The sequence below is a fragment of the Phyllostomus discolor genome, chromosome 10 (genome assembly GCF_004126475.2).
Source record: "Phyllostomus discolor isolate MPI-MPIP mPhyDis1 chromosome 10, mPhyDis1.pri.v3, whole genome shotgun sequence".
In the NCBI taxonomy this organism is placed as follows: domain Eukaryota; kingdom Metazoa; phylum Chordata; class Mammalia; order Chiroptera; family Phyllostomidae; genus Phyllostomus; species Phyllostomus discolor.
Genome location: NC_040912.2, coordinates 72,011,110 through 72,155,288, shown reverse-complemented (window position 1 = coordinate 72,155,288; position 144,179 = coordinate 72,011,110). Strand labels below are relative to the sequence as shown.

General features: G+C 35.8%; 1 protein-coding gene and 1 pseudogene across 6 annotated transcripts; both read left to right on the top strand.

Annotated features, from left to right (window-relative positions):
* Nucleotides 1–3,088, top strand: part of LOC114507328 — a 9,226-nt pseudogene extending 6,138 nt beyond the window's left edge.
* A 58,070-nt stretch (nt 3,089–61,158) lies between these two features.
* Nucleotides 61,159–131,565, top strand: POT1 (protection of telomeres 1). Of its 6 annotated transcripts, none has more exons than XM_028526145.2 (20): nt 61,159–61,193; nt 61,984–62,163; nt 64,213–64,285; nt 65,058–65,149; nt 67,893–68,000; nt 68,689–68,736; nt 70,557–70,671; nt 88,330–88,460; nt 95,603–95,893; nt 103,993–104,148; nt 108,758–108,927; nt 110,079–110,161; nt 112,939–112,995; nt 115,075–115,231; nt 118,008–118,213; nt 121,476–121,611; nt 124,483–124,571; nt 126,898–126,989; nt 128,539–128,644; nt 130,209–131,565. In XM_028526145.2, exons 2-20 carry the CDS (start codon nt 62,041–62,043, stop codon nt 130,319–130,321), a joined length of 2,346 nt encoding a protein of 781 aa, XP_028381946.1. In that variant the 5' UTR covers nt 61,159–61,193; nt 61,984–62,040; the 3' UTR covers nt 130,322–131,565. The 6 variants fall into 6 exon arrangements, with proteins under 6 accessions (XP_028381946.1, XP_035866756.1, XP_035866757.1 ...); XM_036010863.1 differs by lacking the exon at nt 61,159–61,193 and adding an exon at nt 61,224–61,240; XM_036010864.1 differs by lacking the exon at nt 61,159–61,193 and adding an exon at nt 61,256–61,420.
* Nucleotides 131,566–144,179: the final 12,614 nt, after the last annotated feature.

Genomic DNA, 144,179 nt, shown 5'->3' with positions numbered 1-144,179 from the left:
TTTTATTATAGTCATTAATTTAATTTATTCTTCTTCCCTAAATGTTTGATCAATATAAATTATCATGAAAGGTGAATAGTCATGGACTTAGGCAGAAGAGCCCAAGGAAGGTCCCATCCGATCACTAGGGGTCTTTAGGGCCCCTCCCTGCAGACGGAGCCTGAGGACCTGCTTCAGGGCTAGGGCTGTACCTGGCCCCCAGTCCAGGGCTGGGGGTGGGCAATGGAAGGTTTCTGTGTCCACCCAGGCTCCTCTTGCAGCCCAGCCCTTCACGGCCCCTCTACTGTCAGCCACACCTGGTGTTCAGACAAAGCTGGCTTCCCACTCACTGGGGTGAGGCCACAGCCTCAGAAGCCACCCATCTCTGGAATCTCTTCCAACTACCCTCTTGAAAAGAGTTTGACCTCCCCTTACCTAACTCAAATGGCAGGGATTTTCAGTTCTCAGAATTTAGCAGCCGCCACCACCAAACCCCCAGATATCAAGTCTGTTCGAGCCATCTCTGAACTTCTTTGTTCCCCTGCGCTGCCCTGAGTCAAGTAAGAAGGCGACCCCTAGACAATCAATCCACTGAAACAGCCAAATAGCATCCGCATTCACTCCACAAAAACCCTTGGTTTGTGAGCAACTCGGAACTCCTTGCTCCCTGTAGCCTTGAGTTTTTCTGACTTGCAGATGGAAACCACTGTAATAAACTCATCTTTCTACTTTGTTTTAGTGTATAGTTTAGTTTTTGACAACACATACCTGTGTACACACAGGGGACCGCACAGAGGTTCACACTGAATGGCGCGACTCATAGCACATAAATGATAGAAAACCCTAAAAAGAAATTAACATTGGCTTAGGAGGAAAAAACCACTCTACGCTGTCCATCCTGGCAAAAGCCACGCGCAGAGCTCTCTTGGAAGTAAGAAGTAATGCGCTTGCGCAGTGCAGTAGCACCCAGTGGTGGTGACAGGTCAACAATGAGTGTGTGACTGGAGACAAGGTGGACGCTCCGCACCATCCCCCTCCCCCTTTGACACTCTACAGTGAGCAGCACCTTAACCAAGATCAGGGATAAACAAAGCAGAGATGACTCAGACTCAAAAGAACAAGGTCACAGCACATCACCTAGGGGTGCATAAGACTCACAGGTGATGCTGGAATTTTCACCTGAGTTTCATTGGGTTTGTAGATTTTCACCTGTGGGGAAGTCAACTCTACTAAGTAACTTGGCAGGGTTATATTCAGACGTGGCAGCCTATGATTTCGCTACTCTGACCACTGTGCCTGGTGTCATCAGATGTAACGGATACCGGCCAGCAGTATCCATCTCGGCTGCGGATGCTCATCGAAACATGCTAAAAACATACACAGAGACAACCAAGTCCTGTGGGGGAATAGGAACAGCAAGGCCACTCCTCACGTGGGGAGGGCCGCTTGCCCACCCTTTCTCCTGGAGGGTGCCATGGCCACTCCTCACATGGGGAGCACCCCATGTCCATACCCAAGCAGCGTTTTATTGAGAAAACAGACTTAGTTTGTGGATTCACAGTCTGGCAGAAAAGATCAAGAGATGTAAACAACTTACAAAGGTGGGGAGAGAACTCCTGCTGTGATTCCAGGCAAGCTTTGGGGTTTTTAACATATGAAAGAGGTACAGGTTCCAAAAGTTTCCTGTCTGTGTTTTTAAATTCCAAGATAATAACATCCTCCAGCAAACAGATCTCACAGGATCTTGCATATTTTATGTTTCAGGCCTGATTACCCTGGGACCACCGTTTCTGGTCTGGGCTGTTTTGCCCAGCAGGTCTCAAGACAAGGCAGCTAGGAGACTTGGATTTCTCACATCCAAGAGCAAAGACTCAAGCTTTGACAAAGCCAAAGTGGGTAGGGGTTGATGTTTGATCACTCTATTATTTCCACAGCCCTGTGAGTCCCTGTCATTCCTTTGTGAACGCGTCTGTCTTAGATTCATTCTCCATCCAAGAGAATTGTTACTCATCATTGACTGTCGTTCATGCCAGGGAAATAAGTTTTGTCTCCTTAGTGGCTCCTGGTCCAGAGGTTTTTCACTCAGCCTAAGTCACGGGGGGTTACAGCTTCCTGAGACCAGGCAGGGCAGCCCCCAACAATCAGATACAAAGGTGCCAAGATCCAGCTCTTGAATCTCCCAGGTATCGGTGAGGATGCTAAGGATGGGAAAGGTACAGATCATTAAGTCACTGCAGTGGCCTGAACCTATAACTTGATCCTGATTGTTCTGAATCCTGAAATCTTTAGGACATAAGGTCATTGAAAATGAGCTGGAAGGCTCTGGCACTGACTTGAACAGCCAACCCCCCCCCCCCCCAATATTGCTGTTAGAAGAAGGATAAGGAAGGCATTAAACTCATAGCCATTTGCTCTCAGACTGAGCTGGGTACTGACACTATGAAGATCAGGCCTAATACTCACTTCATAATGCTGATGTGTCTCTGCAGAGTGATGCCACATCAGATGATCTCACTGACGCAATGGAAGGAAACAGCGTATATCCCCAGTACCTAGGTATTACATAGGATTGATCAGATTTCCAATGAAGAACTGACTGTCATCTAATAGGCCTCTATTTACCCAGCTGGGCTCATCACCGAATTTTGACCACCAAATCCTCTACTAGGAGGATTTACACCAAACCTAAAGGCCTATTGGCCTTTATATATATGGACCTTATATATATAATCATGTATCCCCAATGGTGCTTCCTTACCTTAGGACCACTGCAGAGGATTTCTGCATGAAAAGTCACAAAAATCTCATCAAAGAATTTAAATATGATCTGCTCTGGGGTCTCTCTGTGAAACAAAGTCCTCAAAAAGAGGACAAAGATATCTTTCAGATTGTGGAAAAGTGGCTGCTTCCTGTATCCTCATCTGCCAGGCCAACCACACCAGCTCTCCCCATGACCAGTACCCTACCCTGGTCCTTTCTGGCTTTGGCAGCCACTGGATCAGAATTCAAGGAAGGGAGAAAGAGGTACTCAAACTGGAGTTTCACTTGCTTTATCTTGCTGTCACCTTGTATATTGGACTATATTAAGAACCTGATAGAGAAAAAATGACCACATTTCATAAGGATTTAGCAAATATCTATTCATAATGATGGTGGTCATAGGATCACAAACATTTTTGAAATCTTGTTCAGGGCATGTGTATGCAAATCTGTAAACAAGGACACCTTTAACTAAGGTGAGGCTAATAAATGTTTAATGAATTCTTGAATGACATAACCTTTCAGTGACAGTGCTTTCTCTGATTTTAATGCTTGCTCATAGCACACATCAGTAATTAATTATTTAAATGTTTATCTTTCATCATTTAATTATTGGGAAATAAAGACACACCTGACTATATTCTATTACTGAAGAAAACTACAAAATGCTATAACTACCAAAGACAAAAAAATTATGAAAGCTCATATAAAGCATACTTTGTTGATTTTAAAGTAACATACTATTTACAAAAATATATAAGAGATAAATATAAGCTTTGTAGTAATATAAGTACTTCATGTTTGATTTATGAATGTGATGGATAGGAACTGCTACAAAACACAAGAAAAAGAAAATCCTTAGACTGTTAAATTCTAGCCTGTGTTCATGACCTTTCGTGCCACATAGTGAATTATTCATTCATAGAACATTGATAACAATATGGCATACGATCTAGACACAGTGAATCAAATCATTGAGCTGTGATTCAATCATTGAGGTTGAAGATTGTAATTCTCCTTTGACTCTGTCATTACCTGTGTGACCCTGGCTGGTTCATTCATTCACTCAACAACAGGTTAGGAAACTTCTGCCATGAGTTATGGAACATAGCAGTTAGCAACTTGTTTCTGACTTTATAAAGTTTTCAGTTCAGTCATTTAACCTTCAAGTCATTTACTTTCTAGTCAAGACATATAGTTTATTTAATCTCATGTTCTTATTTATGAAATGAAAGAATTGGATATTTATAATATCCCTATCAAAGACTCCTGAGTCTTTATTAATATAACATGTGCTTTTCATGTTCTCCATAGTGACTGTCGGTTTTCCTGAGTTATTCATACCATGTTGCAAGATCCTTAGGTGGCCTTTAACACATGTTCCTTAAACCACTTGGTGTTTTTGCTATATGGTATGTCACATACTACCACAATACTTACTGAACAATGCAGGTTTCCATCCCATAAGCATGACTTATTTAAATTTCATTCCATAAGTCAGAGAATACCAACCAGTGTGAATGCGCTGTGGGGGTGTGAGGAGATAGCAATTTTCTCCAGCTTCAGAGTGGTGTGATAGGGTATGGTAGGACTATAGCACCTGGCTTATCTATTGCCTTTATGTACGGTATACACACATATATAATTTTCCTAGGTATTCCATGATGTAAAAGAAACTGGGAAGTAGTATCCTAAATAATCAGTTATAAAATCAAAACTGTAAATATTACAATATAGGTAAAGAAATAAAGACTAGAAGAAAATTAGGAAAAGGCCACAACCAAGTTCTAAAATGTCTTTAAGAGCACAATTTACAATAGCCAAGTGCTGGAAGCAACCTAGGTGCCCATCAGTAAATGAATGTATCAAAAAACTATGCTACATTTACACAGTGGAATTCTATGCAGCAGAAAGAAAGAAGGAGCTCCTACCCTTTGCAACAGCATAGATGGAGCTGGAAAGCATTATGCTAAGTGAAATAAGCCAGGCAGTGAAAGAGAGATACTATATGATCTCACCTTTAACAGGAACCTAAACAACAAAACAAACAAACAAGCAAAATATAACCAAAGACACTGAAATGGAGAACAGGCTGACACATGGACAAAAGCTAGGGGGGGTGGAAATGGGAGGGAGGTGGGGAGGAAGAGGTGGGTGGGCTGGGATGGGAGTAAAGGAGACAGAAAACTGTACTTGAACAATGATTAAAATAAAATTTGAAAAAAAAAGTCTTTTAGAGCACCAAAACTAATATTATTTGTATAAAATTGGAAGGAGTTTTCAGAAATTACATTAGACTGTTTCAGAAAGTATAAAACTGTACATGAACATGACATTAATCTAAACTGAATAAGTAAGCAGGCATATTTTGTCAAAAACCTCAATCAAAGGTATAGATTCATCATTTCAGTTCAAGAGGCATTATTTTTCTCTTTATTCCCATGAGTATTTAATCCAAGTTTGAGTATGCTTTATGAATATAGATAACCAGTTACATTTTTGAACTAAAGATTCTAGGGGCCCTTTCTTATTAATATTTCAATTATCAGTAGCTAGAATATTGTCTGTTTCATAGTCATTAGTTAAAATGAAAAAGGAATTTTGAATATAGACATTATAATTTCAAGTCCTTCACTACATGAAACTAATATGTTGTTAATTTTGTAAGCAGTTGAAAATATTTTTTCATGGTTAACATTATATTAGCTTACAAAGATCCTCAATTATAATTTGACTTCTAAAGCTTCAAAGAATATTATGACCCCATTCCCCTTTATTTAATATGTTTATAAATATCATTCACTAAAGAAGCTACAAACAGCTTCTGTATGTATAAACTTAAATAATATGTACCACTAAATCTAAATTCCACCTATTATGTCCATGGAACTTTGAGGGATAGTTATTTTTAATTTTTTTCTTCTCTCTTAGATGTACGTTAGATCAACGCTCTGTGTAAGTCCCATTGATCTGACAGGCACTGAGGTCACTCAAATTCGTTCACTTCTCCATTCACCCGGCCACTGCCTGAAGTAGAGCTCCCATGTCTGCCATTTAGTACACCTCCCTATTGTTTTCAAAGTACTTTCCTGTGCTGGGCAAGACATTTAACGTATCCTCTTTGTCTTTGTAAATGATTTCCACAGGAGGAAGAACGCATAATCTACTATGATATCAAATTGGTTCAAGAGGGATTTGTGTGTGTTTCTAGTGGATTTCCTTTCTAAGTAAATCATGCTGGTGAGCTAAATAAAGTCAAAGTTCCTTGACACAATATTCAAGGTCCTTTTGGACTCTGCCTTCTCTTTAGTCTTATCTCCTATCACCCCTACTTCAAGCAACTCTGAATTATTTACAGGACTCCCTACCCCAAATACTGGGACATCCTATACTGGTGCATTTGAATATTCCTTTCTTTTGCCTATAACATCCTCCATTCCACTTGTTACATTCTTCCACTCCACTTCTCTGATCTTCCCAGGTTAAGTTAATTACTCCATAACATTTTACATCTGCTGCTCTTACTAACAGATACTATAATAGGTAAAAGGATGCTTAATAAAGTATGATGTAATAGATAATTGGATAAATTCTATTTATCTTCTTGTGATTCTGTATATGTGATTTTTACCTCCAAAGGAGTCTGAGAAGACCATTATTTTTCACTGGACCTACTTTTTTAGTTGAGGAAATTTACAACATCTTAATAAGGAAAAAGAGGAGAGGGGATATTGGGTGGGGCACTAGCAATGATGTGACAGAAATATTGGGGTTATTGCAGATTCATGCTCCAGGCCTGGGGGGGCAGCGGCTTGGCTCAGCATCTTCTCTCATGGCTATGTCTGCTCTCTTATCACTTTTCAGCCAATAGCTTCTTAAAAAGCTGGTTTGGTCACTACTGCTGGCAGGCCAATTACAGCCTATTTTAGTATTGCCCTTGAGCTAAGAAAGGTTTTTTTTATTTTTAAAGAGTTGTTTAAAAATAAAAGAAAGAAAAATATGTGATAGAGACCCGCAAAGTCTATTAGATGTCTACATTGATAGATGTGAGTGGACATGCCATATTATCTGAAGTTCTGGAATATTCAGAGTTAAAGACACAAATCTGAGAGTCAACAGAATGCAGATGACATGTAGAGGCACAAAACTGGGTGGAAGTGTCTATGGAGACAGGGTAAAGAAAATGAGAAAAAGACTGAAGTTTGACACCTGAGGCACACAAATGTCCAGATGCCTTCCAAAGAGAAGAAACCAGAAAAGTAAAATGAGAAGGAGCAGCCACTAAGCATAATGTGCTGAAAATGTGGCATATTTCCTTCAATCTTCAATATTAAAATGGCTACACAAAAATCCATCCATTTTGATAAGTTTTTTGAAAATGCACACTGATATGACAGCTGTCACAATGCAATTAATAAAATTGTTTCATATGAACAATTGAACAAAAGTGTTTCAGCCAACCCAGTATTTCCATATATGAGCAATAAACAATTAAAACTTTTTAATAACATAATAGCATCAAAAGCATAATTTGGGTGTGTTGATAGAAATGTCCTAAATTAAGATTATGGCCCTGGCTGGTGTAGCTCAGTGGATTGAGTGTGGGCTGTGAACCAAACACACATTGATGTTTCTCTCTCCCTCTTTCTTCCCCCCTTTCCCTCTCTAGAAATAAATAAATAAAATCTTTTAAAAAAAGGTTATGGTGGTGATTATGTGATTATACACATTTATTAAAACTCATAGAATTGTACACTTAAACTTAGTGGATTTTATTGTTATGCACATTATACCTCAAAAAAGAGAGAGTGAGCCCCTAAAAAAGAAGTAGCAGCAGGGACGAGAATAAAGTGGCTCAAGAAACAAAAATGGTTAATTGTGTGTAATGCTGCTGAAAAATGGAGTATAATAAAAACAGAAGAGCCACCAAGAATGAACAATATGCAAGATCTATTTCACTGGTAAGACTGGGAAGACAATGCACGTGGAGTCTGCTGAAGTTGAATGACGTGAGACATACAGACAGCAAAAACAGCTTTCTTTAGTAAGACTTGCTCTCAAATGATGTGTGTGTGTGTGTGTGTGTGTGTGTGTGGTGTAATTAAAATAAGATGTAAGGTCAAGAAAAAGGATAGTTTTGCTTTTTCTTTTCTCAAAGTCCCAAGTGATAAAGCATTTTTTATACTAATATAAACTGATACTTTAAGGATGATTGGAAGTTGGCCAAATGTAAAGAGATTCTCTTCTCAAGGAAAAATGTGTTTTAAAAAAGCCTGAGATTGTTCTAACAAATTGTAGTACATTTACAGGATTGATAGCTAGCCAGTTTGCCTAAAGATTGGTGAGGGAAGCAGGAGACAGCAGCTAAACATAGGCAGGAGCAGTATCATGCTCTTGTGCTCCATTTCTGAATTGGCTCCCAGGGTGAAATGCACAAATTTACAGACAACTTACAATGAATAATAACATAAAATACAGAATTTTGTTGATTTTTGCTGGATTCTTATGTCTATAGCTAATAAATAGTTGCAATTAACAAACAATCATAACTTCAACATTGATATTGGTTGATATTTTTTATTTCTGTTAACAAGTAAGATAAAGGTGAAACAATGAAGGTATCTCTGAAACCAGTTTTGTTGGTCAATGACATGCAGGACTTCTTTGTTCAATCATGTAATATTTCAAACCTGAAAGAATACTTACTTAATTTGTTATGATACTTACAATGTAACAGCTACATATATGACACTTTTCAAGTTTAATCTGAATTATTACCATTTCTCTATCATTTTCTTAAATTTGCACAGTCAACAAAGCAGCAAATTAAGTTCTGATTAATCCTGACTTCTAGCATTTGCCATTTTCTGTAATGTAATACTACCACCCAGACCAATCAAGCTACCAACGCGACACCACTAAATGCCGAGCTAAGAGTTGCACAGTAGCACTTCAGCATATGGTATTTCTGTGATGTGGACACAATAGATGTAAGATAAGAGTAAACCTCAAGATACTAGTAAAATGTCGCTAAATAATTAGGAAGTGAAACGTTTTGGGTATTTATTACCGCTGTTTTGAAAAGCTAATGTATTTCATTTTAACTTTATATAACACTATCTATAAGTTTTACAATAATTTCTGAGTTTAACTACCAGCTCAAAAAACCCCTGCAAGTTTGGCTCTGAGAAGCTGGTATGAACCAAGTTGGTCATACCGTTGTGCTGGCCCTGTGGTGCCGGGCCCCACAGGCTGTGTTATGAATGCTTGATAGCAAACATAGTACAAAGGGAAGCTATAATGCGTTTTACGCATTTAAAAGTGGAAGTAGTATGAGCAATTAGACCATCAGAAGTATAACTATTTTATTCAGTAAAGTTTTGTTGGTTGCTTAGTACCTCAACCAAACAGGAGAATGTAAAACCATGGTTTGATGGCATTTGGGAAAAGTTACCTTGGAATATGCCACAACTGTTTGTAACTGAATGACTTTTAAAATACCTTCCAGCTAGTATTCTGTGATTCTTCATAACTACACCAACTGTTGGGAGTGTAAAAATACAGGGCTCACAGCTGACATTCCATACAATAGATCTTGCATATCTTATGCTTCGAGCCCAGTAGATTTCAGTAGAAAACCATCCTGAATCTCGGTCTGGTTAGCTGTTTTGCAGGGTCTAAATCTTCCAATACATCTAGTATAATTAAAAATTAGTATTGTTAAAATAAGATGGGTGTCCCGGGGTTTTCACCTACTAAACTAAAAATATATGAGTGGTCCATATGATAAAAGGTGAAAATAAGATTTGTTTTACATTCTATAAAGCTAATGAAAGAGTAGTTTAAGAAAGAAATTAGGTCATCATAATATTTGCTTGTATCTACCACTCCTAACAAGAAAATTTTAAAGAGAGTGGGAAAGATGAAGTCATTCCACAGTGTAAAGATAGCCTGAACAAACCTGAAACTTTTTTTAACATTTTTATTGTTGTTCAAGTACAGTTTTCTGCCTTTCCCCCCACCCTTCCCCACCACCCCAGCCCTCTCCACCTCCCTCCCCTGTTTCTACCTCCCCTTGTTGTTGTCCATGTGTCCTTCATAGTTGTTCCTGCAAATGCCTCACCCTTCTTGCCTATAATCCCCTACCCTCTCCCTTCTGGTCGCTGTCAGCTTATTCTCAATTTCAGTGTCTTTGGTTACATTTTGCTTGCTTGTTTGTTTTGTTGGTTAGGTTCCTGTTAAAGGTGAGATCATATGGTATTTGTCTTTCACTACCTGGCTTTATTAAATTCTTTGGAAAACTAAAACTAAACTGTGGAATTAAAAAATGTGATTTTTACACCTGTAACACTAGCAAGCTGGTTGTTTTCAGTGTAGCTCTAAAAAGTGGTTTGATGGGAGCCAAACTGTCTCTTGGCTTGTGAGCCTAAGTGACAAATTGCTCAGCCAACATGTTTTCCCTCTCCAAGCCAATAGAAGCTTTTGATTACTCTGTCAGGGAGAGTTGATTAATAAGACAATCAAACTAAAAACTACTCATTAAAAGTTTAGAGCTTTATTGAAAGTTTTCAAAATTACTTAAGAATATACTTTTTAATAAATCATATTATAAACTACAAAATGTAATTGTGGGTCCAGGATCTAAAAACTCTTTTTTAAAGACAAAAATGTGATGATGAAAGGTGAAATCTCAAAATAATTGACTGAAAATTTATTTAGCTATCTTTCAAAAATATTATTAAAAAGTAACAATTTTGTTGCCATTGTAAATAAATAATATTACCTGAAAATGTAGAGATAAATTATCTATTTTCATAATTTAGCTATATACTTAAGAATCTTATTTATTGCATCTGTTTCACATTATTGACCCATGTATAGAAAGGGAAACATACTTGTTATCCTTGTTACAATATTATTAGTAGTGTTTTTTAAAAAGCCATATTTCATATTATTATTCATTGACAAGCATAGATATCTAATGTAACATACTAATACAAAGGAATAAAAGACCTAACTAGAAGCATAAAATCTAAAAATAGAATGAATTGATTTGCATAAAACAATTTTATATTGAAACATCATATTTCCAAAACTCCTTTTCTGCCTAATCTTGTTTCATTAGTCAAAAAAGAATTATCAGTTAATGTGATGTTATATAGTCTTTAATATGTGATGCATGCCACCCACATGTAATATAATATGTGATATGACTACTTTTAGTTACAGAGATTTTTTTAACTATCCCCCAAATTCTCCTCTATAGTATCTTTTTATTTGGTAGTAGAATTAATTCTCATCAACTTTCTTTAAAAGTCAGTTTTGTTTTTCAGTGTCTGATTTAAAGAGAGAATGACTTTATGCACAGGTTCATAATGAAGACATGCCATGAATTACCCATCTTGCTTGGAGAAAACAGCCATGATGTAGATCAGAAGAAGACTGGTAGCAAGTAGTCTCTCACTTTTTAATTTGAAAAACGGTTTTTGTCATAAGTTCATGAGTGAGTTAGTAGGGTACTTTTCTAGTTTAGTTTGTGCCTCTCTACTTTAAAAAATAAAAGACCTTCAAAGCACAGGGAATATTAACAGTATTCGGTAAAGGCTTACAAAACCAGCTCACATAAAAGATAAAGATGCCTACAGCTTACATGATCAAGTGTATTTAAAAATACAGTAAATTTTTTTAAATCTTTAAAATTTTATGTTCTTCCAAATCAGTAAGTTGTGCATAATCATAGTAAACATCAAGGTTTTTGTTGTGCCAAATAAATTTTTAACTTCTTGTAATGTGAGCTGTGTAGAGTGCATAGCAACTGCTCAGGAATGGTGACTGTGATGAGGATGACAATGATGAAGTCACCCTAAATGTGTTGTCAGACATAAGTCTTTCAAAGTATCCTTCAGAGTAACTCTAATCCCCTTTGACCAGCAATGACCACTTTGAGAAGCTTCTAAAGAAATAATTAGATATGCATGCCAAGATTTATATGTAATGATTTTCAATAAAGTTAATTAGAATAAAGGTAGTTCTAGCAACTTATATATTAAACGAAAGGGGAATGGTTAAATTAATCATGCTTCTTTGATAAAATGAAACACATGCAGCCATTATAAATGATGCTATAGAATAATATGGGATAACAGTGGACAGTTTCATACTAATTGTTAAATGGTAAAATTTGTATATCTGGGATGATTCGGCTATGTTTTGAATATATACAAATAATATATCTCTGATATTATTCACATTTTAAAATTCTTATAAACACACATATACACACAATGAAAATATTAATACCTAAAATAAACAACTGTATCTGGATGGTGACTACTTTTGTGTTTTGTGCTTTTATTTCCATTTTTTCTTTTCTGCATATATCAAATTTTCTATGTGACTATGCTTTACTTCAATTGAATGATTTACTAAAAGAACTTTTCTAGACAATAGGTCAAACAAAGGTATTTGTTAATACAGTGATTTGATTTACATTTTGAGGTTTCAAATGATCCTAGAATCACAAATCAGAGTGATAACCAATGCTGGAATGAGTGCAGGAAGGAATGACTATGGAAATCTGTAAAGTCATCTTTAATTATTTTTATGAGCCATAATTTAAGAATAAGCCACATAACCTTTAAGCAGTTTAGGACACCAGTTCACTAAATCAAGCAAGCACTTCTTTGACAAGTTCATTTTGAGATGATCTCAATGGATGCTAATGCCTTAAAAACCTATAATTAGAAAATGTGGCTCACCTTCCAGCACCCTGAACAACTGAGGGGAAAAAGTTAATATAAAGAAGTGAGCTGGAGGCATCCAAGGTGGGCACCTCCTCCCTGGGCCACACTGGAATTATATCTAAATTATAGAACAATTATTCTTTATAGCCAACTGAAGACTAGCTGAAGAGAAGTCTTATAAGCCAAAGATTTACAGAAAAAGCCACATTGAGCTAGTAGGAAGTTTGGAGACACAATAAGGGCTGGCCCCAATTCCATGAACAGCAGATGAGATTCAGAAGGGATAGCTCAGCTGCAGGGGCCTCCAGTGAGAAGAGTGGAGTCTAATCCCCAACCTGGGATCCCCAGCCCATAACACCAAGCTGGGAGAAGACCCACATAACATCTGGCTGTGATAAGCTGTGGCATTTCTGTCCACTAGAAAGAGGTGGGTTCCACTAGAGAGACAGGCACCCTCTTAGAGAGCCAATACACAAAATTTTGTTTGCAGCCACTCACCTAGGACTCAAGTAGATGGCAGAAAGAGAGGACTGAAGTCACATAAGGAGCATCTGGAGTTAGTGCCTCTTAAGAGACAAATGAAGAACAACTGCAGGATCCTTGTGCAGAGTCATTCACCCATGGCGTAGATCACAGGTGGCAAATACGAGGCCCATGGGCCAAATTCAGCCCTCCACCTTGTTTTATCCAGCCTGGCACCTTGTTCAACCCAGCGGCAGCACCAAGCTCTCTCTCTTAATTGTTAAGGAGTAGTTACATTTATACAGTCCTAAAATTATATTTTGACCTTTGAAGGAAACCACAAGGCCGATGTGGCCCCTTGTGAAAATGAGTTTAACACCCCTGCCATAGACACAGTCTTTTTCAGTAGGGCACTACCCTCCAACATCAATCTGGGGAAAACCAATACCCTGACCCTCTGGATGCTCTGGACTCCTTTTTCCCACACTGCAGAGCTTATGCCCAGCTGAAGAGTACAGCCAAAGGCTCACAGGCAGCTAGCAGGGGGAATCAAGCAGAGGAAGGTAGAGGAGGATCTCACAGTGCCTTGGAATGTATGATAACCTGCCCCAAGGCCCAGTACTGGTAAAAACTGATGTGGGTTCCCAGCTTGGTCCTTTCTGTGTGCATCTAGACCCAGCAAAAGCTGCCACAAACTATGGATTGATTATAACCCTCAACAGGTTGCCAGTGTCACTCACAGGTGGCACCTTACATTGGCGTGCACTAGAGTCCCTACCAAGAGGCTCAGAACCACACACCCAGTGGCCAGCTTCAGACATCAGAGGATCCAACAAGCTTCACAAGCAGCATATCCAAAAAAGAAAGACATCTCAGTAGGTACCAAACCCTGCTGAGGCCAATTTCACTTTGAGCACCAACACTGTGGCTTGCACGCTGTGGTCAGGGTTGAGCTTCAGAGTCAGTCAGGCTGAGGGTTGCTCGCATGCATAAAAGGGCCAGGCAGAAATCAAGGCTCAGTTACAATAGGAGGGCCCACATAACCCACACAAAGGACATTCCTGGAGCACCCACCTCAGGTGATCAGGGAGTCTGCAACACTGGACTCCACAGGAAATGTGCTACATATGGCCATCCCCACAAAGACTGGGAGTCATAGAAGATCTATTTAACACATAGGAACAAACAAAAAGAGGAAGCCGCAATGGAGAGACAAAGGAACATGCCCCAAATCAAAGAACAGGAGAAATCTCCAGAAAAAGCTAAACAAAATGGAGGCAAGCAATTTATTAGATACTGAGTTCAAAAAATGGTTATAAAGATGCTCAAGGAACTAAGTGAGAACTCCAAGCACAGGAAAAATGGCCATAGAGACCATAATAAAGGACCATTCAGAAGTGAAGAATACAATATCTGAAATAAAGAATAACCTGAAAGGAATAAACAGTAGGCTGGATTAAGCAAAGGATCAAATCAGTAATTTGGAAGATGAGGTAGCAGAAACACCAAATCAGAGCAGGAAAAAAAAAATAGTGAGGTTGGTTTAAGAAGCATTTGGGAAAACATGGAATGACAATATCCACATCATAGGGGCACCAGAAGAAGAGAGTGCAAGACATTGAAAATCTATTTGAAGAAATAATGATTGAAAACTTCCTTAACCTTGTAAAGTAAAAAGACATACAAATCCAAAAAGTGCAGAGAGAGTCAAACGAGATGAACCCAAAGAAGCCCACACCAAGGACACATTGTAATTAAAATGGCAAAAATGAAAGACAAAGAGAACCTTAAAACCACAAGAGAAAGACAGTTAGATGCCGATGAGGGAGCCCCCATTACACTGTCCACTGTTTCTCAACAGAAACATTGTAGGCCAGAACAAATTGGCATGAAATATTCAAAGTGATGAAAAGTAGGGTAATGGAAGAAATACAACAAAAAATAAAAATAAATTAAAGTATAAAATAAATTTAAAAAGAAAGAAAAACAAGGACCTACTACCAAGACTACTTTATTCAGCAACACTATCATTTAAAATTGAATGAGAAATAAAGAGCTTCTGAGAAAAGAAAAAGCTAAAGGAGTTTGTTACTACCAAACAAGTATTACAAGAAATGTTAAATGGCATGTTGGAGAAAAAGAAGGAGGAGGAGAAGAAGTTGAAGAAGAAGAAGAAAAAGAAAGTTAGAAGAATAAATACCAATAAATATGTATCTATCAATAATCACTTTAAAAGTAAATGGTATAAATGTTCCAATTAAAAAGCATAGGGTAGCTGAACAGATAAGAAGACATATGTATATTCTGCCTACAAGAGATCCACCTTAGAATGAAAGATACACACAGACTAAAAGTAAAATTGGAAAAATATTTCAAATAGAAAGGAGTAAAGGCTGGGTTAGCTATACTTATTCTGAAAAAAAAAAAAGACTTTAAAATAGAGGCTGTAGTAAAAGACAAAGAAGGACACTACATAATGATAAAGGGAACAATCCAACAAGAGGATATATCCATACTAAACATTTCTGCACCCAACATAGGAGCACCTAAGTATGTAAAAAAAAGCTTGATGTACATAAAGAAAGAGATGGACAGAAATATAGTCACAGTAGGAGATATTAACACCCCATTGAGTTCAATGGATAGATCTTCCAGACAGAAAATCAACCAAGAAATGGTGGCAATAAATGATACACTAGATCAGATGGATTTAATTTATATTTTCAGCATTTCACCCCACAGCAAGAGAACATATGTTATTTCTGAGTGCACAAGGAATATTTTCTAGAGTAGGTTACATGTTAGAACAAAAAACAAGTATCAATAAATTTAAGAAGCCTGAAATCATATCAAGCATCTTCTCTAACCATAACAGTATGAAACTACAACTAAATCACATAAAAAAACCTGTCAAACACACAAAGACATGAAAGCTAAATAACATGTTACTAAACAATGAATTGATTAACAATGAGATCAAGGAAGAAATCAAAGATACCTTTAAACAATTGAAAATTAGAACACAAACATCCAAAATCTATGGGATACAGTGAAAGCAGTCCTAAGAGTGAAATTTATAGTATTATAGGTCTAATCAGGAATTAAAAAAAACTCAAATAAACAATCTAATTTGCACACTTAAAGAACTTGAAAAAAGGAAAACAACAACAAAAAAGTTCAAAGTGAGTAGAAGGGAGGAAGTAATAAGCATAAGAGCAGAAATAAATGAAATAGAGTCTAAAAAACTAATAACTCTACCAAAGATCAATGAAACCAAAAGCAGGTTCTTTGAAAAAATAAACACGATTGACAAATCTTTCACTAGACTCATCAAGGAAAAAACAGAGTGAACACAAATAAATAAAATCAGAACTGAAAGAGGAAAATTAATAACAGAGTCCAAAGAAATACCAAGGATTGTAAGAAAATATTTCAGACAACAATATGGCAACAAATTAGACAATCTGGAAGAAATGGATGAATTTCTAGAAACAGACAATCTTTTAAAAATAATAAAAAATAAGAGAATCTGAAGAAACAGATTACAACTAGTAAAACTGAAGCAGTAATAAAAAAAAAAACTCCCAACAGATGGAAGTCCTGGACCTGCTTACAGATGAATCATACCAAACATTTAAAGAAGAATTAACACATATCCTCAATCCATTCCAAAAAATTCAAGAGGGTGGAACACTCCCAAGCTCATTTTATGAGGCCAGCATTATCCTAATTCCAAAACCAGGTAAAGACACTACAAAGAAAGAAAATTATAAGCCAATATCCCTGATGAACATACGTACTAAAATCTTCAACAAATATTAGCTAACTGGATCCAGCAATGCATCATATGCATCATATACCATAAATGCATGGTATATGCATGGTATATGCATGGTATATGCATAAATGCATCATATACCATAATCAAGTGGGATTTATTCTAGAGATATGTTTGGTATGATATCTTCAAATCAATAATCATGATACTTCATATTTTTTTAAAAAGGATAAAAACTACATTATCACATCAATAGAGGTAAAGAAAGTATTTGATAAAATCCAGCACCCATTTATAATGAAAACTCTCAGCAAAGTGTCAGTAGAGGGAACATACCTTAACATAATAAGGCCATGTATGACAAAGCCACAGCCAACATCACATTCAATGGGCAAAAACTATAAATGTTTCCCTTGAGATTGAAAACAAGAGAAAGTGATGACAGAGTTCCTCACTCTTATTCAACCTAGTTCTGAAACTCCTAGCCACATCAATCAGTCTAGAAGAAGAAATAAAATGTATCCAGTTCTGGTCAATGCAACTTAGTTGATCGGAGAGTCATCCCCAAAACCAAAAACTCACGGGTTCAATTCCTGGTCAGGCAGATGCCTGGGTTGCAGTATGGTGGCAGTCAGAGCACATGCAGGAGGAAGCCAATCAATGCTTCTCTCTTGCAACAATGTTTCTCTCCTGCTCTCTCTCTCTCACTTCCCCCTCTCTAAAATCAGTGATCGTATCCTCAGCTGAGGGTATTTCTTTTTCAAAACAGGAATCCAAAATGAAAAGGAAGAAGTAAAACTGTCATTATTTGCAGATAACATGATACTATGTATAGAGAACCCTAAAGATACCACCAAAAAACCCCTACTAGAACTGATAAATACATTTAGTAAAGTAGCAGTATACAAAAAAAAATCAGTTCCATTTTTATACACCAATAATGGACAATCATGAAAGGAAACAATTCCACTCACAATTGCTTCAAAAAGAAAACAAGGAGAGACTTAGGAATCTAGGGCATCTTTAAATGTTCCAGCATCTGAATTATAGGGGTACCAGAAGGAAAAGGGAAAAGGCAACAGATTGAACATGTATTTGAACAAATAATAAAGGAGAACTTCCCCATTCTGGCAAAGGAAATAGACTTCCAGGAAGTCCAGGAAGCTCAGAGAGTCCCAAAGAAGTTGGACCCAAGAAGAAACACACCAAGGCACATCAAAATTACATTAGCCAAGGTAAAAATGAAGGAGAGAGTCCTAGAAGCAGCAAGAGATAAGGAGACCATAACCTACAAAGGAGTTCCCATCAGACTGTCAGCTGATTTCTCAAAAGAGAACTTACAGTCAAGAAGGGGCCGGAAAGAAGTATTCCAAGTCATGAAAGACAAGAACCTACATCCCAGATTTCTCTATCCAGCAAAGCTTTCATTTAGAATGGAAGGGCAGATAAAGTGCTTTTCAGATAAGGTCAAGTTAAAGGAGTTCATCATCACAAAGCCCTTATTATATGAAATGTTGAAGGGACTTATCTAAGAAAAAGAAGATAAAAAACATGTATAGTAAAATGACAGCAAACTCACAATTATTAACAACCACACCTAAAACAAAAGCAAAAAGAAACTTAGCAAACAACTAGAACAGGAATAGAACCATAGAAATGGAGATCACATGGAGTGTTAGCAGCAGGGGAGTGGGAGGAGGAGAGAGGGGGAAAAGGTACGGAAAATAAGTAGCATAGATTGTAGGTAGAAAATAGACAGGGGGAGGGTAAGAATAGTATGGGAAATGTAGAAGCTAAAGAACTTATTGGCACATGGACATGAACTAAAGGGGGGAAATGTGGGTGGGAGAGGGTGTGCAGGGTGGAGGGGAATGAAGAAGGAAATGGGACAACTGTAATAACATAATTAATAAAATGTATTAAAAAAGAAAATGAAACTAGACCACCTTCTTACACCATAGACAAGAATAAACTCAAAATAGTTACGAGTCTAACATTTAAGTCTCTAATCCACTTTGAGTTTATTCTCAAAAAAGACTGCTATGAGAAATCTCTGATTTTGCTGCTCATGTTTTTCTTAGGATTCTCATAGTTTCAAGTCTAACATTTAAGTCTCTAATCCATGAGAATCCTAAAAAAACATGAGCAGCAAAATCAGATTTCTCATAGCAGTCTTTTTCTGATATATATCTTGGGCTAGTGAAACAAAACAAAATGAACAAATGGTAGTACATTAAACTAAAAACTTTTTACACAGCAAAGGTAACCATCAACAAAATGAAAACACACTGAATAGGGGAACATATTTGCCAATGATACATCTGATAAGGGGTAAATATCCAAAATATATGAAAATCTTATAAAACTCAACACCAAAAAATAAAAAAAGAAGAAAAGAAAGAAACCAAACAATCCAATTAAAAAATGAGCAAAGGACCTGAACAGACTCTTCTCCAAAGAGGACACATAAATGGCCAATAGACATATGAAAAGATGACCAATGTCACTAATTATCAGAGAAATGCAAATTAAAACCACAATGAGATATCACCTCACATCTGTCAGAATGGTTATCATCAGTAAATCAACAAACAAGTGTTGGAGAGGATGTGGGGAAAAGGGAACCCTAGTGCACTGTTGGTGGAACTTGCAGACTGGTGCAGCCACTGTGGAAAACAGTATGGAGATACCTCAATAATGGAACTGCATTATGACCCAGCAATTCCACTGCTGGGGATTTATCTGAAGAAACTTGAAACACCAGTCTGAAAGAGTAGAGGGGAAGGTAGTGGTTATAAGGGAGATAACTGATAATGGAAAAAATATAATAAAACTTTTTTTGAAAAGAAGCCAAAGTAGGCCAACTCAGATTAATTAAAAAAGAAAGGAAGAATGTATGCAGCGCTCTGTTTATTAGCAGCACTATTTCCAATAGTCAAGATTTGGAAGCAGCCTAAGTGTCCATCAGTAGGACTGGGTAAAAAGAAGAACTGTGGTATATTTACATAATGGAATACTACTCAACTATTAACAAAAGAAGAAAATCTTACTATTTTGCAACAGCACGGATGAACCTGGATAGCATAATACTAAGTGAAATAAGCCAGTCAGAGAAAGACAAGTTCCAAAGGATTTCACTCATATGTGGAATCTAATTAACAAAATGAACTAACAAGCAAAATAGAGACAGACTCATAGATAGAGAGTAGGATGACAGCTGTAGGAAGGTGGGTGGGGGGCTGGGCTGGGGTTGGTGGAGGGATTGAGCAAAATAGAAATTTAAAAAACAAACCGTCACATGCACAAATAGTGTGGTGATTGCCAGGCAGGAAGGGGAATGGAGGAAGATGAAGGAAGGTATATGGGGAGATAAATAATAATAGACAGAAAGGCTTGCCTTGAGTTGGTGAACATACAGTACAGTGTACAGATGATGTGTTCTGGAATTATGCACCTGTAACCAGTATAATTTTGTTAACCAGTGTCACCCAAATAAATTCAATAAAAAGGGAAAAACTGGATAAAGGAGGGATATTAGAATTCAAGAAGCAGTTGGCTCTGGTGGTCTTCAGCTAGTGCTCGTTTACATATTTTGGCCATAAACTCCCTTGCCTTTTGCCCAGCATGCTAATATGGCTTTAATGCACATGTAAACCCAAAGCTATGTGAGATAGTGGAAGATACACTGAATATAGAGTCTTAGTCTGATTTTTGATCCTGGCCCTTATGCCTGTGCACAGTACATGCACAACCTGTACACACGTCCCTTACATTTTGTGGATCCCTGTTATCTCAACTAGACTTCCTGGTCATACAGAGATGAAAGAAAACTAATAGGAGACTCCTTGAGAGGACTTTTATCTCACCATAAACACTGATATTTTAAAGGCCCAAATTCTGGGAAGATACAGAATGGGGTAGCCATAGTGACCTTCATAATTCATCCTAAATTTACTTATATGCAAACTGAGCTGAAGAAGGGAGAAAGAGGAGATAGGAGTTACACTATACAGTGTTGAAGATCTTAGTAAAGTATAAAGTACTTAATTGTGTTCTGTGAAGTGAGTAATCTGCTAGCCTTTTTTGGAGAAAAGTAAATTTATTCTGCAATTTTAACTGATTATCATATTAATGGAATATATAATAGAACATCACTGAAATAAAACATGTGTAAAAAGAACATCACTGAAACAAAAAGATATATAATGAGATATAATGCTGAAAAATACCTTGCCAACACATATTATTGATGAACAGAAAATAATGGATATGTCATTTAGATGTGTTATTTCTTTTCATACTACCTAATTATAATGGTTCTTTCTTGCACATAATATTTTTCTTTTTCACTGGTATCTGCAACTTTTGTCACTATAATCTTTTAAGATAACAGAAATATTGCTTACTTAGACTTTAGAGTACCTGTGAAACACTTGAAATAGTAGATTAAATCAATATTAAAATTAAAGAGAAACTATTTGGACTAGTTTTAAAGATGTTTTGTAGAAAGTGACTAGTGCTTTTAATATACATTGCTATTATTTAATACATCCCACATATTGTCAATTCATAATCAGTATCATAATATAAACGTAATTGTAGAAAAATTCTCAGCAAAGTAATAAAATCATCGAGACAGTTGATGAGGTAGTAAAATGTTTTAATAGCACATTAAATACACAGAAGTTGTAAAAATTAAATGCAAAATTTCATTCAAAGTTCCTCCAGTTTTCGAACAAGCTGTGATCTAGTGTCTGATATGTATGCAGCACTGCTGTAAACATCAAGGTCTTTAAATAACATTAGGTGAGTGTTTGAGAAGAAATTTATTGTAATCTGTTTCTTTGTACTGTGCTTTTGTCTTCATGGTATGCTGATCTTTCTACTTATAATATCATTCTTTTATCCTGTGTGAACTTCCAGTTATTTGGAACTTCAGAAAAAAATATAAGTGTAGAGAAATTTTACATTCAAAGACCAACTTATATAAATAGTATTAGAGATGACAAAGAATCCCATCAACCTAATTTTTTTATTTGAGGATGCAGGAAAATGAGCAGGTTTCAAATATGAGACAGGTAAATAATTTTGAAAATGAATTATGTTATCTCCTAAAAGAAGAATATATTTCATGCTGGATTTTTGTAGATTTTAAGAGAGAAGATGGCAATGAATAGAATCTCAGGGGTGACAAACATTTTGTCAGATTTTTTTATTTGCTGATAGACATTCATTTCCATTTTTGAAAGAAAATAGTGATGAAATTCTTAAATCTGAACAAGTTATCAAGTTCTCAAGCAAAGATAATACAATACAATAAAAATACAGAAAAAAATGTTCAAAAATGTTGTGAATTATCTATTTGTTTTGTGGTAGTTTCAATTCCGAAGGAAATCAAGATCTTTCCTGTTCCTGAGCATTAAATATTTCCTGAAGATCTTAGTGTCTAAACTTTCTGAACCCTACTGTCCAGATAGCAGTTGAATTGGTTTTCAAGTTTTCTAACACTGTCAGTGAGAAAGATAGGCCAAATCTCTTAGAAATGGTATTATTTTTCAATGAAGATGTAAAAGTCAGTCATGTTACTTCATGTACATAAATTCAGTGTAATTATGCATAAGTGTAATGAGAAAGAAATACTTTGATTATTACAGAAAGAGTAATGTTTGCCACTAAATAGCTAGGATGAAATTAATGCAAAAATAATTTAATCAAAGCTTGCAAATATATTTTTAGTGGTCACCCATCATTCAGTTAAAAATACTAAATTGCCACTCTTGACCCTTTTACTTTTGTGACATTTTGTTTTCTTTATTTTTATCTTCCTAGTTTTAAAATTAATACTGAAAGGTAGCCAGTTTTGAAACATACTTCTTCCTGTAATGGAAAAATTTGCAACATTATTTTAAATGATCATAGTTAATAACAAAAAAATGTGTATGCATCATGTATTTGAAAAATAATTTTACATTGACCATTTTATTTTCAGTTATTCTTTTGTGGTTTTTACTGACATACAATAAGCTATTTTATTTCTTAAAAATAGGTTGATATTCATGTAAAACAAGTGAAATTGTATCTATGATAGTAAGAATTGAGCTGTGTTCAAGTTTCTTTTGAGTTTGCCATTTTATGCATATTCAAAGCTTGGAATCGACTGCTAAATAAGTCTTTAATCAATAAAATTCAGATTATATATATCCCCCGAAATTGGGTAAGGGCACATCATGAATATAAACATTATTGTAATCATTGTCAAGAATGGAAGAGACAGAAAATTAGAAAGACTAAGAGAGAGAACGAGAGAACAACTAGTAGAAGCAATTTCTTTAGAAATACCCTATACTTCATTTTTGTGCCCAAAGAATTATCACCACAATAAATTTAACTGAAAGTATAATATGGAATATTTCATTTTGATAGACCTAATATCTTAAAAACAAAGGCAAAATGTAACAACTATGTTAACAAGAGTGAATGAGAACTATTTAATTTGGAGCTGCACAATGAATCAAGATGCAAGGATTTAAAACTGCAGGAAAAAATATAGGGTATTTTCTAGATAAATATCTTCCAAAAGCTTTTAGAAATAATGCTTTCCTCTATAGATTATAATTTGTAAAACAGTATCACCTTCTTAATGATAGATGACAAATACCCCAAGGGAAGTTTAGGAGCTGGACAAGAGAATATAAAGAGAAGTGAAGTAAAATCCTCGAAAGTTATGTTACAAATCTACAGGCAACAAAGAAGAAATAGATGCCCAAGTTTTATCTCTTTGGTGCCCAGTCCATAAGACCATGTCACCTTTCAGGATATGTTGAGCTGAGCAATTCTTACTCTCAACACTAGAAATAGACAGGGAAACAATGATTCAAGCCTGAATGGGTATGAACCAACTGGTAGTTTGATGTTTCTTTACAAGAAAATGTTTGACAAGCTGTCAAAATTCTTTTGGAAAAAGAAATAGTGGATAAAGTTGCTCTAAGGAATACATGTCAATGCAGTTACCTTATTCCTACATCACATTTAGGTGCCAGAGAAATAATCTTTGTGGATCTCATGCTAAATTTTAGTTTAAAGTAAAGTGACTCAGATTGATTTTGAAGTATTTAGTTAATGTTAATAGAACAGAAATGAAAGTTGTGCCAAAATTCACTATAAGGTAGGCTTGTTTTTCCAATATTCCAATAAATATTAGTGATACAAACATAATACAAAAAAAATACAAATTCATGGCTTGATCAATTAATTCAGTACAAACACTGTAGTTCAGAGGCTCATGAATCAAATGTAAAAGAACCAGAAGAAAGCCCTGGCTGGTGTAGCTCAGTGGATTGAGCATGGGCTGCGAACCAAAGCATTGCAGGTTCAATTCCCAGTCAGGGCACATGCCTGGGTTGCAGGCCACAGCCCCCAGCAACCGCACATTGATGTTTCTCTCCCTCCCTCTCTCTCTCTCTCTCTCTCTCTTTCTCTTTCTCCCTCCCTTCCCTCTCTAAAAATAAATAAATAAAATCTTAAAAAACAAAGAACCAGAAGAAAAAGGCTATCAATAAATAGAAAAATAAGAGCAGTTCTCTGGAAGCAGACTGAAACTATCGTCCTAGTAATTAGATCAGGAAATTAAGAAAAAAATGTACAGTAGATATGTTGAGTAGAGCATAACAACAACAACAACAAAAAGTCCTGTATCAGCCCTGGCTTGTGTGGCTCAGTGGATTGAGTGCTGGCCTGTAAACCAAGGGGTCACTGGTTCAATTCCCAGTCAGGGTACACACCTCATTAACAGGCCAGGTTCCTAGTAGGGGGCATGTGTGAGGCAACCACACATTAATGTTTCTCTCCCTTTTTCTCGCTGCCTTCCCTCTCTCTAAAAATAAATAAATACATGAAATCTTTAAAAAAAGAAAAGAAAGAAGCTCTATCACCCACTAAACTTTGTTATGACTCGGCATTTTTTTAAGGCATGCCATCCAGCTACTTTAACATTAGCATTCCAGACCCTCTGTGATCTCAAGCTCATTTGCCTCTCCAGCCTTATTTCCCTGTTCCCTACATTCCAGCCTTACTAGACAACTTACCTGACGTTTACCATTGACTTCCTGCAGGCCTTTGCCGCTGCTCTCTTTGCCTGAATTCCTTGCTCTCTGCCTCTGCCTGCTTAAACCTTACCTAACTTTTAAGGCTCAGTTTAGTTACTCAAGTCCCATATCTTCCAAGAAGACACCTCTGATTTTCTAGGGAGAATTATGCTTGCTTGTTTGACTCTGAATTAACTCATCACGTTCTGCCATAAATTATAATTTGATGCATCTGTCTCTTCCCTATAAGATACGTACTCCTAGAGTACAGAAACTATACTAACCACTTTATATTTGAAAGGTTTGTAGAATTTCCATTTATATTTGAAAAGTTTGTGGAATTCAACTAAATGAATCTCAAAGTACAAAATCATGGAGAATGTCACATTAAATATCATTTATCAAAAAACCACTCAGAAGGTCTTTGTAGATTTCCCATTTTATATAAATAGGGAAAATAATAGTTTTGGGTTTTTGTTGCTTGTCTACTTTGCTATTTGATCACCTAAGTATTATTCTAGGGCAGTAGCATATCTCTGATAAATTCATCTTAGGTTCACCCTGTGTATTTATTTCCTGGTGCTTCACTATGACATCATGTAAAGTAGTCCCCCTTATCCTTAGGGGATACATTCTAAGACACCCCGTGGATGCCCGAAATTGTGGATAATATTTTACCGTATATATACTATGTTTTGCTTACACGTACATATCTATGGTAAAGACTAATTTATAAATTAGACACAGAGATTATCAACAACTAATACTAAAATAGAGTAAGTATAACAATATCTGCAATGAAAGTTATGTGAATATGGTCTCTTTCAAATATCTTATTGTATTGTACTCACTACTCTTCTTGTAATGATGTGAGGTGGTGAGATGCCTTATTAAGTCAAGGCCTTTCACTTTTTCACTTAAAAGAAGCACTTTATAACTTCAAGTTGGCATCACTATCTTGCACTTTGGGACATTATTAAGTAACATAAGGTTTACTTGAACACAAGCACTGCAATACCATGACAGTGGATCTGATAACCCAGATGCTACTAAGCTACTAACCCAGATGCTACCTGGCAGGTAGCATATATAGCATGGAGACACTGAACAGGGAGATGATTCACGTCCCAAGCAAGACAGAGCTGAATGGTGCAAAATTTTATCGCACTACTCAGAACACATGCAATTTAAAACTTATGAATTGTTTATTTCTGTAATTCTCCATTTAATATTCGTGGAGCGTGGGTAACTGAAGCTGCAGAAATAAAAACTGCAGATAAGGAAAGGTGGAGGGACTCCTTTGTTCGTGCCCAACAGCACTCCTCATTTTCTTCTCATTTGGGACCACAGTAATCTGGGCAAAACATCACACGGACTGAGCTCAGAATACTGAAAAGTGAAGCTGGAGACATAAGATACTGAAAAAAAATTGTTACACACTTTTACATTTTCATGCAGTTTCAGATGCTAGGCTAAAATGAGAATTTTTTTTACTGTGCAATAACTGCAGGGTGTTCCACAATAACGTTCTGACTTTTCCTATGTAGTGAAAAATAAGAGTATCTTTGTGTTTCCTGATTTAAAAGAAAAGTGTAATGCTGGAGTTAGTTCAACATGAACCCAGATCTCACCAGAGGCTCTCAGCAGTTAACATCTTCTAACTAAGCCTTGTAATGTTAATATTTTATGAACAGGCTGGTTTAAATGATCAATATAAAAACTACCTCTGCCAGGAAATTGTGTATGCACCCTGCTCCAAAAATCCCACAGTAGCCAGCTATTTGTTTTCAGATTCTGCTACCTACAGACATCCAAGCAAGAGTTACTCAGAACTGAAACTCATTTGTGTGAGACAGAAAGTAAAAGAATATGCCGTGGGTGTGGGGTAGCAGCCTCAGCTTCAGGATTTTTTTTTCCTTTCTCCATTACTCTGCCACTCACTGCATCACTGTTCTCAGGTTACACTGTCTTCACGCCTTCAATTAATGATTTCTGATTCATCATGTTTTAACCAGTCCATCTCCTCCTGCTGCTTCATTTTTTTTTCAGATCGCCCTGTTGTTGATTACTTGCATGAACCTAGATTCCTGCTCTGTTCTGTCTCTTTTATCTGCTTACCCAACATTAGATACTTGCCTGGACATATCATGTTCACCTGTGTTTGCTTCTTTCATTATAGTTCTTCCGGGCTTCTCTACCCACTCCCTAAAGAGGCAATCACAAATAATGGCTTCCCCCTTCTTGACTTTTCCCAAATACCAGTTATCACTCAGCTTATTAAAATCGCTGAATTTAAATTTTATTGTGAAAAATGGACAAGGGAGAAGAATGGTATATTAGTTTTCCAGGGCTGCATAACAAATAAAGTACCATAAACAGAGGGGCTTTAAAAAAGAAATTTATTCTTTCACAGTTCTGAAGGCTAGCAGTCCAAAACCAAGGAGTAAATAGCACTGTTCCTACTGGTGACAGGGAAGGAAATACTTGGTTCTGTGCTTCTCTCTAGGCTTCTGGTAGTTGCTGGTCATCCTTGGTGTTTCCGGTCTGTAGATGTAACCAGGCAGTCTGGGGTCTGGCCGCTTGTCACCAAGTACACACATAAGACAAAGATTTGTGGGGAAGGAAGTTTTCATTAACAGGGTACTCATTTTGAGGGGACTGGGAGCATTCCTGCTCTGAGCTGGCTTCATGTGCAGAGCACAGAAAACCAGCCACTCCCACGAACATAGAAGTCCAAATCCATGCCCAGAAGTTCTCCATTATTGCTTACCTGTAGCCCGAGGTTGTTACTCGAATGCGTCTCCATGTCTCCAGCTCCAGGCTCTCTCTCTCTGGTGCCAAATCGCCAGCACCTTGCAGGAGCTTTCTGGTCCTGGTCTGCTCCAGGCATCCCTTGGAGTCCACGTGTGCTGCACCTTCTTCAGCTTCTGTTCATCGATCCAGCCCTTGTTCCCCATCTCTTCTGCGGCGTCTCCCCAGTGCAACTGAGTTCAGCCAGACAGCTTCCAGGACTAGCCAGAGTGGCTGCTGATTGTTGTGGCAGATGTGGGGTGGCTCCGTCATGCAGGGCCCAGCACCAGCCACCCAGCCGCGTGGCTTCCAGGGCCGGCTGGGGTGCAAAGCACTAACCGTTCCTGTACATCCATGTGGTGGGTCCAAGGCCCTGCCTGGGCTGGAGCTGATGGAGTGGCAATGGGAACTGGAGAAGAGGTGCGGGTAGTGGGCAGGTGACAGCCGCCGAGGCTTCCTGTGCATGGGAAGAGTGCAGTGCTTGCCACTCAGCTGCATGGCACCCAGGGCCCACCAGCCCAGACCTTCTCCTCTTTTCTCTTCCTTGCACCGGCTGTGATCCAGGCTAGTGGAGTGCTGGGGGAGGGGCACTAGCACCTTCCCCAGACCACGCAGTCCCCTGATGGCCCAAGAACTTGAACCCCACCAATCGCTGACTGCACCAGCTAGTAAAATGGACTGTAAAGTGCGCATGAACTCTGCTTTTCAAAGACCGCCCCCCAGAATCCCCTGCAGACAGAAATAGTTGTGCGTGTGTTGCCCTGGTTGTCAGGGCAACATAGCCAGGGCCAGGACACTGGTGCCACAGAGATACATCACTCCAATCTCTGTTTCCATCATCACATGGTGTTCTTCTGGTGTGTCTCAGCCTCTATCTCCTCTCTTCTTACAATAAGGACAATTTTTTATGTTGGATTAAGAGCCCTCACTACTCCAGAATGACAACATATTAACTAATTATATCTGTAACAACCCCATAAACAAATAGTCACATTCTAAGGTACTGTAGATTAGAACATCAACATATTTTTGGAGAACACAATTAAATCCATAACAAATAGTTATAGGCTGACCAGTCAAGTTTGTTAGCAGAAATTTAGGGCTATTAAAATTATTAGAATTTTTGACTTCAGATATGCTGGCTTTCTCTGCCTCTGTTTTTCATCAAAAAGAAACCCTCGAAATCTTAATGCCTTATATATATTCATGGAATTTAGTTGTTTTATTTGTTTTCTATCTTGCAGATAGTTACATATTTATAGTCTCAACAGGCTTGCATTTTATTCCATGATTATTTTTTCATTATAAAATACCATTTTAGAAGCAACAGCGTTTTATAAAAATATATAAGGGCAACTTATTCCTGCAGGAAATTTGATGTAGACAAAGACTAAATTGTAAGGTGCTTACTGTCCCAAACTGCTTAGGGAAAAAAAAGATACAAATGAAACATTCAGGTTTCCAATAGAGGTGAAAATGACATCAGCTGAAACTATGAGGAAAAACTTTCCAGAAAATACAGTTTTAAGTTTAGATCTTAAAGGATAAGTAAGTAGAGCAATGAATACTGGATTAGGTAGAAGGTTGTATATCCTATCCCCAAAATGTTTAAATTCTGTGATTTCACCCTCTCACAAACATGAAAATAGGCAATAACCTTCCAAGCAGAAAAAAATCAAATTGTGGATAATTAAAAAAGAGCAAGGAGAGCACGTCCATAATTATGTGATTGGATTAAGAAAAAGGTAGTTAACTGGAGGCGGGATTGGAAAGGCGGCACCATGTAAGGCCAAGCAAGCACCCAACAGTCTCAGTCTTAAGTTTTACGTGACCTTTGTGACCTTTCCTGCAAGTTCTGCCTGGTCCCTATGCCCCTCTCATGTCATTTGTGCCTGAATCTATAGAAATCTAAAACAGCACCATAGAGAATAGGTAGTCCTAGGCATTGCTCCTGAAAATTTGAGTTGTAACACCACTTTACAGAACAATCTTACAACATCTATTAAAAATGAAAACATATAAATTGCCTACTCAGAAATTCCCCTCTGGAAAATCTATCCTAAGAGCTATAAAGAGCTAGTAGTTAAAAATCTCGGTAGAAGGATATTTATAACATTTTTAATGATGGCAATAAAAGGAAAAAACACTAGGTGAATAAATATCATCAACAGAGGGTACTTGAATGAAACACAATGTATCAATAATTTAATTTAGCTTGTATTGAGTGGTTATTTAATCCAATATTCTGTTTGCAAAGGATTACTCTATTACAATAAACACTAGTGTCCTTTCTCACTTGTCCTTTATTAAATACATGTAATGCACATATATTATCATTACTTTGAGTATTTTGACTGAAATCATGAAAATCATTCCTTTCTTTAAAAATTTATATATTATCGAGCCCTGGCTGGCATAGCTCAGTGGATTGAGCGTGGACTGGGAACCAAAGTGTCCCAGGTTCGATTCCCAGCCAGGGTACATTCCTGGGTTGCAGGCCATAACCCCCAGCAACCACACATTGATATTTCTCTCTCTCTCCCTCTCTCTCCCTCTCTCTCTCTCTCTCTCTCTCTCTCTCTCTCTCCCTCTCTTCCCTCCCTAAAAATAAAATAAATAAAATCTTCAAAAATTTTATATATTATAGAATAAATATGTATTGTAGAAAATCTAAAAAATTTTATAAGGAAAATATCACTCATTAGTAAATACTGTATAGCCTATATTTTCCCATTGTTTTTTCCTGAGAAAAATAATTTTTTACCAAAATGATATCATATTGAAAAAAAATAAGGTGTTGGATTGTGACTTTGTTTCCTATTTATGCTGTAACAGATTTTCACACAGTGCTTCACATGTGACAAATTTATAATTTCACAGTTCTAGAAGACTCAGAAGGATTTCAGTGGGCTGAAATCGAGTTTTTTTCAGGGCCATGCTCCCTCTACAGGCTCTAGGGAGGAATCTATTTCCTCCCCATTTCCAGCTCCCAGAGGCTGTCTGATTTCCCTGGCTCATTGCCCCGTCCTCTATCTTTAAAGCCAGCAGAATAGCATCTTCAAATCTCTCTCTGGCTTTTACCCTTATTTTTTGTTTTGATTTGTTTTGTTTAGTCTTATCTTTTCCTCTGACTCTGATATTTCTCTTTCTCTAATAAAAACTGTGGTGATGAAACTGGGCCCACCAAATCATCTTTTTAAGACCCTTAACTTAATCACACCTGCAAAGCCTCTTTTGCCACATAAGGCAGCATATTCACAGGACTCTGAGATTACAACATGGACATCTCAGGGGGCATTCTACTGAAAGTGGGTTCTCCAGAAGAAGAAGCTGAGATTGAGTTTAGGATGCAAGATGTTTTCAGGATGTAACCTGTGAAAGGGAAGGGGAAAACAGGCTGTGTAACAGAAGTCAAACTCTGTCAGATGTGACAAAGCCTCAACCAACCCCAAAAGAATCTCTAAAATGAGTATTACCTTTTATAGTGTTTTTGTGTCAGGCCCCTTATACCCTGACCTGCATCAGATACTGTATGTGGGCTGTGCCAGAAAAGGAGTGAAGTCAGGCAAAGCAGCTCTCTCAAGAAGGAAGTAACTGTGAGGCCTCTGTGCAAACCACACTCCCTGTCTCAGCAACAAATCTATCCTGGAAGGTGGAATCCGTGAAATACACTATGTAGGTGAAATCCCCATTTCACCTACATAATGCATTTAAGACATATCTATACATTACTCTTTTATAACTTGATTTTGTCACTTAATATATTATGAACATTTTCCAAAGGATTGCATATTTATTAGTCCCCAGCTAATACACATCTATAACAGTATAACTTGTATTGCAATAGTTAAATATTTGGGTTATTTCTATTTTTTCCCTATTGTGAACAATTAAGCCATAAACTCTGAATATTGGAAATATTTAATAATATTCACTGTAAACTTGCTTTTTCTATCTGCCCAAAGTACTAATCACACTTTTTTCCACCCCCTGTAACAATCAGATCATATTGGGCTAGGACATGGTAAGTCATTCAGAGTTAAAAGTGCAATTATCCTTCAAAAGTTATATTTTAGGACAAGATGTACTTTTTCTGGGATTATGCCTAGACCAGAATTAACATCTTAAAGCCAAGCAGACTAAAGGAGACTTCTACATTCCCCTTATATTAAGCCAATCCTGAATGCCTGTTTATATTAACCAAGGAGAGCCAAGAATTCTCCAAACACAGAGAATGAGTGGTTGGGAGATTAATAAACTTCATTCCTCTATGGACCAAAAATATTAGTTGTCTTAGATTTGTGTCTGTTTATCTTCTTGGCAAATGCGTTTATCCAGATGCATTGGAAGAATCAGGACACATTTGGGAACAAGTCCATACATACCAAATAGGGAAATCTTTTATAATGTTTTCAAATATGGATTTCTTTTTACATAGATACAGTAATATTTCTGCCAGCACTTGGAAGTAAAATTGCGTTCACAAAAATAACTCTGTGTATCCTTACAAACATCCCCCACATATTGCTCAGTACAGAATGCTTCCCTCATGCCTGTTCCTTTCACTTTTAAAAGAACACAAATTTTCAAAATTCAATCGGCTACCAAACTGTCATGTCACAGATTATATAGTCAGATGTTATTTTAAAATACCATGTAATGAAAAAATCAGGGTAAATATTTATATTGCTAAATGTTCAGTGAAAATGTATTAAAAACAATTTTAGTTTTGTATTGAAAAAAATCTCATGCACCTGTACTGTATTCCTTCATTTAGAAAGTCAAAATGAAATACCCTTGAAGACACACAAAAAGCTATGTAATAAAAACTTGTTTATAAGATAATTTGTTAGTGCCCTGGCTAGGAGTGACCCAGTGGATGGAGTGCCAGCCTGAGAACCAAAGGGTTGCCAGTTCAGTTCCCAGTCAGGGCACATGCGTGGGTTGCAGGTCAGGTCCCCAGTAGGGGGCACGTGAAAGGCAACCACACACTGATGTTTCTCTCACGCTGTTTTTACGTCCTTTCCCTTCTCTCTAAAAATAAATAAATAAAATCTTAGAAAAATAATTTGTTAGTGAAGAGAAAAGCAATTAGAATTTATCAACAAACTGGTGTTTACATGTCTGTGTATGTGTACAGTTTTTTTTTTAATCTTTCAAGGTAAGGAAATGCTACACCTGCCTATAAGAGCAGTCACTGATAACAAATTATTGATGAAAACAAGCAATAAGCTATTGTTCACTTTTATGGAAAGATGTGGGTGGAAATAAAATTAATTGAATTAAATGTGATCTGATAGTAAAATGATAGCACTGAAGTAAATGAAAGGAAGGGATAATGGGGTGCAAAACCAAGATACCTCATCTTGAACACGACTCTTCTGCTTCTTTTAAAGCATGAGGAAGAAATGACAATCTTGAAATCTTTCACCCACCCCATAAATTAAGCCTCTAACAGTGAAGAAGGTAAAAAGTAGTACAAACATCAATGGGATTGTGGATTATTAGCACTACTCTTTAATTAACCTTTTTTTTTTCACTTTAATGATGTGTTTTATAACAGTCAACATGGTAATATCTTGAAACATAATAATTTTGTAATTATTGTCAAAACCAACAAACTATTCTGTCAAAGCAACTGCTATAAATGAAAATTGCCCAGGCCGGGTCAGGTGAAAGATGGCCATTCTCCTGGGTCTTGGTTATAAAGCAGGCATTTATAACAGCAGGAATATCAGCCCTTATATTTTGCACACATACTACCTCTCCATCTTTATGCGGTGGATCATAAATGTGTTGGGTTCTCAGAGAGCTGCACTTAACATAACAAGGAATTGTGGGGAAAGCACAGATCTACACAGACAGAGCATTCTTGTGGTAAAGGTTGCCTGGGCTAATCATTTCTACAATCCATATAAAGCCAGAAACGAAATCCCAAGTTCATGGCAGTATTGTTGATGCCCAAGGGTTGATGGGTTTCTGAAAACTCTGGTTCTTTATCTGAGGCTGACTCACTTCCATATTTATATCCAATGAGGCAGAACCTTTGTTGTCTCATCCTATTTTGGGCAAAGTATATGGATCTTCTATTATTGCTCTGATCTTTTCTTTCATTTTCTCCATCTTGTTTTCCTTCTTTTTCCCATTCTTCTCTCCCTTCTCCTTCTCCTTCTTTTCTTCTCTCTCCTCCTCTCCTTCTGGCATCAGTCCATTTCTCTCCAGACCTGATTTTTATTGCACTTAAGTTTTCCTACTCCTATATATTTTACTGTGAAACTTATGGCAGATTTGGCTTTTTGGTCTGATACTCATCCCTTATTCCCCAACTCCCTTTATTTCTAGTCATACCAGGAAAAGAATAGAAATCAGAATCAAAGAAAAGTTGCTGGCAGGAAGATGGCATTAAATCACAAGTCTGGCAAGACAATAAATACACAGGAAAAAAGAACAGGAGGTTAAAATGGATAAAGATTAGAAACAAATTAGAATCTAGTAGATGTAATGTTAGGATTTACTCTTTAAGACAGTTACCAAAAAAATTCAAGGAGGTTACTGACCACTTACGTGAAGTTGCAACTATGTGTTGTAGAGGGGAGCCAGACAGCTTAAAGGAACCTGTTGCTTGGAATGACATGGTCTATCCCCAACCCACTTACCTGAACAACTCCTATTTATTCCTCACCTCTCAAATTGTCTTTCTCGCATCCCCTGCTTATTTCTTTGATAACATTTGCCACCATCTGTAATTAATATATTTCATTTATTTGTGAACATGTTTATTGTCTCTCTTTTCTAATAGAGTGTACATTGCATGATACTTAGAGTTTCCCCTTCCTTTTTATAATTTGTAGTCAGTACTAAGCACGGTACCTGGTACAAAATTGTTGCTTAATAAATTTGATAAATTCATTCATAAGTGGATGAATGAACAAAAATCTAATTCAAACATCAAATTCTTCTAGAAGTTTTTGCTATATCCCTTAGTAACTTATTCCTTCTTATAATGATAACACCTTCTATATACAACTATATCATATTAAACTTCAATTCATTAATTTATTTATGAGTTCAAATAGAATATGAATCCCTTAAACATTGGGTCATGTAATATTCCTCTTTGGAGTGTCAGACATGTAGTACGTAGTTTTGAGAATGGATGGAAATTTTTGTTAAATTATTAGGTTCTCAGAAGCATATTGACTACATGAGATAATTTAAATTTTACAAGTCATCAAATATGAAAAATATATTTTATAATTCATATAGCAAAGAAATTGATATTATGTGCTTATGGAGATATAGCCTATCGTAACCACATATTTTCTCTTTAAAGTCCATAATCTATTTTAATCATTTCCTTGGCCAAAAAATTAGCTGTTTAATATAAACAAATTTTATGTAACATTTTCAAATATTCTTTTTAAGAACTGGTGACTAGTTTCATAGCTCCTTCACCTTCTTCAACTTATCAAACTTCATAGTGCCTGAAAATGAGTGTGTATTTCACTAGAATAATTAATAAAAATTTCACAAATACCAGAGATTACTTGACAACAAATATTAGTTTAAGAGAAAAGTCATTTTCCAACATTTCACAGATTTTTAAAATTTTTTAAAGATTTTATTTATTTATTTTTAGAGAGGGACAGGAGGGAGAAAGAGAAACATCAATGTGCGGTTGCTGGGGGTTATGGCCTGCAACCTAGGCATGAGCCCTGACTAGGAATTGAACCTGTGATGCTTTGGTTTGCAGCCTGCGCTCAATCCACTGAGCTACGCCAGCTAGGGCTCATTTTACAGATTTTTTACTTAACAAGATGCCCTAAATTCAATCAAAATAGAAAGAAATATTCAGGCTGTAAAAAGTCTAGACATTTTCTTTTATTTTTAGCTGTAGAAATTTTTTAAAACACTGATTAGGGAAAATTACTAGTTTTACTCCATTGTGGATATTAACTTTTGATCTTTTGTCTAAAACTTTACCCAGATAAAATATTCAATAAAAATTGTAATGTGTATGTGCTTGAGATTTCTTAACAGTAGTGCAATATTATTGAGCAACCAACTATTCCTGTTTGCCTGGGACTGAAGGGTTTCCTGGGAAACAGAACTTTCAGTGCTAAAGTCAGGCAAATGAGAATGTTTGTTCAACCTAGACAGATACACCATTATTATTTTTTTATTTTTTAACTTAAATATATGTTTGAAAGAGTTTCTAGAATTTTACAAGAATGCATCTCTAAGGTATAGAGAGAGGAAGGTAACTCATTTTTGCTTGAAAGATTGACACTTTTATGTTTGATTTTCATCCCAAGATGATGATGATTATTTATTTATAATAGTTGTAAGGATACATGGTACTTACAAACACATAAAAGACAAAGCTCCGGCGAGGTTTTCTATCAAACTCAGTATAATACACTGCATAAGAGCAAGAGGAGAGGCAGAAAGGGTTGGAAAAAATCAATACTGAAGGCTTAGTGAAAGGAATGTGCCCTACACTTTTAAGGAGAGATGTCAACAAATAAAAAGAGGAAGTTTGCTGAAGTAGGACTTATCTAGTTTTAAACCTTTTGAGAATTATACATGCATAAATACTCAGAAAATGGATTTCTAAATTCTTTTCTTATATCTCCCTAGCAAATAATTTTTAATTTATCATTTTAAAATGACCATCTTTAACCTTATTGTTTTCTGACTTAAACTGAGTTCCCTTAGAGTTAGATAGCTATACCAGCTTGTTCTGATTCATATTTGTCAGATATGACATTTTTCTTCCCCTTTCAAATTTACCACATCATTATGTTTTAGATGTGCCTTTTATAATAACTTATAGCTGGAAAATTATAATACAGTCATAATTTCCTTTTTTAATGGTCAAGTTTATTACATTTCTCCTTATCATGCTTTTTAGCATTTCATTTGTGCTCCCTCACTTGGTGGGTTTGTGTTCATTTTTCTTGTTTATGATCTTCAGTTGGATTGAGAAAGTGCTGCACTCTGTTTTTCTTCTCTAAGTTATTAGAGGGTATATGTTTTTCTGTATTTTAGTGCTTCCCTTTAAATTTCTAATATATGTAGTTTAACCTGACAAAGTCTAATATTAATCAATATCTTTATACTCCTCATTGTTCATTGAATTGCCTTGATATCTATGATACTTAATTTTATGTGTCAAACTTGGTTGGGCCACAGCACCCAGGTATTTGGTAAAACATTATTATAGATTTTTTTGTGAAGGAGTCTTTGGATGAGATTAACCTTTAAATCCGAGAACTCCGAGTAAAGCAGATTACCTTCTATATTGACCTCATTGAATCAGTTAAAGGCTTAAACAGAGAGAAAAAACAATTTCCCCTCTAGAAAAAAAGAATTCAGCTAGCAGACTGCCATTGGAATCAGACAGCTACTGTTCTCTGGGACTCCAACTTGTAGGAGAAGTTCTACCTTGCAGATTTTGAACTTGCCAAGCTTCCACAATTGTGTGAATGGATTCTTTAAAATCTCTCTCTCCTTCACTCTCTCTCCCCTCCCCATATATTTGTGTGTATATGCGCGCGTGCACACACACACACACACACACACACACACTCATAAGCTGTGATTCTGTTTCTCTAGAGTACCCTAACCCAACACCATCACCAAAAATCACTGGCCTTAATTTTATGGGTTTATTCTTGAACCTTTAATTCTGTTCCTTTTATTCCATTTATCTATATGTCTATCTTTATAACACAAGTCCCAATAATAATACTTTTGTTTCTGTTCAGTATTCGTACAGACAATATTCACATATATAAACTAGTAGCCTAGGACCAGGCTTCAAACCCATGCATGGCACACACTTGATTTTGAACTCTCATGAAATATTTCTTTCTGCCCAGAGAACTTAACAGACACATGATAATTTGATCAAGATTAGTTCACCAGAAGCCTTTTGTAACCCCTTTTTCACCAAAGGTGAAAAACCAAAGGACTCCGGGTCTGTACATGTGCCTTAGTTCCAACTCATGTCTTATTTGCCCCAAATGTCTCACCTTTCATCTCTGCCTGAACATTAGAACTCAAGTCTTTGAGCATTGTACTCCAGCTCTGAATTTGATAACCACCTCTTAGATTTACAGCATCAACTTGTATTCTTAATTGATCTTTTCCTTTATTTTTAACTTTTTAAATATTCTTTTGTTCATTGTAAACATATATATAGATATGTTTACGCATATAGATTATTTTGAGCTACAGTGTATCCGTATTTTCTAAGTATTTATGAGGATAGACATATTTTGCTACAATCTTTGCTAGAAGCAGGATTCAAATATTTTTATTTGTTTTTGTTTAACAACTTTAAAGGTCTGAATTAAAAATACAGATACAGTTGGAAAGTATAAATATGAAATATGAAATATAGACTCCTACATAAACAAGAACATGAGTGTCCTAAACTCTATTAACATGAACACATTAAAATTTTCACATAATTGAATTGAATGCACAAAGTCATTATCAGGATTAAATGAGATAGTCCAAGCAAGGATATTAGTAATTAGAATAGTTAGTAGCCACTTAATAATTAAAATTATTATATTAATATTGTTATTCTTCAGTTATACATTGGATTATATATATGTATGATTTACCTTGGAAGTTACTTAATGCTCACTATAGTACTACTGTCTTCATAGAAACAAAATACACTTAGAGTTCCGAACAACTAATTTACAAATGGATTTTGAAATAAAAAGAAATCAGTGTCATTATTTTATATTATGTATAAAGCTCTATTTACTTGAAGCCAAAACCATTAATTCAGATATAAAGGTGGGATATGTTGTAGTGAAGCAAGCATGTTCTAAATGCTCTCTCTCCTCCACTGCAATGAACATTAATGGAAATGCATGATTTAATTAATTGATTTTTAAGGCCTCAGAAAAAAAGGTTTTAGAGAAAATTTTAACAATTTTACAGCCAAAATAACTAGCTATGGGGAACTCGTGAACTTTAATTATTAATGCATAAAGATGATGCGACAAGCCACAATCGTCTTGAGAACACTTACCCCTGATTCTTGAGATGGACCATCCGTCTTCTTTCTGATGAAGGAGAAATAACAAACAATTAATCCTAATATTTTTATTTTAAAGGTCTTTCAAAGTTGATTATATTCACAGTGATGATAATGTTACCTTAAAAGTTCTAGTATAAAATATATTTTTAAACTAAAATTTTAAACATTTTAAATATTTCTTGCAGAATGTCTTTGTTTCTGGAAAACATTTTTCCATATTATATGCTGTCAAATACATTTTGAGAATAAGAAATCAATATTTTTAACACCAAAACTAGTACTTTTTAAATAAATGTTTCAAGAAAATTTTTATTACAAATCAGAGGTTTTCTTACAAGAAATGAATGATTTCATATAGATCCAAAAATATCTTCTTACCACACAACTTTGATTACCTGCATTTCACCCGGAGAGGGAACTAACAAGTCGGGTATATATTGAATGTCTGAGGGATCATTCGGGAAAGAAGACATGCAGAAGCCAAGATATATAATGTGCTTTGTGTATGTGTGAATTTATAAATAAGGTTTACTCCACCAAGTGGAACAATTGCTAAGATATACACCTCATAACTATAGGTACCCTACTGTACAATACATTTTGACAGGAGCAGATTAATATGTCTACAGAATGTAAAACTTTATTTATTTATATTTCTTTTAACATGTGTTTTGTGTGAAAATTGGTCTAATTTAATTGTACTTCCAACTTATTAAAATAGATATTTGGTTTTGCATTATAGAGGAGGAAAAATGATTTTCATTCACCTTTCAAAGTTCTTCTGTCTGGATTAATAATCAAATTGATATGAGACAGATTAACTGGAGAAAATAACCACATTTTTTAATAGTTGTTCAGTTACAGTTGTCCTCCCTTTTTCCCCATTGCTCTCCCTTGCCCCACTGCCCCCACTCCCATAGGCAGTCCCCTCCTATTGTCCATGCCCAAGACTCCTCTATTCGAGTTCCTTTGCTTGCCCCTTCCCCTGCTTTCCCCCATTTTCCTCCTCCTCCCTCCCCTCTGGTCACTGTCAGTTTGTTATTTCCAAGTCTCTCATTCTATTTTGCTTGCTTGTTTGTTTTGTTGATTAATTCCACTTACAGGTGAGATCACATGGTATTTGTCTTTCATCGTGAACCACATTTAATAACATATGTACATAGAGGGGTTGCATAAGAATCTGAGAGCCACAGGACAGTTGAGGCTTATTTGCTATCTTGAGGTAAGGAGAAAGGAGGATTGTGGTTTGAGAATTCAGAGGGCTGGCCAGTAACTCACATGGAGGTCTAGAGCAAATGTTTGGTAAACAAATGTCTGCTGGGCCATCTTTAACAATGGGACACTGAGAGGACTTCAGTCAAATGGGCCTTGCTAGGTTTCTCACTGTCACATTATTTATATTAAGCTACAGTTATCTACAATGATAGCTCCCTTCCTGGAGCAGGTCCTGTATCTATAACACATTCTTTTAGTCAATAAGCAAAATGATCAATGTTTCTTCCCAAGTTTTTCATTTCTTAAAAGTAGCCAGCTTAAAATAATCAATATCCCAAGAGGCATATTTGGATGGCAAACTCTGCTGTCCCAATCATAATTCTATAGGTTCGATACTGTGAAATGAAGCTGTAAACAGATGCATTAGCCATATGAGTTTATTTCATATGGAATTGTTTTGCTCTGTTGCATGTCTAGATTGATGTCAACCTTATTTTCTCAAAATTAAATCTTTTTAAATCTTTAGAAGGGGTGTTTTTATTGTTGTGTTAATTAACTTCCAAAGAACAATTTTCCCCCTGTGGAAATAATCTACTCATTGTCACATTTAGGTGAAAGTGTAAAATTTTTATTCTTAGCATTTCCGTTTCTGTGGCTCATTTGCTTTTATATCATTTACTATTTGTTTCCTTTTGGTTGTTTGATGTCAAGTTAAAATGATGCCATAAAGTAAGTGTAAGAGCTTTCATTAAAGATATATAAGATACAACAATGTCTCAGTTATGATAAATAAAAAATGTCATTCTCCCCTGAATAACAGGAAAAACTTCACTATATTTATTCAGAACTTTTTTGTTAAGGTAAGGGAAAAGGTATGACTACCTATATTTCTCATATTTGAGAGCTAACAATTCAAAGTTAATTTTCTGGTCCATACCAATAGAGATTTTGAAAATGTTGACAATTTCCTAGACATCAAGATTATAAATTAGTCCTAAAATAACTCTTAAAAATGTTTTTAACAAATTAGTAGAAATTCAAGAATAATGTCAAGTACAAATACAATGTATGTTCTTGTCATTTGTTAAATTTCAATTTTCTATGGAGATTCTCACTGATACTACAGTACACCTAGCAGTTTTTCTGAAATATGTGTGTTCACAGAGTAGTTTTGAAGATCAGTATTAGATAATGGTTGAACGTAAGAATTGAGAATAAATAGGACATTTTTATTTAAAAACATTTCTATTTCTCAGCAGATTACTTTAAATTTCACATGACATTGTGAGGGAATACTTTTTTCACTGTCGACTTTGCTGTTTTCACATTTTAAGGTCCAAGTTACCGAATAACATAGAACAGCTGGCCTCCACAGAGACAGCCTTCCTGTTAAGTGTCAGCACACTGGCCTCTTGCACACTGTTCTGAAGCCAGGGAGCCTGGAACAGTTTAGCACTAAGAGAGGCGCGAATTTCCTCTATTTATCTTAATAAAGTGTTAACTTCAAAATAATTAAGTGCTTGCACTTTTATTCCAAAATAAAAATGCTCAGGTTCAGCTATGGAAACTTAATTACATTGCTTTTCGTTTCTCAGCCTTAGATTCTGCTATTTAACTAATATACTTGAAAAAGGGTTCTCCAGAACTAATAAAGATAATTAGTAAAATAACTTTCTGAGCATGAAATTAAAAAGAAATGTTTTACAATACTGGCAAAGATTGTGTCAGTAATAACAATAATCATTGAATTGGTCTATCATGTAATGAAACTACAATGTTACTACAGAGTTATACATTGGGGTGGAACAGGATTTGGCTTGGTTATGAATCTCTGAGTCTAGTGTGAAATTTTCTTGGTTGAAATTTTGGCTGTACTATTTACTATTAGAAGGTTTTAGGGGATAAATTATGTAACCATTTTGTACCTCAGTTTAGTCATCCATAAAGGGAATAATAACGGCCCACCTCACAGACATGTGATAAATGTTAACTGGGTTGACATTTCCATTTAATACAGTCCCTGGAACATATAAAGACTTGTTAAAAGCTAGACTGAGACAAATCAAACTTTTGAGTTTGTTTGAGCAAAAATCAATTTGAATTGGGCGGCATCCCATCTAGCAGATAGAAAAAAAGCTCTGAGGATCTGTATAGAGTAAAAGACTTTTATAGGCAAAAGGGAGTGGAAAGAAGGCAGCCATGCTAGGCAAACAACTGTGCTGGTTATAGCAGTTACTTTCCTTGCAGGGTGTCCAACCTGCAGCTCGGGAGCCACAAGAGGCTCCGGATGGTTATGATTGCTGGCCCAACACAAAATCGTAAATTTACTTAAAATATTATGAGATTTTTTGTGATTATGTGTCACAATGTATATAATGTGTGGCCCAAGACAACTCTTATTCTTCCAGAGTGGCCCAGAAATGCCATATTTAGTATACCCCTACTAGAAGATGGGAGAGGTCTGTCTGGCAGATTACCTAACTAGTGCTGATCAGCCAATTTCTGACTGACTGATTTAAGAAGCCATTGCTGGGAGAACAAAACTGTAATGAAGTCTTCGTTTGGTGACTTGGAGCTTAGCATAAGCAACTCCATTTTTGTCTCATTTCCTTGTCTCTAACATACACCATACATGAGCTCAAAAAATACTTGATCTAATAATGTATTCTTATATCATGTGTTGCATAAAAATTATTTTCACTTGCGTGATGTCAGCTATCTGGAAATTGGATTGTTTTAGAGAATAACTAATACAAGTTTCTCTCTCATCCAGAGAAAAAATAAAAGGACATACTTATCAAATTTGTTAAAAATGTAGAACTGGGACCATAGCTAACAGTTTAGCTAGCACATCTTCATAAAGAAGACCTGCTAGAAAAAATGAGCTGGTTCTACCTAGATAAAATTAAATCAGGAAAAATAAATTTCTATGCTTACATATTTTAAATTAAAATGTCAAGTCTAGTTAGAATGGAGGAATCTGGAAAATGGAGTTTACCAGGAGTTCTATGTTCTATGTTCTAGTATTAAAAAACAAACCTCAATTGAGTAAATTTGAATATCTAATTGGCTTTATTAAGTGATTCATGAATTGGGCAGCATCCCATGTAGCAACCAGAAAGACTCTCTGAGGGGTTGTACAAAATGTAAGGTTTTTAAAGAAGAAGGGAAGGTAAAGGGGCTATTAACCAAAAAAAAAAAAAAAAAGGAAAGAAAGAAAGAGAAGGAAGAGAAAGAGGGGGGAGGGAGAAGAAGGAAGGAAGAAGGAAGGAAGGAAGGAAGGAAGGAAGATGTATTTTTAGATCAGGAGATCTTTTGTGGGGAAGAAAGTGGAAAAGGTTTTTTAAAAATATATTTCAATGTTGTTTTAATTTTTACTATTTTTATTGTTGTTTAATTACAGTTGTCCTCCTTTCCCTCCCATCCCCACCCCCCTCTCCCCCACCCTACCTACCCCCACCTCTCACATTCAATTCTCCCCACACCCTGTAGTCCTTCTCCAGTGGGTCCTTTATACATGTTCCTTGACGCGACCCTTCCCTTCTTTTTTCCATTATCCCCTCCCCCCTCTCCTCTGGTTACTGTCAGATTGTTCTTTATTTCCATGCCTCTGGTTATATTTTGCTCACTTGTTTATTTTGTTAATTAGGTCCCACTTATAGGTGAGATCCAGGTGAAATAAGCCAGGCAGCAAAGGTTTTTAACGTGCCTATTGCGCCTTCTTACTGTAGGGGCAGGAGGAGATGTAGATGGTGCTGGTGACAGATTACTTTACTGGTGCTTGATCAGGAAATTCCAGACTTGTTAACAAAGATTTTGCTTCTGGAAGAGGGTGAAGCAGCAATTAGGTCAGCTTTTACATCTAGGTTGGTAGCATGGGCTTTAGCATAAGTGATACCATTTTGGGCTTGCAGTTTTGTTTTACTACTAGTACATGGCAGGCTCAAAATTTACCAGCCATGTTATAATTCCCCAAAATAACTATTAAACTTATTTTTATTTTATTATATTTTCCATTACCATTTATCCCCCTTATACCCCCCTACATCCAGTAATCACCACAGTTTTTCATGTCCACGAGTCCTTTTCTGGTTTTGCTAACCCCCACCCCAGAGCTGTCAGCCTGCTCTCTATGAGTCTGTTTCTATGTTGCTTCTTAGTTCCGTCTGTTCACTAGATTCCAATATGAGTGAAATCATATGGCATTTGTCTTTCTAACTGGCTTATTTTATTTAGCATAATACTCTCCAGGTCTATCCATACTGTCACAAAAAGTAAATATGGACTATTTTTATGGACTAATAGTATTCCATTGTGTAAACGTACCACAGTTGTTTTATCCACTCATCTACTGATGAACACCTGGGCTGCTTCCAGATCATAGTGATTGTACATGATGCTGTAATGAACATAGAGGTGCTTATGTTCTTTCAAATTAGTGTTTTGGATTTCTTCAAATAAATTCCCAGAAGTGAAATTGCTGGATCATAAGACAGTTCCATTTTTAATTTTTTGAAGTATCTCCATACTTCCACAGTGACTGCACCAATCTACATTTCCACCAACAGTGCAAAAGTATTCCCCTTTCGCCACATCCTCACCAGCACTTGTTGTATGTTGATTTATTGATGATTTATTTTGACAGGTGTGATATCACATTGTGGTTTTAATTTGAATTTCTTTTGATAATTAGTGATGTTGAGCATATTTTCTTATGTCTGTTGGCTATCTGTATGACTTCTTTGGAGAAGTATCTATTGAAGTCCTTTGCTCATTTTATTATTGAATTTTTAATTTTTTGTTGTAGAGTTTTATAAGATATTTGTAAATTTTTTATGTTAACCCTTTATCACATGCATCTGCAAATACGTTATTCCAATTCCATGGGCTGTCTTTTTATTTTGTTGATGTTTTCCTTTGCTGTGAAAAAATATTTTGGTTTGATGTAGTCCCATTTATTTATTTTTTCTTTTGTTTCCCTTGCCTGAGGAGATATACCAGAAAAAATATTGCTATAAGCAATGTCCAAGATTTTACTGCTTATGTTTTTTTTCTAGGACATTTAGGGTTTTGGGGCTAGCATTTAAGTCTTTAATCCATTTTGATTTATTCTTGTGTGTGGTGTAAGAAGGTGGTCTAGTTTCATTTTTTCTGCATATATCTGTCCGAGGTTCCCAACATCATTTATTGAATAAACTATCTTTAGCCCATTGTAAGTGCTTGCTTTATCTGTCAAATATTAATTGACTATACAGATGTGGGCTTATTTCTGGGCTCTCTACTCTGGTCATTGATCTATATGCCTGTTTTTCTGCCAGGACCATGCTGTTTTGATTACTATAGCCTTATAATATAGTTTGATATGAGGTAGTGTGATTCCTCCAACTTTGTTCTTCTTTCTCAAGATCCCTGTTGCTATTTGGGGCCTTTTGTGCTTCCCTATAAATTTTTGAAACTCTTGTTTTAGTCCTATGAAATACATCATTGGTATGTTGATAGAAATTGCTTTGAATCTATAGGTTGCTTTGGGTAGTATGGACATTTTAATGATGTTAATTCTTCCTATCCATGGATGCAGTATATGCTTCCACTTATTTGTATCTTCTTCAATTTCTTTCTTCCATGTCTTATAATTTTCTGAGTACAAGTCTTTTACATCCTTGATTAGATTTATTCTTTGGTATTTTATTCTTTTTGAAGCAATTGTGAATGGGATTGTTTTCTTAATTATCGTTCCTGATAGTTCATTATCGGCATATGAAAATGCAACTGATTTTGGATATTAATTTTATATCTGGCTACTTTGCTGAATTCATTTGTCAATTCTAGTAGTTTCTTGGTTAAATCTTAAGGTTCTCTATGTACAGGATCATGTCATCTACAAATAAAGACAGTTTTATTTCTTCCTTTCCAGTTTGAATGCCTCTTATTTCTTCTTCTTGTCTGATTGCTATACCTAGGACTTCTTGTACTATTGATACAGGTAGATCTGCCTAGACCACAGGGCAGAGGAGGGTTGACAGAAGGAGGGGTTGCAGGAAACACCAGAAGTGGTGGGATGGAAGCCACGTGTGACAGATTTCTTTATCTCCTGGCTGAGGCAGCGCATGAGAAGTTAATTTCCCCCAGTAAACAAACCGGTGCAGCACGGTCATTTTGCCCATGCAACAAAGTTAGTGCATTGCATGACAACAGATTCCCAACGTCTGGTAAAGATGTGGCAGGAGGAGACTTGGCATGGAGTCTGCGTAAGGATGGCAAAGGGGATTGATGGAGGCAAAACTCTCCGCTCTCTTCCAGAACATGACAGCAGGGGAAGGTGCAGACCTGCGGTGCAACAGTGGCAAAAGGATGGATTGTCTAGGTAAGGAGGACACTTCCAGAGCACGTGGAATTTGGGGACCAGATTTTTAATGAAAGGAGGGCAGTCTCCTTCTGCTTGGTTGCTGTGTTGGGGCCAGAGCATTCACGGACTGGCCCAGCCTGGAAACCACTGGTCTGGCAGTGGCTCCTGGCCCAGGAACAGGAAGCAGCAGCAGCAGCAGTGGTGTGGCTGCACAGGTCACACACATGCAGACTCCAAAAAGATGCCTGAAGCTGAACTGCCTACCAGGAACAAGTTAAGTCACCTGCATTTCTGAAAGGATGGTATTTTAAATGGGAGAAAGAGCTCCAGGTGCAGCCTTAAAGTAACATGGCAAAGGGTAGCGGGGTTATTTTTCTTTGGGTATTTTAGAGGGAATGGGCTTTAAGGCAAAAGTCTACCATTTTCCCAAAATTGTGGAGCTTTTGAGTAAATTACCTCTTTCCTTTTTTACCAAACCTCTACCTCGGGATTATTCTCTAGACAGAGGCAGCAAGCAGCAGAACCCACATTACTGTTTGGTAACTACATTGAATGAGTGGTGAGCCCTGTCTTATTCCCGATCTTAAGGGCAAACGTTTATAGTTTTTACCCATTGAGTATGATGCTGGCAATGAGTTTGTCATCCTATGGCGTTTATTTTCCTTGTATTCCCACTTTGCCGGGACTTTTTATCATAAGTGTGTGTAGGATTTTATCAAATGCTTTTTCTGCATCTATTGATATGATCATGTGGTCTTCATCCTTCATTTTATTTATATGGTGAACCATATTTATTTATTTGTGAATGTTGTAGCAGCCTGCATTTCCAGAAAAAAAAAATCCCACTTGGTCATTCTGTATGATCTTTTTGATGTATTGCTATATTTGGTTTGCTAATATTTTGTTGAGGATTTTAGCAACTATGTTCATCAGAGATATTGACTATAGTTTCCTATAGTCTTTCTCTGGTTTTGGAATTAGGATAATGCTGGACTCATAAAGTGAGCTTTGGAGTCTTCCCTTCTCTTAGACTAAAGCAATAACTATAGAGTGTCTCTCTCATAAAAAAATCACACTGTGATCTGGACAGTTCTAAGCATTCTTGTAATATCAAAAACACCAGAGAGTATATTTTGAAGTTGGCATGAACTAGCTGAAGTATGTTTGGAAGAAGTTAGGACAATTAGAGAATGGAACTTAAGGAGTGATGGAACAATTGAAATAAGTAAGGCAGTTTGGTATAAAAAGAATACAACAGTATGTCACAGCTGTCTTCAATATCTTAAGATCTATAACAATTTTAAGGAAAATTAGTCCTTGATCCTGTTAATTTTAAGACCAGAAGTAGTTTCAAAATGCTTAAACACTTACTTTTTAGACAAACTTTTTCTCTACTCAAATATTTTTCCTTGTGAAGGGGAACAGAATTGGCCACCCCAGAATGTCTCTTCAGTATAACTATTATCTTGAGTTGTTCATTTTTAAGAAACAGCAGACACAGAAGAAGCCTTGCAAACACAAGTAGACGTTATCTTTTAGTAAGAGAAGCTTAACTTTACAAGGATAATTTCCATTTAAGGCTGTCTCCCTCTCTCTACCAGGAAGCAGAGGATGAAAAAATCTTTAGAAGCTCCTATCAATGGAGAAGGCAGCAAGTTAAATGTGCGTAACAACCATACCCTCCTTTATGGTGCTTTTACTGACAATCTCCCATAGCTGCCTACCCCCTCCCTACCCCCAACACATGTATACACATCTTTTGTCTTTAGCTGGAGATGGTATTTAAGGTGATGGCTTCAGCCATTTTGAAGAATTGCTCAGTTTTTCTGGCCTCTCCCATGTGTTAAGGAGTACACGTGTTACTGTAACTGCACAGGAATGTGACTTTTTCCTAATTCAAGCTAACTCTGTCCAATCTAATAGTATCATGACTCACTTATCTGTTTTCAACTAGACTCTTCTACTTTTTTCACATGCAGCACATCCACCCCCTTCTCATTAAGCACATCTGGTTATGGTCAGAGTCAAACTGTCTTAAGAATAGAACCTCAGGTCTGTTGATTAAAGGAACACAATTCCAGTTCAGCTAAATATCACATCCTGACCTCAGTTCCATTTCAGCCCCCAGGCCTTCAAAGACAGAAGGACCCTACCTGCCCCAGCCTCACAAAACTAGACAGAATGACTCCATAGCTGACAACAGGACCTGAAACAAATGATCAACTGCTTTCTACCCAGGCCCCAGCCAATCCATAGAACCCACAACTCCCCTACATTAATCATCATGATCAATGATTTCTTCCATATATAATCCATCCCCTAGGAGCCATTGAAGAACCAGGTTTTAGAACATTTACTCACTTGTGTCTTCTGGCCTGGCACCATTTCCTTAAATAAACCTTTACTTTCTTTGCTGAACAGTCCTGCTTGCATTGTATTGGGTTCTGATGTACACAGGCAAACAATACTAACAGTTTCGTACAATAATTAATCTTCTGTTTGTTTTTCTCCTTTCTGATTTGTCTTTTATTAATAGGGTGTCTCAGCCAACACACTAGAAGGGTATAGGGACAATTATTTTTCCTGTCGTGTACTTGACATATCCAGTGGCAGGTTTCTTAAGTCTCCTCTTTCCATCCTCTTTACAGCATGGAAAACTCTTCTGTTTTAAAGCTCTCTCCTGCCTCTTCTCCAGTACCCAGGATCTTCATATTCTTGCTTCCTCCATGTCAAGCTTTTCTTCCTTCTGTTCTCCTAGGAGTTCAGAAAGTTCTGTTTTCTCTCTACGTACTCTGTCATCAATAACTATGCTCTTTGTGTCCGTAAACATGCCACTGAAACTGCGTTTTTACTCCCTCCCACTGATACTCAGGCAACATCTGTCAATTCTTTTAAAATGATACCCCCACTCATTTTCTGCAGTCCTGCCTCTACATGTAATAATCTACAGCCCTGGTGACCCAAGGTTTCCATCATCACCTAAGTCACCTAAGAATGTCATTTCAGGTAAAAGTAATGTTGAGGAAGTATAAAGTATGTCCAGAAAAAGTTCATCCATTGTTAATATAACAAGGATATTTTGCATGACATGGATGTAACTTGGCAGCCAAGGAGAATGGATTGGACTGTGTGTACATGAACAATGACCATTTCATTTTACTAGTGAGTGGGGCTGGTTCACGTTGTTGGGTGAGCATGTATACTGTGTGGCCATTGCTTTCAAAAGGACTGAGTGAACAGAGCAATGAATCTGCACCAAAGTTTGTGTTCAGCTTGAACATTCCCTCACAGAAACTGTTCAGATGATTCAGAAGGCTGCAGCTATAGGCAGCTGTGATTTGCAGCTTCATCACAACAATGCACCTGCTGTTGCACCACCTTGTGTGCAAAGTTTTTTGGTGAAACAGCAAGTCACCCAGGTGACTCAGCCCCGCTACAACTCGGATTTGGTGCCCTGTGACTTCTGACTTTTCCCAAAACTAAAATCACATTGAAAGGGAAGAGATTTCAGGCTGTCAATGAGATTCAGGAAAATATTGGCAGAGCAGCTAGCTCATGGCAACTGGGAGAACTGTGTGAGGTCCCAAGGTGCCTACTCTGAAGGGGACTGGGGTTCTATTGTCCTATGTACAATGTTTCTTGTATCTTGTATCTTCATCAATAGACATCTCTATTTTTCATATTACATGGTTAGATACTTTCTGGAAAGACCATGTAATTAATAAAAAAATTCTTCTTCTAACCTAGTAAACTACTCCATAGAAAAATAGGAGAAAGAAAACACCTTTTTTATTAAAAATGGGTCATCAGAATGTGACATGCACTGCAAGCAATCCACTAGAGACTGCAAAGACATAAAGCAATCTCATGATTTTTACAGACATGCAGATACAATCCATTACATACATGTTCTCAAGACAGACAGTAACACTCAAGAAAGAGAATGCACAGTACCAGTTGTTACACAGAGTTCTTTCTAAATTTTTCTGGTTATTGATATGACTATTTCAGTTAGCTAATTCACTATGTTTAAAGGAAAAACAAACCTCTCATATTTTGATGACTTCAAGTAGTTTTGCAAGTTACAGGAAGGCCTCCCCCAGGTAAAGCTTTCAACTCTCCCACAGACACAGGGAGATAGGGATGCTGTGTTCTGTGATGATTACATGTAAAAGAGATGGCTCCCAGGTACCTGAGAGAGAAACACCTGTTTCAGAAAGCTGGTAAAAGGATTATTTAGCTTGCAAAAAGATCTACATACATTTCGAAGAGGCAGAAAAAGAACAAGATTTTTAAAGTAAATTCTCTAAGCAAAGGGGTGAGGGGGAGTTTCTTCCTCTTTTATCAATGTGGAGAATTGTCTGTTATTTTTAATTAATATTTGCCCATGGAAGAGAAGAGAGAAATTGGAAATGCAAAGTGGGAAAGCAAAGAGAGTGCCTCATATACCATCAGATATAAGATGCAGATAATACAAGTGGCCGAAAAAGAGAAATCAAAGATATTTGTTTTTTTAACTGGAGACATACATTGTTTTATTGCACTTTGAGATATTGATATTTTTACAAACAGAAGTTAAGATCCTCTGGTAACAAAGAGATCGCCACTTCCTGATGGCTCAGATAATAGTTAGATTTTTTAGCAATAAAGTGTTTTTAACTAAGTTATGCACATTTTTAGACATAATGCTGTTAATGAACAGGGATGTGGTTTTGCTGACTACTGCCCATAGGCAAATTCCAGAAGCAGAGATTTGGTGAAAAAGGAAAGGATTCTTTCATTCAAAGGCTACACAGTTTTGGAAGAATGGCAGGCTTCTGCCTCAGAACCCATCCCCTGTAGAACACCAAGAGAAAAATTCTTCCACCCTCTACCAGACCAGTTCAAGGCTGCATCCTGAGTTCCTTCTCTCAGTTAAAAATACCATCTTTTGGGAAACCACAGGAGGCCTCCCCATGATCATCTAAGTGGATCCCCAAGGAAGAAAAAAGGCCAAATCTCTGCCCTCCCTCCACCTAAATCTCCCAGCCCCAAATTCCACGAGCTCCTGAAGCATCCTATTTCCCAGCCAATCTGTCCTCTTGCCCGGCTAGACTGACAGGTCTGCACCTCCCCCTGCTGCCATTTTCTGAAGAAGGTAGCAGGGATTTTTCCTCTGTCAATCCCCCTCTGTTGTCAAGAAAAACTTCGGGCATCATCTCCTTCCGTCACGTGTCTGGCCCAGGGGTAGGAAGATCTGTCAAGCAAGCACTAGCTTGTTTACTGTTGCCTCCGGCAACCTCCTCCCTTGCTTCTCCCTTCTCCTTCTGGCACCGTGCCAATATCAATGCCATTACACACTTAATAGACTACAGTGTAGCATAAACATAACTATTATGTGCACTCAAAACTAAAATTCTGTGTGACTCACTTTATTGTGATATTTTCTCCATTGTGCTGGTCTGAAACCGAACCCACAACATTTCCAAGGTATGCCTATATTTATAAATGAGTGATATTAAGGTAGGCAGTTTTAATTAAGAAAAAAGTAAATGTAATATAGTTTAAAATTTTAAGAAATATTTACTATTTACATCTAATAAAAGTTCAGTCCAATAAAATTATGCTTACAAACTATGAGTAAAAAAGAGGGAAAGAAAACTTTCTTCATTTGTGTCCAGGCTCTATTATTTATTGTTCCAGGAAGGAAACTGACAAGTTAAAAAGAATTGCACTGGGGAGACTTGTACAAAATTTGCACAAGCCCATTTCCTGGAATCTCTCGCAGAAAAGAACAATGTATGTTAGAATGATCTCGAGAAACTGAAATTTCATTTGCCTTTCAGTGTTGGAGGTTCACAAGGCACATTTCCATATTTCAGCCGCTGTGAAGTCCAGCTTTTAAGAAGTACTCTTAATTTTTGTGTAAATAGCATAGATTCTCTGAATGAGAACTAACAGCCTATTTTTTTCAGAGCTGGCTATAGCAAGGGAGTCAGCCACTGTTACTTAACCGTTGCCCCTACGTGAACAGAGATTTAGAGCTGTACAAAATATTTGAGTCACATTTTCTTTACTTAAGGGCTTCATAGAATTACCTTACTTCCTTCTCTTAGTGAAAATGTTGTAAAGAAGGTTAAAACAAATCTGACACATGCCTCTTAAGATGAGTAGAAGTTTTATTTTATTTAGTTTTGGTGGCTGGCTTACCACTGAACAATTTTTAATGTATTTATTGATTTGAGAGAGAGAGAGGAAGGGGAAGAGAGAGACACAGAGACAGAAACATTGATTTGTTGTTCCATCCATTTATACATTCACTGGTTGCTTCTTGTATGTGCCCTGACCCAGGCAATAAACCTGTAACTTGGCATATTACAACAATGCTCACCAACAGAAGTACCCGGCCAGGGCACCACTGAAATCTTCCTTTAGTTTTAAGTCCAGAATATATATACACAAATGTCACAGCATTAATAAGTCTGAGCCAACTTTAATTAGAATCTAAGTTCACCTTCAACGAATTGAGCCAAGTGTTTTTTATCTCAGGATATTTTTCTTGATTAATATCTTTAAGTGTACTTTCTGTTATAATTGTTTTATTTTGTTCTACATGCACCCTGAATCTATATATAGTGTATTGATTTTGACAAACTTCCACATCTATCTCTTCTAATTATTTAAATGCTTTTTTCTTTTTTATTACATGTAATTCAGTATGCTAAAAATTTGTCCTTCATTTAAGAAGATATGTTCTCAGTGGTATGAATGCTTCAGTCATGGTTTTATATTTGTTCCACTTCATTTTTTAATTTTTTAAAATATTTATTTATATATCTTTAGAGAGTTGGGAAGGGAGGAAGAGTAACATTGATGTGTGAGAGAAATATCAATGTATTAGAGAAATATTGATCAGCTGCCTCTTGAATGTGCCCCAAGCCAGGGACCAGGCTTGCAAATCAGTCATGAGACGTAATGGGAAATTGAACCAGCAACCTTTCCCTTTGCAGGATGATGCTCAATCAACTGAGCCATGCTGGTCAAGGCTCTACTTCTTTTTATTGCAGTATTAGTTCTTCTCTGGGTTCTTATATCTTTGTCTTGAAATATTCATGCATTTTTAACCAAGCTATCTCAGGAAAATATTTCACCAAAATTTTATCTATTCCATATTTAAATCCATTGTTTACCACCTTTGTTTTTACCTTTTAACATTCTTTTATGACTTTTCCCCTTTTATGTTCCTTTCCATTGCTGCACAATTTCGAATGAGAAGTTCTTCCTGGTCCCCGTTATTTCCATAATTTAATGTGGATGAAGATCAGAACAACAGTTTAGGCTAAAGTGAAGAGGAGTGTGTTAAATCACTTTGTTGGGAAAAAAATGGAGTATACTGTAGATTTTGTTTTCCTTCAACTCCAGCTCCCTTGCCACTCCATGAGGACAGAGGAGAATCAGGATGGCTTCTTCAACCCACACACTCAATCCTTATGTCTAACACAGAGATCATTTTTCCATTGGGTGGTACCAGCCACTTTGGCAGCCTACAACACTGACAGATTTGCTCACAATCTGAAGTAGCTGGCCATTACTCTCAATTTTCTCAAAGTGGTCCAATGTTCAATTTATTTAGTGTCCTTTATTAATATGTTTTCAAGTTTAGGATTTTTGGTGCTAATATCCAAGATTAAATTTCAATTTCTGCTTCTCATTTTCTTTGTTAGAAGCAGGCATAGATTTTGTTCTTCCTCTAGTTTGAGTGAATGCCTCCATTGTGCATTTTTTTCAGTAGATTTTTCATTGTCATTTCCATTTTATCTATAATTACTCTGATTCAAAGTTCCTCTCACTTTAGAGTCAATTTGTATTTCTCTAGAAAAGTATGCATTTCATTTAGCATTTAAATCTTATTGGTGTAAATTTTGCACCAATTATTTTATACTCATTTAACATCACATCTATATCTCATTTAACATTCTACATCTATAATATGTCATCTTCACTCACTCTGAAGTTTTAAAATTTTCTGTTTATTCTATAAAACAAGGTTAATTTCTTGCCAAATTGGCTTGGTGACTTATGTCAATAAAGCATAATTTCTTCAAAGTTTTTGTGATATTTTTGCTAGCTTCTCATATTTTTGTTTGATCATTTTTGTTTTCCTGGCTGTGGATGTATGTTCTGACACCAGAGCTGGCCTCAGAGATTGTAGGAGCACAATGCTGGTGGGCTATGCCAGAAATTTCTGTCTGATTATGTTTGGCTTCAAGGATGCAAGCACTAATCCTTGCAATTTTGCTTTGAGAGCAAATTCAGCTGGTAGCCAAGGAGGGAGAGAACGCTAGTTATTCCACGTGCACTTACCCAAATAACCCTTCCCTGGGGACCTCCCCAACTGTTTGAATGTGTTTTGCTGGACTAGCAAAGCCCTTTATGACAATTCACATGTTGCCCAATCCTCTTCTGTATGCCTTTTGGCCTGTGGTTTACATGAGCCTCTTTTCTGTTTTCTGTATTTAACAAATTCCTCAAATGATATGGCGCATTGATGAAATGATATTCTAGTTTCCATCATCACTTTAGATTTATTATTTTGTAAAATATATATGGCTATTAAAAGGTGGTTTGAGCCCTGGTTTGTGTGGCTCAGTGGATTGAGCATCAGCCTGTGAATCAAAGGGCAGCTGGTTCAATTCCTAGTCAGGGAACAATGCCTGGGTTGTGGGCCAGATCCCCAGTAGGGAGTGCAAGAGTCAACCACACATTGATGTTTTTCTCCCTCTCTCTATCTCCCACCCTTCCTCTCTGTCTAAAAATAAATAAAATATTTTTAAAAAAATAAATAAAGATGATTCGGGTTGGAGAGATTTCTTATGTTTTGTCTGCCATCTTCATGCAATGTCCTTGTTCAACGCTTCTTGATTATTGATTTGAAATATGTTTTTTCCCTCTGGCCTGGGTTAAATATTTCTAGGAAGATAATGCAGTATCTGTATGGATTCATCTCTTCTAGAAATTTGGCGTGTTATTTTAGTGGTATTTTTGTGATGGAATCTGTCACTTGTAGAATGTTTTTCTGTATGTATTTAAGGGAAGAGGCAGCTTATATGGGCCATAATGGTAGAAAAATGGCCAGATTATATCTTATGCATTAAAACAATAACTGGTAGTACAAAGATCTGAGGACTACCATTAGATGGTTTTTAGAACCAGAAGTTACAGGGACTGATCCTCCTGGCACTGGAACCCTGAGCTGGTTGGTCTAGTTTTGGGGTGGGATCCCTGGCTCCCAAGATATCCCTCCATTTTATATCCACCACATGTGGATTTGGGACAACCTGATTCATGTCTCCACATCTCCACCCCTCTGTCCCTCCTACCCATCTGGATGAATGTGGGTTCTCTAATTCCTTTAAAGTCTGAAAGTTGTCAGACTTCCATGTACTTCAATTTTCTGATGATTCCGAGTGATGGTTGTTTTATAGTTTAGTTGTAATTTTACTGTGGTTGTGTGAGGAGGGGAGCCACATTTACCTACATCTTCATCTTGACCAGAAGTCCCTTCAATCTGTTTTTTCTTAATATTAGGAAGAGCAGAGGCTGATTTGTCATCTCTACAGAGAGAAAATTATTTTTTCCAGAAGACCCAGGAAATATCTCTTCACCTCTCCTCAGTTTGCTTTGGGTCACTTGCTCATTCTTGCATCTGTAACTGTAGCAAAGAAGATAGGGTTTTCTGATGGAGAAATAAATGGTTTGATATAAAGAAGACCTGGGAGAAATGGAAAGAAAAGAGGCATTTCTGGCATAAGGAAAAATTAGGGAGGAGATTAAGCAAGGTTAATAGTTAGTATTTCTAAGTCTAATATGAGTAAAATTATATGATTTGGCATACATAAAAATCTATTGATGCTCAGATATAAATGTCATGAAAAATAAGAATAAATTTTCCTTTCACCACTTCCTTTCATTCTAATTACTACAGTGGCTATAATCCTATCATTCTAACAATACAAGATCTTAATGGGAAATTGTGGACAGAAAAGAAAAACTGTCATTTAAACATAGAAAATTTCACTGTTATAACACACAATTGAAAAATGTATAAAATCCTCCACTTTTCATCAAAAGAGCTCTGTGATGTTGACTTTTCTATTTCCTGAAAAAGATGTATGAACATAATGAATAAATGCAGATTCTATTTAAACTAATAGTAGAAACATCCAACAAAGTTACAAAATGTCTTTCTGTGTTTAAAAAAAAATGCATTTTGAACCTAAAGTAAATGGTCTTGAATATTCCAAATAATGACAAATTTAAAAAACATGCAACCTCCTAATTTCTTTTCCATTATTTAAAATTGTTCATTATGAAGGTTTTAAAGTGTGTCTATTTTTTATTTCTTACACAATAAGTAGAAAAAGAAAGAGAAGAATATCAGACTAACAAATCAGCTATATGCCCCTTTGCCCTCTGCCATTTAGAACTGGACCATTGTATTTTCAAAACAAAACAAACCATCAACACAATTTTTTAGTCTAAGATTACATAGAAATAAGGTTCCTTCTATGAGTGTTATTGTAGGTTTTTTCAGGACATATTCTCATGGTATAAAGTGTAGGTCAAGTAAAAAGGGGACTCTAAACTTAAGACATAAAGCCCCACTTCTACAGTAAAGGAGTTGAAAGATCCTCTTTGAGCCAGCAAATCTTTTCCTCTTTGTTTTCTCCATCTCTCTCTGTGTATGCTGCCTCAATTATCCTTGTATCAATCTGAACATAAACCAAGTTCTTTACTCGTTTACTGTGAGAGCAATAACTTTACATTGCTCAAGATTCTCTCTCTTTGGAATAGGTGAATGGAAGACAGCACAAACATCAGAGGCTGACATCTCTTCTGATAATCATGCATATGCTTTGGTTTTTGTGATTATTTCTCCTCAATCTTTATCTCTTCCGCACCTCCACAGAGAAACCTGAAGAACTGACTATTTTCTTAGGCAATATGTTTCTTTCCAGTGGGAGTCTTGGTGTTTTCCTATAAGCGTATCAGAGAAACTTTTTACGAATTAACACTCCTGTTTGTGAATGTAGGTTTTTTTCCATCTTAACTTTTATCTTTGGTGTAACTTAATCACAAGTTATCTCTCTTGAGACAACCTATCTCAAGCCTGTGCCTTTTACACATTATGAGCCACCTGGTATCACACAACATTGTTAGCATTGATATTTATCTAGAAAAGGGGAGCAAAAGAATTAAACATTGAACTTAGTAAAATGGGGAACGTAAGCCTGCTTGTTAGTCGAGAAGCTACAGTTCACGCCCCAGCAGATTACAGCATTGTGTTCTGCCAAGGGAATAAACACCCTTCCCTTCCCTGTTTGGTACTGGATTCTTAGGGGCCCCAGGGGAGGTGCTGGACCACAGAGGCTTGTCAGTCTAAATTTGGGGTGGGTCTATCAAAGCCCACACAAGTTTGAGAAGTTGATTGGTCACTTTGAGAAAGCACCTGGTCTGTCCTCAACCCAAGCTCCTGGTTATAACCCCAGGGGATCAAAGAGGCTTTCCCGCTTTCTTTCTCTGTCTCTTTCTCTCCCTCCCCCCCCCCACCTTGGTAACTGCACTCATCCCATTTCCTCCTGCATCTTCTCTCCAAAGCCATGTGGCCATGTGGCCTTAACAGCCACATGCTTAGTCCATGTCTTTCTTCACACATTTAAATTCCTTGTTATGCTGACTTGGCTTTTAGACTTTTATTTTCTCTTTCCATTCATCCACTTTCCCCCTAGTTGTGGTTTGTCCCCTGGCATTTCTTTCTGAAAGGGCTTTTCACTGCATTTGATTTGAAGAAAACTAGTTTACATTTCTGGTGCTCATTATTTATTAGTGAGAATCTCATTCAGCACTTCTTAAAATGGAACACTTTTACATGGTATATTTTATATCAAAACTTTATTCTTTGTACCTTTAAAATTACAACTTGTCATAGTTATTACATTAACTTTTGTTTTGAAATAGCTTTTATGCCACTTCAATAGACAGGAAAATAGTAATGGATTGTTTTGGAATATATGACTTCAATGCCTTATCTAGTTGATTCAATCTCTTTTTTTCCTCTCCTATTATCTTAAGTTGCATTGAATATTCATGTTCAAATTTTCTTAATTTGTAGGAGAAACTCATTGCTAATGTGAGGGAAAGCAGTATAGGCTCCCACGCCATATGCTTCCCTAGGAGATTGTGAAGAAGAAACAAGATTGGAGTTTACTTGGATGTGTAAGAAGCATTTTGGGCTTAGAGAAGTGAAAATAATCACAATAAAAGCAGTTACAGACAATATAGACACTTCTGTTAGAGTTTTCATTACTCTAGGAGACAAAGATTTATAGACTAGTGGAAAAGAATAAACTTGAAAACTCGAAGTTGATAGAGGATAAGAGGAAAACTAACATGAGTTAACAAAATGAAAACACTTTAAAAAGATGAGTGAGAAAGGCTAAAAAAGTATCTTCTTGGCTTCACCACAGAGAGGCCTTCAGTGATCTTCTCAGGCAGTTTCAACATAGTGAACTGCAGCTGTAATGGGATGTAAAGGTCTAGCCATAGATGAGGAAAGAGAAACATTTTTTCCTTAGCATTTTCTCATTCAATGAATAGTTAACCCCTGCAATGTACCAAACACAGTGGAAGCTCTATGTAAATAATGGTAAACAATTCCTCTCTGCCTTTACAGCTTAAACTGTGGAAAAAAATGTGTTTAAATGCTGATGGCAAAGAATAAGAAGGAACAGCTGAAAATATGTTGAGAGAAGATATAATTGATGATGGAGCAAAAGCATGAAGATCCAAGGTGGAAGAACAGTTATTTCTGAGCTGAGTGAGGCCAGACTAGGAAGAAGAGTTTCTAAGACTTACTTAGCATAGTTTTTCTAAAAAAAAAAAAAAAAATCTCAGGGCATATGATTACAGGGTTGGAGGGGAAGATAGGCTAATATTGCATGCTTCCTGCTGAAAAAACTTACTGTAAAAATAGTAGCTGTTTCCTCCTGCAAATGTTATCTCCAGCAGATATTTTAGTTCAAATTAGCCTTGAAAATATTTATGTAATTCTTTTAAAAGTATTTATTTATTTATTTTAGAGAGAAGGGCAAGGAGGGAGAGAGGGAAATATCAGCGTGAGCAACATCAATCAGTTGCCTCTCATAAGGACCCCCACAACCACCAGCACCGAACCTGCAACCTAGGCATGCACCCTGACCTGATTCAAACTGGCGACCTTTTTTGCTTTGAGAGATGACCAACCAACTGAGCCACACTGATCAGGGCTTTGTAATTCCTTACTATTGTTTTGCCCTAGGTGGTTTTGTCACCAGAAAGGAGACCTGGCCCTGTGCAGGTCTGCCTAGGGTTAGCCAGTACTGTGTGAGTTCTTGACTTCATGCAAAAAAGATTTCACATGAGTCCAGGTGATTTATTAAAGTCCAGGACTGTGAAAGAAAGAAGGACTTGGAGACAGAAGAAGCAACAGGAGAGCCTAAGCGGCGTTGCCTTGGCTCTCTGGTAATGTTATAAGAAAGGAATGAGCCTTGGTGGTGCTGCTTTAGCTCACTGGAAAGTCAGAGAAAAAGCGGGCCTTGGGGACAGGTTTAGGGGTCAGCCCTGAATGAGCTGCCACTGCCCAGTGCTCCCTTGTTGCAAATTTCATGGGGCCCCTTAGAGCTTAAGAGTTGCATGCCTGTGGGAGAAGTAGAAGGGAAAGGAAAACTTGTGGGCATGCTCCTAGGAGGGAGAGCATACCCTGGGTCCTTCTTTTTAAAGAAGGGTTTTTAAAGTATAGAGGTTTAAGGGAGGTCTTGGGGAGGATCTCAATGGAATATTTATCAGTTTTATGCTGATACGTCAAAATGGGATTGACTTCCTTCACTTCATCTGTCCTTGTGGGTATGGTTAGCCAGATGGCACAAATTGGATTTCTGCTATCTGTCTCTTTGAGTAAGGTGATTTAAGCTATTTACCCTCTGGTAGGGGAGAACTGTAAAATTTACTCTTAAGTGTCCTTGGTTACAGAAGATAGGATTAAGCAATTTACTAGATGGCTGTAAACTGCGTGGCTGTTTGTCTGTTTCCCTATTCTGCTTGTCTTGGCTTCCTAGCCTGTCTCAGTTTCACTGAAATAAAATGATCAGAGTCATGAATTGTAAATTAAAAGAGGGTTTATATTTAACAGTACCTTGTCCAAATTTATGACAGAGACCTTAACTAAGACAGGAATGTGAAGGGCCTGGCCTGTTGGAGGGCCTCTCACATCCCGCGTCAGTAGAGAATGCCCTACAGAAAAACTTTATGGTTTTAACTTATGGTATTGCTCCCCTTCCCACTTCCAACTTCCTTTTTCCCCCATACAAAAGAGTTTCTTATTATCTTGCTCTCTTCTTGCAAGAGGCTTGTCATGGATGGAGGTACCTGAGCTGCAATCCTTCCTCTCCCGACCCCCAATAAGACCTTTTTGCTGAAGGAATACCTGAGTCACTTTTTGTTTGCGGTGAACAATGTCTCATTAATTATACCACAAATCATATCCCTATAAACCAGTGAAGACTTTAATCAAATCTGTCCAAAAAGAGCATCACTCACTGCTGGAACTATTTCTTTGTAGATTGTAAAGTCAGCTCCCGCCTTCCCTGCTGGTGCTTCGGGCCCCAACCTAAGGGAAACTGATAGGAGGCGGGGCTAAGGGGAGCGGAGAGAATTCGGAGTGGACACTATGCCGTTGTCCACCTCGCCATGGCGCTGCACGTTCAACTACTTCGTACTCCTTTAAATTCACAGAGCATCTTAGACGTACGAAGCCACCTAGCTACGTCTTCTGCAGATAAGGGAAAAAACAGCCAATCAGCGCTAGCGTCCGAGTGCGCATGCGTGGAACTGCGCGCCAGCGTGTGTGACGTCATTGGCGCGCCCGTCTAAATGTTTAGTTTGGCTTTAGAGCGCGGTGAGTGGATTTCTTAACAGGTTTGGCGTTTGTTGCGTGGGTACAAGGTGGGTTGGGCCTGCACTGTTATAAAGAGGCTGACTTAGTTTAGAGTAATATTTCATGTAGTTAACGCGTGTCTTTATCGTGAGCCCCCTGTGTTCGGCTTGTTGCTTAGCGTTTTGGGAGCTGCTTAATTGACTTGATCTAAGCTCCTGCCCTCACGGATCTCCGCTGGCTACCGGGAGGTTGGTGCGCACGCGTCGAAATTAAGTATTGACACTCGTGGATGCCCCAGTCAAGAGTTTTGAAAAGTAAGATTGAACCTACAGTGCGCAAGTTAACGTCAGTTTAGTATTCGTTTTTTTCCAGTGTATAGAGGCTGAAGGGAAGAGACAACAGATGTATTTTGGAGTAATTTGCTTTTGGTGTACAATTTGCGTATACAATATTGAAATTGTCAAAGGGATTGAAAAAACGAAACCAAAACTTTTCAACTCGTCTTCCCTTTCCCAGTGGCTTGTACATTTTAAAGCATAGTGGTAAGCCTATTCTTAGCTGTTTTCGCAGGCCCTAAAGCTGACTTTTAGAGGTACTTTTTAAAAATACAAAACTAAATAGAACAAGATTAGGTTTCAGTGCCTCAGGATAATGCGCATATTGATCCTTGTAATAAAATCATAGCATAATTCATTCTCTTGCCCTCACCCCCAACAATGATAACTTAAAGGAAAAGAAAAACAAAACTAAGTCAAAGAAGCTTAAAGCAAATTATTGACTACATTTTGTATGAAACAATGTGTGTTTTCAGCTGCAAGATATCAACTTCCATGATTGAATTTGCACGGCACTGGAAAGGAGATCCAATATGCCACTTGAATTAATAAAAGAAGTCAATGGGGTGCCTGAAATTGAGCCGCTAAAAAAACTGCACAAAGTAGATTTCAGGTCCCTACAGCTTGGTTGTGATTATAGCAAGAAATATATTCAGGTAAGAATTTTCGTAACTCAGAAAAGTTATGTTTTGTTTTTAGCAGATAGACTGTCATGTGCCTAGGTGTGGTTTTTCTTTGAGCTTCTACGGCTTTTTGGTAATTGAGCTACTTGGATCCGTAAATCAATGTTTTCGATCCAACTTAGGGAAAGTGTTGGCTGATGTTCCATGGAACTTTTTCCCTCCCACATTATCATTCTTCTCCTGGCTGTCAATTACATGTATGTTTGTATGTTAGGCTCTTTGCTGAGGTATTACAGGTCTCTGAGGTCCTTTTTTTTTTTCTTCAGTATTGTTTTCTTTCTTGGTGGAGAGAGATTTTTAGATTAATTTCTATTGACCTGTCTTTAGATCAATGGAACTTTTTTCTGCAATATCCAATATTCTGTTACGCACACTTAGTGAATTTTTCATTTTCATTGTTGTACATTTAAATTAAGGACTAAGGAGAGAATGAGAGGAGGGAAGTGAGAGGCTTCTTGGTACAGGGAGTTCCAGAGTAAAAGGAAAAGAAGTACTGCTACATCTGTGGCCCTTCTAATCAATATTCATTTGTGTACCTTGTGTGCTTCTGTTTATTTTCCATTTTCCTGGGTATTTTATTCCAGATGAAATAAAGTTCTATGTATTAGTTTTCTTCTGTTTTCCCCTTCCAGCTGCAGTGGGTTTTCACCAAAACTCTAAGATTCATACATTTGTTGACCTTCTGCCAGCGAATAGCGACTTGATTCTGAAAGAAAGATAGGGAAGAAAGGTCCAGGCAGGGACTCTTTCCTCTTCTGCACTAACTGCTACCACCCACTCTTGTACTGCTCCTGTCCTGGATCTTGTCAGGTTTGTAGAGAAGAGCTTATAAGTCAGAGTGAACCCCCTTGTGTTTGCAGCTCCCAGAGTTTCCATTTCTTTTTACTGGCCTATACTTGGCTTTTAGCAACTCATTAAAATGTTACATAAATTTTTCTCACAGATGTCAGGCAGCGTTTGCCATTTACCTCAGGTGAGCATGTGTTTACTGCCCATGTCTCATTGGAGATCTTCTCTTTCCTTGGGTTTCTGGCTAGTTGTTGCCCTGTGACCTCAGATCACTTGCCTCCCATCTCTCATTGGTGGTACTTCTCTTTCCCTAGGCTTTTGGTTAGTTGGCTGCCTTCTGACTTCAACTCTGGTGGGCCAAGAAAAATTCTGAATTTGTGCATTGTCCATCTTTCTCTTGTTCTTTCCAGCTTCCTACCTTCTCAGTGGAACCATTTACTTTTGACTGAATTATTATGTACAGCTGACAGTCATTTTATCCCTGATTTCCATTTCTTAAGTAAAATTGATTATGAACATAACTGGTTTTCTTGGCTATATCAAAGTCTGAAATATTAGTTTGAGAGATATGCATTATAGGATCTGTTTTTAAACTTTATTAAATTTTATTTCTGTGTGGAAGTTTTCAAAGAGCTGTATATTATATTGGTTCATAGAATCATTAAATTTTAGAGCCAGAAGAAGTTATAGAAACTATCCAGATTAAGTATTTTTTCTGAGACTCTGATTAAATAACTTTTTTGGCTGACAGAGTTGGTTGGTTACAGAAGCAGAATGAAGACTAAACTGTATTTGTGCCTTAGTCCATTGATTTGTCCATATTATCCTTGTTTATGAGATTATAATTTTGTACTTTAAATTTTTATCTTAGTAAGTTAATTTTGTAGAAGCAAACTCTTATTTTTTTTCTTTAGTAGAGAACAGTTTTACAGGCTAAAATATAGCTGAAGTTTAGCTAGTTAGTTTATCTTTATGTATAAATGAGGAATTGATAATATTTAACATATAAGATTAAGAAATTAAATAAGAACCTGAAGTATTTTTAGGTCTCTCATTTTTCTCTAAATAAAATCACTTTCATGTATTCAAAATACTAATTTGAGCATAGTACTTTAATTTTTTGAAAGATCAAAGAGTAGTTGCCTAAAAAAAATTTCCGGTTTTTTAATTATATCTTGGTGTTACAATAAGCTCTTTTGGTTCTTCTGTATAATTCTTGTTCTCTTATTTCAGGGAAAACTTTCACATGTCTCTTCTTTAACTTATGGTGGAAACAGAACACCTATTTTGAAGATCGGACTACAAGGTATATAGGACCATTTCTGTTTTTACTTTTTGCCTATAATCTACAAATGGGTAACTTTGTATGTAAATGTACACATATACATAAATACAAAAGCTCAGTTTTATTTATATAGTGATATAATTGAGTCTTAGCATTCAGCCTACCTGCAATGATTATAGAAGTAAGTTCTGGAGAATGAAGATTATGGAGATTCTTTCCCAAAGCCTAGAAGATCCAAAGGAGGTTTCTTGTAAAATGTTCATTTCTGTGCCTGAGTAATTTTCATTTTCAAAATTACGTATAGCTTGGTCTTTACACACACAGCTTTTTTACTCTTTGATATGTGGGTGCTGGGGGAGAAGGCTGCACTTGTCTAGATTAAAACAATATACCAATAATTATAGATTACTAGACGTTCAGTAAAAATGAAATATTTTCAGGGTGATAATGTATAAAATTGAATAATTAATATCTTGTTTCTTTTGATTATAAAAATGGGGGGGAGAAAGTGGTCATTAAGTGATGTTAATGTGATATTTATAGAAATTTATAAAGCGTGTTTTAGTCGGAACTTGTTATGATTTTGGTTTTTATTCCCTGTAGTATTCTGTTCTTTGTTTTTAAAATTAAATTATAGTAAGCTAAAAGTGAATTATAAACATTTTAATTCTTTATAATTGTATTTTCAAGTGACTACTGTTTTTAGAATGCAGTTGCCATCAGTTTTCTTATGTGTATAAAACTGCTGTATCTGATAAGTATTTTTCCAGTGTGTATGTCTGTTTTTCTCTAGAACAAGAAAACTCAGATTCGGAAAGTAACACCATCAATGTATTATTTTTTGGGAAATTAGCAAAGGACTGTGCGAAAGTTTTCTCTGAAGGGGTAAAATACTTTCATATTTATTGTTTTAGAAGTAGATTTAGAATTATTGATTCCATATTCATTCTGTAGACCATTTTTTTAGAGATTCATTATATATTTTCAGACATGTAAAAAATGATACTTAAAGAATCAGCATCTTTAAAATTGTAGCAAGCCTAAGATCAGTAATACTTAACATAAAAAAGGGCAATTTTTCCTCTCACTTCATTTTAATTTTTAGCATTCAATAGAATGCCTTAAAGATGTGTACACTTTCCCTCAATTAAAAAAATTCTTAATAAGAATATGAGCTATAACCTTCTATATGCTTGTAATATTATTTATACTTGTTTTAAAAATACATGCCTGCTAAATCCTCATCAAAATGCTACCAAACCTAACCCAGCAACATATTAAAGGAGTAGACACCACAACCAGGATTTATCTTAGGAGTGCAGGATAAGAAAATCGATCATTGCAGTATATCACAATACTTGGGCAAAGGGGAAAAAAGAAAAGATCATCTTAATTGATGCAGAAGACACTCATGAAATCCTATACCTGTTCATAATCAAAACACTTACAAAACTAGGAAGAGAAGGGAACTTCCTTAACACTATAAAGAGCAATTATGAAAAATCCACAACTACCATCATGCTCGATGGTGGAAAACTGAAAGCTTTTTCCTAAGGTTGGGAATGAAACACAGGGTGCTCGCTTTTACCATGGCTGTTCACTATTGTACTGGAAGTTCTAGCTAAAGTAATTAAATAAGAAAACTAAATAAAAGACATCTAAATTGTACAGGATGAAGTAAAACCATCTTTATTCTCAGATAACGTGATCTTATACATGAAAATCCTAGAAAACCTAAAAGAAAGCTACTAAAACTAGTAAATGAATTCAGCAGTGTTGCAGGATGTAAAGATCAACACACAAAACTCGAGTGTTTCTATAAACCTGGCAATGAACAATCTGGAAAGGAAATTATGAGAATAATTCCAGATATGGTAGCATCTGTAGGAATAACATACCTAGGAATAAATTTAACCAGTGATGTGGAAGACTTGTTCACTGGATGTTAAAAGACATTGCTAAAAGAAATTAAGTAAGACCTAAGTAAATGGAAAGACATGCATTTTCCTGGGTAGGAAGACTTAATATTATGCTATCAGTACTACGTGAAGTGATCTATGGATTCAATGCACTTTCTATAAAAATATCAGTGACCTTTTCTGCAGAAATGGAAAGTTGATTCTCAAATTCATAATTTCAAGGTGGCCCTGAATTCTAAAATATTCTAGAAAAAAGAAGCAAAATCAGAGGACTCATGCTTCATGATTTTAAAACTTACTACAATGGCCCTGGCTGGCATAGCTCAGTGGATTGAACGCGGGCTGCGAACCGAAGTGTCACAGGTTCGATTACCAGCCAGGGTACATTCCTGGGTTGCAGGCCATGGACCCCCAGCAACCACACATTGATGTTCTTTCTCTCTCTCTCCTCTCTCTCTCTCTCTCTCTCTATATATATATATATCTCTCTCTATCTCTATCTCTCTATCTCCCTCCCTTCTCTCTCTAAAAATAAATAAATAAAAACTTTAAAAATAGTTTAAAAACTTACTACAATGATACTGTAATCAGTATGGAAGGGGCATAAGCACAGACATGTATACCGGTGGAATAGAAATTAGAGTCAAGAAATAAACACACATATACATGGGCAGTTGATTTTTGACAAAAGGTGCCAAGTCTACTCAATGTAAAATTATACAGCCACTGTGGAAAAGTGGTGGGTCTTCAAAAAGCTAAACGGAATTATGGTATAACCCGGTAATCCCACAGCTAGGGATATAACCAGAAGAACTGAAAACAGGTACTCAGGTATTTGTACATTAATATTCATTGTAGGATTATTCACAATAGCCTAAAGGTGGAAAAAAACCCAACTGTTTATCAGCGAATGAATAGATAAACAATGAGATATATACATATAATGAAATTTTATTCAGCCATCAAAAGGAATAAAATTTTAATACCCACTACATCATGGATGAACCTGAAACCATACTGAGTAAAGTAAGCCAGACACAAGAGAACTATTGTATCATTCCACTTACATGAGTATGTGGAATAGGCAAATTCACAGACACATAAAATAAATAGTGAGAATGAGGAATTATTGCTTAATGGTTAAAAGAGTTTCTATTTGGGATGATACAAAGTTTTGGAAGTAGAAAGCGGTAATGGTTGCAGAACATTGTGATAATGCTACTGAATTATAACCTTAAAACTGGTTAAAATGGGAGGTTTTACATTATATTTTGCCTCAATAAAAATAAATACATGGTGGCTATGCAATGTTTAGGCAATACAGATACATAACAGAAAATGAGAATCCCTTGTGATCTGGGTCCTCTAGAGCAGCAATGCCCATAGAACCATTTGCTAGGATGGAAATATACTAGTATGCATTTCTGTATGGAAAACTACTAGTTCTGTAGTTTTTTACAAATGATTTAGTTAGTGTTTTCCTGGTCCTTGAAGTGGGACATTATACCCATCTGTGGCTGCATTGTTGATACGCTTTGGAGGAGGTGGTAGGCTCAGCCTTTTATTCAGAAAACACTAAACAAGTTTAGGCTAACCAGTTTTTCATTTATAGAAATTATTTCTGTTTTTAAATAATGAAAAATAAGGATTTATATGTTTTTCACAATTAGAGCTATTTTGGCAATTAAAACCTTTTTTTTTTAATGCAGGACACCATTGCAGTGGCTGGATTTATCGTTTTGTCTTCATCTACAAGCAGAGATGGTGAACATTGCTTAGTTTTGAAAGCATTTGAGGACTTAAGCTCAACTGTTTATGTAAGTGTATAACTTTTAGTCTCTACTCATGTTATGGTTTTAATGGGCTAAGTTGATAGAATAGAGGAGTATTTCTGTAAATCTTTAGCAGACTATTTTGTCTGACTCCAGGTAGAAAAAAAAATTTCTTGCTGAACATTTTAAAATTTCACAAATTTAGGACACTCCAGACCTAATCTTACTCTTTCCAGTTATACCACCAGCCTCTTTCGATGATTTCATTTCACTTTAAATTGATCAGGTGTCCCTTTTTTAGGTTAAACTGATGTCCTATTTTATTTGCTATGAAGGTGCTCATCCTCTTTCTCTTTATCTTCTCCCTCCTCCATCCTAACCCCTGCATCCCCAACACATGCATGTGGAGGCTACCTATTTGAGGAAGGCCGTCAGGTAGACTTGGGCCAAGCGACATGCTTAAGGCCAACGTCGGCCTGTTTTTTCCTAGCGTGCACAAGGGCTCTATTGGGCTAGGGGTTGTCCTACAATATTAAAATTAACGAATTAGACTGGAGCTTAGCTGAGATAACTTTGAACATATCACTCTTAATTTGTAAGCCATAACTTTATGCCATTCTAATGAGTCTGAATATTATATACAGCAATGTGTGTAGTTTATTGCAATTAAAGGTCTGTAATTACATTGGAAGTCGTTTGTATACAAATAGGCCCTTTCTTTTTTTTTTTCCAGGTTTATATTAAATCTGTAACATGTTTTTCAACAGAGTCAACGTCCTTGGTAAGATTACATATAGTATAATTTAGAATGTGTAACACCCCTGCACGTATATACACATGTGGATACACACATATAATATATGTATATTCAGTCCACTTTATAGTCTGATATTGAAATGGTGTCAGTACAATGGGAAAACATAATCTCTACTTTCTGATAACTGATGTTACATTCAAATTATATATTTACCTAGTCATTATTGTCTGGCTATTCTGTTGCCTGGAATATATGCTGATATTTTCTGTAAGGTACATGCATAAACTAAAAAGTTTTATTGTGTAAAGACGTTGGGATTTCTACTACTTTTTTTTTTTTTTAAGATTTTATTTATTTATTTATTTTTAGAGAGGGAAGGGAGGAAGATAGAGAGAGAGAAACATCAATGTGCGGTTGCTGGGGGTTATGGCCTGCAACCCAGGCGTATACCCTGGCTGGGAATCGAACCTGGGACACTTTGGTTCCCAGCCCGCGCTCAATCCACTGAGCTATGCCAGCCAGGGCTGATTTCTACTACTTTTAAACCTCAGGCAAATGTATATCTTGTTTTTATCAGCTTGGATTTAAACAGATTATTATGTGTTGAATAATGTGATTATAAGTAATTTATTATACTTGTCACACATTTTACTTTTCTTTTACCATTTTTATTATTTTGTAAAATTTTGTTATAGCAATAGGAAGATCCTTATTTTTACAGATGTGCTTCTTGTAGCTGAGTGAAACTAGAAAGAAGCTGATATATTGATAAAGTTTAAAATTCATGTCCTGCTGTGTTCTTAAACCTTTAGTTTCTAATAGACAAAGAGAGCCTAGAGATTGTTTCTAGTTGCCAATAACTACTGTATATAAGTTTTAAATTCTTAATAATTCTGTAGTGGTACAATTTGAATTTGTAATTTAGAGAAAGTATAGCCAATTAAAAGATTAATATACTTAAAAGAAAAGTTAACCCCGATATTAACATTTCTCAGAATTGTTACAAATAAGTCATCTTCAAATATCTGACACATCCATGAACCCATAAATAATGCAGAAATTAACAAAGGAGCCTCTCACCTTGATAAAAATTTTTTTTTAAAGCCTAGTTATTCTGAACCATTAGAGTATAACTTAGCTTCTGTGTACACATACTGGCTTATTTACACGCAGAGCTAAATTATAGTTAAAAAGTTGTTTGTTGGCCACCAATTAACACGTACATTACTTGGATGACCATAATGGTTATGGACCTTGAGCTGTGCTGGCCTTCCTCATGTGTGTTTACATTAGGGAGATACTTATTAAGATAATATATTGGGAGGGTGGTGGGAACAGATGTCTGAACCTTTTTATGGCTTGTTTGACTAATATGCAGACATATCCTTGTGAATCACTTTCCTTTTTCTTTCCAAAATTATATATACAGTTATTTCAGAAATTTTGTCTCTTATTACCATTTTTAATATCTTTATACCATTTGTAATGAAAACCTGGTTTTATTTATGCCTAAAAAAAATCTTTATAGCAGTATTGGAAAAAAAATTCCCTCAAGTTCTGAAATGATAAACTTAAGGTTAAAACCCAGAACCAAAATCTCTTAAATGTCATTTTTTTAGAATTGTCTACAAATTATACCATTTGTAATCAAAGCTATTTTTTGTAAAGTTAATTCTCGTGGTTTATATAGTAACCTTTTAAGTTGTGTATTTCCTTTTTTAAGATTTCAGCCTCTTTTTGGACACTTAAAAGGAAAATAATGCTGTTAGCTGACTCACCTTTGATCATAACGTAATTCTAAAATGTAAATACTTAATACCGATATGGTTGCTGTCTTTCTTCAGGTTGCAGCAGCGCGTTATGTGTATACACCCCTGAATGAACTCAAGGCCGGCATGGTCGTCAATGTCTACGGTGTCGTGAAGTTCTTTAAGCCTCCATATTTAAGCAAAGGAACTGGTGAGTGTTCAAATTGGCCAAGATTTTAATGGACTGGAGCTGCCTTGTCAGTTTCAGGAACACAATTCTTCAGTGCCCTGTTTTAGAAACTTAATTCTGATTTACAATTGCCAGCAAACACTCATGTGTATATTTTTTGTTATTTTTGTTTATCAAGCAAGTATGGTCTTTAGATTCTAAAAATAAATGAAGAAAAGGATGAAGGACAGCAACATGACAACAACGGAAGTGTTAAAAAAAAGTCTAGAAAGCATAAATATATAGACAAATACAGAATACTGTTATACTGTAGCTGTGTTATGTAAATCACTTTTAATTCTGGCCTGGAATTTAAAAGACAAAAATATACAAAGTAATTATCTATAAACATAAGTTAATGGATACACAGTATAAAACTATATAAATTGTGGTATCAACGTAAAGTGTGTATGTGGAGCAATAAAAGTGTTGAGTGTTTGTATTGATAGAAGTTTATTTTTTATCAGCTTAAGATAGATTGTTATAGCTGTGAGAGGTTTTATGTAAACTCTCTTATAACCACAAAGAAAATACCTACAGGGGACACACAAAAGAAAATGAGAAAGGAATCAGGCAAAACACAAGAGAAGGCTATAACAGAGGAATCGAGGGATAAAAGAACTACAAGACAGACAGTAAACAACTTAATTGTCAGTAGTAAGTCCTTTTCTATCAATAATTACTTTGAATATAAAAAGATAAACTACTCTGTCAAAAGATATACTATTAGTTTTATATATATGTGAGCTTTTAAACAGACTAACATAAAAGAATGACAAAAACATGAATTTCAGTTTTCTGAGAATTAATAGGCATTACACTTTCACCTTGGTTTAATTCAGTTCAGCTAAATTTAACATTATTACTCTACTTAATCTGAAACACCATTTGTAAAATGCATTGTTTTATATGTCATTAAGAAGAGAAGAGTGTTTTCAGTTAAGCCATGCTTCACTGTCGGTTGTGAGCAGTGACCGTGTTTTAGAGATGTGAAAAATGTGCAGCGGTGGTGCTGATGAAATGCTGTCTTTATCTACTGCGTGCCGAAAGCTTCAGCTCACGCAGGGAACACTGAGTAGTACTCATCCAATTCATATTTTGAAAAGATTTTATTTACTAAATTATACATATGCAAATTTCACCATAGAGTGAACTTTAAGTCTACTCTTTAGTGGGGTGGCTGGGGGGGGAATTTTTTATCTTCACGTGGTCAGACGGTTTTGTTAATGTGCAATGTGGAGACTTAATCCTGGTGAAAACAGCTCTGTGAAGCTTGTTCATACAAGACAAGAAGTTTGGTGTAGTTGGTAACTAAGTCTGAAGACTACAAAGGGATGTTATATTGAAAACCCTTATGATTTCTGTTTAGCAGAAAGAGAAACATTAAGGTTGGAGCAGAGAGTTTTTTGTTTAAATATGTAATTCTCACATACTTTCATTTGACTTTTTCCAAGTCTGAATTCCCTGCATTCCCATCATACCATTCAACATACATTTTTGCATACTTTCACCTTAGTAGTTTCTTTTCAGTATCAAAAATTTTCCCCCCTGAATCTTAATTGTACCTATTCTAGAGATTGTACTCACAATCTCTAGATGTACTCACAATGATTCTCTTCCATTTGCAAGTGTTACCTGGCTGGCTGTAATTGGCCTACCAGATTCAGGAATAAGCCTCATTGCTCATAATAATATTCATTTCCACCTTGGTAAAATTTCAGTAAATTAATCAGCAAGCATTATTTTCAAAAATAATAAAATGATAGTAATATAGAATGAAATTATAGCTGTTTTTAAAACATTAACAACAATATTAATTTTAAATTATTAGCATAATAATTTTCTTTGACAGTATTATTAAATTATATATGTTGAAAGCATTGGGGAACTATAATATTTTTTGTATATTCATAATTATCTTACATGCCTGTGAGATATGTTTAGTTGGATCCAGCCCCTTAATAAAAAAAATTAAAACAGTGGCAATAAGCCATCTATTATGACAAAGATGTTTCTCTGTTTCTTCTGAGACACTAAATTAAAATGTCATCATTTTTATCCAAATATGTTCATTGACACTCTAAAATGTATGTTAAGATATAGTGAGATATCGTTACTACTATCAAGATGGTAAAAGTTTTAAAACTGTCTAACCTTATAACTTCAGTTATATTTTTATTTCTGTTGATACAACCCACCCTTCAACATGCTGCCAGTAAGTCAGACAAACAGCATGGATTTTTGTGTTCAGGAGAGCATCAGCTTCCTTGGTATCACCACTGAGAACTAGCAGAAGAAATGTGCAGGAATGACCCACAGCTGTGCCTCTTTTATACTGTATAAAGCACCGTTATTTTGTAAAGGCCGATCTAATGTTATATATAGATGTACATAACTACTTAAGTGGAGGAAAATTACCTTTCTGCCACTCAAATTTAGATGGATGGAAAAAGTTTATTCTGCTATATTATTAGCTAGAATTTTTTATTAAAATTTATTTTATAAGTGTTAGATTTAACAATTATCTGGTAGAGGCAATTGGGTGCAATTGAACATCCTCCTTGACAAAAATTTTTTAAAGACTTTTCTCTCATCCTTAGTAATAATGACTGCATGTGACCTGTGGCATGCCGCTTCATCTCCCAAGCTTTGTTTTCAGTCTTGGAGGAGTTGGAGAGTTTATTTTTGCAGAATTCTGTCCGTCCTGTTGTGATAAAATTCATTATGAAAACTGAGAATTTCTCAGAGATTATGGAAACAGCATATGTGAAAAGGTCATTGTATTATTAAAAATGATTTTGATGCCCTGACCAGTGTGGCTCAGTTGGTCGGGCGGCCTTCCACTAAGTGAGAGCTTCCCAGTCCGAGTGCACTGCAGGGTTGCCGGTTCAGCCCCCAGTCGGAGTGTGTATGAAAGGCAACCAGTCCATGTTTCTCTGTCACACAGATGTGTCTGTCCCTCTTTTCCCCCCTCCCTTTCCCTCTCTCTAAAAATAAATAAGATCTTTTAAAAGGATTGATTTTGATAGTAAGTCCTCAGGGGTACATACTATGGCTTTCATATAGGATGGCCAGGTCATTTCTGCCTTCACAGGATTTTGAGATTTTGTAAGTTTTCTTCTTTGAAAGCCTCACAGTTACTTCTCCTTTGGAGAACTGTCCAGATAGGGTTTTAGATGTGTAGTCTTTGCCTTGCACAGGTATCATTGCTCATTTTTTCTTAGAGAACACATAAAGAAGTTTAATTTTAGCTTTGCCTCAGGTTTTAAAAAATAGCTTAATATTTTTTTAAGCTTGAGGCACATTTACTCTTTTCTTATCATCTGTTCTTGCTAAATAAGATAAATGTGTGTAGGCCATGAAACATTTCCACGTTCATCACTAGTACAGAGTTCACACTTGCCTGATCAAAACCGTAAGGCTTGCTCGCTCTTGGGAGCAGGTAGGAAGAGTAAAGGGAGCCTCGTTTGTGCTTGATCTCCAGTCAGACTGTGGTTCTTGAACGTCTCCTGTTTTGAACAGTTCGGTTCTCAACCAAGCTGTTCATGGGAAAAAATGTCTTGTATGTCCAACAGAATTGCTGGTACCGGTATGATCACCCATGTGTCAGTCAACAAGCAAGAGAAATTCAGTTTTTGAAAAAGTTGCTTCTCAGACAGCCTTGAAAATAATAAGTCAAGAACTGAGGTTCTACTGTATTTGAGTTCAAAGAAAGGGAGATAATAGTCATCATATCATCATTTCATGTCATCATTTTGTACTGTTTACCTGTCCTTTGTTCTTTTCCCAAATTTTGAGGCTCGAGGTCTGAGACTTTTTGTGCCACATGATGTGGCACATCACCTGTGGCTCCCTACCTTACCTCAGGAATGCTCTTTTTTCCTAAATTGTTTGTCTTCCCTACCCTGCATCCCATTAAAACTCTTTGTTTTAGGAAAGCAGTTTGATTAAACCTGAACAGTTTGGAATGTTATGGTGTTTCTTCAAGGAGACCTTTCCTTTGCTTTTCGTTATCTTATGAAAGAATACCTTTAGCCACTTCCCGATCATTATAGTCAGATTTCTTAAGATTAGTATCCAACATGTTGGACTTACGTAGCTCTAGTGAAATACTTGCCTCTGCACAAATGCCTTGCTTACTTTTGGTTTCTTGATTTGGGGTCTTGTTCATGGTGTTCTTTTTCTAGAATGTTTTATTTCTTCTTTACTAAGTGGGGATTCTTCAGAACTCAGAACAGATATTTCTCTAAAGCAATGGTTCTTAATTCAGGGTGATTTTGCCCCCGAGAAGATATTCGGCAATGTCTGAAGAGATTTTAATCATCACAGCTGGGGTGCCACAACTATAATCCAGTGTGTGGAGACCAGATATGTTACGTCATATTTTGTGATACATGGGATAAGCCCTCCCCCCAACACTGAATTATCAGCTCAGTATGTCCGCACTGCTGAAGTTGAGGAATCCTGCTATAAAGCATACTTTATTCATCCGGCCCCATCCCAGCCGGCCTCTGTCCCCTGTGTGCTCTCCAAGTACCTGTTACTGCGCTGGTCACGCTGTGATTTAATTACCCATGTGACACTAGTTTCTCTCCCTGCTACAGCATCTAGCATAATCCTTAGTATATATCAGGCCTTCAGTATTTAATGTGTGAACAAATTATCATTTATCTGTTTTTAGAGTTATTTGGATAACTCTAAAATTTGGAAAATTCTTAAGACTCTTAAAACAATGTAACACAAGAAATTGCAGATTTATCTTTTACTGGTTTATTTCTTCCTAAGATTTTGGAAAGAAAGTCTGTATTTTAGGGCCCAGGTAGTCCATCTTTCTTAAGGAAACAAGTTTAATAATCAGAACATTCTGCTGATTGAATCACATTAATCCTTACAAAATTATCTTTAATTTGTGATAAATTCTGGACCAAAATAAATCTACTGTTTGAACTTTGTATCAGTATAACTTTTTACTTCTATATTCAAAGAAATAGGGCGTACTGAAATTTGAGTAATACTATCTATAAGCTATTAAGGGAGAAAGGATCTGATGTATGTATGTATTTAAACTTTATGTTTAAGTTATATATGTATAATTCCAGCATGTGGCATTTATTCATTTATTCTTCAATCAGTCATGCATTCCTGCATTCAGTCATTTAACCAGTATTCACTAATATTAGTTGAGTTCCCCTTCTCTCCCAGGTGGAGACAGAGAAGCCCCAGAGAATTAATGGTGAGCGGAACCTAGTCGTTATCGTTTGCTTTCAGTGTAGTGGTGGAGACATCAGTCAGTAATCACATAAAAACAAATTTCAGTTGCAACTGAAAAATTCTCCTGTGAAGCAGATGTATGTGGCTCAGGTAATTAATTCCACAATAAGGTCGGAACCACTTGGTGATGTCAGATGTGTTGTGTGTGTGAGAGAAGACAAACTGCCATAGGGAGGTCAAAAGGGGACGATTACTTGTAGTTGTGGGAAGCTGAAAAGGCATTGGAGAGAAGGGACTTTCTGAATGTCTGAGGCCTTGAAGATTACATGTAATTATGTCTCACTTATAAGAGCATATTTAATGTATTATTTAATTTTCATAGAAACCTTCTGTATTAGATTTTTGTAGCTATTCCCATTTTACAGTTGAAAAACCTAAAAACAGGATTTAAGGGGATTGTTTAATGTCACAAAAGTGACAGAGCTCGGATTTGACTTGAAAAATCTAGGCAACGTAGTGTATTAAGAAAGCATATATAATACACTGCAGAATTTATACAAGGAATTTGAAGTTCATTTTGTCTGAAATATGAAGCGCTTTCAGAATAATCATGGAGAATATATTTGGAGAGAGAGAGTAGCATCAAATTACGTTCAGCCTCATTCCTAGCTAAATACCTAGGGTTTTGCTCTGTACACGTAGGAAATCCCTGGAGATGCTCTGGGAGAAGAGAGAAAGACTGCTGGAAAACAACGTTATGATGGGATGACAGTGTTTAAAGAAGCGATGGAGATAAAGGAACACTCTTACATTATTACAGTAACTAGATTTTAAAAAGGGGGACCTAAATTTGGGCTTTGACATTAAGAAAGACAGGCCCTGGCTGGCGTGGCTCAGTGGATTGAGTGCCAGCCTGTGAACCAAAGGGTCACTGGTCACTGGTTCGATTCCCAGTTAGAGCACATGCCTGGATTGTGGGCTGTGGGTCGGGTCCCCACTTGGGGGCACGTGAGAGGCAACCACACATTGATGTTTCTCTCCCTTTCTTTCTCCTTCCTTCCCCTCTCTCTAAAAATAGATAAGTAAAATTTTTTTTAATAAAGTTAGACATTAACATTATCAGTCTTTTTTTAAAAAATATTTTATGTATTTATTTTTAGAGAGGGAAGGGAGGGAGAGAGAGAGAGAGAGAAACATCAATGTGTGGTTGCTGGGGGTTATGGCCTGCAACCCAGGAATGTACCCTGGCTGGGAATTGAACCTGGGACACTTTGGTTCCCAGCCTGCGCTCAATCCACTGAGCTATGCCAGCCAGGGCTAGATAAGTAAAATTTTTAAAAAAAGAAAGACAAAGGTAATTGTAAAATAAGATATGGAAGTAGGATCAGTGGAAGTTAGCAACTGATTGGATTTGCCTATCTAATAAGATACTGTATAGCTTACAGTACTGTATATTTATGAAATTATTGGGAAATTTTTGAAATCCCTGGGTCCATATAATACTAATCTAGGCCAAAGATACTGAAATTCTGCTGAAAATGTTATTAATTTTCTTTTTGCCATAATAGGTATGATCTCTGGGAGATTTAACCTGTTAATACTTTTAAACCATAAAATTCTCTAAAGTCATGAAGAAGACTTTGTGAGGGACCAATTTCATTTCCATCTCCAGCTAGTGATATTTTTTTAAATATAAAATTAAGAATAAAAGGAATTTAGATACATAACAGTACTAAACTGAAGCTGTGTTTACTCTTTTGTTCTGTGAAATTTGTTTTGCCTGTATTCTTCAGGGGCATGACTCTATATATTTTAGCTTGTATTTACTAAATTCTGTTATGTCTCTTACAGTGATTGTTGTTTACACTTTACAGGATACCCTAAGTGTGATATAGTATCTTCTAAGATATCCCAACAAAATCTCAGTGCTGAGATTTGGATGGTTGATGCAAACTGATTTAACCAAAAAGAGTGAATTTTATTTCAGTGCGTGGGGAAAGCATAAACAAACACCACCATACCCAAAAGTCTCCCTTCTGTTTTCAGTCAGTCTTCCTTCCCATCCCCAGTGCTAGGCAACCACTGATTGCTCTCGGTCTCTGTGTCTTTCTGGACACTTCACATAGAAGACTTATAGAACATGTGGTCTTTGCCTCTGGCTTCTTTCACTTAGCATATGGTTTTAAGGGTCATTCATGTTGTAGCTGGTATCAATTTTTATTATTAAATATTAGTACTTTTATAGGTATTTAAAAAATATCCTTGCTATTTGGTTTCCCTTATTTTAAATGCAAGTTTTGTGAAGATAGAGACCATTGCTAGTCTTCATAATTCCAGAATAACATTTATGAAGTCATGGAATACCTATTTGTGTACCTACCTACTTATTTATTTAATTTGTCTCTCCCTCTGTGTATGCATGTGTATATATGGATATATATCATAGTATTTATGTTCTTCTCTTTCCAACTTCCATGATCTTTTGAAATATAATAAAAACATGAAGGGGAATTATGTAACCTCATACCAGCATCATAAGGGGAGTGCTGTTATATTGTCTTGTGTAAGTTTCCTTATAAAGAAGATAAGATGGTATCATATAATATGCCCTTGATTCAGTGATTTGCCCTCAGAGCTTTTACTTGAATGTTTCAGCAATAAACTTTTATATAAATGGAAAACTGTAGCTGAAATACCGATTACTTAAAAACAGTGCTGTAGTAGATAAAAAGGACGTGAAGCAGCTTTCATGGAGGTGTTTTTTGTGGTTTATATAATTTATGCATGGGTGCTTCTTTGATTAAAGACCTTGCTTAGATGTACTACCAGCTTTTTCTTACAATAAAACTCTAAGGGAATTTACACTTAATCATACCGAGGAAATTAGGTAAATTGCCCAAGATTGCAGAACATGGGCTTAATTTATCATTTGTTAACTTTTCCATATTCATATCAAGTTACAGCAAGAATTACTTAAGTGTTAAAGAAGTTAAATACTTCGTCAACAGTTTAAATATGAAGTCTCACTAATGCATTAAAGTGGTTAAAGTCTGTATTTGATCAAAACTTGGAATATATTTTTAGAGATTATGAACTCTTTAGGTAAAGTAAGAACACTGATTTATTAAAGTCTTTTTACTTGTCCCTACCTTTCCTTGTGATGATAGCTGTCAAGAAAATAGACTATCAGATTACCTTCTTAGCTTTTTAACTTTATTATTAAAATATCAAGTTGTAAGTTTTCTCTAATTTCACAGAGCTTTTTTGTATTTGGGAATAGCTAAAAAATGGTCATGGGAAATAAATATTTTCACTTTTGTGTAGTCATTGAAGGATTATGTATGTATGTACATATTTGGTAGAACACTTCTTGGAGTAGTTAAGTAAAACATATTTCAGTAATTTGCCTTTTTATTTAGAGTAGTTGTTAAAATGGATAGCTGGTTTCCTAATCATGTCATGGATCTAATGCTAATTGAAAGAACCCGAAAGCTATATAATATTTCAGTTAGATTGTTGCTTGTCTTTGTTGTTCTTGAAAGCAAGTTATTAGACATTTTTTGAAATGACATTTATTTCTTGAATTTGAGTTTATTTTCTTTTTTATAAGTATATATATACTTAAATACAAAACAAAGTATATAAAATGGTATTTTATTTTGAAACTCATTATTTTGTGGGTAACCTTAGGCAATCCTAAGAACATCTTTGTTTAGTTTTGCTATTCTAGGGAGCTTGCTTTACAGCAGGTAGATGATAGTTTGAAGAATACTGCCAGCATAAGACCTGTTGGTGCCTTCAGCTCAGTAATTGAATAGAACTGATGTGTGTGTGCATGCATGGGTATCTGCAAAGAAAATACTTAGAAAGATAGATTTAATGTACTAACAAATAACTTCACATAAGCTGTTTTTATAGTTCTTGATGTTAAGGAAGTAGTTCTTTAATAATTCTGTAATTAACTATATACACATCTTCGTACTTGCATATTCATTTTTTTCACAGCTCAGAAATACCAGGAGATACTGCTGTAGCACGAAGTTCTTTTACATGAGTGGTGACATGGTGGAGTTGTTTGTAGTTTGATATGGAGAGAAAAAAACCTGAAGGTAGAAAAATAATTCCTGATTATAACAGTAGTCCAAAATTAGATCTGTAGAAAGTGAGAAATTAAACACATCTGCAAAATAAAGGTACTGGGGAATTTTGTAGTTTTTTAGTTTATTTTTTCATTGTGCAGTATTTCTGAGTGCAGTGTATGTTCCACTTCTCTTAGTCACCCCACTAGATGTTCATAATACACATTGCTTTGATTACTGAAATAAGGCAAGATAATTTAATTCATTGATGTGGAGCCATAAGCTTTGCTGTGAATAATTTTGAAATGCTTGTTGGAAGTTTTATATAACAAAACTATAATGGATATGGATATATTAATGTTATCATTGGACTTTATAGTATGAGTTATGTGAGGGCAAAGTTGTTTTAAAACAATAGAAGTTCTACTGAAATGTGTAACTTAAATGACTTCAAAAGGAGACTTTCGCCTCTCTTCAAAACCTTTAATTTTCTTAGAGTTATATAACCCTAGCTCCCCTATGTCCCTTTCCCTGAATGAAAGCACACACACAAAAAATTCTTTAGGGTTAAAAAAAGATTTTTGAAAATTTGAGCTTTATAGTAGGAACCAGCTAAAATTAATTTATGAATTAGAAAATTTCTTTTTTTTTTTTTTTTTAGTTTTTTTTTTTTTAATTTATTTTTAGAGAGAAGGGAAGGGAAGGAGAAAGGAAGAGAAACATCAATGTGTGGTTGCCTCTCACACACCCCCTACTGGGGACCTGGCTGGCAGCCCAGGCATGTACCATGATAGGTAATCAAATCGGCGACCCTTTGCTTCACGGGCCAGGGCTCAATCCACTGAGCCACATCAGCCAGGGCTTTGAATATTTCTTTTTTTAAAGTATAGTTTACTGATTATGGTATTAGAGTTGTCCTATTTTTTTCTTCCCTTTATTCCCCTCAGCCCTGCACCCCACTCCTACCAGCAGTTCCCCCACCTTAGGTCATGTCCATGGGTTGTACGTATAAGTTCTTTGGCTTCTCCATTTCCTATACTATTCTTAACCTCCCCTGTCTATTTTGTATTTACCAATTATGCTTCTTATTCCCTGTACTTTTTCCCCATCCTCCCCCTTCCCCCTCCCCGATGATAACCTTCCATGTGATCTCCATTTCTGTGATTCTGTTCCTGTTCTAGTTTTTGCTTAGTTTGTTTTTGTTTCTGTTTTTAGGTTCAGTTGTTGATAGTTGTGAGTTATCATTTTACTATTCATATTTTTTATCTTTTTCTTAGATAAATCCTTTGAACATTTCATATAATAAGGGCTTGGTAATGATGAACTTCTTTAACTTGACCTTGTCTGGGAAGCACTTTATCTGCCCTTCCATTCTGAATGATAGCTTTGCTGGATAGAGTAATCTTGGATGAAGGTCCTTGCCTTTCATGACTTTGAATATTTCTGCCCAGCCCCTTCTTGCCTGCAAGGTTTCTTTCGAGAAATCAGTGGGTGGTCTTATAGGAACTCCTTTGTAGGTAAGGGTCTCCTTTTCTCTTGCTGCTGTTAAGATTCTCTCCTTATCTTTAATCTTGGGTAATGAATACAGTTATGATGTGCCTTGGTGTGTGCTTCCTTGGGTCCAATTTCTTTGGAACTCTGAGCTTCCTGGACTTCCTGGAAGTCTTATTTTCTTTGCCAGATTGGGGAAGTTCTCCTTCATTATTGTTTCAAATAAGTGTTCAATTCCTTGCTCTTTTACTCTTTCTTGCTATTGCTGTTGCTCTTGCTCTTCTGGCATCCCTATGATTTGGATGTTGAATATTTAAAGTTGTCCCAGAGGTTCCTAAGCCCTTCTTCATTTTTTTGAATTCTTGTTTCTTAATTCTGTTCTGGGTGAATGTTTATTTCTTCCTTCTGCTCCAAACTGTTGATTTGTGTCCCAGTTTCCTTCCTTCACTGTTGGTTCTCTGTGTATTTTCCTTGATTCCACTTTGCGTAACCTTTACTTTTTTCTCTGTTTTGCAATTATACCCAACCATTTCTGTGATCATCCTGATTACCAGGTTTTGCATTGTGCATCTGACAGGTTGGCTATCTCCTCATTGCTTATTTCTGTTTTTGGAGTTTTGATCTATTCTTTCATTTTGGCTATATTTCTTGTCTGGGCGTATTTCTTTTGTTCTAAGGGGCAGAGCCTTAGGTATTCGCCAGGGCGGGGCAACCCACATTGCTGCATTGTGGCGCTGTATGTGGGGAAGGGGTCCGAGAGGAAACAATGTCACTTTGCTTGGCTCTTTCCCTGCTTTCAGTTACTTCCTCCACTACCCACAGGCAAATTGGGCCCTTCTGGTGCCGATTCCCCAGTGGGTATGTTTGTGTATGTTCTAGGACCCTGTGAGTCTCTCCAATGAGCTCTCCTGTGAGGCTGGGAGTTTCTCCTACTGTTGCAAACCTCACAGGTTTTTACAGGCAGAGGTTTTGTGGCTTTATTTCCCGGTTCTGGAACCCAGGGATGTGCGGTCTGTCTAGCACCCCAGTTGTTCCTCCCAGTTTATCTGCATGCAAATGAGGTACCTCCTGGTCCTCCAGCTGCCACCTTCCTCTACTTCCTCTCCACCCTGACTGCCCATCCCTGCCCCTCCTACTGGTCTGGATGAATGTTTCTTCTTTGACTCTTTGGTTTTCGGACTTCCATACAATTTAATTTTCTGGTAGTTCTGCTTATTTTTGTTTTTAAATTTGCTGTTGTCCTTCTTTTGGTTGTGCAAGGACGCACAGTATATCTACCTATGCCTCTGTCTGAGCTGGAAGTTCTCCACCTAGAATATTTCTTATAGTTGTTTTATGCTTTGGTTCTTTACATTTAGCAATTTCAAATATTTTGCTTTTTTTGGATAACTGTATAAAAACTTCATAGAATTGTATATACGTTTGGATATTATCTAGTTGAAAAACAGATTTTTAGAGTAGAATGATAAACCACACATATATTCTGCTTTGCAGAAACATTGTGATAAGAAAGCTCCTAATTTAGGCTACATATTTGAAAGATGTGCCCTTTATATGTGTTGTATAAACTAGGTTAAGCATAAGATTATTGGGAGCATATATCAGTGATAGAATAAGAACTGCAAAATCCAAATGAATTTCTATAAACACTAGACATAGTTTGGATTATGTAATAGTAAGCAGAATTTGTACTTCAGTCTCTGTCACCATATCCATAGCCGTTCATCAGTTTTTAGCATACAGCAGGCTTCTGGTAACTCCTCTCAGTTTTTGAGTGTATGTGATACTTGGAAAGGCTGGTACCATCATCCACAATTATGTTCTATCACTGAAAAGTAAGATTTCATGTAGAATTACAGATAGAACACTCCAAATGGAGGAAAGAACCAAGATAAAAACTATGATTTACTCATTTATTATTATCCTTGATAATACTTTTAAGCTACTTTCTTCCTTACTACTTTAGAGATAAATTTCTGGAACCTTATTTTAAATTCTGACATGATTAATTCAGGATTTTTTGAGGTTTTACCAGATCAAAAGATTCTATAAAGGTGTTCTACTTAAAGAACTGTTAATACTTTATGCATAAATTGTTTAATTAAAAATATAAAGTCCTGCCCTGGCTGGCATAGCTCAGTGGGATTGAGCGTGGGCTACGAACCAAAGTGTTGCAAGGTTCGATTCCCAGTCAGGGCACATGCCTGGGTTGCAGGCCATGACCCCCAGCAACCTCACATTGATGTTCTCTCTCTCTCTCTCTTTCTCCCTCTCTTCCCTCTCTAAAAATAAATAAATGAAATCTTAAAAAAAATACAGTAAGAAGATGGAAACTATATTAGTTGTTTCTGATTGCCTTTGGGCTTTGGCTCTGTGAGGGGAGACTCTGAAAAACAAATTATTTATAAAAATTATGCATTCTTACACATATAAACTTCAGTCACCTTCAAAGTACTTTCCATTTGATGCAATACACCTATCGAGATTTTTTTTTCCACTGCTCAGAATAAGTTTTGAACTCATCAATTTTGATGCCTTTTAGTGCTTGTGCAGTTTTTTATTTCACCTTTCCCACATTGGCAAAACGTTTACCTTTGATGAATTTTTCATCTGGGCACACAAAATTTGTTGCTTGGGGTGAGATCAGGTGAATAGGGAGGATGGGACACAGGGGTCACACCATTTTTGGTCAAAGACTGGTAAACACTCAGCAAGGTGTGGGCAGGTGTGCTCATAAAACACCTATCATGAAAAGCAAACACACTGAAAGAGTGTTCAAAAAAATCATTGAAGCAGAATGTAGCCTTTCACAACAACAGCAGCTAGTACACTGGTGTGGATGGGTTCCTCAAACATTCACCTACTGGGGGAAGCCTGTACTACAGGGAGCCTGCCCTCCAGAAGATAATTTGAGGGGGGTTTGGGTACCCCTATAAAGGTTGTCTTACTAAGGACAGGTTATAAGGTTACATATGTTATCCAGGTTTTTTTCTCACGCAGTTGCTTCAGAGTTTATTTGGGTACTTAATTTTATAGTTTATGCAAATTGGGAAACATTCCTTAAGATGTCAGTTGCTCCCTGTGCCATTTTCTGGGCAAGAAAGGATGCCATCTCTCTTCTAATCACCTGCAGGAGGGGTAGGAGAGGTCAAGATAGCAATTAGTTTGACATCATGGAGCATTAAAATGGGATTTTTTTGCACTCTTGTATGTAACAAAGAGGGAGATAAAGAGGCAAAAAAGAGACAAACATCTCTAACTGTAGATTGTTAAAAGGGTAGGTAATGGAAAGGCAAGAACTCCCTAAGAGAATGTCTTCAGAGAACTGTAAACTACTGTCAAATAGCTGTCCTCAAATGAGGCTTGTGAGGCTTGAAGCTATCCAACTTTCTCAGTAATGCTCCTTTTAAAAATATCTTAATAATAAACAGGTTCCTTTACTTGCAGACCTGATCTACATAAGCTTTTGACAAAGCCCTTTTTAGTGGAAGAAACACTAATCCTGTGAAACTTTCTGTGAAAAAGTGGGAAATTCTGCATACTTAGCTCTTAAGAATGACAGTGTATATTTGCGCATAACCTCTACAACTTTTAATAAAGGAACCTTTTTATTATTAAGATATTTTCATTTGAAATTACTTGAGCATGGGACCCTTTTTAATGCACTTGGATTCTTACCACTGGAACTGTTGTTCCATGGAATCAAGTTAAGGGCTTGTGAACCTATTAAGGGTGATAGAGCTTTACTTTCAAGCAATTCATTATTTTTTCTTAACCTCATTTGCTTTTTATTGTGAACTGGAAAGAGAGAAGAGCCACTTTTTACTTTTTTGTAGTTTGTGGTAGAAATTGCAAGAGACCTTGTTTCTGGTGATCTGTGTACTTTATGAATTTTTACCTTCATAATGTATGATGTTGTTGCTCTAAGTCAGTGGTTGTCAAGCTTTTTAGACTCTTAAAAATTATGTGGACCCCGTGGAGCTTTTATATTACTGGGCTCTGTCATTTAATCTTGGCTAACGTTTAAATTTATTGTTATTTATGCCTGTTAGATTTGCAGTTTTGTTGTTGCCTTATATCCACAGTTTACAAAACTGGCTCATTTTGAAGTATTTAAAATGAGAAGAATAGTGTAGAATTCCTGCAACAAAAATAATATTGTAAATATAAGTAGTAAATAGTTTTCTGGTACAAATATGAAATGTGTGTGAAAAATTACAAATAAATTTGCGATAGGTGATTTTACAGAAGCTATTAAGAAACAAAAAATTAAAAAAAAAAGTTCGATGATGTATATATACCTGAATTGGATTTTGTTAAGCTAAACTTCTCTTTGTTCTTGTGTTTTTCTGTCATGGAATTTTACATAACTTAAAACCTCTATAGAGTTTGTGTTTTATTCAAAATACATTCATCATTATCAATAGAATGTAAAGTGCTTCTGTAAAATGACATCATTTTCACTGTGTCTTTGTTGTTGGTTTCTTATTCACCCAATAAAGGTTAAAGGACTTTGTCGGTCAGTTTTCTTCCCTGTGACAACTGGCAAAACTTTTTGGTTCTGAATTCTTAACTGTATTTAAATAAAGCTAAAGAAGAAACTCCAAAGACAGTGTCTTCAAATCCCTTTTATATTTTGTTGAATTGTGTTACAGTTCTTTGAATAATGCAGTGCAATAAAGATTAATTTCACTCATATCATTTTTCTAGTCAATTCCATTATTTGCCCATTTTTAAAATCAATTGTCTTTTTTTTTAGTATAGGTAAGATAATCAAATGACAACATATTTAATGATATAGTAGGGAAACAGATGACTAAGATCCCATAATGTGTCTTATATTTTAAAAAGGTATGGTAAAAGCCATATGACAATGGCATATGAATGTGTTTTATTGAATTTAAAAAAGTAAAATTTGTTATTTTTTTAATGATCTTTGGAAGACTACTGAGAGAGGAAAAAAAGTCATGAAATAACACTCTTCACATTGTTAGAACTACTGAAAAAGGAAACTCAAAAACTAAAATTCAGTTCAGTGGATCCTGTTAGTATATGAAGAAATGAGCATTTTTTTGAAGGTGCTTCTTAAGGTTTTGTTTTTATTTTCATGTTTTTTTTAATGTTCTCTGAATTATTTCCCCCTCACAGAATCAGGATTCTGTTTTTTCTCCCTCCCTACTCACTTCTCTTCCCCGTTTCTCCTCCCATTTCTTTCCCCTTTCCCTCCACTCTTGCTCTGTCTGCTCTCCCCTCTTTCCCCTCTCCCTCCCAGGTTCCTTTCTTCTTCCTTCCCTCCCTTTCTTCTTCCCGCCTTCCATTTTTGTTCCTTTTCTGGTAATTGCTGTCTTTACATTAAAAAATGTAGGTGTGGTTTATTTTGTATTACAGAAATTTTTCACCTTTGCTTTTTATAAGAAGTTTATTTTTCCAACTTGATCTCTTCCTTGAATGGCAAATTTGATGGAGACAATTAGTACTTACATAGGGTGTTGATTGAAAGTGTCAATCTAGGGTGTGTGGGAACAGAGCTATCAGGCTTTGGGCCCACCATGGTGATAATGAAGGATGGTTTTGTTCTGAGTGGTAACACCGTTACTACAAGCTACCACTTCCAGTTAATCAGTGAAACTCATGGAATACAGCTAAGCTCCAGGAAGCAATGGGGTTAGAAACTAAGAATGCCTGCCTGTATGACATCATTTTCACAGGGAATGGGGGGTCAGGATGGGTGAACTCTGAGACAGTGGTTCTATGTGTGAACTTATAATTAACATTGATTTTGGCTCTACTTTTCACTTCCATTCTTAATGTCAGTGGCTCCCATCCACTGAGACAAAAAAGCAGTAGCCATTTTATAATATTTTCTGGTTTGCCGTCTCCTCTGTTTGTTTTATCTCTTAACCATTTACTTTCCCATCTTCCTGAAATACATTGGTATCTTTTGTCCTTTACCTTTTTCTCTTCCCTTCTCTCCTATTACTTCACTGTTCTGGGTTTATTCTTTTCTATCTGTACATTGTAATTACTAGGCTACCAGGAAGGGTAGGGGGTCAACACAATTGTTTTGTGTGGAATTATCTGAAACGGATATTAAAAGGCAGCACATGTTACAGTTTTACTACCACCATATTTGAAGTTACTGTTTTCATGGCAACTGAACTATCATTAAATTTTCCCAGCTTAATCTTTTAGAGGTAACAAGCAAATCATTTTTTCATTTGAGTTTGTTATTATATATATAGTTTTCAGTGAATTGTTTGCTCATTTGAATTACATATTTACTGTGAAATTCTAGGTTTTATAACCAGTTTTCGTAGGATTTTTCTCTGATATATTGATTCATCACCAGATTTGTTGCAAATATCTTCTGGTCTTTTACTTTCACTCTAAATTTATATTTATTTTATAAATGATATATTGAGTATGTTTATCGGCATCATGATTTTTTAACTCTGAACTAATAAAAATTATTTTTAATTAAGAAATAAACATTTTATTTATTTTTATTTATTTATTTTTATATTAATGTTCGAATATAGTTATCTCCATTTTCCCACCACCACTTTCCCTCACCCTACACACCCCTACCCCCCACCCTCAATCCTATTACCATTTGCCATTATAGATAATTTATACAATTTTAATTTTTGTTTTACCGAATTTAGTTTTTGTGGAACATTTGCAGAATAATTTTGTAGTGCATTTTGACAGCAAAGAAAATGTCTTTGTGTTTTTATCTTAGAAGACTTAATTAAAGGGAGGGATAAAGTTGGTTTGATATTTTGAACTGGGCATATTGTTATTTTGTCAAATCCTTGGAAATACTAACAATCAGGTAAAATATTTTTGTATTTTCCAGATTATTGTTCAGTTGTTACAATTGTGGACCAGACAGAAGTAAAGTTAACCTGCCTGCTCTTTAGTGGAAATTATGAAAGCCTTCCACTAATTTATAAAAATGGAGATATCGTTCGCTTTCACAGGCTGAAGGTATAATTCATACTGTCTAGAACTTTTATATTTTTGAAGAGAACTCTGTATCGTTCACTAAAATTAGTTAGCACTAATTATGTGGTTGCTTTGTTAGAATATGACATCAAGCATTGCAAGAGATAAGAAGAAATGTAAGTAGTATCAGACTTCAGATAATTTATATTAGGAAATTTCTTCATTTGAACAAACTGCCTGCCCCTCCTTCCACGGAAAATGTATTAGATGACGTGATTCAAACTGGTTGCTCTCTGTTTTCTTCAAAATATAGATTAATGTTGTAAATCTTTTCAGTGTGGAATCTGATACAGAACTTTGTTTTTCAAAAAAGTCTTAGGTCAACAGCAACGGAAATATACGACTATTGGGAGATTGTATTATTCTTTCCTGTTTGCTCTATTAATTCAGGTACAAGAAAGCATTGAGATACTAAATATAAAATTTTTAAAAAGTTGCACTTTTATAATTTCTCATAATTTATGAGAAATGCATTGAAATATGAACAGATACTTAGGTATTTTTTAAAGTTATACTAGCAGTTAAATAATTAAATATAAGAAAGCCCTTGATATAAAATAAATCTATTAAATAGTATGTGTTTTTTTAAAGCTCTCCTTTGCAGTACTTGGTTGTTTTCAGTCTCTTAGGTTTTAAGCATTTTCGTCACTTTATTTTTCCTCTTTTTACATGGGTTTCCATGTGACCCTTCATTGTCTTGGTTTTCTTTTTCTTTTAATACTTCAGTTAGTCTGTGTCCCTCGTGGTCAGCGTGATGCTTCTAAATGAGTACAGTATTCCAGGTGTGTTCTGTTCTTAGCTATGGTGGGAATTACCTCCCTTGTTCTGCCTGTTCCTTTTTCCCTAAGAATAGACGAGCAGTAGAGAATGCGTAAAGATAAAAGTAGAACTTAGTAAATCTCTATATGGGTTTATTCAAACTTCACTCAATAGCTTTTTTTCTCACACAGTGTTGGGAACTGAAATACTTGTGTTCATACAATGCATCCTTTATGGTCAGTACTTTTTATGTCCTGTTGAAGAACTCTTTGTCTGCTCTACCTGGTGGAGATGGCTCCTCAGTTTTCCTTTAAGTCATTTACTGTTATTCTGTCTTATATTTAGATCTGTAATTTTCTTTTTTTTTTTTAGTGTCTTGGTTAATTAGAGCTATGCTGCCTCATGAAAGCAGGAAGTGTCCCCACTTTTTCACTTCCAGAAGAGTTTGTGCAGGATTTCTTTTTTGTCCTTAAATGCTTGAAATAATCCACTGATGGTGCTGTCTGAGCCTGGTGATGTCTTGATTGATAGGTTTTTATTAACCAATTAAAATGCTTTGATAAACTTAATTTTTGAAACGTTTGTGTCTGTTTTACCCCAATTAAATTTGTCAATATAAAGTTGGTCATAACATCACTTATTTTTTATATGTTTTAGGATTTGTAATGATACATTCTTTTTTTGCAGTCTTGATATTATAATTTATGTTTCTTCTTTTTTTTCCAAATCAGTTTTCCTAGGTTTATCATTTTTGTTAAGCTCTTCAAAAACCCAGCTTTTCACTTTGATTTTTCTTTATGTATATTTCTATTTTTCATATGTTTTTCTTCTACTTTCCTTGGGTTTGAGATATATTTGTGTAGCTTCTTGAGTTAGAAATCTGAATCTCTGATTTTCAGCCTTTCTTAATTTGTAAAATATTCACTTATGCCTGTAGATTTTTCTCTATGTACTACTTCAGTTTTAGTCAAGTTTTAATTTGTAACAATTTCATTATCCTTCAGTTCAACATATTTTCTAATTTCCAGTTGATTGCTTTTCTGAAATCAATATACTTCTATAAATACATTTAGAAGTATATTATAAATTATTTTTATTTATTTTATAGATAACTTTTTATTATTGCTGTGTGTTTTGGTCAGAGAACAGACTTTGAAATGTTTACAGACTTTGAAATGTTGAAATTTGTGGATGTTTACTTTATACTCTAGCATAATGATTTTCAACCTTTTTAATCCATGGCAAACATAAACTAATTACTCAAATCTGTAGCACACTAAAAAATGTATTTTTTGCTGATCTTAAAAAAGTAGATATAATTTAGAGCCTTTCACACTGGATGACTATCGTTGTTAGTTTTCTTTCTTTTTTTTTTTTTTTTTGACAATGTAAGGGAAATAAATAGGTCAGTGATACTGACTAAATAATCTGGTATTGCATGTTTTAAACTTTCTCGCTGCATGCCATTGTCCCTCTTGGGGCACACTGGTTGAAAATCACTCTTTTAGCGTATAGCTCATTTTAGTAAATGCTCTGTGAACACTCAAGTGAATCTTGTTCAGTGCTATGCTCTGTAAATATAAATTAGATCGTGTTTGTTAACTGTTATTCAGACCTACATTCTTTCTGATTTTGTACATACTTATTTTATGAGTTATTGAAAAGCATCTTTTAAAGACTGCACTGGTACAGAGGATTTATCTTTTTCTACTTGGATAGGCTCATTTGTTTAATTACATTTTATGTTTTTTCTGTTTTGAGGTTGCTATATAGAATTAGGTTAAGATTTCTTCCTATAAGATTGATTTCTTTGCTGCTATAAAATGTTCCTATTTAGATCTAATAGTGTGTCTTATACTCTTTGTCTTGATAGCTCAGCTAGTTTTGAATAGCCTGAAAATTTTTTTTTGTTTTGTTTTCAGTTGGACAAGGCCATTAAAAATACAGACATGTCTCATCTTGTCAGGGTTTCTTTTTTGGTATGTTTTGTTTGTTTATTTTTTGTTTGTTTGATTTTTGGTTTTTTGACTCCACAATTTGGAGATCGTTGTTCATAGTGAAAATATAAATAAAACAAGAGTCAAGGTCTCTGTTTGCCTTTCCAACAAATATTTTTGAGTGCCTATTTTGTATAGTCTTGTTTTAATGAAGAGAGACAGACACTTGTTAAAAGTAAATGTGTAAGCCAAAGTAAGTTCAGATAGTGGTAGCTGCTATGAAGAAAATAAAACAGAATCAGAAAAGGCCTTTCTAATGAGGGGGCATAAGACTCAAACCCCAAAAGATGGGGAAGAGAAGTTCTGTTGAGATATGAGGAAACATGTTTTCCAGACAGGTGGAAGAAAATACAGGTACTAAGGTTCTGGGGTAGTTATGAGCTTGGTATTAGGAGAACAGAAAGAAGGCCATAATGAATCTTAGTCAGCTAACTATAGGAGAAGGTGGTACAAGATGAACCTGGAGAGGAAGGTAGAGGGTAGTTCATACATTGCCTGTGGTAAGTAAGTTGTTTAGATTTTATTCTGTTTAGTGGGAAGTCATTAGAGTGGTTTAAATAGAATGATTTGATTTATATTTTGAAAAAGCACTCTGATGTTTCTGTGGACAGTGAATGGATTTTAAGGAACAAGCATGAATGTAGATCTGTTCTGAGGTTATTTCCGTTTTGCAATCTTGAGATGGGGATGGTGTGACTAGAGTGGTTACCTTAGTGGTCAGCAGAGGCAAACTTTGGTCAACAGTATAGACTAGTGGACATGGCATTTGTTATACAAAGAAAGAAAAACAGAACCAAGAATGATTGGAAATTTAAGTAAAGCCTAAATTAAAAAAGAACAGCAAATACACAAATAACAAAACTTATTTAAATATGTGTAAAACAAGTTAACTGATCAGTTATGGGACAAGTATGATTAGAATCTACAGAGCCAACTTATTATGTCTTTGAGAAATTAACCGGTACTAGACTAGCCCTACTGCTATAAAGATACAAAAAATGGACAAAATACATGAGGCCAACTGTTTTCAGGCATTGGACAATAGGCACCTGTGATCAGAGAGAAGAGAAACTGATAGAGTAAGCCACATGGTCATCACAGCTTTGCTTGGGGCCAGTTTTCCAACCACTGCACAGCGCACTGAAGTGCAAGCAGAAAATAGTGGTCTTGCTAAGCTGAGGGAGCCAACGAAGATCAAAGTTCAAGGCAGCTGGGATCTTCAAGACAGTTCCCCGGAGGTGGCAGAATTACACTGAGAGGGATGGCCAAAAGTCTGCTAAGCAGGGTTGTTGCCCATGAACACTTGTACACAGCTAGGCTGTACATGGATAGGGTAAGACTACCTAAGGATGACAAGAGCTGCTGTGTGGTTGCACTTAGTGGTTAAACATGAAACAGATACTATAGGTGTAGCAGTGGGATGCTGGAGGTCTAACCTAGTCAGAAATAAATTTATTAATATCTCTTTAATATGTTGGCTGTTCAGCTGAGACTAAAAGTTCTCATCACTTCACAAAGGTTCAAATGCTAGAGTAAAGCCTACTCTAGATATGTTTATCAAAGCCTAAAACAAGTTCTGTGGGGAAGATAATTTTGCAGGATGAGTCTTAAACCAAGGCAGAAGGACTTTGGGAAACACTGAGCTTTCCACAGCTTCATTCTAATGAAGCATAAATATGTGTGAAACAAGTTAACTGATCATTTAACTGCCTTTGTAAGTGCAAGGCAACGATCCAACAACTGAAGTGCCAATAAAAACAAGATCAGTGTTGGTCAGAAGGAAGTAACAAAATTTAGAGCCTTGAGAGAACATCATCTACAATGTCTAGTAAAGATGAAAAAATGCTAGTCATAAAAAAAATTTTTTTAGGTTTTACCCATAGTCAAGAAAAAAAAATCCCATTAACTCCAAATGAACTTCACAGTGGCCCAGATGTTACATTTTTAAAACAAGACTGTAAGGCACTTATAAATATTTTCAAAGAATTAAGCAAAATAAGTTCAGTAAATAAAAGAAACTGTAGTTAATGCAAGATAAGAAATTTCTGCAAGAAATGGAAACTAACAAAGAACCTAGTTGAAATTGAGTAACTGAAAAGGTCAGCAAATGAAATGAAACATTTACATTTAATGAAGTGTTTGAAGTTAAAAATAGCATGTTTATATATACATTACTCTAAAAGTGTAAGGCATGCTGTAAAGAAAGTTAAATAAGTCAAGTATGAAAAAGCTGAAGCTAAAACTGCAATAAAAGCATCCTAACAAAATTAGAAAAGAAACTTTGGTCAAGCTGTCATGATTTCTGCCCAAAGTTATGCTGTTAACAAATGAGCATTTACTGATGACTGAATACTTCCAAACAGCAGATCGGACATGTTAACGTTTACAAGAGGATAAATCAATAGAAATTATGTAACCTGAAGAACAAAGATTAGAGAAAAATTGACAGACTCTTAGGGATCTGTGGAATGATATCAGCATGGTAAAACATGTCTATGAGATACAGGAGAAGAGAATAGGAATGTGAAAATATTTATAGAAATAAGGACCAGAATTTTTTCCTAATTTGATGGAAAATATTGACTTAACAGATCCAAGAAACTAGGTATTCTCTATGCATGGTACCACAAAGAAAAGCACATCTAAACAAATCATGATGGCATTGAAAAAGACAGAAACATCTTGAAATCACCTGTTGTAGAAATGACACATTTCATATTAGGAAACGATGATACCACTCATCTTTGATTACTTACCATGAATAACAACACCTGGGAAACAAAGTCAGGATGGATTTTAAGTGGTGATAAAAAATTTATTCACCTAGAATTTGGTATCTAGAAACCAAATACCTTACAAATTAGGGTAAAATCAAGACATTTTTATGTAGTTGAAAATGAGAACATCCATAGGTAGCATATCTTCATGACAAAGAAAATGGTAAAGGTTGGTGTTCAGGGTAGAGAGGAATGCTGCTGTTAGAATCTTGATCATGAGGAAATGACAAAAATTGGTTAATTAATGAGCAAATATAGTGTTTGGAATTTCTAACTATAATTTTACTAAAAGATAAATGGCTATTTAAAAGAAAGAATAATACTGGAAGGCCAGGTGTGTAAAACATGTAGGAAAATATGACAGTAACAGCACAAGGGGTGGGTAGGGTGGTAAAAGGAATTATACCTCTGAGATATTCTGACCTTCGAGAGTTATGATACTTTCAGTAAAAAGTATAAAATGGAGATATGAAAAATAGGTATGTAGTAGAACAATATTTATTACAAATTGAAAAAGATGTTAAGGATTCATTCACAGCTAAGAAGAAGTAGATGGAACACTAATATGTTCAAAATAAGGCAGGAAAGAAACAATTGAAGTTTTTTAAAGCAAGTAAGGAAAACAAGTAATATAATAGACTTAAATATACCCATTCAATAATTACATTTATGTAAATGGACTAAATACTTCTTTTGCAAGGAAAAAAATAGACTGATAAAAAGCAAGAATTCAGTCCTAGCTGGTGTGGCTCAGTGGATTTAGTGCCAGCTGTGAACTGAAATGTCGCTGGTTCAATTCCCAGTCAGGGCCTGGATTGTAGGCCAGGTCCCTAGTCGAAGTGTGCAAAAGGCACCTGATTGATGTATCTCTCACACAGCGATGTTTTGCTCCCTCTCTCCCTCCCTTTCTCTCTAAAAATAAATACAATCTTTAAAAAAAGAGCAAGAATCAAATACATCTTTACAAGATGATGAAAATAAGTTGGAAGTAAAGCTATAGAAAAGATATATGAAGCAAACAGTAAGCATTAGGAAAATAAAATAACTACATTAATTCAGTGTTTACAAGAGATCAGAAAGGAGGAAGCATTTTACAAGGTGAAAAAAAGGGGTGCTTTGTTAAGATGTAGGTATCATAAACGCACGTGCATCTAATACCTGAGCTTCAAATTCAGAAAGATAGGATGGCATATCTCAGTTCTCAGCTGCATTGTATTGACTTCAGACTTGTATTTTAGGTGTTCTAGTTTTCTGTGTTACATTCTTAAGTAATTGTCACTTGTTATTTTTCATTCTATAAATTAAAACTAATAAATGTTAAAGTACAAGCTTGATGGGATTAGGGAGTCTAACACCTAGCTCTTTAAAAAATAGGAATAGATTTTGCACAGTGTTTTACAGTTTACATGGTGCTTGGGGATCTTGATAGAACCTAGTTGATTTTATATTTCATATGCTAATTAAATGAAATGTTAAAGAATTATGTCCTCTGTTAACTCTGTTGGCAAGATTTTATGATCTCTCAAGGTTTGCATCAGTAAGCAGCTTTGTATGTTTCTCTTTTGTTTTCTATTTTGTCCCACTTTCTTAGATCCAAGTATATAAAAATGAGACTCAAGGTATCACCAGCTCTGGCTTTGCGTCTTTAACATTCGAGGGGACTTTGGGAGCTCCTGTCACACCTCGTACTTCAAACAAGAATTTTAACTTCACAACCGAGGACCACAAAATGGTAGAAACTTTACGTTCTTGGGCATCTACTCATATTTCACCTTCTTCTACATCAGTAAAACTGTGTGATGTTCAGCCAATGCAGTACTTCGACCTGACCTGCCAACTCTTGGGCAAAGCAGAAGTGGATGGAGCATCATTTCTTCTAAAGGTAGTTGTTTTTAAACACTTGCAATTATAAGTTAGCACCACCTACATGTTCATGAAGAGCTTATATTTTAGCATTCTGATGGACCTAACTATCCATACTGCATGTTATATTATGAACTTAAAATCTAACTTACCATTTTTGATAAGCCTGGATATCCATGCAACTCTACTCTTGAATTTCTCTTCTTTATCCTGTACTTCTAGAGAAAAATAGTATTATCAGATCTATATTTTAAATGTAGTATAGTTTGTGTTCTATTTATTTATGCATTCATTTTAATACTAATAAATTTTATTTTAGTACTAATAAAATACGTATTTCTTATTTTAATACTAAAAATATTACTGTTTTTTTGTTGCAGTTCTACATATGCATATTTCCAATTCCCTGCCTATGTTAGCCCTTCTTCCCTTTTACTTTCCTGGCCATTTGATATTGAGTTTTGTCCCATGCCATTTGTCAGCCTGCTTCATGGGTAGATCACAGATAGTTTCGTAATGTTTATCACTCTTATGTTTTGTTTTGTTTTTAAATCAGCAGGATAAAAAAATGACATAAGACCCATCTAATCTTTGTTTATAGCTGTGCCTATTGAATCATGAATAGCTTTTGGAGAAGATAGTTCTCTGATGTTTTCTGCACCTCCCCATTTGAGGCAGATTTCATTTGAACAAACACTGCTTCAGCCTCGCACCTGTGGTTATTTCTTTAGCTTCTACTCTTTGGAACAATAGGACAAGAAGTGGCCTGCAGTGGGGCTTGGGCAAATACTGGGGTTTGGCATTGTTATCACCTACACCTTACCCACGCTAAGGAACTGGGGAATATAGAAACCATTGAGCACAATATTGTATAAAGTTGAAAATGGCATGTTTATATATACATTACTCTAAAAATGTAAGGCATGCTATAAAGAAAGTTAAGTAAGTCAAGTATGAAAAAGCTGAAGTTAATACTGCAATAAAAGCATCCTAACAAAATTAGAAAAGAAACTTTGGTCAAGCAGTCATGATTTCTGCCCAAAGTTATGCCCTTAACAAGTGAGCATTTACTGATGGCTGACTACTTCCAATGACACGGCCTCTGCTGTGTGGAGAACTGCATGCTATCTTTTGACTAGTGTATTGTTAGAAAATTCCAAATTCTGAGATAAAATCAGCTACCTTTTAGCTGACCTGGCTGAATCAACATTTTCGCTCTACAACAAAACATATGTCTCCATCCCGTTTTTATAGACAGCCTTTTCAGATCAGGGAAAACAGATATCATGTAGATGTTATTTTAAAGTACAGCATTCAGAAATAAATGTAAGAAATTGCATTAATAAGACTTTCTTGAGGACAGTTTAAAATAAATATCAAGTCTTTGTATATTCTCTGACTCAATTCTGTTTTCATAAATTTATTTTAGTTATTTAAAATGTGGAAAAATACATTTAAAGGATATTTAATCTTATATTTCTTATAGTAACAAAACTAGAAAAACTCAGATAGTAACAATAGGGAATTATTTGAAATATTTATGTATTATAGAATATTCTGTGACTATAAAATGACATTGTAGATATATTTATTAAGGTAGATATCCATGTTATTCTATTTAGTGATTAATGCAGCTTTTATATACTAAAAATATTTTATGCACAGACCAAACATATATTGAAAAGAAAGTATAGCAATATGGTACTGTCTTTATCCCTGGAGAGTTAAATTTTAAGTGATTTTTTTTCTTCTGAAATTGATTTTCCTACTGCAAACCAGAAATAACTTTTTAAAATTATGTTTAAAAACAAAAAGAGCCAGACGTTTTCCAAACTGAGATCTGGTCAGCATGGAATATAGGATAATTATTTCCTGTCTTAGTCCACATATGATATTAATATTGGTCCCTTTGTTAGTGACTTTGATGCATTCATTTTAATTATTCTAGTAGATATATTACACCAATGGTTTGCATTAAAATCATGGTTTAATATATCTGTACTCCTACTAACATTAATCCACATTTTTTTCTATTCTATTTACACAACTTACTTTCTGAGCAGTAAACTCTTCAATTAGGTTTACTTTAAGTTATCACATTTCTTCGATATGCACAGCCTCATCTTCTTAATGTTTTGTTTTGAACAGCCAGAGATCATTTGGAAATCGGAGCTGGTAGATAGTTTTTGTATCTAATTTGTAATGTGGTTTAGAGATAAAAAAACATAACATAATCCAGAAAATCATTACGCTAAAGGAACTATTCTGATTCTCACCAGTTAGTTATTTGTATGGAAACAGCAGAGGAATGTTGTATAACTAATCTAAGAACAAGACTGAATATTACATAAAAAATCACAGTCATTATCATAAGTTTTTTAAAGCTGCCATAATTTACTGTGTATATTAATACATAGGAGTTTTTGTCAAGACCTTTTTTTTCTTCTTTTGTATAAAATACTTGACTCAGGAGTTAGAAATCAATTTAATCATTTTTAAAAATTACCTGATTAGATTCATATCACCAGTATTATAACACATTATGAAAAAAATTGTGGGTTAAAATGTGAAAGTTATTTTATTGATAATTGTGTATTTCTTTTCAAACTCAAATGTAGTAGAATTCACTGTGGGATATTTGTAACTTAACAATGAAAACAGTTTGATTGAATCTTAAGGTAATAGTTATGCTAATAATTTTACCATAGAAAAATTACTACAAATACTTATTTCTCAAAAAGAGACATTAGGGAATACATTCTTTTGACTCGAATCAATAATTGTATAAATTGAAATGTGTTACAAACCAAAAACTTGGATGTTAAAAAAGATAGTATTCCCCACATCCTGTTGTTTCAAGGAGAAATGAATTATAATTACAGTTTTTAAGAATATAATGTTAATAACAATTTTTAAATATGTAGTGAAAAGTTTTTTTCCTCAAGTTCCTCTCTTGACCCCATCTTTTCTGTCTCTTCTTCCAAAAACTAGTAACCACAAAGTGAGTTTCTTGAATATCTTTTTTTTATATATAAAAAAGAGGGGAAGGGAGCAAGAAAGTGAGGGAGTGAAACATTGATGTTTGAGAGAAACATTGATCAGTTGCCCCTCACACACCCCAAACTGGGAGCCTGGTCTGGACCCAGGCATGTGCCCTGACTGGGAATGGAACCCGTGACCTTGCAGTGCACAGGACATCACTCAACCCACTGAGCCACATCAGCCAGGGCTGGAATATCTTTTCAGACATATTTTAGTTCGTATTTAAATATTTTTCTCCTTTTGTATACATATGATAGCAGACTATACATACCACTCTGTCTGCTTTTTTAACTTATTTTTACATAAAGATTTTTCTGCATCACCACCTAAAAAGTTCTTGTGTTAGTTTACTAGGGCTGCCATAACAAATTACCATAAACTGTGTTGCCTATGGTAATGGTGAAAAACGCTGCCCTGGCTGGTGTAGCTCAGTGGATTGAGTGCAGGCCTGTGAACAGAAGGGTCACCAGTTTGATTCCTAGTTAGGGCACACGCCTGGGTTGCAGGCTATGTCCGCAGTAGGCGGTGTGCGCTAGAGGCAACCACACATTGATGTTTCATTTCCCCCCTTTGTCCCTCCCTTCCCCTCTCTAAAAATAAGTAAATAAAATCTTTTTTAAAAATAAAAAATAAAATAAAATAAAAACATAACGTAACATAACATAACATAACATAACATATTATTTCAGAGTTTTGGAGGCCTAAAGCCCAAAATCCAGATTTCAGCAGGGCCTTTCTCAGAAGGAATCCTTCCTTGCCTGTTCCTAGCTTTTGGTGGTTGCTGGCATTCTTTGGCTTGCCGGGTGCATCACTCCAGTCTCTGCCTCCAGTTATCAAATGGACTTCTATCCCTTTATGTCTCCTTATAAGGACACAGTCACATTGGATTTAGGACCTACTCTAATTCAGTATGACCTCATTTTAACTAATTATGTTTACAGAAACACTGTTTCCAAATAAGATCACATTCAAATGCTCCACATAAACAGGAATTGGAGGGGGGGCACTATTCAGTTGCTTTGTCTTTATCATATGGAAGCATGGTATGTTTTTATACTTGTATCCTATAGATGCATTTAGGAAGTTTACTTAAGCATTTGTCATTCTACATGGGTGCTCAGAGTTGTGAACATAAATTGCTAGAAATAGAATTGCTGATTCAAGGATTATGTGCATTTGACATTTTGATAGCTCTTGCTAAGTTACCTTCATGTATGAAAGTACCCATTTCCCAACAGTTAAGTACCTGTTTCCTAACAATAAGATGTAAAAATTGTTATGTATAGTTAAAGACATTTTAAAAAAAAAAAAAACAGAAAAATATGATAAATAAGTTCAAAAGTTTAAGAAGCAAAATCAGGTTATTCTGATTTTTAAGAAGATGAAAGAATTTTCTAAATTAGGATTAATACAAATGTATATTTACATATATTGAGGAAGTTTAAACTTCATAAAATATTATATTTAACTTTTATATTCATAAATATCAGTCCATATTAAATTATTTTTTATTTTTAAAATTTAAATCTAATTAAAAAATTTTAAATTATTGACTTAACTACTAAAATAATTATGAGCTCAGATATTGCACAAAACAAGGACGCACATCGAAGTTTTATTGTTAAATGTGAAAACCTGAATGTTTTATTTTTAGAAATCAGGAATGGTTCAATTTCAGGAAATTTAGTTATCTCCATGAATGTTAAAAGTTACCGTATTAGTAAATTTTTAAAATATTCATGGAACTGCCCCTGACTGGTGTCATTCAGTGCATTGGGCATTGTTCTGCAAACCAAAAGGCTGCTGGTTCAGTTCCCAATCAGGGCACATGCCTGGATTGTGGGCCGAGTCCCTGATTGTGGGCACACGAGATGCAACTGACAAATGTTTCTCTCACATATTAATAATTCTCCTTCTTTCTCCCTCCCTTCCCCTCTCTCTAAAAATAAATAATACAACTTTCTAAAAATATTTATGAAAATATTTAGCAAAATAGATATATTCCCAGAAGTGGAATTGCTGGGTAAAAAGGCAGTTCCATTTTCGATTTTGTGAGGAAACTCCATACTATTTTCTAGAGTGATTTGCACCGGTCTGCATTCCCACCAACAGTGCACTAGAGTTCCCTTTTCTCCACATCCTTGCAGGCACTTGTTTTGCTGATTTATTAATGATAGCCATTTTGGCAGATGTAAGGTGTCTCATTGTGATTTTAATTTGTATCTCTCTGATTGCTGGTGATATTGAACTTCTGTTCCTACCCAAAGAATTCTGAAACACCAATTCAGAAGAACTTACGCACCCGTATGTTCATAGCAGCATTACTTACAGTAGCCAAGATTTGGAACCAGCCTAAACACTCATCAGTGGATGGGTGGATAAAAAAGCTGTGGTACATTTACACAATGGAATATACGTCTCAGTGAAAAAGAAGGAATTCTTACCTTTTGTGACAGCGTGGATGAAACTGGAGACTATTCTATGTGAAATAAGCCAACCAATGAAAGACAAATACCATTATGATCTCACTTATAACTGGAATCTAAGGAGCAAAATAAACTAACAGGCAAAATAGAATCAGAGACACAAAGACAAGGAATAGACTGATAACTATAAGAGGGGAAGGGAAAGGATGGGACTGGTTGAAATAAGGTGAATGGATTAGACAAAGAACATATATGAATCATCCATGGAGATGAACAGTGGTGTGGGATTGACTGTGGGAAGGTAGGGCTGGGGTAAGGAGGTTTTAAAAGGAGGAAAAAGTGAAACAACTATAATAGGATAAACATTTAAAAAATTTAAAAAATAGAAGTATGCCTTCTTGGTAAATAATTTCTGTCATATGGTAAACAGACAATATTTGGTACTTGAATTCTGGCATCAGTAATGCCAGAAACAAGACGGAAGACCCACTATTTCTCTATTATAAAATGCTGTCATCCCACTAAATCTAAAAACTAAATATATAAAATAAAATGTTCAGGAAGTCTTGGGAAATTCACGAAGATGAGAAAAAGAAATGAGCAATTTAACTATAAAAAAAAAAGGAAAAAGTTAGTACTCAAGATATAAAAATCCCAACAATTAATTGAAGCTATTTGGATAAATAAAATTATTCAATCAGCTGATTTAAGACATTAGTAAAATATGGCTCTCCTACATCTTGTTAATAAATAGAACAGATAATTGAACAAAAGATCTTTCAAAGTCTCAATGACTGTAAAATAGGAAAGTTCATGCAAGAAATACCTGAACTTCTGTGAAGAAAACTACAAAGCTTTACTGAGGAACTTCAAAGAAAACTTGAATGATTGAAAGATTTTTATTTTTTCCTAAAGTGTTTATAAATAAAATTCAATTTTAATTAAAGCCACATTCTTGTTTTTTAAATTGGTTATAATTCTGAAGTTTATTAGAAACATTAAATAATCAGGAATAAAAGTGAGAAAGGCTTACCAAAGAAAACTAAGTGGGAGGTCCATGTCAGATATTAGAATATGTTACACAATTATAATAATTAAAGCTATAGTAAGACTGACCAGTGGAAAAGATTAGGAACCTCAGGAATGGTCTTCTATTATATCTATGGTAATTAGTACATGATAAAAATAACATTCCAAATTGGTAAAGTAAGATTGTTAAAAGTCTGATTTCTAGGTAGGTAAAGTTGGAGCATAAAGCGATATAGCAACACTGGGCCCGCTCCTTCCCTCCCTCAAAAGACTTGTGAATTGGGCTGTAAAGCCATTTTAAAGTCACAGAAACAGTCTGAGAACAAATTCCAAGTGGAGAAAAACGTTTGTGACAGATGATATTACTGCTCCCCAAGTAATTGTAACTGGTTCTTTGAATTATTTAGGAAACAGAATGAGTGACACAAACTCCTAATTATTTATTTGTAACTTAGCAGTGTCACCATTATTCAGTATTTCTTCCTCTATAATCTGACACTGGCAGACACCTTCTCTATACAAATATAGTGGTGTTTTTAATCCAGATGGCCTATTTACTTCTGTCCAGCCAAACTTCTGACATGCAGAGGCATTCTCACCTCATCCCAAGTGTCTTGTCATACGTTTTCATAGAGCAACGTAGCCCAGGTCATCTCTTCAAACCCTAGCACCATACAGACTGGCTCAGGTCTTCAAGATAGGGTAGTGCACACACACGTCTCCTGTGCCCTGTTCCTAAACACCTTACGTAGCAGTTCAGCACACCTCCTCCTCTTCTAGATCTGTGATGTTTATTCATTTGTATTCATAAGCAAAATGCTCCTAGCTGTACTTTTAAAGCCTTTTCCCAAATCAGAACAAACTGAACAAATATTCCTAAAAGCTAGGAATTTATACTTTAGAATATTAACAGAAATATTCATAAAAGTTTATATATAAGATGGTAATTACTAAGTTATTTAAAATAGCATGAAAGATTTAAAACTACTCAAATGACCAATAAAGGGATTATTAGTTTAATAAATTTGTTTGTATCCATACCGTAAAACAATACAAAGCCATTGAAAATCCTATTAGAGAAGAATATTTAAATTCCCTGATAAATTGCTCAACAATATGCTAGGAACCGAAAAAGCAGAATATAATGCCAGCTTAAAAAATACGGCCCTGGCTTGGTGTAGCTCAGTGGATTGAGCACGCGCGGGCTGTGAACTAAAGTGTCGCAGGTTCGATTCCCAGTCACGGTACATGCCTGGGTTGCAGGCCATGACCCCCAGCAACTGCACATTGATGTTCCTCTCTCTCTCTCCCTCTCCCTCCCTTCCCTCTCTAAAAATAAATAAATAAGATCTTTAAAAAATATATGTACAGAAGAAAAAAGATAAAGTAAGTTCAACAATTGGTTAACATTTTTTCTATGGTCATAGTAGTCTGATCATTTTTCTTTACATTGTCTATATTACCTGTCCATATGCAGTCCTTTACAATCAGAAAAGGATACACGTCATATTTAAAGTTTAGCAAATATTTACTTTTAAGTTATGTTGTCAGCAAATAAAACTCTTTCAGCCTCCACAGATTTATAAAAGGCGATTAAACTTTGCTCTCCTCTCTATGACAGGTGTGGGATGGCACCCGGCCACCGTATCCATCCTGGAGAGTCCTAATACAAGACCTTGTTTTTCATGGCGATTTGAGTTACATCCACCGGCTGCAGAATCTGACAGTAGACATCTTAGTCTATGATAACCATCTTCAAGCGGCAAAATCTCTGAAGGTGATGTTGAGTAGCAAGCTGTTTGCTATTTTTTATTTTTATAAATTTGGTGGTAATCACATTTATACATGATATTTGAGGTCTAGAAATTAACTCCAAATTTTTATTTTCTTTATTTTTTGATTTGTGAAATGAATATTCAAAATAAATTGTGTGCATTAAAATACAGTGGCTTGAACAGCTTTTTGAAAGTAAAGAACACTTCCTGAATATCTTAAATGTGTACACAGTTATACTATGAAAATAAAGAAAATTTATTGTTTAAGAAATATTGCTTTACAATGACATGGTTTATAAAATATTTGCAAATTTAAACATTAAGCTTTGTTAATTTTTGGCTTGATAAAATGCTAGCCCTTGTACGTATTAGTTTAAGAAATTATTAATCCACCTTTACCATCATATTGTGTCTTCATTTGTGTGCATGTACTGTGCACTGTTTTGGGGATATAGTTTTAGGTAAAAGTACACTGTTTACATTTGGTACTTTTTGTTTAGTAATATTTTAAGGAATTTTTTTCACGTTATTTTGTCTTATTTGCAAATACTCTTTTTGGCAAAGAATGACATCATTAATAATAACAATAATGATAATAGTTGCATTTGTTAAGCCTTTCATCTGTATTTAGCTTTATCCTGTGCAGTAGGAACTAGCATCATTCCCATTTTATGAATGAGAAAACAGACACTCAGAGTTTAAGCCCAAGAATTCACAACTACTTGGGTGAAACCAGTATTTGAATCTACACTGTCTGTTTCCAGAGACATTTTTTTAACCAGTATAAAGAAATGATTTTCTTTATTGCAAATAGATCCATCCCACCTTTAGGGAGTTAGTTATACAGCTTACTTATAGGAAATTTTACAGTCTACTTATAGGAAGGAAACTAAAAGTGAATTGCAGTTATTTAGAACTGAATTTTAGTACCCAGTTTTCCTTTGCAAATACATGTACTTGGAGGAAGAAATATTTCCACTTGTGCATTGTGTTAAAATAAATCCAAATCAATAAATTAGTTTGAAGTTAGGATCTCAGAAGGCAATAACTGCACTTTGTTATTTCTTTATGCCTGTGTGTGAGCACATGTTCTGACACATTCGAGAAAGTCCACTTTTGAAGGTATATCTTGGATGCTTTTCCCTGATTTTTATCTGCATTGATTAGTTTATTTTGAAGTAATGCTGAAGCTAGTTCTAAAGTCTTTTAAAAATGTAGGTTTCTTTTATAAGTGAAAAAGATTTACATTTTAGATCTACTTTCACTATTTAATGCCCTTCTCTTTCCCTGTGCCGCTTCTATATATCTTTTTGTTCTCCTTGCTTGTCCTGATTTCCCTACCCAACTCCTGAACAGCAGCCAGCACAGTGCTTTCCATGCAGTGAGGGTGAAGGAAATAAAACGTCCTGGTAGATGAGTGAATCAGAGTACTGTGATTTCTTTTTTTCAGATTTTTTTCCATCTCCCTTTTTGTCTGCTTCACCTCACCCACTAGAGGGTGCTGTGAGCACACAATTAAAATACAGAGCACCTAATTTTTTCTAAAGATAGGGCATATCTGCAATGTAATAGAAAAATGAAAAGGATTTTCTCTGTGTAAAAGTAATGTAACTGTAGGCTTTCTAGTGTACATTAATATCACATTTTATTTTTCTGTGACAACTCTATCTCAACAATTTCGTATTAATTTAAGATGCCCCAGAGGCAGATGGCAGTGATACAAATGAATTTCTAGTCAGCACTCGAAGACAGCTGTTTAAAACTGCATTATTTTACCAAAATACATGGAACACATTTTTACTGTGCAGGAACAGGAAAAAAAATGTGTGTTTTTTTTTTTAACTAAAGAGGACAGTTAAGGCAATTATAAAGTAAATATAATTGACATACATATAACATATTTTACAGCGAAAGTTGCCTATAACGTTTTTCCTAAACCTTGCTTTTAAGTTATCTCCTTGTCGAAACATTTTACACACAGACACACTAAACCTTTTGTCTAGAGGTCAGAGCAGTGTATTTTCATTCCCCAGTCTTATCCTGACACAATTTAAAAATAATTATAAAACATGTAGTACTAATTATGTTTCACCTTTAGTGACCCAAGAGCTGTAATTTGACTTACTATTTTTGGACATGTAGAGATCTTTAAAAATATTAAACGTAAAGTGAAATTCATGAGAGTTTATGTGGAATCTTTAAATTATTTCTAATGGGCTAGAGATTTCATAATACCCTTATTTGCCTTGCTTTATTTTTAATTTTCTGCATTGAAATGGGCTTTTGTAACAGTTTTTTAAAGTAGTTTTTATAATTATTTGGTTAAGACTCCCTCTTTGCATTTCTGGAACCTGACATTACCAACAGACTAGGCAGCGTTTGTCTGGTATAATAGAGCATCTGGCATATTTCCTAGTATATTTAACATGCTTGAAAAATATACAGTCCTGCCTTCAAAAGGAATGTCTGGAAATAACAAATCATCATCCTTTATAGCCTATTTACATAAATAAATTCTCCCTTGGCCTTTAAATTTTATTTTGAAATGCAATAATAGAGAAGATAGTGTAATAAACACCGGTGTCTTGGCATTCACATTTAATGTTTCTAAAAGGTACTTTTGATTATTAAGAGATAAAACTCTACATACTGAACCTTTTTTGTACCTCTGCATATTCTCGTTTTTGCTCCCCAATATCCTTTTTCTACATATCCTAATACGTAGGTATGTATACCCACGTTTATTATATTTTATGTACTTTTGCCTGAAAATGTATATTGTATACGTATCATTCTGTAACTTGCTTTGTTCTTTGACATTATATTTTTAGGCTTTATTTATATTCATACATGTGTCTGTATTAATGCCAGACTGTCTTAATTATTGTACCTTTATTTTTAAATGATATTCCCCAAGTCAAGGCCCCATTCCCAGTTTAGTCATCAAGACTGGTTTGGCTGTTTACTTTCATATACATTTCAGAGCAGCTTTTCAAATTTAATAAAAGACATTGGAGATTTTGATCAAAATTCCATTGACTTTGAAGATTAAAGGAAAATTGTCTTCATAATGTTGAAGCTTTTTATTTGTGAATATGATATCTTCCTCCTTGGGTTCGGCCTTCTTTAAGTCCTTTGTGAGGCTTACATGTACTGCACTGGTGTATTCTATATATTATAAAAGAATCACCAATTACAGTAAATGCTCAGAAAAGTCAGATAAAAGTGAATAGAAATAGACTCTTTTATATTTTCTTTTAGTATCTTACTTTGGATACCGTGAGGAAAATTAGTTGTGGGTGTGGGTGTGGGTGTGTATGTGTTTCCTTCTCTGACTGCCCCGTTCCCTCCTCTGATGTAGATGTTAGGGAAGAAGTCAGAGAAGAACACACTAAAAACTGCCTTAGCTCCCCCTCACAAAATCCTTTACTCGGGTAGGGAAAAGACCCTTGAGAGTGAAGATGAGTAGCATCTGAGAGTGTGGATTATTCCCCCTTACTTTTTTTTTTCCCATTTCTTTTCTCCATCAAATCCAGAGAGTGGTGAGGAGAAATACAATTAACTGAAACAGCAATAAGCAGAGGTGGGAGGTTGGTTTATTATCTCATCTTTTTGTATCCCCCCTTGTGTACTTTGCTGTTACATAGAAGCTCCCACTGTTATTCATTTCTGACCTTGAAAGGAAAAAAGAGAATTGTATTCCCACAGTCATCAGCAGTAAAGAGTGCTGCCTTATTCAGATAAATTAACATTTCTATTTAGTAACTCATTTTGTTTATAACTCTTCATAAAAATAAATGTCATTTAGGTTATAGAGCTTCTTCTTTTGAGTAGGTGTCAGTGTCTTTGATAAACAATTCCATTTGCCTCATTTTAAGTCATATATGTTAAAAGCATATTAATACTTTATAACTAAAGGTATTTTTAAGATTACATTTAGCAAAACTTAACTATAGACATTAACTATAGAACATTTAGTTCAGAACTATAACTATAACTAGACTATAACTAAACTAGAACTATAGTTTAATCCTATATTTAAAGTCACAGAACGTGTTCACATTATAATGTACAGACACAAATCATTTATTGTAAAAGTTTTCATAAACTGGTGGAATAGGGGATGTATTATTTTGATATGTAGCAGATTTTAAATTATTTTCTAATATTCTTATAATGAGAATTTTAGTGATCATATTTAACTAAACCTTGCCTTAAAGTAGTTAATACAAGTTATTTTTAGAAACCTTAATCAAATAGATTTATTAATCAAATGGAGGGCTTCCACTTGGTTTAGGTCATGGCCTTCTTAACTGCTCTATTTTACCAGTGCTAGGGCTGAATCTTATTGCATACTTTATGATCTGTAAGTAGAAATAGGCCTCACTTTTGAATGTATATTTGTATACACACACCCATTTTGGTTTTGGTGCAGCGTCTCTGGGGTTGATGCTCAGTACACACCCCTACCAGTATACCACACCAGTATCTTTTCTGATTGATCAGCGCACCTTGTTGTTGGGCTGTGCCCCATTATAGTTGTTAAATGCTTTGAGTACCAGCATTTGTTTGATTTTCCTCCATTTTCTGAAAAAGATAATCTCTTTTTAGGTAGGAAGCTTCCTTAGAATTTATAGCCTCCATACGAAACTCCAGTCAGTGAATTCAGCAAACCAGTCAACATCGTTAGCTCTGGAGTTTCATCTCCACGGAGGCACCAGTTATGGTCGGGGGATCAGAGTCTTGCTGGAAGGCGACTCTGATGTGGATCAACTGAAAAAGTAAGCTTATTATATACCTATTTAAAAAATGTAAGTAAAGTGTTAATTAAACTGATTTTCGAGATAAGAGATTATTTGGGGATGGCAAGGGGGGTCTAATAGGTTCCTTATAATTGATCCTCATAGCATTCTGTGGCATTATTCATTTTGTTTTTAGTGAGATCAACCAAATGAAACAGAAATCCAGTGATTGTAGGTTCAAACAGCCAAATAGTAGCAGAGCTAGGGATACTGTCTAAGGTTTCCACTTGCATGCTCAGGACTGTTCTTGCTGTTCTGCCATTTGCCACAGTCTCCAAGAACAGCAACAAAGAGGAGAAACTGGAGCTTAGCTGAAGTTTGGAAAACTCAGTACATTATCTAGCATTCCAAACATACGTGATCCTGCCTCAAAAAATGATACTGGCCTTTCTAAAGTGCCCATTGCTGATAAATAGGTAACTGAAGTGTTTTAGGGTATCATATTTTTTAAACTTTTGTTTCCAGAGAGTAAATATTACCTTAAATCTTACTATATATGTAGTTCCTTACATATTTCTAGTGTCTCTGTGTACAGAAATTTTTTGATCAGTATTCTAGAGCAAGAAAAATATATCTTCTGCCTATCTTCAAAGAAATACAGAAAATAAAATATATATATATAGAAAATAGCCCTTTTAGTATATCAAAATGACATAGATATTCACTAAATTTTAATATATTGAAACCAATGACTTTAAAGCCAATTAAATTAACTATTTTAACAGTCTATTTTAAGAATCTTACATCAGTTTCACTACTTCCTCATATGTAATATATAGCAGCATAACATTTTACTTCTTGAATCTAGAGTGAGATTGTCAGGAGAATGTTATCCATTAAATTACCAACTTATTTTTGTCCACAGTATTTCATCATCCCACTGTTACATTTGTATCTGTCTAGACTCAAGGTTTTTTTTTTTTTAATTTTGGGGGCCCTTGGAACTCCAGGTATGTAGACGTTTTTGTTTTTGTTTTTTTTTTGTATGTAGACCTTTAACTGAGGAATGCATACACACAAAACAGAATTTCTTATACAATTTTAGTGAGTTTTGGTTTCTATGCATAAAGCTAAACTGACCATATTGACTTTGTTTTATTCAATTTGAACTTATATTCTTTCAATTATAGGGTATTAGAATATGCAGGTTTGACAGCCAGTCAGTGTTCAGATGGTATATGTCAATCAGAATGTGAGGACAGCGTTCCAACAAGTAAGGACAATTTTTAACATCGACAGTTTAATATCTGCCAAGTAAAATGGCTTTGTCAACATTAATTTTCCATTTTAGTATCTTCCTATCTCTGTCTCTTGTCTTTTGTTAAACCTGTATTCATTGTAAAGGAACGTACTAAATCTTTATCTGTGCCTATGCAAAAAGGTAAACATTGTTCCTTAATTGTATAATTAGATTTTCTTTTTTTTTTTTCAAATAAGGGTAGTAGGGATTACTTGATTTGTGATATATGTAGTATTTTTTGCATATATGTTTATGTGTATATGTGTATTTATTCATTAATTTAAAATCTGTATTAATTCCTTAGGCAACTGTTTTTTTCATGTTAGTGTCTAAAAGGAGCAAAGGTGGTTTTCCCTGCTTTATTTCAAACAGCCTAAGAATTTTTTTCATCATATATCCTAGATGTATACATGATTTTCAGACTTCATTGAGTTAATCAAATATCTAGTTATAAGATACTAATAAACACTTGGTTATGCATTGTGTTATTGTCCATCTGAATAAGTGACTGTTCAAATTTCTAAATTTTAAAACTCTCAGTTTGTAAGATTTTTTATCTTTTACCATTTTGTCTTAATAGCTCTTTGTACATTCTAGGACCCAGCATGCATGTCATGTTTTTATCTTGTATATATATTGTATCTTACAGTCTAACTCCTCTACTATGGTCCAGAGTCATTTTATAGGTGTTTACTGTCTTTCTATACCAGTAAGGGTAAGCACTAAAATTAACTTGTATGACTTGGTAGACACTTAGTAAGTGCCTACATGCATTATTATTTAATCCTAACAGCACTACTATGAGCCTGATACTATTTTCTTCTTTTTACAGAAAGGGAACTGAGGCTTTGAATGAAGCAGGGTTGGGTGTCATATAATTTGCCCTGGGTTACTTAGCTTTTAACTGATGGCAAAGCCAGTCACATATCAGTGCAGGCTATTTGAAATTTTTTTTGCGTATATTTTAAATTTATTTTTTCTTTCTTTCTGCCAAAAGTCCACATTTCCTAGCCCCTTGATGATGGCATTTTAGCCTGAGCTATGATTACTTGAACAACCATTAGGGGGCCAATGTAACTCAACTGACGGTCTTTTGGAGATAGTATAATTAGTAATTACACTTTGAAATCTCTTTCCTCCTTTTAAAAGGACTTTAAAATTAATTTTAAATTACAAAAGTAATACAAGTCATAATATCAAGTTACATAGTTTTCTGTGCCTTTAGGCCCTACTTCCAGAGTTAACGTTAATAGTGTAGTGTGATTCCTTCAAAGCCTTCACATGTTTACAAATAGATATACTAGTGCATGAACAGATAGGCCTTTTCCCTCTGTTAAAATGTTTACAAAAATGGGACCCTCCTATACCACTTGCACTATCATAATCCTCTTTCTGGGATGTTTATATAGCTCCAACTTACTGTTTTAATAGTTGCATTATATTTTATAATAAGAATCTAATCTTATTAATTCAGCCATTTTCTACATGATAGACATTCTGGTTATTTCCCTTGTTTTGTTCTGACAAATAGTGATTTACTAAACATCCCCTTTATTTCTCTAAAATAAACTCCTGAAAGTGAGGTTGAATGATAAAAGGGTAAGCACATTTTTATTTTTATAAACTGTGCCAAATCATATGCCAAAGTCATAGGATTCATATGCAAAAACATTGTGGGAGAATGTCCTTCCCTGACAGCGCAGGGGAGGTTATCAGTGTATGTGATTCTTAAGAAATTGGCAGGTATAAAGGGATACTTAATTTCCCCATGAACTTGGAAACTTAAACATTTTATCATATATTTATCAGCTCTTTTCACTCCTTTGAATTGTCAGCTCTTGATTTTCTGTCACCTTCTTTATTATCAGTTTATGGGAGACCGTGTATATATTTTACACATATTTTCTCATTACTTGACTAATTTTAAACTTTTTACCACTGTTTCCACTTCATGCAGAATGGCAGATATTAAGTAATCAGATTCATTGAAATTATTCTTTGCCAGCTTCACATGTCCACTCATGTTCTCTTGCCACGGATTCTTATGCAGTTTATTAGTCGTGTTGGGAGGGACAAATAATCCATGTGTTTGTATATGGTGCCCCATAACTGATAAAATAGTATATACTATTATATGTCTATATAATAGAATGTAAGGTAAAGTAATTACAATATGGATACTTTTTAAAGTCTTAAATTCTTCATTTTAGAAAGCATTATTAAAATTTACTGCTCTGTTCACTACTTTTGCATTCTTGTTAAGTAAAATTTCTATTTTATAGTGATCCTCAAGTCATCCTATTAAATTTAGTAAGTTTATTATTTTATCTACCTCTCTCTTTTATTTCCTTCACATTTTGTTTTTCCAAAATGGTAAAAATTTTCAAACATACAGAAAAGTTGAAACAGTTGTACAGTGAACGCTCACATACTCATCACCTCGTTCTCCAGTTAGCATTTTACTCTGTTTGCTCTGTTATCTATCTCTCTTAATCTACCAGTCTGGTGTATCATTTTCTGTTCATTTCAAGTAAGTTGCAAACATAAGTATACCTCCTAGACATTTCAGAATGATCACCATTAACTAACTAGAAAAATATTGAACCTTCCCATCCCTTAACATGGCGTATTTTACTACTTGTTTAGATCATTTCCAGTTTCTGTCAGCAATGTTTTATAGTTTTCAGCACCACATTGAATTTTAATAGATTTAAAACTGTATAATTCCTTTTACCTTCCACCTCCTGTAGGCTCCGGATCGGTGTCATTGTATGAGATAGAACGATGTCAACAGCTGTCAGCTACAAGTAAGGCCACACTTCCTTTTTGAAATGCAGGCATAGTAGTGAGTTTATAAAGCCCGCTCTTACACATGTCCACAAATCCATTTCCATGAAATACCAAGAGCAGATACCATCCATGAGCGCAAAAATACTCATATATCGATATTTATCTTTTATTCCTTTACCTCATTCGCACTCATAAAATGGAACCCAGAAAGATATATGTTTTTACGTTACATAGCTGTCAGGTTTATAAAACATATACCATTTAACAGTGCAATGGGGCTTATTTTTAGTTGGAGATTGTAAAATATCTTAATATGACATTTTAATTATTTCACATTGTGCACTTAGGAGCATCCATAAAACAGCTCCTTATAATATGCCCCAAAACTGTAATTTTATGTTAACAATGATATTAATTTATCACATGCCCCCTTTCTGTTAATTCAGCTGAGATTTGAAAATTAAAAACAAATAAGCACAAGTCTCTTAATGTTCTATAATATACAATTATAAAATATTTTTCTCATTATTGGAGAAAGGATATGTAACTGAAATAGGGGAAGGCCAGAAGAAAGATTCTTGTGGTATTGTATTGAAATTGGAGGTGTCCATATGAATTCATGGTTTTGTGGATAGATGCAGAAATAGATACAGATGTGTATTTGTACATATGTATTCACTCACATACATATTCACACATACATTATACACAGGTGATGTCTGTAAGTATAGGTATCAACATGTGTGCACATGTGTCCTAGCTCTATCAACAGAAAGCCATAGAAACAATGGTGCCCTCTGGCAGTGAACACGCTCAGTGCATAGATCTTGGTTTATAAATAATATTTGCCCTTAAAAGGAATCCGGGTCCCTAGGAAAAATGGGAGACTCTAGGGTTCTGGAATATCTTGTGCCAGAGAGAAAAGAAGTCCTCAGTTAACAATGGAACATGTCAAATCTTGTACAAATTAAGCATCAAAATGAAAAATACTAGTGATGGGATAGAACTGGTCTATGGAATAATGTAGCAATCCATTATTTTGTGTGGATAGTAAATAAAAGAACAAAACAAATGAATAAATGAAATTGAATGGAAAGCTCTTATTACAATAAAATGGCAACTAATAAATGTAAAAACAATGGTGAACTTAGGAAAAAAACACCATTTTGCAACCATAATAGTAATAATTTATTTAGTTGTGAATCACCAATGTGTCCTTAACTAGGAGGATCTTTAATATTTAACAAGATTGGCATATTTATATTTTCCTATTTACTCTCTTATTAGTTAAAAAGGGGGGAAAATAAGTTTATAGCTGAGAAATTTATTGAACACCATGTTAACCAACTGAGCAAAGGTAGCATCCCCAGGAGTGAAGACACTGAAAGCATATGCCTCTTGTTGGGATGCACTGAGAAGACCACACTATCATCTGTATACTGTTGCTGCCAAAAACACATAATTAGTATCTTTTCATGAGCAAAGCCAGGAACACTCAAGTAAACGGCCTCTCAAATACATCAGTATCATGAAAACAAAGAAAGCTGAGGAACCATTCTACATTAAAGGAGTCCAAAGAGACAGGAAAACCAAATGAAATACAGGGTTCAGGATGGGGTCCTTGACCTGGAAATAAAATGATGAATAATAACATTATGAGAACAGTTGGAGAAATTTGATTAAAGTTTGTTGATTCAGTGATAATATTACATCAATATTAAAAATTCTGATGTTGAAAATTGCACTGTATTATGTCAATGAAATTTCTTGTTTATATGAAATATACACTAAAATATTTAGGGATAAGGGGGCGTGATGTGTGGAAATAATTCCCAGATGATTCATATATACATATATATATGTGTATATACACATACATTCACACATAAATGAATTATGTATCTGTAAGGTTTATATAAATGTGGAGAGAGGCAAAGATAAAGACAGATGGAAACGATAAATGTGACAAAATATTAATGAGGTTGATAGTACAACTTGATGGGACTTTATTGTATAAATGTTCAAGGGGATTCATGTCATGAAAGTACTTATTTTTCTTGTAGATTATTATACCTTAATCTAAAAATTCTTTGTAGTACTTACAGACCATCAGTATTTGGAGAACACCCCAATATGTGCTATATTGAAGCAAAAAGCTCCTCATCACTATCGGATCCGAGCAAAACTGAGGTCCTATAAGCCCAGAAGACTCTTCCAGTCTGTTAAACTTCATTGTCCTAAATGTCATTCACTGTAAGTATTTTCTGTAATAAAACAAGTTTCACTTCATAATATTTGTGGATATATGTTTTATATGTATCAGTTTAAGTTCTAGCAATGAAGAGATTGTGCTTTTATGTATTACGCGTTTTTTTCAGACTACAAGACGCACTTTCCCTCCCCAAGTTTGGGGGGAAGGGTAAGTGCGTCTTATAGACCGAATGTAGCTTACCTGGCTTGCTGGGGGGTGGGCAGTGATGGCGCGGGGTCACAAAAGGCAGGAATAGGGTCGCTGCTGCATTTTCCTCCCAAATTTGCGGGGGGAGGGTGAGTGAGTCTTATAGTCCCAAAAATATGGTATATTTTGATAGAATGGTAACATTTTTAAGAGAAAATATTAAATTCTTAGAAAGTAAATCTTTCTGATACTTCTTAGTTATAGTAAATAAAAGTAGGGTCTGTTTTTAAATATGGAATTCAATTTAGTAGCTCTGGTAAATGCAAACAATAAACTATGAAAATATTTGGGAAGACTCGCACATTTGTCACAAAAAGACATTTTTAAAAGTACACCATTAATAACCAAAATTCTTTCTTTAAATTTATTGGGGTTGTATCGGTTAATAAGATTATATAGTTTTCATGATTTTCTTTCATATAAAAAATCCTAAAGAGTCCACGAAAAAACTGTAGAAACAATAAACAAATATAGGAAAGTTGCAGCATATAAAAAGCAATGTGCAAAAATCTACTGTATTCCTGTATGTTAATAATAATGAAATTTTAGAAAAAGAAATGGAAACAACAGTTCCTTTTGCAATTGCAACAAAAAAAAGAATAAAATACCTAGGAATAAACTTAACACAGGATGTGAAGGACCTATATACTGAAAACTACAGACCATTATTAAAAGAGATTGAAAAAGACTCAAGTGAATTGGAAAGATAGTCCACATTCATGGACTGGAAGAGTCAGTATAGTTAAAATGTCCATTTTACCCAAAGCAATATACAGATTTAATGTAATCCCCATCAAAACCCCAATGACATTTTTTTCTTTTTTTTTTTATTTATTGTTGTTCAGTTACAATTGTCCCACCTTTTCCCCCATTGCTCTCCCCTGCCCTATTCCCCCTCCCCCAGTCAATCCCCCCATTGTCCATGCCCATGAGCCCCCTATTTGTGTTCCTTTGCTTGCCCCTCCCCCCTTTCCCCCTGTTATCCCTCTCCCCGCTCTCCTCTGGTCACTCTCTGGTCACTCTTTGTATCCACATCTTCTGTTTTGTTGGTTAGGTTCCACTTAAAGGTGAGTTCATATGGTATTTGTCCAATGACATTTTTAAAACAAAATACAGCAAAAAATCATCAGATTTGTGTGGAACCAAAAAAGACCCTGAATAGCCAAAATAACTAAAATTCTTAAATTAGAAAAGACGTCTGGTTAGTTGAAATTTTTAATTAGGTGGTATAGAAAGCCTTGCTGGAAAACAGTGTGCTGACTGCGGGCAGGAAGGGGGGTGAGAGGAGGTAGAAGAGTGTATAGAGGGGATAAATGGTAATGGAAAAAATAAAAAAATAAAAAATAAAATAAGAAATGGAAACTTACTTTCTGAAAGAAGTTATATAATAAAAACCATGTCCAGAAAAAAACAAAAGAAAGCCTTGTTGGAAATATGAGTATTTCTCTTCTGTTTAATAACTACAATATGGTAAATATAATTTAAATTCTTGTTAGTAATTGAGAATTTCTCAGTACCTCTCGAAGTTTTTATTCTAAATATCAACTAATATATAAATATATAAATTTATAAGACATTAGCATGAATGCGTACTTATCAGCTCCACTGTCTTTTCTCTAAGCATATAGTGTATAAAAACAGACATGGGCAAATGTAGGTTTACAGTTAAAATACAAAGATAATATACCAATTAATAAAAATAATACAAGAACAAACTTGTGTACCCACAATTGTAAATCTACTTTTGCCCACTCCAGTATGTACACATCTCCATTATATTTGTGTGCTCATATATTGTGTTTATGTTTCTATGTGTGCTAATATACATGTATCCCCCTCTAAAATCTAAGTATACTACTGTTTGTGGAGATTTTTGATCACCAAACCTCCTTAAGTAAAAGGAGGGACTGACTCTCTTCTACTTACTTTAATTTGCTGTGGTAGTTGGAGTAAAAAATATAGATTTTAGGTAATTTTTGAAGTATTATCAAATCATAGTTTTGTCAAATGCTGTAAAATCACATAACTTTGTGAAACAAAAACCCTCTATATTAATTTTTTTAAACAAAGAAGGAAATTGCCTCAGAAAGGTTAGGAGGTGTTACCTCAAGTTTCACAGATCATCCAGATCATGCCGCGTCTGCTCTGTTGTGCTTTACCGTGTGGCTTTCTAAAAGGAACGGAAACAAATACTGGTTTGTAACACTAGTAATCTCTAGACCTGAGATTTCTTAGGTGATGAGTTGCTGTTCACTGGAGAGAAGTCGGGGAGAGGCTGCCGCGTTTTCTTGTTCCACCGGGGAGCTTAGCCCTCCTGACAGCAAAGGGCGAATAGGTGCTAGAAATCATTGTGGTTAGTGCCCTCGATGTCACCGAACCCAGCAAGGAAGTTGGTGATGGTTAATGTAGTTGAGAGGGAGCTACTTAGCCGTGAAATACAAGTATTTTTCTGTTGAATAAGAGTCTTTAATCTAAGTAGCTGGCTCATCAGCATATGAACAATTTTTTAATTGTAGTTTGTAAAATTGGATTTCCAAAGTTTTGTGTTAATTTCATTGATGATGGTTTTAGGCAGGAAGTTCTGCGTGAAGATGATTTGGATCGAATTTTGCAAGAGAATGCAACTAAAACTCCAGATACAAAACTGCAAAATACCTCATTATATGATTCGAAAGTCTGGACAACTAAAGATCAGGGAGAACGAAAAGTAGCTATTCATTTTGTGAAAAACAATGGTATTCTCCCACTTTCAAACGACTGTCTAATTTTGCTAGAAGGTAAGATATTTAAGTTACTGTTTTATTAGATTACGTCTTTGCTTATGTCTTTTTGTGACTATTATTAAATATATTTTAGGGGCAACCTGGGACATGTAAAGTCAAAATATTGTTAAATTTTGTAACATGGAATATATTATCCATAACAACTAGAGTCAAATATATACATACACACATATATTTATCTCAATGACATTTTGAAATTGTTCGTTAAACTAAGTAGTTTGCATTTGTTCATTTTGTTGGCTTTTTGCATGTAATCTTAAATCAGATCCAAGCTGATTATCAAGCTGAGGAATCATTGATACTGCTTGTGATGTACAGTTGTTGTTATCTTGGCCACTGGGTGTCACTGTTTTTCCATAAAAAGTAGAATGAAATAGATATCATTTATTTTTTTAATCCTCACCAAAGGATATGTTTATTGATTTGAGAGAGAGAGGAAAAGAGAGAGGGGAAGAGACAGGCAGACAGACAGCATTGATATGAGAGGGAAACGTTGATTGGTTGCCTCCAGTAGAGACCCGATCGAGGGTGGAGCCTGTAGTCAGGGTATGTGCCCTGACTGGGAATAGAACCCACAACCTTTTGATATATGGGACTACGTTCCAACCAACTGAGCAACCTTGCCAGGGCTAGATATCATCTATTGATATCTAAATCAAGGAAGGGACCCTTGAAATAAGATAATTTGACATGTTTTTTAAAAATAAAATTTTGAGTCATATTTATTTTTGCATTGCTTTTCCACTTTTGTTTTATTTTTATCTAATATATGTATTGAACCACAGACTTTTTCCCATGTCTTTCCCCAAATAGGTGTTAAGTAGTGGAATTGAATTGTAACCCTGTGATGAACGTATCTCCCCTTTGCATGACGTGTAATTATGGGAACACAAGAAATTAAGTAAATGTTGCCCATTCCTTTTTAGTAAAGTTATCCTAGTCTGCATATGCTTTAGCAGAGTATGAGATTATTCGTTCCCCTACCCTTGTCATCATACACTAGCACTTTAAAAAATTTCGCCACTTTGATGAGTAAAATGTGGTATCTTATTTCCTTAGCAATATTTTAATCTACAAGGAACTGGATTTAAAAACAAAAACACACAGACACATACATGCATACAAAAAAATGGGGTAAGAATCCTGGCTGATGTGGCTCAATGGATTGAGTGCGGGCCTGTGAACCAAAGGGTCACTGGTTCGAATCCCAGTCAGGGCACATGCATGAATTGCGGGCCAGATCCCCAGTAGACTGGTGCTCAAAAGGCAGCCACACATCATTTCTCTCCCTTATGTTTCTCTCCCTCTCTTTTTCCCTCCTTTCCCCTCTCTAAAATGAATAAACAAAAAAAAAAATCTAAAAAAAAAATGGAGTGACAGTATTTGTAAGCTATAAAAATAAAACAAGCTGTGGTCCTATGAGGTTTTATAAGAACTGTCCTTGTAGGGCCAACTAGGAGGATGTCACATGTGCCTTAGGGCCCTCCTGTGTATACTGCCTCCCACAGAATTCTGTGCTGAAGCCAGGATGGCCTCGAGGGTGCAGATAAGCTTGAATTAAAAGGTCTCTTTAGCTCCTGACCTGATCTTTAATTACCACTTATCCCCAAAACGTTAAGTCTCATCTACAATCAGCATCCCACCCGCCAGCCTTACTGAACTAGTGGCAATTCCTAAACCCTGTTTATTTCTTGTGACTTTTTGCCATTTCATTGCTATTCTCTTGAGAATTTCTGTTCTAGTACATCTTCAGAAGTAAACTCAGTAATTTCTTTTCTTTAGCAAGTCACATGTAATATTTAATGAGCACCGGTATGTAAGAAGCACTTTTTCTTATTCAATAGGCAGATTTCACTGGTCCTTAAGACTACATACTGTATGAACTTCCATAGAGCACTTCTGGTATTATATTTGTGTTTTATCTGTTGGTTGATAGAATTGTTTTCTTATTAGAATGAAAGCTCCCTAAAAACAGAATACATGTTTATTTTAATGTATGCATCTTTAGCACCTGGCGTGGTACACATGGTATATGACTGACCCTCAATAAATATTTATTGAATAATTAAGTACACCCAATGTAATATTTCCTCTAGAGATTTTTAATGAAAGTGTATGCGAAAGCACTTTAAAATTTAAAACGGTTACATCAAAATGTAATATTTTATTTTATTATGTTTCTGAGTGCTGTCACCCTAGTGAATCCGAGGCTGTGATCAAACTGCAGTGTGGCGGGGCAGAGCTGTGACTTCCAGTTGTCCCAGAGCTGCAGAAGGAGGGATGGGAACCAAGTTAAAACACCATACAGCCACTGTTCTTACCAAAATGGATTCATTCACTGTTTGAAAAAACAAAATTTATCTTTGGATTGTTGGGAGCCTTTGGTTAATTTCTAGAGTTGTGAAAAAGTGGAATTGACAAATTTGCCAGTGCTTTTGCTTTTCTGGAAAAGTGTTATTTTTGGATGTCTTTGGTCTGCTGTGCTAGAAGTACATCCACCTCACAATGCAATTTTAATGTTACAAATTGTATACAAATTTTAGGAAATACACCAAAGTACTTCTATAGATCGTATTCACTTCCCCTGGAGAGGAAGAATTATCAGTGTAAATAAAAAGTACAGCAGAAAAGGGACCAGTAGGTTTGAGTTGTCCTAGATAATGCTGCCATGTAATAATGGTGCCCCATCGGACACACTGTCTTCACGCCCACCCATCACAGGATTGGGGTAAGTAGGGTGGTTTTCCCCGGGAAAATGAACAGACACGATACACGAATTCATAGTACATGAACTATTTGCATATATATTTAACTGTAATGTTGACCTGAAAGTTTAAAAGATTTATTTCAAACTCAGGACTAAACTTGCCTAGACATTAGTAGTATATAGTAAATTTAACGAGAATCCTACTTTGTCTCACAACTCTATTCTTTTGATTCTTTGAACTGTGGCGTTCCTGACATAAAGAGCATCTTGTATAAATTTAAGAAGATGGTTACAATTTCACAAACCTCATAATAACTCAAGTTTCAGCATTTTCAGGTAGTGGTTTCATCAGTGTGTAGGATCCTGAATTTACAAATCATATTTTCACAATAAATATATAAACATATTAAATCTCTAAGTTCATGACTTTGTCTTTTTCTGTCAGTTTCTTTCATCTTTTACTGTACCTCTCGTGTTACTTGATAGGCACTTCATTTTGCCTGCGTCATATTTGGCCAACCTGAAGGGCTGTTTGTTCTCATTTAATAGGAGGCACACTCGGTGAGCTCCACAAACTTGCCAATAAGTTTCACAGTGTGATTCCCGTGAGGTCTGGCCACGAAGACCTGGAACTGTCTGACCTGTCGGCACCGTTCCTCATACAAGATAAAGTCCATCACTATGGGTGTGTTTTCAGTTCTGGGGACCTTTGGGGTTAAACATTCTCTATGAGTAATTTTTACTTTAAATATTTTTATCCTACTTGTTTTACTATATTGTCAATGGATACTTGCCAAGTCCCAATTTTATATATACTATATTTATTTTATTTATATTTTATTACTAATTTTTTATTTATTAATGTTTAAATAAATGCATCTATTGTTTTGACAGCATTATTTTGAGTACCTACAATGTGCTAGATATAAGGCTACCTGAGAAACTAATTATAATATGTTTTCTTTCATGAGGATTTAGCTGTTACTTACAGAGAGAGGTTCAAAGCTGCATCCTAGTAAAAGTGACTGAATTCCAGAGTTTCTGGGCCACAAAGTTACAAATTAGTTGCCACTGAGTAATCAGAACATATCAGAATATACTGGGTTCTAGAAACAGAGTTTCATGTTTGGAAAGAGGCAGTGGGAATAAATCTCCTTTTCTTTCCGCTTGAACAAACTTTTGTTTTTGTTGTTGCTCTGTTGTTTTTCATTGTTCTTATTTTTATTTTCTTCCTTTACTTTCATTGGGTTTCCTCAGATTTTCTTTTTCAAGTGTTTTTAATTGAACACTTATGTTAATTCATTAATTTTAATATATTTTAATATTTATATGTAAGCCTATAATTTTCCCCTCAAAAATTAGCCATGGCTTTAACCCAAGACTGGTATTTAATGTTTTTTTTTGTCACTGCTACATGTTTCATAATTTCCATTATGATATCTTTGGCCCATGAATTCTTTTAAAATTTTTACACATACATTTCAGTTGCTATGTTTGTGTTTGCATTTTGGTTAGATGACTTTTTAACCAAATACTGTGATTCATTTCATAATGACTTTTTGAGATTTGTTTAGCTGCTTTATTCTAGAATATGTCTGTTCAGATTTTGATTAAGTTTCATAGATTTTTAAAGAATATATATTCTTCAATAGTAGTGTTTAGTGTTTATTAATGTTTAGTTATATTTGTTAGCCGGGCTTGTAAATTATGTTCAAAACTTTTATTTTCCTTTGTAACTATAACTGTTTATTCACTACTTAGTGAATGTGCCTAACGTCCTCTGTGATTGTGGGTTTGTGACCTTTTATTCAAAAAGGTCAGTGTGAGCTTGATGGGTTTGGAAGCTCTTGGCTGGTTTGTGTAGGTTCAGCATGTCATCTCCTGGTGAATTAGTTGTTTGCTTTGTTCTTTTGTATCACTTTATCTCTAATCATGCTTTTTTGCCCTAAGGGTTCTTTTAAAATCTTTTATTATTTTATCAGGGTTTTTTGTTTGTTTGTTTCTTGTTTTTGGTTCGTAATTGCTTACGAACCAAAAGAATAGTACCCTATTTTCATTCTCATCCCTTTACTTTCATGTTCCTTTGCTGTTGTATTTTAATAAGTCTTGTGAATAAATACTTACGCCTAGATTTTGGTGGTTTTTAAATAGATAAGTTTAAAGTATATTAATTTCTGATATAACTAGGTTTTATTTCTATATTTTATCTTGTTTTTCACTTATACTATTTCTTTATTTTTTGTTAATTATTTTGCTTACTTTTTTCTTCAGTCTGCTATGGAATTGATTTATAAAAAAATGTTCTTGGTAATGGAAAAAATATAATGAAAATAAAATGATGTAACAAATACTCTCAATTTTCTCCTTTGCCTCTTTTACTGCTTTGGAAGTTATGAATTCTCTATTTAATTTTTATTTGTTACCCTTAATTTTTAATTTGTATATTAATTTTTAGTTGGTATACTTTATGAATGTCTAAAGTTAATAATGCCTTTTTAAAAATGATAATAACTTCCTTTAATTACCTTTTTCTGTTAAAAAAAATTTAGATGTGTTTGAAGGTTGGGAAAGGATACCATTTGTTGTAGTTACCCTCTATTTTTCCCCAGAATGCAAATGGAAAGGAATCTGCATGAACCTCTTGAGTACTGATTTTATATAGTTATTTAAGTATATATTTTTATTTCTTAAACATTATGCTGTTATATATTAAAAAGTTTACTTAACCCCTGGCTGACGTAGCTCAGTGGATTGAGCGCAGGCTGGGAACCAAAGTGTCCCAGGTTCGATTCCCAGCCAGGGTACATTCCTGGGTTGCAGGCTATAACCCCCAGCAACCGCACATTGATGTTTCTCTCTCTCTCTCTCTCTCTCTCTCTCTCTCTCTCTCTCCCCCCCCCCTCCCCGCCTTCCCTCCCTAAAAAAAAAAAAGTTTACTTAAAATATTTTTGTATATAATAAAAATACCTATACTAAATCATATACAATGTTAGTATATTATATAGTTTTAAATTGATTTATATTTTGAAGAGTAACTATAGTATTAGGAATCATACACTATAAACCCCTAAATATGTGCTCACTGAATATATTACCCCCAATATTGCTAGTACTACCTTCTTTAGTCAGAAAAATTTCCTCATATTGGCTATGTCAAATTAAGACCTCGGCTATTACTTATCATTCACAGACCCATAAATGAAAGTTCTTAGAGAATGTCTGTTTAAACTTTTTCATTTACCAAATAATGAAATCAGCCAAATTAATTAATAATCTGGACCTGAAACCTCTCCCTTACTCTCAATTTAATGGTGTTTATCCTGAACTATACTTGTTTTAATTGCTTCTATTGTAAAAAGCTTATTTTTGTAAATAATTCTGTTAGTAATACGCACATTACTGTGCAGTATACAGTACAGTACAGTATAGAAGGTAATGTACTGTTTTAATTTACTTTTTAAACTGCATACTCGAACAGCAAAAATAAGTTATAATGTCACATGAGTTATAATAAATTATTTTGTTTTAATATTTGATTTTGTTTTGTTAATTTCAGGTGTAGAAAGTGTTCTACCTTGAGACCAATACAAAATCTAAATAACCTGGTGAATAAAATGTCATGGATTCCTTCTTCTGTGGCAGAAGGTTAGCTAAATGTCTGTGTCTTGGATCTTAACTGTCTTTGTGTAAGGTGATTTCACTGGTTATATTTCAATATTTGTGCCTCTAGTAAAATCAGAGAAAAGTTTAGTTTTCCTTATGCAAAACCATTCACAGCCATTGTAGTAAAACTATAAAGTAAATGTTTAAAATATTTGGAAACTCGAACACTTGCCAGTCCCTTCTAATCTTTACTGATATATTTTAATGTTCAGTAATTTATTTCAGTATTAATCAGCTTCTGAAAAATCTCTCTAGTTCATAGTACTGTGGGATTTCACAGTTTTAGAAATAGCTATGACAACTTTTTACCCAATACAAGTCTTTTAGCTGGAACTAGAATCTTTTTATATCACAATCTCAACTGTGGTCACCTAGCCTTGGCTTAAACTCATTTGGTGACAGGGGACTCATTACGTTGCATCAAAAAATTCCCTTAGTTTTTAGGAAGTTTTTAATAGTGAGGCAGAATATGCCTATCTATAATTTTACCCTAGGCCACATTCTGTCTACTAGAATTAGAGTATATCTGTTCTCCCTTCTGTAAGATCAGCAGATTTATACTTTTGAGGATAGCTGTTGAACCTGCATTTCATCTTTATTTCTGCAAGCAGGCATCTCACTTCCATTGGTACTTCCCCACATTCCTTACACGTATTTTATTTCTCCTCCATAGTAAACATTTCACATTACCAGTGTTTTCCCCTAAGTTTGCCATTAAATCTGTAAATAGGGCTGCAAATATTGGCCAACTCAGAATATGAACAAAACTTTTATTTCCCTAAAAGTGGACACTCTGCTTCAACTCTGTGTGAAAATCTCATCGTACAGCAGGTCCTTGAATAATGCCATTTCATTCTGTTCAGTGTCATTTTATTATAACACTGATAAGATGCCTTGGGAACTTAACTCTTGTCTCTGTTAATTAATATCTGGTAAAATTGGTTTCATTACATGTTGTTTCACTGCAGTTCCAGGAACCTGTTGATATTAATCTGTATACTTGGTTTTGCTTTCCTTTTCTTTTGATTCAGCTATGTGATACTGCTGTCTCCTATTTTGTTTGTGGTCCAATAAAATTCCAGGTGCCTTTCACATGAGCTTTCGCTCTCCACTGTGGTCTCCCTATCCTATTCTAAATGCAGTTACCTGTCTGTCTGTACGGTCCCTCAGAGTAGGTGTTGTAATCATATATTTTGGTTTTAGCTCACAGTTTTAACCTATTGAGAGCCCTTAAATTCTAAAAATCAGTTCTCTGTATTAACAATTTCTGTCATGTCTGTATGCCCTAATTTATTCTTCCTACTTGCCTCCTCATTAGTTCTGTTCAAACATTGATTCCACACGTGGAAAAAATATTCCCTTCTATAAACATATTGAATGTCTTCCATTTCCAAACACAAAGATGTTCATTTAACTTATAAATTTTCAAATGATTTATTAGCTTGTTAAATTCTTCCTTTTTTCTCATCTTACCAAGTTATGAAGTCCCAGATTTTCTGACATTTTTGTCCATTCAACTGGATAATATCTCTTCAAAAATAAGTGATCCCTATACTTATAGCACAAAGGGGAGAGATGTGTTACATAATCATAAATATTGAACTGCATGCTATTGTTTAGAGCATTCTGGTATTTTAATTTTGTCTTTCATAAGACTAACATGCAGTGTATTATATTTCATAAATCAGTTTTTATGTTTTCTATCAAGATGTACTACCATATGACCTCACCTTTAACAGGAACCTAAACAACAAAAGAAAGAAACAAGCAAAATATAACCAAAGACACTGAAATAGAGAACAGGCTGACAGTGACCAGAAGGGAGAGGGAGGGAATTTCAGGGGAAAAGGGGAAGGGTTTACAGGAACAAGTATAAAGGACACATGGACAAAAACGGGGGGGGGGGGGGGGGGTGCGGAAATGGGAGGGAGGTGGGGAGGGCTGGGTGTATGCACTGGGATGGGAGTAAAAGATAGAAAATTATAGTTCAACAACAATTAAAAATTTTTTTAAAATGTACTCATTTTAGAGATATATTAATAGTTAATCAAAAAAGATACAGTTGTGTATGAGTCATTGCCTCAGTGCAGGTAGTCTGATGTTTCAAAATGAACCTGCTAAGATGAGCTTAATATGTTAGTATTAGGGAACAAAAAAAGCTTATGTGTAAGTTTTTCTTTTTCCTTTAAATTATTTTAATAAACAAAATTAACAATTAACAGATACGTACCATCCAAAAACAATTTTTGCTCTACTTTGATTACAAGGAATAGAAGATTGATACAGTTTAATCTTTTTTCTAAACCAGTATTGGGTGTTGTTCCCCTCCAACATGTGTTTGTGATGACATTTACTCTTGACGATGGGACAGGAGTGTTGGAAGCTTATCTCATGGATTCTGTAAGTAACAGAGGTGGTGAAAATATTTCTAACTAAAAATAAATTTTTGAATGTTAATATATTCATACCTACTTTATTACTAAGAAGATTTAAGTAAGGCAACTTAGAAAAATAAAATACAAGTGTGTAGATCTTAAATTGTCTGTGCATTTGTCTCTTTTGATGTTACACTGTAAATCTTATTATCTGAATAATGAAAAATTGAGGAATAGCAATTTTAGGAAAGAGTCATTTTTTATGCCACACAGAAATTCTGTTCCAGGAGCTGAAGGCCGAGAGGTATGGCCACACGCTCTACACATGACCTGTCAGCATTCACTAGGCCTGGCAGGCCTTCTCATAGTATTTGTTCCCTCATATTAGAGGGAACAAGGTAATTTGTTAGGGTGATAGTTATATTGGGTGAAGCGAGGGAGGTTTCCACAAGGCCACCCTTCTTTCTGACTACAGTCCCAAGTTTGGGGATTCCCAAGACCATCCTTAATTCAGATACCAGTTGCAAGTTCAGAGGTCCCCAAGACTACCCTTAGTTTTGATTCATTAGAAGGACTCACAGAACTTACTGAAAGTCATTGTACTCACCATTACAGTTTATTACAGCTAAAGAATACAGATTAAAATCATTCAAGGGAAGACGTGCAGCGGGCAGAGTCCAGGAAAGTTTCAAGTGTGGAACTTTCATTTGTCCTCTTTTGTAGAGTAGAAGACGTTACTTTCCTGGCAACAGTGTGTAACCACACACATGAAGTATTGCCAGCCAGGGAAACTCCACTGCACCTTAGTGTCCAGGGTTTTTACTGGAGCTCTATCTCATAGTCATGGTCGAATGTACGTGTAACTGATCTCAGGCTTCAGCCCCTCCCAGAGGTCAAGCTAATGCCACAGGATGCAAACTCCCTTCTCCAACTCACATAGTTAAACTGCCCAGTGTGACCCAGCGTCCCCAGGCAAACAAGGACTCTCCAGGTATGAAATGTTTAATGAGCACCGTCTATGTGCCAGGTACTGTTCTTTGTGATAAGGATGTACCAGTGAGCAAAGCAAGCAAAATCCCTTTTCTCCCTATAATCTAGTAGAAAGGAAAAAACTCTGTTATACTCTTAAATTTAACACTTATATATTGTAAGCACTCAACATATGTGTGTCAAGAGAATAGTAAGCCTCACCGTTTTATGATCATTACTTTTATTATCACTAAGTCAAAGCAGTTTAATTTGACTTTATACCTCAAAGATGTTTTTATATTAAAGTAGTAAGTCAGATGTTACAGTTCAGACTGGCAGTTTATGAATTTTACAATCTTGATATAGAGTGACTTAGCCTAGGTAATTTTAATTAGATAGTATTAAATACACAGGTGGGCAAAAGTAGGTTTACAGAGGTTTGTATTGAAAAAGATGTGCAGGTTATGCTTATTACACAATAGCTTTATTAACTCAAAAGAATGTCACCATGCAGTTGTAAAGCGACTTTTGCCCACCTCTTTACTTTTGTATTAATTATAATTTTAATAAAAGATTAATATTGCTTGCTTCTATAATTTTTTAAGGACAAGTTCTTCCATATTCCAGCATCAGAAATCCTGACCAATGATGACCTTCAGGAAAGTATGGATGGGATCATGAATATGTTTTGCCCTCCAGGAGTCAAAATCGGTAGGCAGTAATGTTTTGTCAATCCTATTCATTGTTTGTTTAAAAATAGCACCTAGTTTATATCTAATCTATGGACTTTTAGAGGTATAAAAACTTTGAAATATGAATCCAAATATTGCTAATTAGTATTAGATTACTGTGTAATCTACTTTTGGTTTAAACAGTAGAAGGAATAAAATGAGTATGAATCATAATTCCTGAAATGAAAAGATTTTTTTAAATATTTTGAAATATAATAAAGGATAGGCAGTTTTGATCACAAGCACTTTTGATACTATGATTATGTATAATAACATTTGAAATTAACCGGGATGAAATGTTGATAAGAAACATTTTCTATAACAAGCTCCATTTAGCTAGTTTAGTTCATTGGTGAATTTTCTATTCATTATTAACTAGTTTCAGGTTTTACAATTTTTATTGTTGTAATTATTTGTAGCAGCTCTGGTTGTTTTCTGTATGACATTGATTCACCCACCCGACCTTCCGGTCAGACTGCCCTTAGACTTCGCCTGCTGCAGCTCTGTTTTCCTTCTGTGGCCGCTGTGGTGCTTACACTGAGGCTTGTGACTCTAAATTAGATTAAAACAGTTTGACTCTTCTAACAGTTTTTCATCAGTAACAAATTTTACCCCCTGCATATTTAACTGTTACTTTAACTTTTATAGGTTGTTTTTAATTAGGCTTTATTTTTCCCTGGTCAATCTATGCATTTCATAACAATTCTAAAAAGATAGTTTTTGTACATCTGTAACAAAGTTTAACTTACATACTTTCATTTAATGTCAGTTTTAATTTTTGTTGGCTATTTGGATTCTTTTGGCTAGATTTCTGGAAATAAAAGTGTCGTATGGAAACAGCACAGCCCTGGTAGACTTTTGATACATACTGCCCAATTGCTTTTCAGGAATATTTTACATGTTTACAGTTCTGCCAGCACTGTAGGAGAGTACCTGTCTTGCTTGACCCTTGCTAATATTGAGGACAAGATTAATGTCTTTTAAACTCAAACATGAAGGAAAGAAACAATAAGAAACTTCTCTAGTTGTTATAAATGGATTTATGTGGTAGTAAGCAGAGCTTAGAAATGGCATCTATGGCTGCCAGCTTTGCCTTGACTCAGTACTTGATACCTGTAGTTTCACCTTGACAAATGTAAGGGGTTCAGCTCATTTGAACTTCAGGATCAGTATCTTTGCAGTCAACCAAGAGAAAGAAAGAAATAAAATAGGGAGATCAGTGAGCAATTAGCAGGAAAAAAAAAGGAATAAAAATTGAAATGAGATAGCTTACTATTTCCACTATCCAACATTCTAAAAACCCCATCTTTAATTACTTTTTCCTATTGTTAAGAAAAAATTCAAATTAGTCAGAATTGCTGTGAAACAATAACATGAATCCAGTATATAATTTGGAAACTTAGATCATGTTACATTTGGTAAGTGTATTTATTTACTTGTCAAGCTTCAAAGTAAATGTTAATTTTTTTAGCTATTATACTTAGATATACTGGAGTTATTTATTTAATTTTAATGGTTAAATAATGTTTTCTTTTGGACTGTAGATACATATCCATGGCTGGAATGCTTCATCAAGTCCTATAATGTCACAAGTGGGACGGAGCAGCAAATTTGCTATCAGATTTCTGATACCACGGTTGCAGATGATGTTATCTAATGTTGACATTCAAGTCGGCATATGTAAATATTGTAACTTTTGAAGTCATTAGTTTTCTATGAGATTGCCATAAAACATGTAAAAGATTTAGTTCAGTGGTTCATTTTCCATTTTAACCACTATTTAAGTTTTTTTAATGGATATTGTGTTACTTTAACACCTTCTTGTAAATTAAAAATGTTTCTGTTGCTCAAAAATATCCAGTATGATAGCTTCCAGTATTCTAAAAGAAACAGAGACATTAAATAAATAAAGACTGTTTTTGTTTACTCTTTGTAGTCCTTTCAGAGAAGCTCTTTTGTTAGCATACACTACGTGTTGGTAAAAATCACCTTCTGTGTTGGTTTTGCCACTGATTTCTCTGCCATCCACCTTCCCTGGCTCAGCTCTTTCTCTTGCCTAGATTTTCATATCAGCAATGTGGATGATTTTAGCATGACTATGGGTTTAGAAGATGTCCTTGGAATGGCTAGTTGTTTTGTTTTATTTTGTTTTGTTTTTTGTTTTTGTACAGAGTGCTCTGCTTAAACAAATATTCTTCAAGGAAATGCTTGTTCCAGCCCTGGCCAGTGTGGCTCGGTTGGGCATCATTCTGCAAAGCAAAAGTTTGCCCATTTGATTCTTGGTCAGGGCACATGCCTGGATTACTGGTTTGGTCCTGGGTCAGGGCATGTAACTTATGGCTGTTTCTCTCTCACATTGGTGTTTCTCTCCCTCTCTCTCTCTCTCCTTTCTCCCCTCTCTAAAAATAAATAAAATATTTTTTAAAAAGGATTACAATTAAAAAAGAAAGAAATGCTTATTCAGGTGAGCTACAGTGTACTTTAAGTAGAAGTGGTAGAATTGCTTTCCTTGGCTACTGACATTTACCAGTTGAGCCATTTTTTTGGACCAGAATTACATGCTCTGAATGCTTATTTCTCTACATAATATTAGAAATTATTCTGTTCCACCTCAACTTAATGAAGTGGTCAGATTTACAGTGTTAGTGACTGATATTATCCTTTTTTTGATAGTCTTATGTAAAATATATTTTAGGTAGGGCATTAAATGAGATGTTAATTCAGCATATAGGCCATTTTTTACCTGACAGCATGTCAAATTTAAAATCATGAATATTCAGTTTTATAAAAATACTTCTATGTATCTATATATATATATATGGAGATGTATGTATGTTATTTGCTAGAGACTGAGAGAAGGAGATCTTTCTAGTTCAATTGTGAGTAAATGCACACAGTTCATCTGTTTCATTTGTTTATTTGAGCTGAGGCATGATTTGAGGAAAAGAATCAAAGCAGGCATATCATGACAGCAGATATTTAGGACCATCTACACACTAGGTACCTAACATGCATTTGAGTTCCACAACAACCCATTTTCCTGGTAAAACTCCTTGAGTCTTGATTGATGAGCTGACTTGTCCAAGTGCAACCTGGACAGTTCAACCTAGCAATTATTAAGTGCTAGTCAGTATTCTCTGTTCAGAGGTTTCACTGTTCACCACTGCAGGATTCTGGAGTCAAAGTGAGCATGTGGCTTTCTGCAAATGAGTCCTGCTTTAAATATCTTAAGTAACATTGGAAGTCAGTGTCACTCATGTGTTTTCTTATACTAACCAAAAGGCTTTTAACAGCTTGTTGGTAAGAAGAATTGAATGTCTGATTTCCTCTGCTTGTAATAACTCTGAGTTTTAGTTCCTAAGTATGTTAGCATATCTCCAGATCGAACCACCCGCCTTCCCCATCACCGAATTACCACCTTGTTTGAAATCATGAAAAAAGACTGATGCTGATGTTTTGGGGATTTAAAGTCTTGGTTCAAAACATATTGAAGGAAAACTTTTAAAACCCTGAAACAGAACGGATATGTTTCAGTATTGCTGGTACGCTTGGATTACCAAGGGGAGAGAGACGTTTTCTCGTCCTTCGGGAAGCGCCCAGTCTAGGAGAGTGGGGGCCGCACCGGACCGCAGACTCACAGTGTCAGCCTGTGCTGAGGCCAGAGTAGTAAAGTCAGGTCAAGCTCTTCATGTGAACCTTCATGATGATAGGCTATTTCTCTTTTGTTTCCCTTTTTCTATAACCCCCCCACACTGTGGTCATTTGTTTTGTTTTTTAACTTTACAGTTTTGAACCAGGTGAATTGCATCAACACTAGTGTTCATTCATTGGTGGTGTATGCGCCTTGCCCTTATCAGGAACCCAGAGTGATAGAATCCTGCTTCTGAAGCAGCAACTCGATGGTGGTTTATTGTGTCCAGATTTGAGCTCTGTTCCCTCTGTTGTCCATGTGAATACTGTAGAGCCTGCATATGAGTGTCTGTAAAGCCTCTTCCTCAGTTTCCAGTCTCTGCAGCCTCCCGTTTCAGACACTCCTGGGTTGTTCTTTAACCCCCTGCGCTGTTCCTTAGAAGTCATATGTGTCTGTCTACATGTGATGATGATATATGCACTGCTTGCAGGTTCCTTCTGTAGCCACCCTCATTACACTGCTTTATCAGAGGGAACTATACATGCCCAGATGCAGTGTGCAATTCCCCGTTTTTTACTTTAGACTGCTGGTCATGGTGCGTATTGGGGGTTGTTTCTAACTGAACGTAGACAGACTGGTGTTGATGGAATTGAAGAAGTTGAATACATCCCTGTCCACCTGAGAAAGCAGCCTCCACACAGGAGGGCACTCATTGGCTGCCCAGTTTGCAAATCAGTGCAGATCCTGTGTTGTAACTACGTGCAGGTCACAGGAACGGGCAAAAATCCGCCCTGCTCACTTCCCAGCTGACTGCCATTCTGTTTTCCGAAGTCAGAACATGAGATCGTTACTACTTCTGACTCAGTCTAACCAATTCTCCTCTGCACTTCCTGTAAGCTTTCCTGTTATATGGGGGGAAAGCTAGATTCTTCTGATTATTTCATTGGCCTGAATTTGACCATGCATTTCATTAAGATTTTCTTTTATACAGAATATTTTTTCATTTTCACAAATAACTTTATAGATTTGGAAACTTGAGGTATGTCAGCTCTCTCCCAAGTGATAGAACATTGATTGTTCTCAATTCATGTCTCGATTTGATCGTACCATCTTCACCTGGTCTACCCAACCATGGAGCATTGTCTAGTGAGACATTTCCAGCATGAAAATTTGCAAACCGCTTTTGATACATTTGATCAGTCACAGCACCTTCTCCATATACTACACAGATCTTTTTAAATCTTTTGTTTTTCATTTCAGTTGTGTTTTTACCTCTCTTGAAATAACAAAGCATAATATGCTGAAAATGTTTCTTATTTTTCTCCCATCTTCAATATATTAAAATGGCTGTACAAAAGTTCACCAATTTTGATGTTTTTTTTTAATTTTTGTCTCTTTTTTGTATTTTATTTCGTCTTTATTGTATTTTTTCCATTAACTTTTAATCCTCTTATATCCCCCGCCCCCAGCAATCACCACATTATTTTCCATGTCCATGAGGCCTTTTTCCTTTTGGCTCAATCCCTCCACTCCTAACCAACCACCCTCAGCTGTCATCCTGCCCTCCATCTATGAGTCTGTACCTATTTTAATAAAAGTATTATGTACTTACAACTGAAGTAAAGTCAGTTGTTTCAAGACTTTGAAACAGCATAAACTATGTAAAGTTGAGTTCATTACTGTTTCTAAGTAGCACCCCAGAGGAGAAAGTACTTTTCACAGTCTGGTATCTAGTATGCCACTGTAAAAAAAAAAAAAAAAAAAAGGTTTTAAAAGTAGTATTGTTGAGAAAATAAATAGTTTTCTCAACTGTTTTCTTATAGACATGTAAATATATGTGTCTTACTTAGTATATGTGTCTTACTAAAGTATATGTGATATACTTTAAAATCATCAAGCTATAAATACATTTCTGCAACTTTTGTCACTTTATAAAATTGACATTTTTAATGTCAATAAACAGGGAAAAGTTTGTAATTACTCCGCATGAGAAAGTTTTTAGTGAAGAATTCTATTTCACTTTCTATTTTTGTAGTGGTTTTTTAAAGTATATTTTACTGATTATGCTATTATAGTTGTCCCATTCTTTTTTCTCCCCTTTTGGCCCCTCTGCCCAGGACCCCCCCCCCCCACTACCTCTGCATTCCCCGCCCCTTAGTTCATGTCTGTGCATCATACATACAAGTTTGCTTCTCCATTTCTCATTTTGTACCTACCAGTTATGCTACGTATTCCCTGTACCTTTCCCCCCATTCTCTCCTCTCCCTTACTGCTGATCTCCCTACGTGTGATCTCCATTTCTGTGATTCTGTTCCTGTTCTAGTTGTTTGCTTTGTTTTGTTTTGTTTTAGGTTCAGTTAATAACTGAGTTTGTTATCATTTTACTGTTCATATTTTTTATCTTCTTTTTCTTAGATAAATCCCTTTAACATTTCATACAGTAAGGGCTTGGTGATGATGAAATCCTTGAACTTGACCTTATCTGGGAAGCATTTTATCTGCCCTTCCATTCTAAATGATAGCTTTCCTGGATAATCTTAGATGTAGGTCCTTGCCTTTTGCAACACGGAATACTTCTTTCCAGCCCCTTCTTCCCTGCAAGTTTTCTTTTGAGAAATCAGCTGATAGTCTTATGGGAACTTCTTTGTAGGTAACTCTCCTTTTCTATTGCTGATTTTAAGATTCCTTATCTTTAGTCTTGGGTGATTTAATAATTATATGCCTTGGTGTGCACTTCCCTGGGTCCAACATCTTTGGGATTCTCTGAGCTTCCTGGACTCCCTGGGAGTCTATTTCCTTCACCAGATTGGGGAAGTTCTCCTTCTTTATATTTTCAAATAAATTTTCAATTTCTTGCTCTTCCTTTTCTCTTTCTGGCATCCCTGTGATTTGGATATTGGAACGTTTAAATTTTCCCAAAGGTTCCTAAGCCTCTCCTCATATTTTTTGAATTCTTGTTTCTTCATTCTGTTCTGGTTGAATATTTATTTCTTCCTTGTGTTCCAAATCATTGAGTTCTCGTTTTCTTTCCTTCATTTCTGGTTCCCTGTATGTTTTTCTTTATTTCACTTTGTATAGCCTTCACTTCTTTCTTTATTTTGCAGCCTTACTCAATCATTTCTGTGAGCATCCTGATTACCAGGATAATGAATTTTTGGATTTTCCCCTTGAAACATTCCCCATGACATAGTGTTTTGGACTCTGCATCTGATAGGTTGGCTGTCTCCATCGCTTAGTTCTTTTTCTGGAATTTTGATCTGTTCTTTCATTTAGGCCATATTTCTTTATCTCAGCACACCTGTTACATAGTAAGGGTAAGAGCCTTAGATATTCACCATGGTGGGGGAACCCACTTTGCTGCATTGTGGTGATATATGTGGGGCCAGGGTCAGAGCAGGAACTTGCTCAGCTCTCACCCAGCTTTGAAGAGACTGGCAGTTTCTCCCGCTACCATAACCCCCAGAGGTTTCTATAGCCAGAGGTTCTGATGCTTCCTTTTCCCCACCCTGGAACCCTGGGTTTCGTGGTCTGTCTCACTCCCCTGTTGTTTCTCCCAGTTTACCCACCCGCAAATGTGGGACCACCTGGTCTGCCAGCCCACTGCCTCAACTGCCCAGTCTGCCAGCTGCCGCCTCGCTATGCATCCTCTCTGCCCCAGCTGCCCATCTCCGCCTCTCCTACCAGTCTGGATGAATGTTATTCTTTAACCAACTCCTTAGTTGTCAGGCATCCATACAGTTCAGTGTTTTGGCAGTTCTTTTTTTTTGTTTTTAAATTGCTTCGCACTTCCTGCTTTGTACTTCCTTTGTGCGAAGAGACCTATGTACCTTCACCTCCATCTTGGCCAGAACCCCTTGTGGGTTTTTTTTCTTTATTTAAGTGTTCTATTTCTTGTGCCAATACATTTTTGTAAGAATTTATTCTTGTTTTCTCTTTTGTTAACTTTATTACCTTATGGTTATTCATATACTTTATTATTATTATTATTATTTTAGTCTGTACTTTATCTGGTGTTATTTTCCCTTTAAATCTGGAGACCCTGGGTCTAGTTTCACAGTATTTTCTGAGGTTTTCAAATGATGAGAATTTTGAAAGCCTGCCCAGACTTCCTAATACAGATTAAAAATGTGCCATGACATAGTTACCTTGAAATATTCTTTCATACTTTAAAGAACTCATTGTGAGAAGAATTGTGTTACTGTAAGAAGGGAAAATGCCTTCTGTAATACTTTGCACCATGAAATTCATGCTCTGTGAAGGTGACAATGTCACTTGGAACTTACTAGAACATCAGTTTAGGGGAAATAAAAATATTCCCATGCAGTCCCCTCAGGAGGATCACTGGATAGCGAGCGTCTAAGCCTCCTGTTACTCCTGGAAAACAGAGAGCAAGTCAGCTAGTGAAATCTGGACATGATGATCTCCTCCCTCTGGTACTTGGAAATGGTATCGGAACTCCCTAAGCTGGAGCTCACCAGTGTGCTCAGTTATGTGAGATACTATCTTCTTTTGGCAGTCAGGAAATGAATCAGCACACTATGTATTACTTTTCCCTGCAGTATTGTCATTTAAGCTGTTAGGAAATTTGAGATCACTTCAGGTTTCAAAGTGATGATCATCTTACATGGAGATTAATGTCCTGTCCATTCAGGACTGCATTTGATGGGTTGAGAAGTGTTAGGCATCAGTTACATGATAGGGATAATGCATCAATGTAAATGGGAGCTCTCAGATGTGCCCATTGGTGAAATATGGATAGTTCAGAAACTCCTCCGCTATTTTTAAATAATAGCGACATCTTAATGAATTTTTGGTTTTTCCCCTTGAAATCTAGGCCACAAGGGCACATTGGTGTGTGTGTGTGTGTGTATGTGTGTGTGTTTGCTTGCTTTTATTCCCTGCTTTGAGTTCACTTTGCAGGTACTATATTGTAGTTTACTTGACAGCCTAATGCACAACAGCCAAAAAAAGACATTTTTAACTTGTATGAAAAGTTTTACTTCATCTATTCATAATATTTTGATGATTTGGAGTATGTGTTTATTGAAAACATTTTTATCATCTATTCATAAAATATTCCATCAAGTGTTGCATTTTCTAAACAAGTAACTTTACATGTACAGTCTTAAAGTTCAAGTGTATACCTTTTTTCTACATCCTTAGAATGATTTTCCGCTTTGAAATATGAACTCCCAGATAAAGCCAGTTTGTCATTACATAGAACTGTTCCTCAGCAGATTTTTGTCCTCTATTGTAGGGCAAAGTCTTTCTAAAATTTAAAATCTTTTGCCTAACAGCCTCTTATATGACTTTCTGTCCCAAGCTTCTATAACAGTTCATAGGAAAGGTAACACATTTTTAAAAGTCAGAGTAATTTGTGGAGCCAGATGAAAACTAAGCTTGCAGTGGATAGGCATGCTTGTGGTTTTATTTGATTGGATAGGAAATTCTATGTGCTTATTTTATTCTCCATTAGATAAGGTTCTAGAATGATAAATTCTAGAATAATTGACAATATTTCTGTACAATGATCAAAGCTTAGAGGTTAGGTAAAGAATAGAGAGTACAAAATAGGTATTTCCTGGAATAAATTCTGGAATAATTGACAAATATTTCTGTACAATGATCAAAGCTTAGAGGTTAGGTAAAGAATAGAGAGTACAAAATAGGTATTTAAAAGTCTACTCATACATTTGCATTCATTATTCATCAGTGTCTCTCCAGAAGAGAATTTGGTGTGGTTTACAGTAAAAGACACATAAGATGCAACCTTTAGAAATAGAGCAAAAAGACAGGAGATAAATTTAAAAAATCAAAGGGAGTGTTAAAACAATTCAATATTCCTAACCTATGGGATGCTACAGGTTTTGAATGAAGCATTATACATGAAAATGCAAGAGGTTACATTGCTTTTGTTAAATAAAAGTTATTTCATGTTATTAGAAGATAAAAACTATCTCAACAAGGAGTAACAACGTGAATTTTTAGATTAAGCACACTAAATAATGATTTTTGTGATTGATAGTAGTTACTTAAAAATGCAGAAACTTGATCCACAGTGGTGAGAGGGAAGACAAGGTGGAAGACGGAGCAGGGCATTTTCAGCTGGCTGTCTGCCTTGGATTGACTCTCACTTGAAGTGCTTTTTTTGTTTTGGTTTTATTAATGATTAAAGCGTGTGTAAGAATTATTAGAAAAGCCTTAATGAATTACAACAGGAGCAAATTAAAAAGTCAATTCCCTCCTGATAGAAATACCACTGAGAAAATGAACTCGTCTTACCTTTTGCAGTACAGGTAATGAAATAAAAAATGCCTCGGATTCAGTGTCTCACGTCAGCAGAGAGAGGGCTTTAATGAGTTGCGGCCGTCTGGGAGATCAGTGCCCCGTGGAAGGTGTTGCTTTATCATAGGTAAACAAGGTTCACAGCAGTGCCCACCTGGGACTTTGCTGGGAGAGTGTTTTACCAATGCCAGATTTGCCAAACTCCGAATGCCCTACCTAACATTAGATCCCATCATCATCCTTCATTCCTTTCAGTCACAGTCCAGTTGAGAAATCACTGTGGCTTGCTCTTTAAAATATTCCCAGAACTGGCCTACTTCTTACCACTCCCTCTGCACTGTGCTTGCTGGCCACACTGCCAACTTCAGCCAGGACCAGAGCCGCAGCTCCCCAGCTGACCTTCCTGCTTCCACAGTTGCCCCACACAGTGTGTCCTCCATACAGCAGCCAGGCTGATCCATTCAAAGGTACAGCAGATACTGTCTATTTCCAATGTTTTCTAATGTCGCATAGAACGAGACCATGGCTTTCACTACCCGATGTGATTGGTTTCTTTACTGCCTCTCTGACATCTGTTACTATCACTTTCCTCCTCTCCAAACACTGGTGTCCTTGCTTTTTCAGCGTACCAGGCGAACTCTCCCTTCAAGGACTTTGTACTTGATGTTACTTTGGTTGAGCTGTTCCAAGTTCCCTGGCTCACTCCCTCACATCCCCTGTAACAAAGTCACCATCAAAAGGTCCCACCCCTGACCATATTAAAAAAAAAAAACAGTCTCCCCCATCACACTTTATCGTGACCCCTGACATAAGGCTTCCCTTGCACTTACCCGTCTGACCTATATTTATTTGTTCATAATATGTTTCCTCCTCCAACAGAGCATGAGCTCCTTAGAGGCAGGGAGTTTGATTTGATCACTCACTGCTGTTTACCCAGTGCCTAAGTTCCTGGCATGTAATAGGTGCTCAGTAATGTCTCTGGAATTAATAAAATATTTCAGAGTTCAGCCTCAAAATCTGAGAATTCTAGAATTTATTAGCAGCTAAAGCGACTTTAGAGCACCTAAAGTGATATTAGCCCTTAAGTATTCCAGGACCCAGAAATTTGCACTTAAAAATAAAACCCAGGAATTTTGATGCAAATTAAATAGTGCATGGGGCTGAGGCTCAGTAATTTGCATTCTTATTAATCTCCCCTGGTGATTCCTTTGAGACCGGCCAACACGGATTTTCAAGCTTAACTCATGCTGAACAACGGTGAGCTTCCAAATTCATCTGAATTATTCCATTGACGCAGAGACTGCTGTCAACCGCCTGTTCCGCCTGCATCTGCGGGCCTCCTACACCCACCCCTCCCGGGGCTTCTCCGATTATTTCCATTCTGACAGTGTGGCTCTGGAGAGCGTGGGGCACTTCTTCCAAGGGAAACATGAAGGTGTCCAATGTCTCTTGAAGATGCAAAACCAGCCCGGTGGTTACACCCTCTTCCAGGATGTGCAGAAGCCGTCCCGAGATGAGTGGGGTAGATCTCGGGATGCCAGGGAGGCCACCATGGTCCTGGAGTAGAGAAGAACCTGACCCAAGCCCTTTGGGCCTGCTGGCCCTGGGCTCTGCCCACACAGACCCTCATCTCTGTGACCTCCTGGAGAACCACTTCCTGGATGAGGAAGTGAAATTCATCAGGAAAACAGGTGACCACCTGGCTAACCTGTGCAGGCTGACCAGCCCCCAGGCAGGACTGGGCAAGTATCTCTGACAGGCTCACCCTCTAGAACACAGGTGACAAACACAAGGCCCACAGGCTGAACCCGGCCCTCCACTGTGTCTTACCCGGCCCAGCACCTTGTTTCTACCCGGCAGCAGCACCAAGCTCTCGCTTAGCTGTTAAGGAGTAGTTACATTTATCCAGCCCTAAAATTACATTCGGCCCTTTGAAGGCAACTGTGAGGCTGATGTGGCCACTGGTGAAAATGAGATTGACACCCCTGCTCTAGAATGACTAGGAGCCTTTAGAACCCAGAGACCTTGGAAGGACTCTGCACCCCCTGGTGTCTGGCTTCTGCTTGAGCCTTTCCCTGCAACCACTAAGCATCCTTTTAACCACCCTGGTGCCCTCTCCATGCTGTGGACAATTTAGAAACAATAAAGCATTGTGAAGCATTTAAAAAAAAAAAAAAAAAGACTGCATGGCTTCAACCTGTCTGCAGTCCAAACTACTTGTTTGACTTCAGGCAAGTTGTTAACCTCCCTTGAAAATTGAGAATATCCATAGGGCTCTCCTCAGAGAACCATGGAGGGGATGCAAGGTGGATTAAATGAGATAAGATATGTAAAATGCTTAGAACTTGGCACATAGGAACCCCTCATAAAGGATTACATGCTACTATACTTCGGTGACAAAAACTAATCTTTATTACTATTCTGTTTAAAAGATTTGGAATTCATTTATCCTCCTATTTAACGTCCAAGCAAGCCCTGCTGCAGTGGTCGCCGGGGAAACAACTGCACACTCCGGGTCATTTCAGGCCCAACGCGCTGAGGCCTGTCACAGAAGTGGGAATGGAATGGGGCCCAATCACTGGATTAACTGACCAAAGAACCCTCTCCTAAGGAGGTTATCTTGGATAGTTTTATTATTTCAAATCCCATTTTCTCACTATTTCATTCTTATTATGAAAAATGCAGAAAAACAAACTCAAGATATACCAGTAGGGCTGTTCATTTTGAAATAGGGAATAGCTTGACTGACAAGGAGAGGAATCTGAAAATAGCACAGTGTGCAAGCTCTGAGGAAAAAAGCAAATATTTTGTCTGATTAAAAACACAGCTCTAAAACACTGATGGGAAAGAAGAAAAAGTCATATGTAAATATTACGGGGAAAATTTTTTGCAATGTAGTCTGTATAGTCTTATCCGTTTTATTTCAATCCCTTAAAACTAAAATACAAATCAATAAATTTCCCAATGCTTTCATCACCCAAGAGTGGTTATATTTAATAAGTCATTCACTAGTCATCTATTAGTTGTTTTTCAGAGTCATTAAGAAAGTTTCTTCTTAATATTTGGTAGGATCTAGTTTTGGAATGAGCTTTACGATCCCATGTACTTGTCTCTTATTATTACAGAGATTTAAACAAAGAATAATGATGTAATACACCACTAGTATCGAGTCCCTGTGGTTTTAGTTAAATCTAAATGCAAATCAAAATGCATTTTTTATGCCAGGATAATTGGCGAGATATTTTAATGCTTATTTTATGGTTCCACAGACCATAGCTGACACCTATTCGAAATCATTGGCATTTCCAATACTGAATGTGCAAAATTACTTTCTATTCTAAGATCACAAAAAGAGCATATGACACATCAGAATTTATCTGCCTCAGAAAATAAGATTTGATTCTTATAGAGATAACACATATTAGGTTCTTAAAATTTACTGGAACCTGGCTTCATGATACAATGCTCGGTTATCCTAAGCCAGCAATAAGACACATCTTTCAGAACCAGAGTACACCTGAAGGGTCATGGCAGAGGACATTAAATCACATGGCACAGTTCAGTTCCTGCCCTTATAAGGAAGCCACTCATAACAGGACTACCCCACCCACTCTAAATAGATCAGTGATTTCCAGAAATTAATATCCTCTTCATGCTTGCCTTAGTCACTGGCTGCCTAACAGAAGTTCCTCTCTGCCAAAACAACACCTCGTAAGAGGTTGAACCTCCCTAGGAAGAGCTTCACTTGTTTGGACTTAGGCTTTCATAAAATGCAAATAAGTCTGGAAGAAAGGCAATACTTCATGTTGTTATGAATATTTAAAGCCACTATGAAATCTTAAGTGACATTTTCTTGAAGATAGAGGACTGTCCAGGGTCTCCAAGAACAAGAATAAGAGGACCGTGTTGCACAACTCAAAAGATCACTGCTCACACACTACAGTGGCGTGGCACCAGCCTTGAACAAGTTTGGAAGTGGAGGCAGGGCTAAAAGATGAGGCTACTTGGTGCACCTCTCACTGACCCAGAGTCAGCAAACTTGAATTCCCAGCCCAGCCTTCATGCACTCTGACCCCGTTGAGTATGGGTGTCCACACATTTATTCAACAAGCACGTTTTGTGAGCACTGTGATGAAAACTGGGAAAGCAGCATAAACAAAGACAGTCCCTCCCCTCAGAGTCACACACAGGCCAGAAATTACAGGCAGAACCAGTCCAAATGCTAACAGTTGTTCATTTTTGAACCTGTCTATACATTTCAGAATCCTGTGAGGATCATGTATGAACTCATATTCAGACTAAAGCATAAACACATTTTTGTTACTTTACTCACTCACTTTACTATGCTCAGATGAGGAGAAACGCTAGAGGAATAAAGGTGGTTTTCTTAAGCAGCTTGAGAAAAGTAATCTCTCTCAGCATTACGATAATCTTCATACAGTGTTCCTACTCTCTGTGATAAGGAGGAAAACTAATAAAAAGCATATTATTTTCTTGTATTTCTACTTTGCAACTAAGAGAGGTATTCTTTAAAAATTTAGGCAAACACTACCTAGGCACAGAGTCAAAACAGCCCTACCTAACACACAGAAACAAACACAGAGCCTGCCAAAATGAGGAGACAAAGAAACATGGCCCAAATGAAAGAACAGATCAAAGCTCCAGAAAAAGAGCTAAACTAAATGGGGATAAGCAATCTATCCAATGCAGAGTTCAAGACATTGTTTATAAGGATGCTCAAGGAAATTAGTGAAGACTTCATCAGCATAAAAAAAGACCCAGTCAGAGACAAAGGATATACTAACTGAAATAAAGAACAATTTACAGGGAAACAACAGTCAAATGGGTGAAGCCAAGAATAAAATCAGTGATTTGGAACATAAGGAAGCAAAAAACAACCACACAGAACAAGCATAAATAAGAATCCCCCCCAAAAATGAGGATGGTATAAGTAGCCTCTGAGACAACTTTAAGAGGTCCGATATTCTCATCATGGGGATGACAGGAGAAGAGAAGAGCAAGAAATTGGAACTTGACCTGAAAATACAATGCAAGAAATCTTCCCTAATTTGGTGAAGGAAATAGACAAACAAGTGCAGGAAGCATGGATAGTCCCAATTATGATGGATGCAAAGAGGCCCACTCCATTATTCATTATTTAACCAATGAAGGCCCACTCCATTATTTAATCATTATTAAAAGGCCAAAGGTTAAAGATAAAGAGAGACTGTTAAAAGCAAGAGAAAAGAAGTTAGATACTGAAAGGTTGCAAGATGGGAGGGGAAGGGGGGGAATGGGTGAAAAGGTGATGGGATTAAGAAGTACAAATAGGTAGTCACAGAATAGCCATGGGGAAGTAAAGTACAACACAGGAAATGGACCAGCCAAAGAATTTATACACGTGACCCATGGACATGAACAATGTGGGTCGGGGAGGATTGCCTGAGGAAGTAGGGGACACTGGGTGGAATGTGGGAAAGATGGAAAAATTAGGACAACTGTAATAGCATAATCAATAAAAAATAAGTTAAAAATGAAATAAAAATAAAAATTCAGGCAAATGTCTTCAGGAAGAATTGGTACAAAAATGGAAGAACCC

What these genes read in the sequence shown, in the direction of transcription:
- POT1 (XM_028526145.2), top strand. Translation starts at nt 62,041, where the DNA reads ATGCCACTTGAATTAATAAAAGAAGTCAATGGGGTGCCTGAAATTGAG. An exon ending in ATATTTAAGCAAAGGAACTG is followed by an intron (nt 70,672 to 88,329) that starts GTGAGTGTTCAA and finishes TGTATTTTCCAG; the next exon opens with ATTATTGTTCAGTTGTTACA. An exon ending in TGAGGACAGCGTTCCAACAA is followed by an intron (nt 110,162 to 112,938) that starts GTAAGGACAATT and finishes CACCTCCTGTAG; the next exon opens with GCTCCGGATCGGTGTCATTG.